This window comes from Ranitomeya imitator, chromosome 2 (assembly GCF_032444005.1).
Source record: "Ranitomeya imitator isolate aRanImi1 chromosome 2, aRanImi1.pri, whole genome shotgun sequence".
NCBI classification, from domain to species: domain Eukaryota; kingdom Metazoa; phylum Chordata; class Amphibia; order Anura; family Dendrobatidae; genus Ranitomeya; species Ranitomeya imitator.
Genome location: NC_091283.1, coordinates 593,324,308 through 593,468,486, shown reverse-complemented (window position 1 = coordinate 593,468,486; position 144,179 = coordinate 593,324,308). Strand labels below are relative to the sequence as shown.

The window sequence follows — 144,179 nt, the reverse complement described above, 5'->3', positions numbered from 1 at the left end:
CTTACTTATCTTGAGTCTGCCAAGCGCTTGAATCCTAGACAGGCCCGTTGGTCGTTATTTTTTGCTCGTTTTGATTTTGTGGTTTCATACCTTCCGGGCTCTAAAAATGTGAAGGCGGATGCTCTGTCTAGGAGTTTTGTGCCCGACTCTCCGGGGTTATCTGAGCCTGCGAGTATCCTCAAGGAAGGAGTCATTGTGTCTGCCATCTCCCCTGATTTGCGGAGAGTGTTGCAGAAATTTCAGGCTAATAAACCTGATCGTTGTCCGGCCGAGAAACTGTTCGTCCCTGATAGGTGGACTAGTAAAGTTATCTCTGAACTTCATTGTTCGGTGCTGGCCGTTCATCCAGGAATCTTTGGTACCAGGGAGTTGGTTGCTAGATCCTTCTGGTGGCCATCTCTGTCACGGGATGTGCGTGCTTTTGTGCAGTCCTGTGGAATTTGTGCTAGGGCTAAGCCCTGCTGTTCACGTGCCAGTGGGTTGCTTTTGCCCTTGCCGGTCCCGAAGAGGCCTTGGACACATATTTCGATGGATTTCGTTTCTGACCTTCCCGTTTCTCAAAAAATGTCAGTCATTTGGGTGGTCTGTGATCGCTTTTCTAAAATGGTCCATCTGGTGCCCTTGGTTAAATTGCCTTCCTCCTCTGATTTGGTGCCTTTGTTCTTCCAGCATGTGGTTCGTTTACATGGCATTCCTGAGAATATTGTTTCTGACAGAGGTTCCCAGTTTGTCTCGAGGTTTGTAGTAGGATGGGCATTGACCTATCTTTCTCCTCGGCCTTCCATCCTCAGACTAATGGCCAGACCGAACGAACCAATCAGACCTTGGAAACATATCTGAGATGTTTTGTTTCTGCTGACCAGGATGATTGGGTGTCATTTTTGCCGTTGGCTGAGTTCGCCCTTAATAATCGGGCCAGCTCGGCTACCTTGGTCTCTCCATTTTTCTGCAATTCTGGGTTCCATCCTCGTTTCTCTTCAGGACAGGTTGAGTCTTCGGACTGTCCTGGTGTGGATTCTGTGGTGGACAGGTTGCAGCAGATCTGGACTCAGGTGGTGGACAATTTGACCTTGTCCCAGGAGAAGGCTCAGCTTTTCGCTAATCGCAGACGCCGTGTGGGACCCCGACTTCGTGTTGGGGATCTGGTTTGGTTATCTTCTCGTCATATTCCTATGAAGGTTTCCTCTCCTAAATTTAAACCTCGTTTTATTGGTCCGTATAGGATTTCTGAGATTCTCAATCCGGTGTCTTTTCGTCTGACCCTCCCAGACTCCTTTTCCATACATAATGTATTCCATAGGTCGTTGTTGAGGAGATACGTGGCACCTATGGTTCCATCTGTGGAGCCTCCTGCCCCTGTTTTGGTGGAGGGGGAATTGGAGTATATTGTGGAGAAGATTTTGGATTCTCGTGTCTCTAGACGGAAACTCCAGTATCTGGTCAAATGGAAGGGTTATGCTCAGGAAGATAATTCCTGGGTTTTTGCCTCTGATGTCCATGCCCCAGATCTTGTTCGTGCCTTTCATGTGGCTCATCCTGGTCGGCCTGGGGGTTCTGGTGAGGGTTCGGTGACCCCTCCTCAAGGGGGGGGTACTGTTGTGAATTCTGTGGCTGAGTTCACTTCTGTGGTCACAAGTGGTATTGCAGTCTCTGGGCTTCCTCCCTCAGGTGTTTTGGTGAGCTCGTTGGCTGCCTTGCTATTTAGCTCCACCTGAGTCTGTCTTCCTTGCTCCTTGTCAATGTTCCAGTGTTGGATCTGAGCTACTGCATCTTTCCTTGGGCCTGCTGCTCTGCTAGATAAGTGCTTCTAGTTTGTTTTCTGTTTTTTCTGTCCAGCTTGCTATTAACTTTTGCTGGAAGCTCTGAGAAGCAAAGGGGTGCACCGCCGTGCTGTTAGTTCGGCACGGTGGGTCTTTTTGCCCCTTTGCGTGGTTTTCGTTTTAGGGTTTTTTGTAGACTGCATAGTTCTCTTTGCTATCCTCGCTCTGTCTAGAATATCGGGCCTCACTTTGCTGAATCTATTTCATTCCTACGTTTGTCTTTTCATCTTGCTAACAGTCATTATATGTGGGGGGCTGCCTATTCCTTTGGGGTATTTCTCTGAGGTAAGTCAGGCTTGTATTTCTATCTTCAGGCTAGTCAGCTCCTCAGGCAGTGCCGAGTTGCATAGGTAGTTGTTAGGCGCAATCCACTGCTGCTTATAGTTGTGTGAGGATAGATTAGGTACTGCAGTCTACAGAGATTCCACGTCTCAGAGCTTGTCCTATTGTTTTTGGTTATTGCCAGATCTCTGTATGTGCGCTGATTACTGCACGCTGTGTTGCCTGATTGCCAGCCATAACAGATCCCCGATCCTTTTCAATAGGATCGGCCGATTTCACTCGACCCGACTTTTGAGAAAGTCGGGTTTCGTGAAACCCGACTCGACCCTAAAAAACTAAAAGGAAACTCGAAACCCAATGAAATTCTATGGGTTTTTTATTTTTTTTTAATATTTCCTTAAGGGCGATATAGCAGAAAAGCCGGTAATTCAATTACCGGCTTTTCATTTCTCCTGCCAAAACCCGACATGATATGAGACATGGTTTACATACAGCAAACCATGTCATATCCCCATTTTTTTTGCATATTCCACACTACTAATGTTAGTAGTGTGTATATGCAAAATTTCGGCGCTCTAGCTCTTAAATTTAAGGGTTAAATCGCGGAAAAAATTGGCGTGAGCTCCCGCACAATTTTCTCCGCCAGAGTAGTAAAGCCAGTGACTGAGGACAGATATTAATAGCCTGGAGAGGGAGCATGGTTATTGCCCCCCCCCCCCGGCTAAAAACATCTGCCCCCAGCCACCCCAGAAAAGGCACATCCAGGGACATCCAGCAGGGGGTGCATCACCGCGAATGAAGGTAACTATAGGTCAATGACCTACATTACCTTCATTCGCTGGGGGTTTACAGCCACGAGCACAGCTGCATTAGCAGAGCTCCTGGCTGTAAAATATTTAACCCCTTCAGATGGATTTACAACGTGGGACGTTACAGATCTACGGAAGGTATGTGTATTGTTGGTTTATTATTTTTTATTTGTTACAGAGCGAGGGTCTTCAGCCAGTGGATTGAGCGTACAATAAAACATTAAAACAACCTGTGTTTTTATTTCATTAAAATACTTTTTAATAATGTGTGTGTTTTTTTAACCATTTAATGCAAATGGATTAATAATGGATAGGTGTCAGAATTGACGCCTCTCCATTATTAATCTGGCTTAATGTCACCTTACAATAGCAAGGTGACATTAACCCTTCATTACCCCATATCCCACCGCTACACGGGAATGGGAAGAGAGTGGCCAAGTGCCAGAATAGGCGCATCTTACAGATGTGCCTTTTCTGGGGTGGATGGGGGCAGATGTTTTTAGCCAGGGGGGCCCAAAAACCGTGGACCCTCTCTAGGCTATTAATATCTGCCCTCAGTCACTGGCTTTACTACTCTGGCGGAGAAAATTGTGCGGGAGCCCACACCAATTTTTTCAGCGATTTAACCCTTAAATTGCCTTTAACCCCTAAATTTAATAGCTTTCAGCAATTTAAGGGTTAAATCGCTGAAAAAATTGGCGTGGGCTCCCGCGCAATTTTCTCCGATCAGAGCGATCGTAGCCACTGGGCTCAAGCACAACTCCTCCTGTACCTGCAGGTCGGGTGAAATTTCAGTTAACTCTTTCACATGATCTGCAGGAAGCAATCCTGCCATGACACCACATAGTCATCACCGGTCGGATTGGCACCGACTTTCATGACGCCTACGTGGCGTCACAGGTCAGGAAGGGTTTAAACATTGATCAGTAACAGGTGGATGAGGGGACAGGTGTAGGCCTAGTGCTTTGAGAGCCCTGCCAAATTCAGGCAATACACATGAAGGAGACCCAAATTGAAGTCAAAACATTTCCAAAAATTAGAGGCAGACATCAGGAAAAGTTGTATCAATTGACCCACAGTAGAAATAGGATACTGGCACAGCAGCAGTCAGCCATGGGTCATGCATGAGGTATCAGGGTCTGGGCCAGCATTTATAGCATTGAATTTAAGTTTAAATTAAGATGAAGTGGGTGATGGACAGATGTAAGCCTGCTGTGCTGGGTGCCCTGATACCTCATGTACCAGCTCAAACTGATTTGCTGCTCAGCCACACTGAGGTGGCACAAATATCAGCTTGGTAGCCCAGTAATGTTAGAAAAATGTAAGGATAGTAACAGAGGTACTTGACCAATCAATTAACCCACAACAGAAATTTTAGAATGGCACAGCAGTAGTCAGCCACGGCCCATGCATGAGGCATCAGGGTCTGGGCCAGCATTTAGAGTTTGAATTTAAGTTTAAATTAAGACAAGGTGGGTGAGAGACGGGTGAAAGCTTGCTGTGCTGGGAGTCTTGATACCTCATGTACTGGCTCAAACTGCTTTTCTGCTCAGCCACACTCAGGTGGTACAAATATCAGCTTTGTAGACTACTATTGCTAGAAACATTTAAAGGGAATCTGTCACCCCAAAATTGGCCTGTAAACTAAGGCCACCGGCATCGGGGGCTTATCTACAGCATTCTGTAATGCTGTAGATAAGTCCCCATTGTATCCTGAAAGATAAGAAAAACAGGTTATATTATACTCACCAAGGGGAGGTCCGGTCCGATGGGTGTCGCAGTCTGGGTCCAGCGCCTCCCATCTTCATACGATGTTATCCTCTTCTTTTCTTCTGCCGCGGCTCCTGCACAGTCATACTTTGTCTGCCCTCTTGAGGGCAGAGCAAAGTACTGCAGTGCGCAGGCACTGGGAAAGGTTAGAGGCTCGGCGCCCACGCACTGCAGTACTTTGCTCTGCCCTCAACAGGGCAGACAAAGTACGCCTGCGCAGGAGCCACGGCAGGAAGACAAGACGAAGACGTTATCGTATTAATATGGGAGGCGCTGGACCTGGACCGTGACACATATTGGACCGATCCGCACGGGACCGCCTCTGTGTGAGTATAATACTGTATAACCTGTTTCTCTTATCTTTCAGGATACATCGGAGGCTTATCTACAGCATTACAGAATGCTGTAGATAAGCCCCTGATGCCATGGTCTTAAGGTACCTTCACACATAACGATTTCGTTAACGATATCGTAGCAACGATCCCGCTAACGATCTCGTTATGTGTGACAGCGACCAACGATCAGGCCCCAGCTGGGAGATCGTTGGTTGCTGGGGAATGATCAGGACCTTTTTTTGGTCGCTGATCACCCGCTGTCATCGCTGGATCGGCGTGTGTGATGCCGATCCAGAGATGTGCTCACTTGAACCCAGGGTAAATATCGGGTTACTAAGCGCAGGTCCGTGCTTAGTAACCCGATATTTACCCTGGTTACCATTGTAAAAGTTAAAAAAAAAAACAGTACATACTCACATTCCGATGTCTGTCACGTCCCCCGCCGTCAGCTTCCCTTCCCTGCACTGACTGTCAGCGCAAGCCGTAATGCAGAGCAAAGCGGTAACGTCACCGCTGTGCTCTGCTTTACGGCCGGCACTGACACAGTCAGTGCGGGAAGCTCACGGCGGGGGATGTGACAGACATCGGAATGTGAGCATGTACTGTTTTTTTTTTTAACTTTTACAATGGTAACCAGGGTAAACCCTGGTTACCCGGGGACTTCGGCATCGTTGAAGACAGTTTCAACGATGCCGAAGTCGTTCCCCTGATCGTTGGTCACTGGAGAGAACTGTCTGTGTGATCACGGCCAGGTCGTATCGCTGGTCGTGATCGTTGGTAAGTCGTTTAGTGTAACGGTACCTTAAGTTTATAGGCCAATCTTGGGGTGACAGATTCTCTTTAAGGACAGGTAGTGGACTGAAGTAAGTGCATGCTTGCCAGTCTGGGAGCCCTAGAGCTACAGGCAACACATATGAAGACCAAATTTGGAGTCCAAACATTACAAAAAATTATTGCCACACACCACTAAAGTGGCATCATTTTCCCCAGAGTAGAAATAGTATAATGGGGCTCTGACACCTTGTCCACTACAAGGAACCGACCAGATGGAGACCCAACTTTGAAGCTCCACATTTAAAAAAAATTACTGCCACACACCACTAAAGTGGCATCAATTTCCACAGAGTAGAAACAATATAATAGGCCTCTCACACCTCATCCACTACAGGCAACCCAACAGATGGAGACCCAACTTGGAGTCTATACATTTAAAAAAAATTGTTTGTAAACATCAGCAGCAGTAGCAACAGCAAGCACAGAAGCCACAATAGCTGGAAGCGCTTATCTATCAGGACACCACCAGCAACGCAAAACACTTTCTGAGAGAACGCTGGCTGCCAAGCATAAGAAAATCTCCAAGGCGTTACAGATGAGCTCAGGCCACTCTTCCATTTTTGAAGACCAAAATTCCAAAAGGTCTAACCCCCTGATGGTATTGATATTAAGCTCGAGATATTCTACACCACCGTTTCCAGTCGTTCACAACGTGTCAGACTTGTACTCTGTTCTGCTGGTGCACTGGCTGGTCTAAAAAAAATGTGTGAAACGACTCACAGAAATTGCTTCTGCTACTTACACTGCTGCTGCTAATGGCGGAAGTGAGCACACAGCGACCATGCTTTCTGCAGCAGCGCATCCAGGCTGGGATAGTGGTGGAGAAATTGCTGTACCACGAGGTTGAGGACATGAGTTATGCAAGTCACGTGTGTGAGGTTGCCCCGGTGGAGTACCTCCACCAGGTTCAGTGGATTGATTAATCATCCATTGCTCAAACTTGGCCTGGATAACTGTCCACAACTTTTGAAATGTGTGACTGCGATCTGCAAGGCATATTAATTTAAACACTGCCTGATTGCGGTGAGCCCTGGCTGCGCAGTACAGGGGTGGTGGGGGTTCTCTCTGCACAGTTGGAATGCGTTTCTCATTAAGAATGAGGTTGAGGGCACAGATGGAGGCCCTAAAGGAGGTGGAGGAGACAAAAGCAGTGGAGCAAGTGTTAGATACACAGGTTTATACTGCAAGCCTTGAGAATTCCAAGACTTGTGGAGCAGCCCCTTGCCCACCTGCCCCCACCACCAACAGAGTCATCCAATGTCAAGTAAGCAAGATGTGAAGGCCCTGGCCATGTTTACTCATCCAGGTGTCAGTGGTGAAATGCACCCTGACATAGATTTTTTTCAAGGAATGGGTGATGTTGTCTGCGACATGCTGGTGTAGCACAGGCACAGCTTTCTTAGAGGAGTAATGGTGACTGGGTAACTAGTACTGGGAGACTGCGACAGCCATCAGCTATTGGAAACAAGGTATCATTTCCTTGGCCAACAGATTGGAGATGGTGAAGTTCAAGCTCTTAGCTTTGACATGAGTAGGAAACATTCTTTTACGTGATCACAACTTCACGACCGAGGGCTGGCTGCTGTGCTGAGAGAATGGAGTTGGGTGAATACAACAAACTGCTGGACTATGAGTGAGGTGCAGGCGGAGATGTTATGGTGGATTGAGAAAGATGTGGTGTGCTGGGTGAAACATAAACAGCACTCACCTCCACTACCGTAACAACTGATGGGCTTTCACTCATGCTCACTGTAGGTGCTAAACAAGTGGAGCTTCTGCGACAGGAAACCTGTGTGAGAACACTTGCCACGATGAAGGATGAGGAAGAAGCAGCAGATGCGATTGAAGAGATGGCCAATGTTTGGCAAAGCCTGCTAGTCCACATTTTAGCGCAGAGAGATTCCCAGACTAATGCATGTTGATCATGTTTGTGCCAGTTCATGCATGTAGTAGTAATAATAGCAATTTTTGCCTCTACTGAGTAATTTTTTTCAAAGTTGGCAAATAACGTGAGTTGGGTCCTACTTTGCGGTCTGAAAAAATGCCCAGGTTAGACAACCCCTGTCGCCCTTGTGAACTGCAGGCCCGCAACGGCTGCTGGCCACAGCCAGAGTTGTGGCTGAGGTGCAGTGGTTGTCATAGTTGCATCACTCCATGTCTGTGCGGCAAGCTGCATTGTAACCTCCTCGTCTTCCTCCTCCCCCATCTCCTCTGCTGAGCGCCTGTTTTGTTGTTTTATTAGATATTTTCTTGCTGTGTTTTATTAGTGATTTGCTTGCTTGTCGGTTCATCCTCAGGAATCAATGTTTACATTTAGTGATAGTAAGCAGAGGAAGAGGAGCAGGCTAGATATTATGTATAGCTAAAGGTATCGTTACACTAAACGACTTACTAACGATCACGACCAGCGATACGACCTGGCCGTGATCGTTGGTAAGTCGTTGTGTGGTCGCTGGGGAGCTGTCACAGACAGCTCTCTCCAGCGACCAACGATCAGGGGAAAGACTTCGGCATCGTTGAAACTGTCTTCAACGATGCCGAAGTCCCCGGGTAACCAGCGTAAACATCGGGTTACTAAGTGCAGGACCACGCTTAGTAACCCGATATTTACCCTGGTTACCATTGTAAAAGTTTAAAAAAAGTCACGTCCCCCGGCGTCCACAGGGTTAAAACTGCTTTCGGCAGGAGCGCTGCTAATGCACGCGCTGCTGCCGAGAGCTTTCCCTGCACTGTGTCAGCGCCGGCCGTAAAGCAGCGGTGACGTCACCGCTGTGCTTTGCTTTACGGCAGGCCGGCGCTGACACAGTGCAGGGAAAGCTCTCGGCAGCAGCGCGTGCATTAGCAGCGCTCCTGCAGAAAGCAGTTTTAACCCTGTGGACGCCGGGGGACGTGACAGACATCGGAATGTGAGTATGTACGGTTTGTTTTTTTAATTTTACAATGGTAACCAGGGTAAATATTGGGTTACTAAGCGCTGCCCTGTGCTTAGTAACCCGATATTTACCCTGGTTACGAGTGAGCACATCGCTGGATCGGCGTCACACACGCCGATCCAGCGATGACAGCGGGTGATCAGCGACCAAAAAAAGGTCCTGATCATTCCCAGCGACCAACGATCTTCCCAGCAGGGGCCTGATCGTTGGTCGCTGTCACACATAACGATTTTGTTAAACATTATCGTTGCTACGTCACAAAAATTGTGACGTTGCAACGATATCGTTAACGAAATCGTTATGTGTGAGGCCAGACAGGAGACTGCTAAAGGTACCGTCACACTGAACGATATCGTTAACGATATCGTTGCTTTGTGTGACGTAGCAACGATATCGTTAACTAAATCGTTCTGTGTGAAAGCGACCAACGATCAGGCCCCTGCTGGGAGATCGTTGGTCGCTGGGGAAAGTCCAGCACTTTATTTTGTCAGCGGGAGATCCAGCGACATCGCTGAATCGGCGTGTGTGACGCCGATCCAGCGATGTCTTCACTGGTAACCAGGGTAAACATCGGGTTACTAAGCGCAGGGCCGCGCTTAGTAACCCGATGTTTACCCTGGTTACCGTTGTAAATGTAAAAAAACAAACACTACATACTTACATTCCCGGTGTCTGGTCATGTCCCTCGCCTTCAGCTTCCCGCACTGACTGGAGAGCGCCGGCCAGCCATAAAGCAAAGCACAGCGGTGTCGTCACCGCTGTACTTTACGGCCGGCGCTCAGTCAGTGCTGGAAGCTGAAGGCGAGGGACATGACCAGACACCGGGAATGTAAGTATGTAGTGTTTGTTTTTTTACATTTACAACGGTAACCAGGGTAAACATCGGGTTACTAAGCGCGGCCCTGCGCTTAGTAACCCGATGTTTACCCTGGTTACCCGGGGACTTCAGGATCGTTGGTCGCTGGAGAGCGGTTTGTGTGACAGCTCTCCAGCGACCAAACAGCGACGCTGCAGCGATCGACATCGTTGTCGGTATCGCTGCAGCGTCGCTTAGGGTACCGTCACACAGTGAAATTTTGATCGCTACAACGGTACGATCCGTGACGCTCCAGCGTCGTAACAATATCGCTCCAGCGTCGTAGACTGCTGTCACACTTTGCAATGTACGACGCTGGAGCGATAATTTCATGACGTATGTGCGATGTAGAAGCCGTTGGTTACTATGCGCACATCGTATACGATATATGTTACACCATGCAATCATGCCGTCACAGCGGGACACTAGACGACGAAAGAAAGTTTCAAACGATCTGCTACGACGTACGATTCTCAGCGGGGTTCCTGATCGCAGGAGCGTGTCAGACATTGCGATATCGCTCGAACGTCACGGATATATCGCTCGAACGTCACGAATCGTGCCGTCGTAGCGATCAAAATTTCACTGTGTGACGGTACCCTTAGTGTGACGGTACCTTAAGGGTAAATGTAAAGCAATCATCCTATCAATCCATTGTTTTACTAGCCTAGGCCCATTGTGTGGATGGAGATAGTAGACCCAGGGGAGCCGTCACCACAGGGGGTCTCACATCAGCCCCAGGTGATGGAATATGCTTTGTTCTGTGAGCTAAAGAAAATTGTTTTAAGGGAAAGGGAGAAAAAGCCACATGGAATGAATCAGGCAGTTGTTGGAGGGACTTCCATGAGAGAGGTTCCAAGCTGGGATGGATGGTCTATGGAGTTTGGAGATCGGTTGTTGGCTGGAGGGGTATCCGTGAGCCACAGTCATGATATCCATCATCTGGAGGAGCATAGGCTGTGACTGCACACTTTCGAGCTGGAGATACCAAAAGCTGTGGGTCAACCAAAACTTGGGAGACAGTTGTTACCTCCTATTATGAAGCCAGTGGAACTACCAATCTCAGATTGGGAACTTGTGGACTGAGGACATTGTATGCTGGCCATCTATCTGGATTTGTTGTACAACCATGGATGTATGGAATAAAAAAAAGTTGCATCGTTAACCTGCCTAGGTGATTTTTATAACCTACAACCTCAGATCTTCACAGTATCCAACGGAAAAAAAAAAGATTTGGGCAGTGGTGCAGATGCTTTCCTTTTCTTGGTTCTGTGAATCTTTGGAGCAGAACTCTGATGCCCATGGATTAGAATGTGTGAACAGCTCTGTAGACTCGCCCATCTGTGGTTTCCCACATTCATTTGGGCGGTTGGAGAGTTGTGACATGGGGGTAAACAAGGGTAACTGGGGTGCCACCTCTGAGGATTATACAGTGTGTGATGTTAAGGGGGAGGAAGAGAGGCCACTTGATTCAGTGCTTGTCATCTACTGAAGCACATGCTCTTTCTGACCCTCATCTACCTCTGTGTCTGCCAAAGAAAGGGGAGTTGAGAAGCCCGTCCAGAAACCGATGTTGTCAGTTGTCTTTGGATAGAACAAGACGGTGTTTGTTCAGTAGAGCTTTCAGTAACATTACCATGTGACGCATGTACACCTTGAACACCAAGCCTATTTCCCCTTCCACCACAACCTGTTTTTCCCCATGCATGTTGGATGTACCCATCCCCTCTTTTAACCAGCTGTTTCACAACCCTAGGCTCTGACTTGTCAGTCACCTTTCACTAAATTAACAATCAGTATTTATTTACTGAGTTAGTGATTTTGGACCACACTATTTAACAGAAAGGATTCAGATTCTGAAACATGGCATGGTCTCTGGGCCACACTATTAGCAGAAAAGATTTAGATTCAGAAATGTGGCCTGGTGTCTGGACCACACTATTAGCAGAAAGGATTTAGATTCTGAAATGTGGACTCCTGGCTGCACCACCCTATTAGTACAAACTATTTAGATTCTGAAATGTGGTCTGGTCTCTGGCCCACACTATTAGCAGAAAGGATTTAGATTCTGAAATGTGGACTTCTGCCTGCACTACACTATTAGAATAAACGATTTAGATTCTGAAATGTGGTTTGCTACCTGCACCGCACTTAGCACAAATGATTTAGATGCTGGAAGGTCGATTTGACACAGGATCCTATCTAGCTGAACTAGCTGACAATAAACCGCCAAACGAGCTGACTACTTACAGCAGGAGCAGCCTCTCTGTGCTGTTACACTGACAAAATGGAGCAAATACATGTCCGCTTTTTATATGGAGAGGGACATGATTTCGGCAGCTAATGACAGAACCCCATGTATCTGGACATTGTGGATGGTTTCTATGCTCTCATTGGCTGACAGAATCTCCACACATTAAGTTAAAAAATAAATAAATAAATAAAGTCCGCCGCTACTCTGACCTCTCCCCACCCCCTCTCCTAATGAAACACATCCCCCCAGCTCATCATACATCAGCACCACTATCCTAGCCAAAATCCTAACAAAAGCATTAGTGGAAACTCTACTATTTACCAAACTTTGCCCGATTTTTAGGAAAAATGCTAGGGAATCAGAGAATGAATTTCGAATGTGCAACGTTCATACCGAATTTCAGATTGGCGAACGTTTTCTGAACAAGTTTGCTCACCTCTATTTATAAGGGGGCAGTGTGAATATCACAGTACAAAAGAGCAGACAGTGTGACGGTCATAGTGTATAAGGTGGGGGGACAGTGAGGTGGGAAGGTTTTATAGGAGAGCATAGTTTTGAGGCCATGTACCGTTAGTGGGACAGTATGGCGTAATTTTCTTTTACTCAGGGTCCAGTGAAGAGCAAATATTTATTCAGGGACACAGCATAAAGGTACCGTCACACTAGACGATATCGCTAGCGATCCGTGACGTTGCAGCGTCCTCGCTAGCGATATCGTCCAGTGTGACACGCAGCAGCGATCAGGCCCCTGCTGTGCTGTCGCTGGTCGGGGAAGAAAGTCCAGAACTTTATTTCGTCGCTGGACTCCCCGCAGACATCGCTGAATCGGCGTGTGTGACACCGATTCAGTGATGTCTTCACTGGTAACCAGGGTAAACATCGGGTTACTAAGCGCAGGGCCGCGCTTAGTAACCCGATGTTTACCCTGGTTACCATCCTAAAAGTAAAAAAAAAAAAAAAACACTACATACTTACCTACAGCCGTCTGTCCTCCAGCGCTGTGCTCTGCACTCCTCCTGTACTGGCTGTGAGCGTCGGTCAGCCGGAAAGCAGAGCGGTGACGTCACCGCTCTGCTTTCCGGCCGCTGTGCTCACAGCCAGTACAGGAGGAGAGCAGAGCACAGTGCTGGAGGACAGACGGCTGTAGGTAAGTATGTAGTGTTTGTTTTTTTTACTTTTAGGATGGTAACCAGGGTAAACATCGGGTTACTAAGCGCGGCCCTGCGCTTAGTTACCCGATGTTTACCCTGGTTACCGGCATCGTTGGTCGCTGGAGAGCGGTCTGTGTGACAGCTCTCCAGCGACCAAACAGCGACGCTGCAGCGATCCGGATCGTTGTCGGTATCGCTGCAGCGTCACTAAGTGTGACGGTACCTTTAGGCTTATTTAGTTATCTTAACCCTGCTGTTTTGTTCGCATTTACTATACACTTGTAGTGTTCCGGGTCACTATGACCCGGCTTATTAAACCTTGATTTTAGACACTAACTCCATTTTTTTTTGTTTTTATTCTGTAAAAACAGATCAATGAGCAAAACGAAAATAGAAAAATACATGAAAAACAATACACATGATTACACGTCTTAGACAGCACGTTCTGAGCAGTCCGTTCTGCGCATAATATACACGTGTAGTGCACACCTAGTGATCTCTCCGGATGCACTCTACATTTTAGAATAGACTGCGCACCAAAAATAATCAATATAAAGCCATTTTTATGGTGCGCAGATCTCAATGCATACCCCCGGTAGAGCGCGTGTACGACCCCACTGAAATAATTTAGGAAATAAATCAATTGATATACAATAGTAGATGCAATAAATAGACCCAACTGAGGTTATAATTCCTTTATTTCACTGAAAATATGGCCTCACAGCTGTAAAAAACGATGTCGGGTCACTATGACCCGAACACAACAAGTGTAACTTTTTGCGTGTAGCAAAAAGTAAAACGAAAAAAAATAAAAAATACTCATAGGTAGGTCCCCCCAAATGAGGAAAAGTCAAGGAGTCTCAAGTTTTAGAGACTTACAGAAAAAAAATCTACAGGGCCGCAAAAAGTCTGTTCGGGTCACTATGACCCGAACAGAACAGCAGGGTTAATTCAGGTGTCATTATAACAACACTTATTTTTAAGGTTAAGGGTTTATTTACATTGTCCAAATGTCTTTAAACAATAGCTGATCTGCTATATGAAGCTGATGGCAGTTGTTTCATAGCCTGTTTAGACAGGATGCGACTTAACTTTCATGCGCACAGAACAATCATTAATATGATTGCCCTGTGCACATAGGATAGCATTGTTCTAAGCAGCACGTTTACACAAGACAATATTTTGCTAAGAACTATATTTAAAGGGTGACTTTGACCTCCAATATGCCAATTAAGCTGCATACACATTTATATAGAGGAATATGATTCTCCTGGTCACTACAAGTATGCAGATACCAAACATATATAGTTTTATTTTTAACCCCTTCCCGACCTTTGACGCCACGTAGGCGTCATGAAAGTCGGTGCCATTCCGACCCATGACGCCTATGCGGCGTCATGGAAAGATCGCGTCCCTGCAGATCGGGTGAAAGGGTTAACTCCCATTTCACCCGATCTGCAGGGACAGGGGGAGTGGTAGTTTAGCCCAGGGGGGGTGGCTTCACCCCCTCGTGGCTACGATCGCTCTGATTGGCAGTTTCACTTTCAACAGCCAATCAGAGCGATTTGTAATATTTCACCCATTATAACGGGTGAAATATTACAATCCAGCCATGGCCGATGCTGAAATATCATCGGCCATGGCTGGAAATACTAGTGTGCCCCCACCCCACCCCTCCGATCGCCCCCCCCAGCCCTCCGATCTGGCCGGTACACTGCTCCGGCTTCCCTCCATCCAGTGCTCCGCTCCCCCCCGTGCTCTTGTCCGCTCCCCCCGTGCTCCAATCACCCCCCCGTGCTCCAATCACCCCCCCTGCACTCCGATCCACCCCCCCCGGTGCTCCGTTCCACCCCCCCGTGCTCCATTCCAGCCCCCCCGTGCTCCGTTCCACGCCCCCCGTGCTCCGTTCCACCCCTCCCGCACTCCGGTTCCCCCCCCCGTGCTCCGATCCCCCCCCCCCCCGTGGTCCCCCCCCACCCCATCATACTTACCGATCCAGCCGGGGTCCCGTCCGTCTTCTCCCTGGGCGCCGCCATCTTCCAAAATGGCGGGCGCATGCGCAGTGCGCCCGCCGAATCTGCCGGCCGGCAGATTCGTTCCAAAGTGCATTTTGATCACTGAGATATAATCTATCTCAGTGATCAAAATAAAAAAAATAATAAATGACCCCCCCCCTTTGTCACCCCCATAGGTAGGGACAATAAAAAAATAAAGAAATTTTTTTTTTCCACTAATGTTAGAATAGGGTTAGGGTTAGGGGTAGGGTTAGGGGTAGGGTTAGGGCTAGGGTTAGGGCTAGGGTTAGGGCTAGGGGTAGGGTTAGGGGTAGGGTTAGGGTTAGGGTTAGGGGTAGGGTTAGGGCTAGGGTTAGGGTTTCGGTATGTGCACACGTATTCTGGTCCTCTGCGGATTTTTCCGCTGCGGATTTGATAAATCCGCAGTGCTAAACCGCTGCGGATTTATGGCGGATTTACCGCGGTTTTTCTGCGCATTTCACTGCGGTTTTACAACTGCGATTTTCTATTTGAGCAGTTGTAAAACCGCTGCGGAATCCGCACAAAGAAGTGACATGCTGCGGAATGTAAACCACTGCGTTTCCGTGCAGTTTTTCCGCAGCATGGGCACAGCGATTTTTGTTTCCCGTAGGTTTACATTGAACTGTAAACTCATGGGAAACTGCTGCGGATCCGCAGCGTTTTCCGCAGCGTGTGCACATACCTTTAGAATTAGGCTATGTGCACATGGTGCGGATTTGGCTGCGGATTCGCAGCAGTGTTCCATCAGGTTTACAGTACCATGTAAACATATGGAAACCAAATCCGCTGTGCCCATGGTGCAGAAAATACCACGCGGAAACGCTGCGTTGTATTTTCCGCAGCATGTCAATTCTTTGTGCGGATTCCGCAGCGTTTTACACCTGTTCCTCAATAGGAATCCGCAGGTGAAATCCGCACAAAAAACACTGGAAATCCGCGGAAAATCCGCAGGTAAAACGCAGTGCCTTTTACCCGCGGATTTTTCAAAAATGGTGCGAAAATATCTCACACGAATCCGCAACGTGGGCACATAGCCTTAGGGTTAGGGTTGGAATTAGGGTTGTGGTTATGGTTAGGGGTGTGTTGGGGTTAGGGTTGTGGTTAGGGGTGTGTTGCGGTTAGGGTTGTGTTTAGGGTTATGGCTACAGTTGGGATTAGGGTTAGGGGTGTGTTGGGGTTAGTGTTGGAGGTAGAATTGAGGGGTTACCACTGTTTAGGCACATCAGGGGTCTCCAAACGCAACATGGCGCCACCATTGATTCCAGCCAATCTCGTATTCAAAAAGTCAAATGGTGCTCCCTCACTTCTGAGCCCCGACGTGTGCCCAAACAGTGGTTTACCCCCACATATGGGGTACCAGCATACTCAGGACAAACTGCGCAACAATTACTGGGGTCCAATTTCTCCTGTTACCCTTGTGAATCAAAAAAAATGCTTGCTAAAACAATTTTTGAGGAAAGAAAAATGATTTTTTATTTTCACGGCTCTGCGTTGTAAACGTCTGTGAAGCACTTGGGGGTTCAAAGTGCTCACCACATATCTAGATAAGTTCCTTGGGGGTCTAATTTCTAAAATGGGGTCACTTGTGGGGGTTTCTACTGTTTAGGCACACCAGGGGCTCTGCAAACGCAACGTGACACCCGCAGACCATTCCATCAAAGTCTGCATTTCAAAAGTCACTACTTCCCTTCTGAGCCCCGACGTGTGCCCAAACAGTGGTTTACCCCCACTCATGGGGTATCAGCGTACTCAGGAGAAACTGGACAACAACTTTTGGGGTCCAATTTCTCCTGTAACCCTTGGGAAAATAAAAAATTCTGGGCTAAATAATTATTTTTGAGGAAAGAAAACGTATTTATTATTTTCACGGCTCTGCATTATAAACTTCTATGAAGCACTTGGGGGTTCAAAGTGCTCACCACACATCTAGATAAGTTCCTTTCGGGGTCTAGTTTCCAAAATGGGGTCACTTGTGGGGGGTTTCTACTGTTTAGGCACATCAGGGGCTCTGCAAACGCAACGTGACGCCCGCAGAGCATTCCATCAAAGTCTGCATTTCAAAACGTCACTACTTCAATTCCAAGCCCCGGCATGTGCCCAAACAGTAGTTTACCCCCATATATGGGGTATCACCATACTCAGGAGAAACTGGACAACAAATATTGGGGTCAAATTTCTCCTGTTACCCTTGGGAAAATTAAAAAATTCTGGGCTAAATAATTATTTTTGAGGAAAGAAAACGTATTTATTATTTTCACGGCTCTGCATTATAAACTTCTATGAAGCGCTTGGGGGTTCAAAGTGCTCACCACACATCTAGGCAAGTTCCTTTCGGGGTCTAGTTTCCAAAATGCGGTCACTTGTGGGGGGTTTCTACTGGTAAGCCACATCAGGGGCTCTGCAAACGCAACGTGACGCCCACAGAGCATTCCATCAAAGTCTGCATTTCAAAACGTCACTACTTCACTTCCGAGCCTCGGCATGTGCCCAAACAGTGGTTTACCCCCACATATGGGGTATCAGCGTACTCAGGAGAAACTGGACAACAACTTTTGGGGTCCAGTTTCTTCTGTAACCCTTGGGAAAATAAAAAATTCTGGGCTAAATAATTATTTTTGAGGAAAGAAAACGTATTTATTATTTTCACGGCTCTGCATTATAAACTTCTATGAAGCACTTGGGGGTTCAAAGTGCTCACCACACATCTAGATAAGTTCCTTTGGGGGTCTAGTTTCCAAAATGGGGTCACTTGTGGGGGGTTTCTACTGTTAAGCCACATCAGGGGCTCTGCAAACGCAACGTGACGCCCACAGAGCATTCCATCAAAGTCTGCATTTCAAAACGTCACTACTTCACTTCCGAGCCCCGGCATGTGCCCAAACAGTGATTTACCCCCACATATGGGGTATCAGCGTACTCAGGAGAAACTGGACAACAACTTTTGGGGTCAAATTTCTCCTGTTACCCTTGGGAAAATAAAAAATTGCAGGCTAAAAGATCATTTTTTAGAAAATAATTTTTTTTTTTTTTCATGGCTCTGCGTTATAAACTTCTGTGAAGCACTTGGGGGTTCAAAGTCCTCACCACACATCTAGATTAGTTCCTTTGGGGGTCTAGTTTCCAAAATGGTGTCATTTCTGGGGGATCTCCAATGTTTAGGCACACAGGGGCTCTCCAAACGTGACATGGTGTCCGCTAATGATTGGAGCTAATTTTCCCATTTAAAAAGCCAAATGGCGTGCCATCCCTTCCGAGCCCTGCCGTGCGCCCAAACAGTGGTTTACCCCCACATATTGGGTATCTGCGTACTCAGGACAAACAGGACAACAATATTTGGGGTCCAATTTCTCCTATTATCCTTGGGAAAATAGGAAATTCCAGGCTAAAAAATCATTTTTGAGGAAAGAAAAATTATTTTTTATTTTCATGGCTCTGCGTTATAAACTTCTGTGAAGCACCTGGGGGTTTAAAGTGCTCAATATGCATCTAGATAAGTTCCTTGGGGGGTCTAGTTTCCAAAATGGGGTCACTTGTGGGGGAGCTCCAATGTTTAGGCACACAGGGGCTCTCCAAACGCGACATGGTGTCCGCTAACAATTGGAGCTAATTTTCCATTCAAAAAGTCAAATGGCGCGCCTTCCCTTCCGAGCCCTGCCGAGTGCCCAAACAGTGGTTTACCCCCATATATGAGGTATCGACGTACTCGGGAGAAATTGCCCAACAAATTTTATGATCCATTTTACCCTACTGCCCATGTGAAAATGAAAAAATTGAGGCGAAAAGAATTTTTTTGTGAAAAAAAAGTACTTTTTCATTTTTACAGATCAATTTGTGAAGCACCTGAGGGTTTAAAGTGCTCACTAGGCATCTAAATAAGTTCCTTGGGGGGTCTAGTTTCCAAAATGGGGTCACTTGTGGGGGAGCGCCAATGTTTAGGCACACAGGAGCTCTCCAAACGCGACATGGTGTCCGCTAACGATGGAAATAATTTTTCATTCAAAAAGTCAAATGGCGCTCCTTCCCTTCCGAGCCTTACCATGTGCCCAAACAGTGGTTTACCCCCACATGTGAGGTATTGGTGTACTCAGGAGAAATTGCCCAACACATTTTAGGATCCATTTTATCCTGTTGCCCATGTGAAAATGAAAAAATTGAGGCTAAAAGAATTTTTTTGTGAAAAAAAGTACTTTTTCATTTTTACGGATTAATTTGTGAAGCACCTGGGGGTTCAAAGTGCTCACTATGCATCTAGATAAGTTCCTTGGGGCGTTTAGTTTCCAAAATGGGGTCACTTGTGGGGGAGCTCCAATTTTTAGGCACACGGGGGCTCTCCAAACGTGACATGGTGTCCGCTAAAGAGTGGAGCCAATTTTTGATTCAAAAAGTCAAATGGCGCTCCTTCCCTTCCAAGCCCTGCCGTGCGCCCAAACAGTGGTTTACCCCCACATATGAGGTATCAGCGTACTCAGGACAAATTGGACAACAACTTTCGTGGTTCAGTTTCTCCTTTTACCATTGGGAAAATAAAAAAATTGTTGCTAAAAGATCATTTTTGTGACTAAAAAGTTAAATGTTCATTTTTTCCTTCCATGTTGCTTCTGCTGCTGTGAAGCACCTGAAGGGTTAATAAACTTCTTGAATGTGGTTTTGAGTACCTTGAGGGGTGCAGTTTTTAGAATGGTGTCACTTTTGGGTATTTTCAGCCATATAGACCCCTCAAACTGACTTCAAATGTGAGGTGGTCCCTAAAAAAAATGGTTTTGTAAATTTCGTTGTAAAAATGAGAAATCGCTGGTCAAATTTTAACCCTTATAACTTCCTAACAAAAAAAAATTTTGTTTCCAAAATTGTGCTGATGTAAAGTAAACATGTGGGAAATGTTATTTATTAACTATTTTGTGTCACATATCTCTCTGGTTTAACAGAATAAAAATTCAAAATGTGAAAATTGCGAAATTTTCAAAATTTTCGCCAAATTTCCGTTTTTATCACAAATAAACGCAGAATTTATTGACCTAAATTTACCACTAACATGAAGCCCAATATGTCACGAAAAAACAATCTCAGAACCGCTAGGATCCGTTGAAGCGTTCCTGAGTTATTACCTCATAAAGGGACACTGGTCAGAATTGCAAAAAACGGCAAGGTCTTTAAGGTCAAAATAGGCTGGGTCATGAAGGGGTTAAGCTTTGAAAAAGAAATTAGGAACTTTATATAAAAAATAAATAAAAAATTGCTTGTGTCGCGAATTTACAAGATTTGTAACATTTTTTTTTATTTCTGGATCAGGGGCTGGGTAAATTATTTTTTGTGCCCTAAGCTGACGGTTTTACTGATAACATTTTGTAGTAGATACGATTATTGATTGCTTCTTATTGCATTCTATTGGAATGTTGCGGAGGCCAAAAATCCTGTACATTTGGCGTTTTGATTTTTTTTCTCATTGCGTTGTTTACCGATAGGATTAATTTACTTTATATTTTGATACATTTGACTTTTATGAATGTAGTGATATCAAATATGTTTGTTTTATTTTTAGTATGGCAAAAATAGGACGATTTGAACTTTAGCGGGGAGGTCATATGTTTAAAAACTTTGCTTTAAAACTTTTTACTGTATTGAATAGTCCCCTTAGAGAACTTGACTCTGCGATAGCCTGATCGCTTGTGCTATATATCGCAGTGCATCAGGAGAGCAATGCATAGTGAAAATCAAAATCTCCTATGAACGGAGCAACGGGCTGGCTCACTGGAGGATTGCAATGACAGCCTCAGGGGTCATCAGCAGACCCTTGGCTGTCATGACAACCCATTGGCCCACTACAATCATGCCATGGGCACGTGGAATGACGGGCCCCTCTGCCAGAACATGTTAAGTGATACTGTCAGATTGACAGCGGGATTTAAAAGGTTAACAACTCCGCATGGCTGTTCAAGGAACATGATGGCTGATTAAATCAACCATCATCTGCCAGGAAAGATGTGAGTGTGCAAGCCCACATGAAAGGCAGAAATGACATATGACACATATACAGTTGTGCTCAAAAGTTTACATACTCCGTTAGAATTTTTGCTTTCTTGGCCTTTTTTTAGAGAATATGAATGATAACACCAACATTTTTTCTCCACTCATGGTTAGTGGTTGGGTGAATCCATTTATTGTCAAACTACTGTGTTTTCTCTTTTTCAATCATAATGACAACCAAAAACATCCAAATGAGCCTGATCAAAAGTTCACATACCCCATTTCTTAACACCGTGTATTGCCCCCTCTAACATCAATGACAGCTTGAAGTCTTTTGAGGCAGTTGTGGATGAGGTTCTTTATTTTCTCAGATGGTAAAGCTGCCCACTCTTCTTGGAAAAAAGCTTCCAGTTCCTATAGATTCCTGGGCTGTCTAGCATGAACTGCGCGCTTGATATCACCCCAGAGTGGGTCAACGATATTGAGGTCAGGAGAGTGAGATGGCCACTGCAGAACCTTCACTTCCTTCTGCTCTAGCCAATGACGGGTTGACTTGGCCTTGTGTTTTGCATCATTGTCATGTTGGAACTTCCAAGTACATCCCATGTGCAGCATCCGGGATGATGAGTGCAAATGTGCCTCCAGTATTTGCCCATAACATGGTGCATTCATCTTTCCTTCACCTTTGACTACGTTTCCTGTGCCTTTGCAGCTCACACGTCCCCAAAACATCAACAATCCACCTCCCTGCTTTACAGTAGGAATGGTGTTCCTTTTATAGGCCTTCTTTACCTCTCTCCAAATGTAATGTTTATTGTTGTGGCCAAAAAGTTAAATTTTGGTCGCATCACTCCAAATTACCTTGTTCCAGAAGCTTTGAGGCTTGTCTCTGTGCTGTTTTGTGTATTGTAAGTGAGATACTTTGTGGCATTTGCGCAGTAATGACTTTCTTCTGGCGACTCAACCATGCAGACCATTTTTTCTTCAAGTGCCTCCTTATTATGCATCTTGAAACAGCCATACTGCTAGTTTTCAGAGAGTCCTGTATTTCAGGTGATGTTATTTGTGGGCTTTTCTTTGCATCCCGAACTATTTTCCTGGCAGTTGTAGGCGACATTTTTGTTGGTCTACCTGACCGTGGTTTTGTTTTTATTAATCACAGTTTGAATGCTGCTGACTGGCATTATCAATTCCTTGGACATCTTTTTGCATCCCTTTCCTGTTTTATACAGTTCAACTACCTTTTCCTGTAAATCCGTGACAATTCTTTTGCTTTCCCCATAACTCACAATCCAGAAACATCAGTGCTTGGATGAAAGATGCAAAAGTCTGTCTGGATCCCAGAAACTCACTCAGCTTTTATGCGCACGCACGCACGCACGCACACACTACAAGCAAACAGGCCACAGGTGAGGATGGTACCTTTAGTAGCCATTCAAACCCATTTGTGTCAACTTCTGTGCATGTTATCAGGCCAAAATCACCAAGGTATGTGAACTTTTGATCAGGGACATTTGGATCTTTTGGGTTATCATTAGGATTTAAAAAGAGAAAACACAGTAGTTTGACATTAAATGGCTTCACCCAACCACTAACCATGAGTAGACAAAGAGTTTTTGGTGTCATCATTCATATTCTCTGAAAAAAGGCCAAGAAAGTAAAAATGCTGCCGGAGTATGTAAACTTTTGAGCACAACTGTATATGTGATATTTCATATAGCAATTAAAGGGAACCTGTCACCCCGTTTTTTCAGTACGAGATAAAAATACTGTTAAATAGGGCCTGAGCTGTGCGTTACTATAGTGCATTTTGTGTACCCTGATTCCCCACCTATGCTATCGAAATAACTTACCAAAGTCGCCGTTTTCGCCTGTCAATCAGGCTGGTCAGGTCAGATGGGCGTGGCGACATCGCTGTTTCTTCCCCCAGATCTTGCATATTTTTCCGTTGATGGCGTAGTGGTTTGCGCATGCCCATCTTCTGAACGGCGACTTTGGTAAGTTATTTCGGCAGCATAGGTGGGGAATCAGGGTACACAAAATACACTATAGTAATGCACAGCTGAGGCCCTATTTAATAGTATTTTTATCTCGTACTGAAAAAACGGGGTGACAGGTTCCCTTTAAAGAACCACTTCTGGTAATTTTTTCCCCTAAACCTGTGTAAATGTAATTTAGTGTGTCAGAGTGTTCATAGATTCACTGATAGCCATCTACTACAGTAACCAGCGCTGCTCCTTTAAGTGACATCACCGATCTTCAGACTCTCAGGATTACTGTATGCTCGGTGTGAGAGCCAGAATCTCTTTTATAATTTAAGCTTATGTAGCCTCGTTCTGAAGTTTCATAAGCTTACACTGTAAGGGTATGTGCACACGTTGCAGATTCCATTGCAGATTTTTCAGCGCGAATTCTGCAGAATCCATAGGTAAAATGACCTGTGTTTTACCAGCAGGTTTTTTGCAGATTTTTTGCGGATTTCACCTGTGTTTTAACACTTGCGGATTCCTATAAAGGAATAGGTGTAAACGCTGCGGAATCTGCACAAAGAATTGACATGCTGCGGAAAATAAAGCGCTGCGCTTCCACGCTGAATTTTCCGCAGCATGTGCACAGCAGATTTGGTTTTCCATAGGTTTACATAGTACTGTACACCGCATGGAAAACTGCTGCGGATCTGCAGCCAAATCCAAAACGTGTGCACATACCCTAAAACCCACTTTCGGGACCCAGAGAGTGCAGTACTTAGAGGAAAGCAGAATGGCACTGGATGCCTGAGAAAACAGCGACCAGGGAGTATTTTAACACACTGACACTACACTAATATTTACAAAGGTTAAAGGGACACTGTCACCTGAATTTGGAGGGAACAATCTTCAGCCATGGAGGCGGGGTTTTTGGGTGTTTGATTAACCCTTTCCGTACCCGCTGGCTGCATGCTGGCTGCAATATTGGATTGAAGTTCATTCTCTGTCCTCCGCAGTACATGCCTGCACAAGGTGCAATCTTGCCTTGCCCAGGCATGTACTATGGAGGACAGAGAATGAACTTCAATCCAATATTGCAGCCAGCATGCAGCCAGTGGGTAAGGAAAGGGTGAATCAAAAACCCCAAAACCCCGCCTCTATGGCTGAAGATTGTTCCCTCCAAATTCAGGTGACAGTGTCCCTTTAAGAGGAAAAAAATCTCCAGGAGGGCTTCTTTAACCCCTTAAGCCCCAAGGGTGGTTTGCACGTTAATGACCGGGCCAATTTTTACAATTCTGACCACTGTCCCTTTATGAGGTTATAACTCTGGAACGCTTCAACGGAACGATTCTGACATTGTTTTCTCATGACATATTGTACTTCATGATAGTGGAAAAAAAAAATTATTCGATATAACTTGCGTTTATTTGTGAAGAAAATTGAAATTTGGCAAAAATTTTGAAAATTTTGCAATTTTCCAACTTTGAATTTTTATGCCCTTAAATCACAGAGATATGTCATGTAAAATAATTAATAAGTAACATTTCCCACATGTCTACTTTACATCAGCACAATTTTGGAACCAAAAATTTTTTTGTTAGGGAGTTATAAGGGTTAAAAGTTGACCAGCAATTTCTCATTTTTACAACACCAATATTTTTTAGGGACCACATCACATTTGAATTCATTTTGAGGGGTCTATATGATAGAAAATACCCAAGTGTGACACCATTCTAAAAACTGCACCCCTCAAGGTGCTCAAAACCACATTCAAGAAGTATATTAACCCTTCAGGTGTTTCACAGGAATTTTTGGAATGTTTACATAAAAATGAACATTTTACTTTTTTTCACAAAAAATTTACTTGAGCTCCAATTTATTTTATTTTCCCAAGGGTAAGAAGAAATTGAACCGCAAAAGTTGTTGTGCCATTTGTTCTGAGTACGCAGATACCCCACATGTGGGGGTAAACCACTGTTTGGGTGCATGGCAGAGCTCGGAAGGGAATGAGCGCCGTTTGACTTTTCAATGCAAAATTGACAGGAATTGAGATGGGACGCCATGCGTTTGGAGAGCCCCTGATGTGCCTAAACATTGAAACCCCCCACAAATGACACAATTTTGGAAAGTAGACCCCCTAAGGAACTTATCTAGATGTGTGGTGAGCACTTTGACCCACCAAGTGCTTCACAGAAGTTTATAATGCAGAGCCGTAAAAATAAAAAATCATATTTTTTCACAAATATGATCTTTTCGCCCCCAATTTTTTATTTTCCCATTGGTAAGAGAACAAAAGGCACAACAACTTTTGTGGTCCAATTTCTTCTGAGTACGCCGATACCCCACATGTGGGGGTAAACCACTGTTTGGGCGCATGGCAGAGCTCGGAAGGGAAGGAGCGCCATTTGACTTTTCAATGCAAAATTAACTGGAATTGAGATGGGACACCATGTCACATTTGGAGAGCCCCTGATGGGCCTAAACATTGAAACCCCCCACAAGTGACACCATTTTGGAAAGTAGACCCCCTAAGGAACTTATGTAGCTGTGTTTTGACAGCTTTGAATCCCCAAGTGTTTCACCACAGTTTATAATGCAGAGCCATGAAAATAAATATTTTTTTTTTTTTCACAAAAATTATTTTTTAGCCCCCAGTTTTGCATTTTCCCAAGGGTAACAGGAGAAATTCGACCCCAAAAGTTGTTATCCAATGTGTCCTGAGTACACTGATACCCCATATATGGGGAAGAACCACCGTTTGCGTGCATGGCAGAGCTCGGAAGGGAAGGAGCGCCACTTGGAATGCAGACTTAGATGGATTGGTCTGCAGGCGTCACGATGCATTTGCAGAGCCCCTGATGCACCTAAACAGTAGAAACCCCCCACAAAAGACACCATTTTGGAAACTAGACCCCCCAAGGAACTTATCTAGATGTGTTTTGACAGCTTTGAACCCCCCAAGTGTTTCACTACAGTTTATAATGCAGAGTCGTGAAAATAAAAATTAATTTTTTTCCAACAAAAATGTTTTTTTAGACTGCCAAATTTTTATTTTCCCAAGGGTAACAAGACAAATTGGACCCCAATAGTTGTTGTCCAATTTGTCCTGAGTATGCTGATACCCCATATGTTGGGGTAAATCCCTGTTTGGGTGCACTGGAGAGCTCGGAAGGGAAGGACCACTGTTTTACTTTTTCAACGCATAATTGGCTGGAATTGAGATCGGACGCCATGTCGCGTTTGGAGAGCCCTGATGTGCCTAAACAGTGGAAACCCCCAATTCTAACGGAAACCCTAACCCCAACACACCCCTAACCCTAATCCAAACCATAACCCTAACGACACCCCTAACCCTGACACACCCCTAACCCTAATCCCAACCGTAAATGTAACCCTAACTTTAGCCCCAACCGTAACTTTAGCCCCAACCCAAACTTTAGCCCCAACCCTAACCCTAATGGGAAAATGGAAATAAATACATTTTTTAAATTTTTTTATGTTTCCCTAACTAAGGGGGTGATGAAGGGGGGTTTGATTTACTTTTCTAGCGGGTTTTCTAGCGGATTTTTATGATTGGCAGCCGTCACACACTAAAAGACGCTTTTTATTGCAAAAAATATTTTTTGCGTTACCACATTTTGAGACCTATAATTTTTCCATATTTTGATCCACAGAGTCATGTGAGGTCTTGTTTTTTGCGGGATGAGTTGACGTTTTTATTGGTAACATTTTCGGGCACGTGACATTTTTTGATAGCTTTTTATTCCGATTTTTGTGAGGCAGAATGACCAAAAACCAGCTATTCATGAATTTCTTTGGGGGGGGAGGGGCGTTTATACCATTCCGCGTTTGGTAAAATGGATAAAGCAGTTTTATTCTTTGGGTCAGTACGTTTACAGTGATACCTCATTTATATCATTTTATGTTTTGGCGCTTTTTAAACGATAAAAACTATTTTATAGAAAAAATAATTATTTTTGCATCGCTTTATTCTGAGGACTATAACTTTTTTATTTTTTCGCTGATGATGCTGTATGGCGGCTCGTTTTTTGTGGGACAAGATGAAGTTTTCAGCGGTACCATGGTTATTTATATCCGTCTTTTTGATCATGTCTTATTCCAATTTTTGTTTGACGGTATGATAAAGCGTTGTTTTTTGCCTCTTTTTTTTTTACGGTGTTCACTGAAGGGGTTAACTAGTGGGACAGTTTTATAGGTCGGGTCGTTACGGACGCGGCGATACTAAATATGTGTACTTTTATTGTTTTTTTTATTATTTAGATAAAGAAATGTATTTATGGGAACAATATATTTTTTTTCTTTATTTAGTAATTTTTTATTTATTTATTTTTACACATCTAAAAAAATTTTTTTTTTTACTTTTTTACTTTATCCCAGGGGAGGAAAATCACTGGATAGTGACAGATCACTGATCTGACACTTTGCAGAGCACTGTGTCAGATCAGCGATCTGGCGTGCCCTGCTGCTTAGCCATCAGAGCCTGCTCTGGACCCGGAAGTACTCCCTGCAGGACCCGAAAGTAGCCCCGTGGCCATTTTGGATCCGGGGCCTGCAGGGAGGGGATGCTCGGTACAAGGTGAGCACTTCGCCTTGTACCGATCGTCTCAGGGAAGCCCGCAGGGAGCCCCCTCCCTGCGCGATGCTTCCCTATACCGCCGGCACACCGCGATCATGTTTGATCGCGGTGTGCCGGGGGTTAATGTGCCGGGGTTAACCCCCTTAATGACCGGAGCTTTTTTTGGTTTTGCGTTTTTCGCTCCCCTCCTTCCCAGAGCCATAACTTTTTTATTTTTCCGTCAATATGACCATGTGAGGGCTTATTTTTTTGTGGGACGAGTTTTACTTTTGAACGACACCATTGGTTTTACCATGTGGTGTACTAGAGAACGGGAAAAAATTCCAAGTGCGGTGAAATTGCAAAAAAAAGTGCAATCCCACACTTGTTTTTTGTTTGGCTTTTTTGCTAGATTCACTAAATGCTAAAACTGACCTGCCATTACGATTTTCCAGGTCATTACGAGTTCATAGACACCAAACATGTCTAAGTTATTTTTTATCTAAGTGGCAAAAAAAATTACAAACTTTGCTTTAAAAAAAATTTGCGCAATTTTCCAAGACCCGTAGCATCTCCATTCTTCGTGATCTGGGGTCGGATGAGGGCTTACTTTTTGAGAACCCTGCTGACATTTTTAATGATACCGTTTTGGTGCAGATTCGTTCTTTTCATCACCCTTTATTGCATTTTAATGCAATGTCGTGGCAACCAAAAAAATGTAATTCTGGTGATTTAAAATTTTTTCTCGCTACGCCGTTTAGCGATCAGGTTAATCCTTTTTTTTTAATTGATAGGTGTAGGTTTGATTTTTTTTTTATTGTTTTATTTTGAATGGGGCGAAAGGGGGGTGATTTGAACTTTTATATTTTTTTCATATTTTTTAAAACATTTATTTTGCCATGCTTCAATAGCCACCATTGGAGGCTAAAAGCTGGCATAGCCTGATTGGCTCTGCTACATAGGAGCGATGCTCAGATATCTATTTTTAATTAATATGCAAATGTCTTGATGCACCATTATGCCCTCCTATTTGTATATTAACTAGAGATGGGTGAACCTGAACAGTAAAGTTCGGCATCCATACCAACACCTACTGTTCAGGCAAGCACACCGAACACGGACTTCAGCAGGAAGTCCGTAATACTGAACACCGGCTAGGGGCTGCTAAGGGGCCCAAAGATATTGCCCCCCCCCCCCCCCCATCACAACCTAAAAATAGCAGCCCGCGGCTGCCTCGAAAAGGCGCATCTATTAGATGAGCCAATTCTGGCACTTTGCCCGGCTCTTGCCACTTGCCCTGTAGCAGTTTATTTGTAGGGTTGATGTCACCTTTGTATTGTCCAGTGAAATCAAGCCCACGGATTAGTAATGGAGAGGGGTCTATAAGACACCCATCCATTACTAATCCTATAGTTGTATGGCAAATAAAGACACAACCAGAATAAAGTCCTTTATATTCAATAAAACAAGACACACTTTTACTTTTTTTATTTAAAAATAACAAACAGTTATACTCACCTAACGTCTATTTCCACTGAATCCCTCGTCTCCTGTAACAAAACAAAAAACAACAATATCCCTAATATATGAATATGGACGTAACTCCACTCCCATAGGGGTGGAGCCGCATATTCATTACTGTAATGAGCGGTACAGGTGACCGCTCAATGCGGGAAGAAGCTGTCAGCGCCCGGAGAACCAGGGACGTGCAGGGACTGCACCAGGAGCAGGTGAGTATAAAGGGGGCATTACGCGATATTCACCTCTCCTCGTTCCACCGCCGGGCTCTGTCTTCTGCGTCCTCTGTCTGACATTCAGGTCAGAGGGCGTGATGAAGTGTTAGTGTGCGCGCCGCCCTCTGACTGAATAGTCACCGCGGAGGACGCTGAGAAGCAGCAGGCAGCAACGAGAGAGGAGTATGTAATTTTCTTTTTTTTTTTTTTTTTTAAATAGAAGCAGCAGCAGATATACTGTACAGTTAATAATATCGGCATAAACTCCATTTTATGGGGCCATAATCTGCTTTTATGCAGCATTATATGGGGCAAATTTCCTGTGGAGCATCTTATGGGGCCATAATCAACATTTGTGCAGCATTATATGGGGCAAGTGTCTCTATGGAGCATCTTATGGGGCCATTATTAACCTTTGTCCAGCATAATATGGGGCATAATTCAATATAGAGCATCTTATGGGGCCCATCATAAAGTTTATGGAGCATTATATGGGGTGCATTTTGTATGGAGCATCTTATGGGACCCATCATGAACTGTATGGAGCATTATATGGGGCTCCTGATTCAATATGGATATTCAAAAAACACAACCTACTGATATCTCAATTAATTTTACTTTTATTGGTATCTATTTTTATTTTTGAAATTTGCCGGTAGCTGCTGCATTTTCCACCCTAGGCCTATACTCGAGTCATTAAGTTTTCCCAGTTTTTTGTGGCAAAATTAGGGGTCTCGGCTTATACTTGGGTCGGCTTACACTCTACTATATACAGTATTTATTTACAGCGCAGGCGCAGGCCGATAAATACTCCTATCAGTCGCTCCTCCTCTCGTTGTTATTGGCAACATCAGGCGTCTTCTGATGGAAGCAGTAGTTTCATAAGCCATCAGTGACCGGAGGTAAACTTTATACCTCTGATCACAGCTGCGCGTTCAAGAGACAGCGTGAAAACCGCGGCTGTCTGACCGGCCATGATGATTTTACCGCCGATCAGAAGCAGTGTTTGTCGTGCTGCCATGCACATGACAGTGTGGCAAACACTGGATGTTTGGGCCCCCCATTCAAGTAAATGGGGTCCGGATTCGGGTCCAGGTACTGTTCTGGTACCCAAACTTTTTTTTTTTTTTTAAACTGTTCGGCCGAACCTGCCAGACCCGAACATCCAGGTGTCTGCCCATCTGTAATATTAACCCCTTCATGACCTATGATGTGTATGTCAGTCATAGGCCACCTCCTCCTCTTTGATGCGGGCTCTGATGCTGAGCCCTCACCTTTTCTGGCAACTGACAGTTCATCTGAGAACTAGTTAAATGCTGCTGTCAATCTCTGACAACAGCATTTAACTCGCACATTAAACTTAGCTTCTCCCATCGGTGACCCTGTCACATGATCACCGTGTACCGATGGGTTGGCATGACAACTCGGGGTCTGCAGGAGATTCCTGTGGTTGTCATTGCCGAATTGAGCATTTTTGTTACGCATAGCTCAGAAGATTGCAACTTTTTGTCTCCCACGGAGAGTATTGAAGTAAGAAAAAAGTTGTTTAAAAATATAACAAGAAAACAAACGTTTAAATCACACCCCTTTTGAACCATTCAAAATATATATAAGATTGCCGATAGCTGCTACTGCGCAGGCGCCATCTTGGAGCAGGAAATATTTTTTTTTATTCTCTAGCAAGATGGCGCCGCCGGCACAATAGCAGCTATGGGTTCACCTCTATATATACGGATAGCTGCTACTGCGCAGGCGATGTGGGCATTCCTAAAATTTCTGCTCTCTCTCTGATGAATTTCTTTTTTTCAGGCTAATGATGGTCTGTTTCTCTTCCATTGAGAGCTCCATTGATTGCATGTTGTGGGTTCACAGCAATAGCTTCCAAATGCAAATGCCACATCTGGAATCAGCTACAGACTCTTAAGTGCTTAACTAATGGCGAGTTAAAGAGGGAATAGCCCATTAGAGCTTTTGAGATAACTGTCCAATTACTTTTGGTCCCTTTAAAAAGAGGCAGATGCATATTAAAGAGCTGTAAATTCTAAACCCTTACTCCAATTAGGATGTGAATATCCTCAAGTTAAACTTGAGAGTCTGCACTTTAAGCCCATATTGATTATACAACTGTATCTTGAATATGTTTTGGTAAGGAGGTAAAATGCCAAAGCATGTGTCACTGTCCAAATACAGTTATATGAAAAAGTTTGGGCACCCCTATTAATCTTAAGCTTAATGTTTTATAAAAAATTGTTTTTTTTGCAATAGCTATTTCAGTTTCATATATCTAATAATGTTTCTGCCTTGAAATGAGGTTTATTGTACTAACAGAAAATGTGCAATCTGCATTCAAACAATATTTGACAGGTGCATAAGTATGGGCACCCCTCCAGAAAAGTGACATTAATATTTAGTAGATCCTCCTTTTGCAAAAATATCAGCCTCTAGTCACTTCCTGTAGCTTTTAATGAGTTCCTGGATGAAGGTATTTTTGACCATTTCTCTTTACAAAACAATTCCAGTTCAGTTAAGTTTGATGGTCGCTGAGCATGGACAGCCCTCTTCAAATGATCCCACAGATGTTCAATGATATTCAGGTCTGGGGACTGGGATGGCCATTCCACAACAGTGTAATTGTTCCTCTGCATGAATGGCCAAGTAGATTTGGAGCGGTGTTTTGGATGTCTTGCTGAAAGATCCATCCCCTACGTAACTTCAACTTCTGATTCATGAACATTATTGTCAAGAATCTGCTGATACTGAGAGGAATCCATGCGTCCCTCAACTTTAACAAGATTCCCGGTGCCGGCATTGGCCACGCAGCCCCAAAACATGATGGAACCTCCACCAAATTTTACTGTGGGTAGCAAGCGTTTTCTTGGAATGCTGTGTTTTTTGGCTGCCATGCATAACGCCTTTTTGTATGACCAAACAACTCAATCTCGGTTTCATCAGTCCACAGAACCTTCTTCCAAAAAGAAATTGGCATCTCCAAATGTGCTTTTGCATACCTCAGCCGACTCGGTTTGTGGCATGCTTGCAGAAACGGCTTCTTTCGCATCACTCTCCCATACAGCTTCTCCTTGTGCAAAGTGCGTTGTATAGTTGACCGATGCACAGTGACACCATCTGCAGCAAGTTGATACTGCAGCTCTCTGGAGGTGGTCTGAGGATTGTCCTTGACTGATCTCACCATTCTTCTTCTCTGCTTTTCTGATGTTTTTCTTGGCCTGCCACTTCTGGCCTTAACAAGAACTGTACCTGTGTTCTTCCATTTCCTTACTATGTTCCTCACAGTGGAAATTGACAGGTTAAATCTCTGAGACAGCTTTTTGTATCCTTCCCCTGAACAACTATGTTGAATAATCTTTGTTTTCAGATCATTAGACAGTTGTTTTGAGAAGCCCATGATGCCACTCTTCAGAGGAGATTCAAACAGGAGAACAACTTGCAAGTGGCCACTTTAAGTAGCTTTTCTCATGATTGCATACACCTGGCTATGAAGTTCAAAGCTCAATGAGGTTAGAAAACCAAAAAAAGTCCTTTAGTAAGTCAGTAAAAAGTAGGTAGGAGTATTTAAAACAAGAAAATGATAAAGGTGCCCATACTTATGCACCTGTCGAATTTTGTTTGAATGCAGATTGCACATTTTCTGTTAGTACAATAAACCTCATTTCAAGGCAGAAACATTACTGTGTCTAACAGTTATTAGATATATGAAACTGAAATAGCTGTTGCAAAAAAAACAATTTTTATAAAACATTAAGCTTAAGATTAATAGGGGTGCCAAAACTTTTTCATATAACTGTATTTCTGGACCTAACTGTATGGAGCAAGAGAAAGTGCATGTAGCAAAGCTTAAAGGCAGAAGCCATCCACACAGGTAGCAGGTGCCTCTAACAGTAGCAAACTCTCATTGCTACCCTTTACTTAAATGCCGCTGTCAGAGATTAACAGAGGCGTTTAAGTGGAGGGATCCTGCTTGGGCATCTATTTGGCTACCACGTGCCCCTCATTGTGCCACTGCAGAGTGCCGAAAGATTGCTATGCCAGCCAGCTTAGGGCCATTTTCATTCCTACTGTATCTTTGTGCTCCTGTGATGCAGTCATGGGAAACAGTTATTTTCAGTATATTCCTCAATTGGAGTTCAAAAGTGAGGAAAAAAAATAAGTTTTTTAACAAATATAAAAATGTAGATATCTGTGTTCATATTTAGCATTGTTCTTGGTATTGCAGAGACCTTTAACTCATAAGGCGAACAAAGTCATCAAAATGTCAGAATTGCAAATTTAGATATCCGTTAAAGCATGGAACATAAGAAACAAGAATAAACATAAGTTCCGAACCTCTAAAAATGGCAATACTTGTTTGTTTTTTTTTTGCTTTTTTTGAACTTTTAAAGCTCCTAAAAAAAAAAAAAAATTGCACTAGATTTGTCTCACCATAATCTGTCCTGGAGAATAATGCTGCCAGACAATTTTACCGAATAATGATAAAAAAAAAACATTAAAACAATGGCAGAATTGTGTTTTGTTTTTTTAAACGTTTCACCTCACTTGGATTTTTTCCCCATTTTTCAGTACATTATATGGTTAACTATAATGGTGTAATTCAGAAATACAACTGGTTCTGCAAAAAACATAAGGCAACGGAAAAATAAAATGGTTGTAGCCCCCGAAACAAGGGGAGAAAAAAAAAAAAAAAAAAAGCTCAAAATGGAAAATTGTCTACGCTCTACGGATTCAAACACACGTAAAAGATATGTAGAACAAGCCCTTTAAATTTACAACTACTATAATTTTTGTAACACTGATAATTATTTGAAAATAAATTTACTTTCAAGAAGGACTGAGAAAATACAGAGGATTTGAAATGCCAGTAAAATCAAGGCCAAGTGTAAAAATTTGACATGACGTGGTATTATTCTGCCACCTTGTGGTTGAAAGATGTAATTTTTCTAAATATTTTCCAGTGGATTGCTTTAACCCCTTAAGCCCCGAGGGTGGTTTGCACGTTAATGACCGGGCCAATTATTACAATTCTGACCACTGTCCCTTTATAAGGTTATAACTCTGGAACGCTTCAACGGATCCCGGTGATTCTGACATTGTTTTCTCGTGACATATTGTACTTCATGATAGTTGTAAAATTTCTTTGATATTACCTGCGTTTATTTGTGAAAAAAACGGAAATTTGGCAAAAAATTTGAAAATTTCGCAATTTTCCAACTTTGAAGTTTTTTGCAATTAGATCACAGAGATATGTGACACAAAATACTTAAGTAATATTTCCCACATGTCTACTTTACATCAGCACAATTTTGGAACCAAAATTTTTTTTTGTTAGGGAGTTATAAGGGTTAAAAGTTGACCAGCAATTTCTCATTTTTACAACACCATTTTTTTTTAGGGACCACATCACATTTCAAGTCATTTTGAGGGGTCTATATGATAGAAAATACCCAAGTGTGACACCATTCTAAAAACTGCACCCCTCAAGGTGCTCAAAACCACATTCAAGAAGTTTATTAACCCTTCAGGTGTTTCACAGGAATTTTTGGAATGTTTAAATAAGGCTGGTTTCACATTTGCGTTTTTTGCCGCTGCGTTTTAACACATATAAACGCATACGTTTTTTTCCCTATATTTAACACTAAAAACGCAAGATGCTTGCGTTTTGGTGCGGAAATGCAACATGTAGTAATTTCTAGAGGCTTTTTTTGCCGCAAAAAAACGCATGCGTTCGATTGCGTAAAAAAAACGTATTGCTGTCTATGTAAACGCATGCGTTTTTAAGCACATGCGTTTGGTTGCGTTTTTGAACGCATGCATTTCAATAGAGAAAAACAAGTCTAGACACTGATAAGCCACCCCCCACCATCAAGGTGATAAAGAGATACAAACCCTAACCCTAAAGGCACCGTTACACTAAACGATTTACCAACGATCACGACCAGCGATACGACCTGGCTGTGATCGTTGGTAAGTCGTTGTGTGGTCGCTGGAGAGCTGTCACACAGACAGCTCTCCAGCGACCAACGATGCCGAAGTCCACGGGTAACCAGGGTAAACATCGGGTTACTAAGCGCAGGGCCGCGCTTAGTAACCCGATATTTACCCTGGTTACCATTGTAAATGTAAAAAAAAAACAAAAAAAAAAAAAACAGTATATACTCACATTCCGGTGTCTGTCACGTCCCTCGCCGTCAGCTTCCCGCACTGACTGTGAGGGCTGGCCGTAAAGCACAGCACAGCGGTGACATCACTGCTGTGCTTTACGGCTGGCGCTCAGACAGTGCGGGAACCTGACGGCGGGGGACGTGACAACAGACACCGGAATGTGAGTATGTACTGGTTTTGTTTTGTTTTTTTACATTTACAATGGTAACCAGGGTAAATATTGGGTTACTAAGCGCGGCCCTGCGCTTAGTAACCCAATATTTACCCTGGTTACCAGTGAACATATCGCTGGATCGGCGTCACACACGCCGATTCAGCGATGAGAGCGGGTGATCAGCGACCAAAAAAAAGGTCCTGATCATTCCCCAGCGACCAACGATCTCCCAGCAGGGGCCTGATTGTTGGTCGCTGTCACACATAACGAGATCGTTAGCGGGATCGTTGCTACGTCACAAAAAGCAACGATATCGTTAAAGAAATCGTTATGTGTGACGGTACCTTAAGTCTAGACACTGATAAGCCACCCCCCACCATCAAGGTGATAAAGGGATCCAAACCCTACCCCTAGCCATAACCCTAACCATAATGGGAAAATGGAAATAAATACAATTTTTTAATTTTTCCCTAACTAAAGAGTTGATGAAGGGGGTTTTGATTTCAATTTATAGTGGGTTTTCTAGTTGATTTATATGATTGGCAGCTGTGACACACTAAAAGACGCTTTTTATTCCAAAAAATAATTTTGCGTTACCACATTTTGAGAGCTACAATTTTTCCATATTTTGGTCCACAGAGTCATGTCACACGCCCTCTGTAGTCCCATTGGCGGTGTCTGGATCTTGATTTTTCTCTTGTGAAATTTCTCATCATGTGTACCAAAAACGCGAACGCAGGAAAAAAACGCATGTAAAGGCGTACAAACGCGGCGTTTTTTTTTAACCGCATGCGAAAACGCATGCGTCTAAAATACACAGCGTTTGTACGTGTTTACATGCGTTTCTTTCACCACCTGCGGATGTTTTAAACGCTGCATTTTTAAACGCAAATGTGAAACTAGCCTAAGAATGAACATTTAACTTTTTTTCACAAAAAATTTAATTCAGCTCCAATTTGTTTTATTTTACCAAGGGTAATAGGAGAAAATGGACCCCAAAAGTTGTTGTACAATTTGTCCTGAGTACGACAATACCCCATATGAGGGGGTAAACCACTGTTTGGGCGCATGGGAGAGCTCGGAAGGGAAGGAGCGCCATTTGACTTTTCAATGCAAAATTGACAGGAATTGAGATGGGACGCCATATTGCGTTTGGAGAACCACTGATGTGCCTAAACATTGAAACCCCCCACAAGTGACACCATTTTGGAAAGTAGACCCCCTAAGGAACTTATCTAGAGGTGTGGTGAGCACTTTGACCCACCAAGTGCTTCACAGAAGTTTATAATGCAGAGCCATAAAAATAAAAAATCATTTTTTCACAACAATGATTTTTCTCCCCAAATTTTTTATTTTCCCAAGTGTAAGAGAAGAAATTGGACCCCAAAAGTTGTTGTACAATTTGTCCTGAGTACGCTGATACCCCATATGTGTGGGTAAACCACTGTTTGAGCGCATGGCAAAGCTCAGAAGGGAAGGAGCGCCATTTGACTTTTCAATGCAAAATTGACTGGAATTGAGATGGGACGCCATGTTGGGTTTGGAGAGCCACTGATGTGCCTAAACATTGAAACCCCCCACAAGTGACACCATTTGAAAAGTAGACCCCATAAGGAACTCATCTAGATATGTTGTGAGAGCTTTGAACCCCCAAGTGTTTCACTACAGTTTATAACGCAGAGTCGTGAAAATAAAATAAAAAATTTTCCCACAAAAATTATTTTTTAGCCCCCAGTTTTCTATTTTCCCAAGGGTAACAGGAGAAATTGGACCCAAAAGGTATTGTCCAATTTGTCCTCAGTATGCTGATACCCCATATGTGGGGGGGAACCACTGTTTGGGCGCATGGCAGTGCGTTCGGAAGGGAAGGAGCGCCATTTGGAATGCAGACTTAGATGGAATGGTCTGCAGGCGTCACATTGCGTTTGCAGAGCCCCTAATGTACCTAAACAGTAGAAACCCCCAAGTGACCCCATATTGGAAACTAGACCCCCCCAAGGAACTTATCTAGATGCGTTGTGTGAACTTTGAACCCCCAAGTGTTTCACTACAGTTTATAACGCAGAGCCGTGAAAATAAAATAATCTTTTTTTTTCCACAAAAATTATTGTTTAGCCCCCAGTTTTGTATTTTCCCAAGGGTAACAGGAGAAATTGGACCCCAAAAGTTGTTGTCCAATTTGTCCTGAGTACGCTGATATCCCATATGTTGGGGTAAACCCCTGTTTGGGAGCACGGGAGAGCTTGGAAGGGAAGGAGCACTCTTTTACTTTTTCAACGCAGAATTGGCTGGAATTAAGATCGGACGCCATGTCGCGTTTGGAGAGCCCCTGATGTGCCTAAACAGTGGAAGTCCCCCAATTCTAACTGAAACCCTAACCCAAACACACCCCTAACCCTAATCCCAACCGTAAATGTAATCCAAACCATAACCCTAACTTTAGCTCCAACCCTAACTGTAGCCTTAACTCTAGCCGCAACCCTAACCCTAGCCCTAAACCTAATGGGAAAATGGAAATAAATCCTTTTTTTACATTTTTTTATTTTTCCCTAACTAAACGGGTGATGAAGGGGGGTTTGATTTACTTTTATAGCGGGTTTTTTAGCGGATTTTTATGATTGGCAGCCGTCACACACTGAAAGACGCTTTTTATTGCAAAAAATATTTTTTGCATTACCACATTTTGAGAGCTATAATTTTTCCATATTTTGGTCCACAGAGTCATGTGAGGTCTTGTTTTTTGCGGGACGAGTTGACGTTTTTATTGGTAACATTTTCGGGCACGTGACATTCTTTGATCGCTTTTTATTCCGATTTTTGTGAGGCAGAATGACCAAAAACCAGCTATTCATGAATTTCTTTTGGTGGGGGGGGGGGGGGGGGGGGCGCTTATACCGTTCCACGTTTGGTAAAATGGATAAAGCAGTTTTATTCTTCGGGTAAGTACGATTACAGCGATACCTCATTTATATCATTTTTTTATGTTTTGCCGATTTTATACGATAAAAACTATTTTATAGAAAAAATAATTATTTTTGCATCGCTTTATTCTGAGGACTATAACTTTTTTTTTTTTCCGCTGATGATGCTGTATGGTGGCTCGTTTTTTGCGGGACAAGATGACGTTTTCAGCGGTACCATGGTTATTTATATCTGTCTTTTTGATCGCGTGTTATTCCACTTTTTGTTTGGCGGTATGATAATAAAGCATTGTTTTTTGCCTTTTTTTTACGGTGTTCACTGAAGGGGTTAACTAGTGGGACAGTTTTATATGTCGGGTCGTTACGGATGCGGCGATACTAAATATGTGTACTTTTATTGTTTTTTTTTTATTTAAAGAAATGTATTTATGGGAACAATATATACATATATGTTTTTTAGGAATTTTTTACACATGTGAATATTTTTTTTTTTTTTTACACTATATCATTGCCCCGGTGTCACCGATCTGACGTGCACTCCTGCAAGCTTACCAGCGCTTGCTCTGAGCAGGCGCTGTGAAGCCACCTCCCTACAGGACCCGGATGCAGCCCCGCGGCCATTTTGGATCCGGGGCCTGCAGGAAGGAGGAGGTAGGAGACCCTCGGAGCAACGCGATCAGATCGCGTTGCTCCGGGGGTCTCAGGGAAGCACGCAGGGAGCCCCCTCCCTGTGCGATGCTTCCCTATACTGCCGGAACACTGCGATCATGTTTGATCGCAGTGTGCCGGGGGCGGTCTGTGACCACTCCTGGCACATAGTGCTGGATGTCAGCTGCGATAGTCAGCTGACAACTGGCCGCGATCGCCAGCGCTCCCCCTGTGAGCGCGGCCGATTGCTATGACGTACTATCCCGTCGGTGGGCATACGGGATAGTATGTTCAATGTCAGAAAGGGGTTAAAGGGAACCTGTCAGCAGGATTGTGCACAGTAACCTACAGGCAGTGTTAGGTCGGGGTCGTTATACTGTTTACAATGATAGCTGGGTTGATGAAATCAGTCTTGTGGTTGTTGTTTAATCTTTATTTTCAGTTTTCAATTAATAAGATTCTCATGATTCAGGGCGGGCCTGTGGAGGGGTCTTCATGTGGTGCTCTGCTTAGGCTACGTTCAGATTAGCGTTTCCCGACGCTGCGTCTGGAAACGCAGCAGCGACGCATGCGTCATGCGCCCCTATGTTTAACATGGGGGACGCATGCGTTTTTCTTGTTGCGTTTTCCGACACGTGCGTCGTTTTTGACGCTAGCGTCGGACGCAAGAAAATGCAACAAGTTGCATTTTTCTTGCGTCCGATTTTCGTCAAAAAACGACGCACGCGTCGCAAAACGCAGCGTTTTTGCGTGCGTTTGCACGCGTTTTTTTTGTGCGTCGTGCGTTGCGTCGCCGACGCAGCGGCGCGCAACGCTAATCTGAACGTAGCCTTACATAATTATCTGCATAGGCTTATAACAGGTCACAGATCCCTCAGTGACCATTGCCCTATTTTACATACTGAATATGATAATGTTGGCTTAGAAAAAAATAATTTACATCCATCAAAATGGCGCGGGTACCTGCGCAGTAGCATCTAACTCTTAGGGTATGTGTCCACGTTCAGGATTGCATCAGGATTTGGTCAGGATTTTATGTCAGTATTTGTAAGCCAAAACCAGGAGTGGCTGATAAATACAGAAGTGGTGCATATGTTTCTATTATACTTTTCCTCTAATTGTTCCACTCCTGGTTTTGGCTTACAAATACGGACATAAAATCCTAACCAAATCCTGATGCAATCCTGAACGTGGACACATACCCTTACAGACAGAGGCTACTGAGCAAGCGCCGCCGCCATTTTGCTGCAGCAAAATACGGTAATCTGAAAGCAGAATGATGTATGGACAGAGACTTGATCACATGTCACTTATTGGGCTGCTTGCTGTAGCTTTGATAAAATTCCTGTTTAATCAACAGATTATCACTAGAGGACTAGTAAATCTGCTTCCAGGTAGTCAACCATATTCATGAGCTCTGTATAACCCCACCACTGGCAGCTGTGTACACTGCACGAGTGAAAAACAGCCAATCAGTGATGGGGTTATACAGTGCTCAGAATTCAGAGAACGGAGACTTGCAGCAAATAAAACTTTATCAAAACAGCAGCAAGGAGCCCAATAGGAGATATATCACTGGAATCCGGGTCTCTGTATAATATGCTGCTCTCAGATGGGGTAGCAATATCCTAGTGACAGGTTTAATATTAGCAAACTAATTCAGCGTGGAAATATTGTGCATTGCGTGACATCTGGGGTGTGCAGCACTCCCTATTGCATATCCAGACACCACAGATGTATAATACAGCAGTACGCGCTGCGGTGCAGAGGTCAGCGTCACAGAAGTAAAGAGGAGCCGCGTACCTGCTGCCGGGAGTGCCAGTAATCACATCACACGGTGAGGTTCCTTCTGGTTTATTGTGATGATGTACAGATATTTACAGGCAAAAGGCTGTGGCGGATCAAGGACACATACAAAGACATTGTACATTTCTTGTATTCTATATGTTGTACACATCCATGTGACCTATGGGTGTAAGAGGTTGGTGACCATATTGTACTAATGTGCACGGTTACGTGTTAAGTGACCATTCACCCCTTAAGGACCAGAACCTAGCCAAATGCAAACTATTTTGTAACGTTATGGCATAGCACCTGTGATAAAGGTCCAGTGGTGTAAAGATAACAGCCGGGCCACAGAAATCATTATTTTTAATATCAGGCATCTCATTTTTTTTTTTATATTCTACTAATTTCCATTTTTTTAATTTAGAATTTTACAAATTAGGCTTCATTTAGTAAAACTGAAAAACAAGAAAAGCTGTTTGTGATGCTCATAACAAGTAATCATAAAGCAGCTAAGACATAAAACCGCAATAAATTACTTGGCTGCATTACGCCCCAAAAGTTGGTGCAAGTGCGACCCAACAGTGCGTGATCACATTCACAACTAATAGATGCGACCAACAGCTCATAATTTGCAATTTCAAGGTCGGCCATGACTGTGTAACCCTGGCCCATCGTTTACAGAACAATTCTGTAGCATCCTTATTATTGACAATGAGAGTGGTAACGCCCCGTTGTCAATATATTCATACATTTCTATGTAGAAAAACACAGACATATTTAAAAAGGATCTGCCATCTTTGCTGTATTAATAAATATGCATACTCATTATTAAAGGGAATCGGTCAGCAGGATTTCACACCCAAACTATTCATAGGCGCATGTAGCTTTTTCAAAGACAAGTCCAGCAATTCCTTCACATGGCCAGTCCATTCCTCAGTTACTGAGAAATCAGTGTTTTTATCAATATACAAATGAAGCTGTAGATCTGAAGCCTGTCACTCCAGCTCTATCTGCTGCCTCTGTCACTCCAGCTCTATCTGCCACACAGCGCTGACTCCTCCTCCTGCTTCACTGCCTTAAGTTACACAGAACAGAAGAGGTCAGTCAAGCGGTTGGAGGCAAAGTGGGGCGGTAAATAGAGCTGGAGTGCCAAAGGCTTTAGATCTACAGCCTATTTTGCCAATTTCTCAGCAATGGTAGAACGGACTGGCCATGTAAAGATATTGTTGGAATTGTCTCTGAAAGAGCTACATGTGCATATAAATAGCTGAGTGGGCATCAAATGATGCGGAGACATATCAGGGCTGCAAACAATTCTTAAAAATTTCAACCCCAATGGACGATATGATCGTGGTGATACATACGGGGCCCCTTTATACACCCAGTCCAGATGAAGGACTCAACTTGTGCATATTTTGGACAGAAATCCTATTTTTGATATATATTTTTTTTTCCACTTGTCTTATTGTTTGCCATTTTCCTACCATAGAGCTGTGTTTTTTTCCTAAACAAGACACCTCAATACAAAAAAAGATGATCCACATGCTGAAAGATATGGACTAGCTAGAGACACCCTTCTGCCAAAATGCCTTAGTATGGTAGGCACCAGCTCTGGCGGGCCTGGCATATCCTTGCACTACACTCAGGGCCATTTATGTAAATGGTAGGCAAGGTTAAGGAAAAAAGGTATCCTTAAACGCTTCTCCAAGATCAACGGAGTGCCAGGAATAAAGAATCCAGACCTGCAGCCATTTCATCCCCATTTTGGCTTATTTTTCCAAGACCGAGCACAGTAATTTGGTCATTAAGGAAGTTAAGACACCTGGAAATCTGCTACCCGAGACTTTACATCAGCAGCTTCACAAACCCTCTGATAAGTGGATGTGCTTGATAAAATAAGGCATATATAACAAAGATGGTGGCAACTGCAAAACCGGCACCAGGGATACTCTCAATCTGTGAAGAGCCACTATCCTGCATTCTGAACCTGTTCATCTCCTTTTCATCATTTACAACTTAAAAAAATAAAACTGCTTTCTGATTTACATACATATATATACCTAGAAATATATATATATATACCATGTGCCCAAAGGAAGACGACGTGTGAAATGGCACAGCCAGACACAATCCGGAGCTCAGAAGACGTGGACATGGATATGCTCGGTGCTAAGAAGCCGTCCCATTAATGCCGAGAGGTTTTGAACTCCATCCTCAGCGGAAGGCAGGCAGGCAAGATCTCCATGGGAGTTGAGGTCAGACATAGAAATGTTGGCGAGAGTGGAGCGAATTTGCTCTCTTGTGGTTACATAGAAATGCAGTGGGCCTACAAATTGTCCAGCTTGGCCCTTTTATTGGTTCGAGATAGATGCTGTGTGAATAAAAGAAACAGAAACAAACTTATTGTTTGCGGAATACTAGAGCTGTGCTCTGTACCTTTAAAGAGAACCTGACACTTGCTCGAAAAATTGAGCTAAATATCCTGTAATAATCCCTGAGCTCCCACAATTCTGCAGCTTATTTCCGTTTCGCGCTGCGTAACTCCATTGCAGAGATATTCACATTTGTTAATTTTGGAGCGCAACATGAGAAATCTCTGTTTGTAGTGCACCTGGGCGTTTCTTCAGTGTCTTCTCTGGGGACGTGCACTTTCACTCCTCCCTCCCAGATACTGCTAATCACAGTTCAGCCGTGTCTGAGATTGCTAGACTGATGGATCAGCTGCTGAGTTGTGATTGGCAGCGTTTAGGAAGGAGGGATGAACATGCATGTCACCAGAGAAGACCCTGAAGAAACGCCTAGTTGCACAAGAAGCAGAGATAAATTCAGTACTGCGCTCCAAAGTAACCTAAGGAGTGTTGCAGCGCAAAACTGAAAAAAAAAGCAGCAGAATCAGAAGCTAAGAGATGTTTACATGGTATTAAACTCAATTTTTTTGGAAGATTGGAGCTCAATAGACTGTAAAAAGCAAATGTCAAACATTTATCATCTTGTTTCTTTTACTCTTTCCTCCTGACCTCCTTAGGGTACGTGCACAGATTAAAGGGGATGTCTGGTCCAAATCGATAAGTCTGCAGTCACTCTGCACTGTGCGCTGCGGGGGTTCAAAAGTTTCTGAGCTGGGACCGGATGGTATGTAATGCATGCGTTGTACATACTTCCAACCAGAGCCCGTCCCAACTAGTGACACATTCGGCCAGTGGGCGTGGCTCCATACAAGGGTATGGAGCGAGGCCACGCCCACTGGACAGGCTATGACGGCAAACATGCTTATGCACCTTTTGCTCCCGGCTCAGAAACAGCGAATCCCCCCAACAGTGCAGAGTGTGGGGGGATTCATGAGTCTGCAGACACACAGTGTACTTTACACTCTGTTCTTCCTGCTAAGAATCAAGTTTTGGTGCATAAATGTCTGCAGTTAATATTTCGGTGTGAATATTGTGCTTGCTCTGGCGGCTGCCATGGTAATATTAACATTAACAAGACTTCATGCCCAGTTAGTCTGCTACAGTTACTTTGATGGCGGCCAGTTAGGCAGCTGTCAGGGAGTGAAAGGATCAGGCATGCTGTATCTCAGTATGCCTAATCCTGTGTCCATAAAAGACAACCTGGTATCAGAAGTCTTCTGCAGCAGTTCCTTCCCCGATCCCCATTAAAAACACATGCACCCTTAGCAAATTTGAGAGTGCATGTGTATGGGGGACTGGAAGGGATAGCTGGAGGCTCACCTTTGCGAAAAGCGTATGGCAACCTTTAGTGAACGATTATCTTCACTCTATAGTTTTCATGGATTTACAATAGAAGGAAGAAACAGTCTCTCCAGAGCCACCTATAGACATTTACTCTTAAATTCCATGTCTGGCACTTTAGACAGCCTTGAATCCTGAATCGGGCTATCAGCCCAAGAAGAGACAGCCATCTGTAGACATTGCTGGGGTTCCCCATCAGTACAGTATGGAGGCGGGGTGTGATCAGATGTGTAATACACCATATGAAAAATAAGGATCCTCGCCTCTCTGGATTTCCAGGAGAATCAGGGAGTATCTGCTAATGTCCGCTCGCAGATCCTCCCCTTCCTGGACACGGACAACTAGGACAATGATTTGCCTTGACTGGTTCACTCCTCTCTATGCTCTGTCCACATTCACTATCCTGTAGTCATTTTCCTTGCATTAAACAACAGTGCTTAATATGGATAAAAAAATTGTAATGCGTTGGAAGTGCGAATCCCATACCGTTCCCTGTTGATAAAAGTGTGGGGCCAGTTCCAGCAGCCATCCCGACTCTACAGCAGTCACATCCCGCATGTAATATTTGTTGGTCTGGATCACCTCACTAAACAGCACCCTGCAGGGTAAAAATAGGATATACAGCCTTAATATCAGAATGTGCAAATGGTCCACAATTCACCTTTTACATCCCACTCATTGCAGCAATTGGTGCCACTCTATATTTACCCGTTCTGCAGTGATAACTTGCCATTCATGCAAGTGACCACTGCAGACAATCACTGTTCTCAGTGATCTTCTGCCACACATGCTGCAGTCAAAGCTGAGGTCAGTAACTGGCTGGAGTAGTCATGTCCGCATGGACAGCACGTGGACAGCAGGAGACTACCTCAATGGTCACTTGTAATGCCAGGACCCAGACGACTTATACAGACATCCTCAGAGCTGTGGGGAAATGACTGACCTATCCATCTCTTAGGCTTTATTCACCCCGATAAACTCACCAGTTGGGGGGCTTCTCTGCGTATAGAACTGATGTTGGGTGTATATGTAACTCATGGCCATCTCTTACCGTCCTTAGAAGAAACAAAGAAAAATTTAACATAGAATGTAATTAAACAAGGCAACAACATTCACAATGCCGAAATACTGAGGAATAATTTTCGACTAATGGGAAATTAGATATTCCGAGGATAACAAGGCAGCACATATAAAAACAAGGAAATTCGATATTTTCCTTACATGAAAACATGATCAAGCGGATATAGGATCCTGAGGCCACATTCAGTATTTGGTCAGTATTTTACCTCAGCATCTGTAAGCCAAAACCAGGAGTGGGTGATAAATACAGAAGTGGTGACGTGTTTCTAATAGGCCATGTTCATACATTCAGTATTTGGTGAGTTTTTTACCTCAGTATCTGTAAGCCAAAACCAGGAGTGGGTGATAAATACAGAAGTGGAGCATATGTTTCTATTATACTTTTCCTCTGATTGTCCCACTCCTGGTTTTGCCTTATAAATACTGATATAAAAACTAGCCAAATGCTCAAGGTGTGAACGCTGCATACTGGTAATTATATGAGTGCCATTGCATTCATTTATAATTTTTAAAGGCATCCTCGTGGATCCTGACAGGACACACACCAACGTGGCATTTATAGTATGGCATATTGTTTATATATAGTGCCTAAAATACTCAAAATGCAGCATCTCTCTAAAGGGGTTGTCAACTATTGGAAACAATTTGTATTTAAAGAGGACCTTTCATAAGGTTTAGCATATTACACTGGCCACACCATGGAATAATGGTTGCAAGGTTGACAAAAACATAGATGTTATCTTTATGCGAATACCTAAATTAGAATTTAAATTTAGCAAACGGGGTGCTAGCAGGGACTCTTCTCTCAGGGTGGACACCTTTTCTTTTGCATGATATTGACCAATCATAAGCAGGATGTGTCATGCAGAGAAAAAAACAAACAAACAAAAAAAAAAAAAAACACGTCCCCATAGATGGTCAGACCCGGCTTTCTCCCATGAAACGTGATGACATACAGCCCTGCTCTCCTCACTGATCTCACTGCCAGCAACTACTGTAATTACATGTGAGGGGAGTAGAGCAGATTCGTGGGTCATTACAAATACTTCTTGCTGCTCTCATTTCATGGCAGTCAGTGTGGTGGGAGGGACTAAAGGTACCGTCACACTGAACGATATCGCTAGCGATCCGTGACGTTGCAGCGTCCTGGCTAGCGATATCGTTGAGTTTGACAGGCAGCAGCGATCAGGATCCTGCTGTGCCATCGTTGGTCGGAGCAGAAAGTCCAGAACTTTATTTCGTCACTGGACTCCCGCAGACATCGCTGAATCGGCGTGTGTGACGCCGATTCAGCGATGTCTTCACTGGTAACCAGGGTAAACATCGGGTTACTAAGAGCAGGGCCGCGCTTAGTAACCCGATGTTTACCCTGGTTACCAGCGTAAATGTAAAAAAAAAAAAACACTACATACTTACATTCCGGTGTCTGTCCCCCGGCGCTGTGCTTTCCTGCACTGGCTGTGAGCGCCGGCTGGCCGTAAAGCACAGCGGTGACGTCACCGCTCTGCTTTACGGCTGGCCGGCTCTGACAGTGCAGGAAAGCACAGCGCCAGGGGACAGACACCGGAATGTAAGTATGTAGTGTTTGTTTTTTTTTACATTTACGCTGGTAACCAGGGTAAACATCGGGTTACTAAGCGCGGCCCTGCGCTTAGTAACCCGATGTTTTCCCAGGTTACCAGGGGACCGGCATCGTTGGTCGCTGGAGAGCTGTCTGTGTGACAGCTCTCCAGCGACCAAACAGCGACGCTGCAGCGATCGGGATCGTTGTCTAGATCGCTGCAGCGTTGCTAAATGTGACGGTACCTTAAGGTACATTTTTAAGGGCAAACAAGTTGGGGGGGGTCTCTGCTGCATTGGATTAATTATAAATATTGAAGACGCTCATCTTGGTCATTTTCACTCTGTAATTACCTGTAGACACCTGTAGAATGAAGCTTGGCAGCATTGGCAAAAAATCCAGCCACTATACAACGTAAAATAGGGTCTGGATCACCTAGACACAGCAGAAAATAATATGTGGTTATAAAGTACATGTAAATTATAGACATCGATATTCATTAAATACACTGAGCCAATCCCAAGACAACCCCAACAGAAAGGTTTGTCCTACACATACTACATGACACTGATCTCTGTTAGGCTGGGTTCACATTGCGTTAGTGGCAGTCCGCTAACGGAATCCGTTACATAGCGCCACTAACGCAATGTAACGGATCCGTTAGATACATTGCGGTCAATGGGTGCGCTAACGGATCCGTTACATTGCGTTAGTGGCAGTCCGCTAACGGAATCCGTTACATAGCGCCACTAACGCAATGCAACGGATCAGTTAGCGCACCCATTGACCGCAATGTATCTAACGCATCGTTAACGTATGCCATTTTTGGCATGCGTTAGCGATGTCCCGTTATTTTCTGACGGACCTCGAACGCTGCTTGCGGCGTTTTTGGGTCCGTTCTCGCTTTCTCAGATCGGGCATCTGTGCTAGCGGGATCGCTAAACGCAATCCCTTTTTGTACATTGCGTTAGCGCATTCAGTTAACGTATGCGCTAAACAGATTGCACTAACGCAATGTGAACCTAGCCTTATTCTACAGTAAAAGCATAAACAGTGGTCCTGTGATCACCCCCCATGCCAGCCCTGGCACACACTTTGCACATCTCCCATGCTCTGCTCACCTTCACTAGAGATCTTGGGGACTTTAAACTTGCTAAGCAGCTTTTTCAGTTGTTCCCGCACGGTGACCGCTCTGATAAGCCCCTTGTAGTTGAGAAAGTGCTGCTGACACCACTGTGAGCTCTTGTTAAACTGCAAGAAGTAGATATTTTACTAAATATACAATATCAGATGAAATAGGAGATTAACTCCAGAGTTTATGATCGCAATGAGGAGTAAGACATGTGGATAGGAGATTTGGAATTTTAGATTTACTGCTAGCAGCAAATAACAACGCGATCACATTGAATGGCCGGCATGTACTAAAATATGGCTGTCAGAAGCTTTCCCCAAGAGTAGTAGCTAATTCCTCAAGGTTTGTAAAGTAGGACCCATGGTGATCAGCAATTGTCTTATCTAAAAAAAAAAATAAAAAATGGATGTCTTCATTGTAGTCATGAGTCAACTCCTTGAGGACTTAAAAAGAGGTTGTCCACTAGTTTATCACTGATGACCTATCCTTAGGATAGGTCTTCAATGTCTGATCGGTTGGGATCCGACACCCGGCACCCCAGCCATTCACCTTCCCCCAGTATAGGCGGCCACTTGATGGAAATGCTCAATTGCACCTTCCCCCAGTATAGGCGGCCACTTGATGGAAATGCTCAATTGCACCTTCCCCCAGTATAGGCGGCCACCTGATGGAAATACTCAATTGCAGAGGTGCTCCGTCTTGTAATAGCAGCCGTGGCTGAACACTGCACATCCGCCTCCTATTTAAACATCAACCGATCATTGATTACCTATCCCAAGGATAGGTCATCAATGATAAAGAAGTTAACTTCTTTAAGGATTAGGAGATTTTCCTTTTTTTTTTTTTCCTCTTCATTTTTCATTCCTGCCTTTCAAGAACCATAAAAAAAAAAATTATTTGTCCATGCTAAGACAACCCATCAGCACTCAGTGCTAATGTTTTGGACGTGCAATGGGATTACAGAAGGCTAATCCCATCTGTTTAACCATGTACAGTACAGTCATGGCCAAAAGTTTTGAGAATGACACCAAAATTATATTTTCACATGATCTGCTGCCCTCTGGTTTTTATTAGTGTTTGTCTGATGTTAATATCACATACAGAAATATAATTGCAATCATATTATGAGTACCAATAGGTTATATTGACAGTTAGAATGAGTTAATGCAGCAAGTCAATATTTGCAGTGTTGATCCTTCTTCTTCAAGACCTCTGCAATTCTCCCTGGCATGCTCTCAATCAACTTCTGGACCAAATCCTGACTGATAGCAGTCCATTCTTGCATAATCAATGCTTGCATTTTGCCAGAATTTGTTGGTTTTTGTTTGTCCACCCGTCTCTTGATGATTGACCACAAGTTCTCAATGGGATTAAGATCTGGGGAGTTTCCACACCATGGACCCAAAATCTCTATGTTTTGTTCCATGAGCCATTTAGTTATCACCTTTGCTTTATGGCAAGGTGCTCCATCCTGCTGGAAAGGGCATTGTTGGGCGCCAAACTGCTCTTGGACGGTTGGGAGAAGTTGCTCTTGGAGGACATTCTGGTACCATTCTTTATTCATGGCTGTGTTTTTAGGCAAGACTGTGTGTGAGCCGATTCCCTTGGCTGAGAAGCAACCCCACACATGAATGGTTTCAGGATGCTTTACAGTTGGCATGAGACAAGACTGGTGGTATCGCTCACCTCTTCTTCTCCGAATAAGCTGTTTTCCAGATGTCCAAAACAATCGAAAAGGGGATTCATCAGAGAAAATGACTTTGCCCCAGTCCTCAGCAGTCCACTCCCTGTACCTTTTGCAGAATATCAGTCGGTCCCTGATGTTTTTTCTGGAGAGAAGTGGCTTCTTTGCTGCCCTCCTTGAAACCATGCCTTGCTCAAAGAGTCTCCGCCTCACAGTGCGTGCAGAAACACTCACACCAGCCTGCTGCCATTCCTGAGCAAGCTCGGCACTGCTGGTAGTCCGATCCCGCAGCTGAAACAGTTTTAAGATACGGTCCTGGCACTTGCTGGTCTTTCTTGGGCGCCCTGGACCCTTTTTGACAACAATGGAAGCTCTCTCCTTGAAGTTCTTGATGATGCGATAGATTGTTGACTGAGGTACAATCTTTGTAGCTGCGATACTCTTCCCTGTTAGGCCATTTTTGTGCAGAGCAATGATGGCTGCACGTGTTTCTTTAGAGATGACCATGGTTAACTGAAGAGAAACAATGATACCAAGCACCAGCCTCCTTTTAAAGTGTCCAGTGATGTCATTCTTACTTAATCATGACTGATTGATCGCCAGCCCTGTCCTCATCAACACCCACAACTGTGTTAATGGATCAATCACTAAAACGATGTTAGCTGCTCCTTTTAAGGCAGGACTGCAATGATGTTGAAATGTGTTTTGGGGGTTAAAGTTCATTTTCTGGGCAAATATTGACTTTGCAAGTACAGTAATTGCTGTTAAGCTGATCACTCTGACATTCAGGAGTATATGCAAATTGCCATTAGAAAAAATGAAGCAGTAGACTTTGGAAAAATTAATATTTGTCTCATTCTCAAAATTTTTGTCCATGACTGTACAGACCATTGGAATGCTACATATAAGCTTAGTCCGTGCCTTGGACTAAAGGTACCGTCACACATAACGATATCGTTGCTTTTTGTGACGTAGCAACGATATCGTTAACTAAATCGTTATGTGTGACAGCGACCAACGATCAGGCCCCTGCTGGGAGATCGTTGGTCGCTGGGGAAAGTCCAGAACTTTATTTTGTCGCTGGATCTCCCGCTGACATCACTGACTCGGCGTGTGTGACGCCGATTCAGCGATGTCGTCACTGGTAACCAGGGTAAACATCGGGTTACTAAGCGCAGGGCCGCGCTTAGTAACCCGATGTTTACCCTGGTTACCGTTGTAAATGTAAGAAAAAACAAACACTACATACTTACATTCCCGGTGTCTGGTCATGTCCCTCGCCTTCAGCTTCCCGCACTGACTGGTGAGCGCCGGCCAGCCGTAAAGCAGAGCACAGCGGTGACATCACCGCTGTACTTTACGGCCGGCGCTCAGTCAGTGCTGGAAGCTGAAGGCGAGGGACATGAACAGACACTGGGAATGTAAGTATGTAGTGTTTATTTTTTTACATTTACAACGGTAACCAGGGTAAACATCGGGTTACTAAGCGCGGCCCTGCGCTTAGTAACCCGATGTTTACCCTGGTTACCGGCATCGTTGGTCGCTGGAGAGCTGTCTGTGTGACAGCTCTCCAGCGACCAAGCAGCGACGCTACAGCGATCGACATCGTTGTCGGTATCGCTGCAGCGTCGCTCAGTGTGAAGGTACCTTAAGCCTAGCTACACCCGGTGAGAGAGCACTTTTTGCTTTTAAGAGATTAAAGAAGTTGGCCACTACATTCTATAACGCCCCCACTAATTTATACCTTGTAGAGAAGTATTTTTGTAAATACCTCTTGGTGTCATCTAGGCATGTGAGTGGTGCCATCGCTGAACACTCACTCAGCATTACATGACCCAAGCTACAGCCGCCGCTGACACCGTTGGGGTCACGTCAAGTTCCAAAATCCCTTGCATCACTCAGGTGTGACCCAGTCGCGTGCACCCAACCCCTTTACATATCTCATCCCAATCACCAAGCAAAATTGAAGGATGTAAATAAGCTGTCCTATACAGACAGCAATAGGTAATGATTAGTGATGAGCACATATACTCCTTGCTCGGATTTTCCCGAGCACACTCGGGTGGTCTCCGAGCATTTGTTAGTGTCCGAAAAATTTAGTTTTCCTTGCTGCAGCTAGATGATTTGCGACTACTAGACAGCTTGATTACATGTGTGGATTCCCTAGCAACTAGGCAACCCCCACATGTACTCAGGCTGGCTAATAGCTGTAAATCAAGCAGCTAAATCAACAAAAACAAAATCTACGAACACTAACAAATACTTGGAGATCACCCGAGCAACTTGTATATTCGCTCATCACTAGTAATGATCTAACTATGGTAGGAGAAGCTCCGATATATATTTGAAACTGACCTGGCTGCTAACTTGATGCACATACAGATGCACTGAAAAACTACATATAATGTACCCTGTCAATACAGAAATAAAAGTGATACATTAGCCCTTACCTTAATAAAAGCCTCAAACACATTTAACATGGTCAGGTGGTCTCCCTCCTCCACTGCAAACTTTCGATGTTCTCTTGTCTGTGAGCAGAAGTTATGAAAAGGATCAATAATGAAAAATATAGAAAAAAACTATCAAAAATCAGGCCTTCTGCTTTGTTTGTAGTCAGCTTTTCACACCCAAACAGACTTTATAAAGGAACCCCTCATCAGTTCCTTTTTCACATGTAATCGGTAAACGGGGCTCAAACTAACATACCATACACTAAATCTGGCACCACTTTGGGCCATGTAGTGGCTCTATGTAAGGGCACAGAAGGATTTTTGGTACTCACCATTAAATCTTTTTCTTAGAGCCTTTATTGGGGGATGCAGATAACCATGGGTTTATGCTGCTGCCACTAGGCAAAAAAAGAGTTAGCTCTTCCTCAGCAGGGTACAACCACCGACTGGCACAAAGTTAGTGAAAAAAACAGGAAAAGCAACAAGAAAGAACTGTACACAGGCCTAACAGAGGCATTCAGGCCCAACATAGGCACAATCCTGGGAGGTTGCTGTGTCCCCCACTGAAGGCTCCAAGAAAGAGATTTTACAGTGAGTATCAAAAATATCACTTCACCGGGGTCCACAGGTAACCGTGGGACATCATACAGCAGTCCCAAGGAGGGAACAGAATAAACATGCTCAAAACAGGTTGGGTGACTGGCACCCGCCACTTGCAGCACTTTTGTACCTAGGCCAGCATCAGCCAAGGCATAGGTATACAACCCCTGGCAAAAATGATGGAAGCACCGGCCTGGGGGGATGTTCATTGAGTTGTAAAGTTTTGTAGAAAAAAAAAGCAGATCACAGACATGTCACAAAACTAAAGCAATTTCAAATGGCAACTTTCTGGCTTTAAGAAACACTAAAAGAAATCAAGAACAAAAAATGTGGTAGTCAGTAATGGTGACTTTTTTAACCAAGCATAGGGAAAAAATTATGGAATCACTCAATTCTGAGGAAAAAATTCTGGAAAAATGAAAAACAAACAAACAAAAAAACACTCCAACACATCACTAGTATTTTGTTGCACCACCTCTGGCTTTTATAACAGCTTGCAGTCTCTGAGGCATGGACTTAATAAGTGTCAAACAGTACTCGTCATCAATCTGGCTCTAATTTTCTCTGATTGCTGTTGCCAGATCAGCTTTGCAGGTTGGAGCCTTGTCATGGACCATTTTCTTCAACTTCCTCCAAAGATTTTCAATTGGATTGAGATCCGGACTATTTCCAGGCCATGACATTGACCTTATGTGTCTTTTTTCAAGGAATGTTATCACAGTTTTTGCTCTATGACAGGATGCATTATCATCTTGAAAAATGATTTCATCATCCCCAAACATCCTTTCAATTGATGGGATAAGAAAAGTGTCCAAAATATCAACATAAACTTGAGCATTTATTGAAGATGTAATAACAGCCATCTCCCCACTGTCTTTACCTGACATATGGCAGCCCCATATCATCAATGACTGTGGAAATTTGCATGTTCTCTTCACAGTCATCTTTATAAATCTCATTGGAACGGCACCAAACAAAAAGTTCCAGCATCATCACTTTGCCCAATGCAGATTCGCGATTCATCACTGAATATGACTTTCATCCAGTCATCCACAGTCCACGATTTCTTTTCCTTAGCCCATTATAACCTTGTTTTTTTTGTTTAGGTGTTAATGATGGCTTTTGTTTAGCTTTTCTGTATGTAAATCCCACTTCCTTTAGGCGGTTTCCTACAGTTCGGTCACAGACGTTGACTCCAGTTTCCTTCCATTTGTTTTGTTGTGCATTTCCTGCTTTGGAGACATATTGCTTTAAGTTTCCGGTCTTGACGCTTTGATGTCTTCCTTGGTCTACCAGTATGTTTGCCTTTAACAACCTTCCCATGTTGTTTGTATTTGGTCCAGATTTTAGACACAGCTGACTGTGAACAACCACCATCTTTTGCAACATTGTGTGATGATTTACCCTCTTTTAAGAGTTTGATAATCCGCTCCTTGGTTTTAATTGACATCTCTCATGTTGGAGCCATGATTCATGTCAGTCCACTTGGTGCAACAGCTCTCCAAGGTGTGATCATTCCTTTTTAGATGCAGACTAACAAGGAAATCTAATTTGATGCAGGTGTTATTTTAGGGTATGAAAATTTACAGGGCGATTCCATAATTTTTTCCTCAGAATTGAGTGATTCCATAATATTTCCCCTATGCTTGGTTAAAAAAAAGTAACCATTACTGACTATCACATTTTTTATTCTGGATTTCTTTTAGTGTTTCTTAAAGCCAAAAAGTTGCCATTTGAAATTACTTTAGTTTTGTGCCATGTCTGTGATCTGCTTTTTTTCTACAAAATTAAACAACTGAATGAACATTCTCCAAGGCCAGTGATTCCATAATTTTTGCCAGGGGTTGTATATCTTGTAGAATCTCACGAATGTATGAAGGGATGACCAGTTAGCGGCCTAGCAAATCTGGGTTGCAGAGGCCTGGTGGTGAACAGCCCAGGATATCCCCACCGCACCGGTGAAATGAGCTCTCAATCTCAAATGTGGTGGTCTATTCTCAACTCTATATAGCTGACTGGATACAGCGGGCGATAGTAGACTTGGAGGCAGGGAGACCCTTACGACAACCCTCAGGAATGACAAACAAGGCATTCAAACGTCTGAAGGATGCCTTCCTTGAGAGGTAGAGACATAAGGCTCTGACTAGGTCCAGCTTGTGGAGAGACCATTCCAGGGGATGGACAGGAGATGGGCAGAAGCAAGGACAATATCCTCATTGATATAGCTGATGAGTTTTGTGCCAGTTGGTGGGTGTATCCAGCTGTGGAGGAGCTAACTCTTTTTTGCCTAGTGTCAGCCTCCTAGAGACAACAGCATACACCCATGGTTACCTGTGTCCCCCCAACGAAGTGATAAAGAAATTACGTACATCTTCCTTTTCATTCTAGTGTCATTCTGGTCACTTACCGCTACTGCTTTCTGGTTTGAAGGAACCACAAACACATTCTGAATTTGCATCATTGCGGCAATACTTAAAATTTCAGCCGAACATCCAAAATTACCTATGATTGGAAAAAAATACATTCACCTTGAGACTTATAATGAAAGCAATCTGCCCACAGCACAGAGGTCACATATGTAAGCAAAACAGAGAAAATAATTATCTGCATTTTGGATGTGCAATGGTTAACCACAGCTGATCGGGTCCATTGCCATTTTGTTTCATCCGTCAAGACATTTCATATTCTGTCAGAAATATTTTCATGTAGCTATAAACGCTCTCTTAAAACTTACCAGACTCCAGCAGCATCTTGGCAAACATTGGGTTCAGTGGGAACTCTGCCATTCTCACACCAAGGGGCTCAGTCAAACGACAGTGCTTGTCTAAACCTACAAGAGGGGAGGAAATGCGTAACGTTCAGCAAAAATGGAAATATTAAGGGGTTTAAAGGAATGAATAAATGAATATAAGATAACATAATACATATATATGTACTGTACAAATATATATGTACACACATGCATACATACACAAATATTAAAAAAAAATAAAGGGAACACAAACAACACAATGCTACGCAAAGTCAATCACACTTCTGTGAAATTAACCTGTCCAGTTATGAAGCAACACTGACTGTGAATCAATTTCTCCTGCTGTTGTCTGTTCCATTTGCACAACAGGAAGAAATTATAGGCAATTAGCAAGACAACCCCTATAAAGGAGGGGTTCTGCAGGGGGTGACCACTTTTCTCATCTTTTGGCTGTTTGCATTTTGTCACTAGGATCACCCCTAGAGGTACAGTAGCATGAGGCGGTATCTACAACTCACAGAAGTTGCTCAGGTAGTGCAGGGTGGCACATCAATGCGAGCTGTGGCAAAAGGGTAGCTGTGTCTGTCAGAGTAGTGTTCAGAGCATGGAGCAAATACAAGGAGACAGGCCAGTACACCAAGAGACGTAGAGGGGGCCGTAGGAGGGCAACAACCCAGAATCAGGACCATTGCCTCCTCCTTTGTGCAAGGAGGAACAGGAGGAGAAGTGCCAGAGCCCTGCAAAATGACCTACAGCGGGACACAAACATCCATGTGTCTGCTCAATCTGTCAGAAACAGACTCCATGAGGATGGTCCGAGTACCCAACCCCCACAAGTGGGTGTTGTGCTTACAGCCCAACACCGTGCAGAGCGATTGGCATTTGCCAGAGAACACCAAGAATGGCATATTTGACATTGGCACCCTGGGCTCTTCACGGATAAGAGCATGTTCACACTGAGCACATGTGACAGAGTCTGGAAATGCAATGGAGAATATTCTGCTGCCTGCAACATCCTTCAGCATGACCAGTTTGGCAGTGGGTCAGTAATGGTGTGGGGTGGCATTTCTTAGGAGGGTCACACAGCCCTCCATGTGCTCACCAGAGGTAGCCTGACTGCCATTAGGTACCTAGATGAGATCCTCAGACCCTTGTGAGACCATATGCTGATACGGTTGGCCCTGGGTTCCTCCTAATGCAGGACAATACCAGACCTCATGTGGCTGGAGTGTGTCAGCAGTTCCTGCAAGATGAAGACATTGAAGCTATGGACTGGCCTGACAGTTTCCCAGACCTGAATCTGATTGAACACATCTGGGACATCATGTCTCGTACCATCCACCAACGTCACGTTGCACCACAGACTGTCCAGGAGTTGGCGGATGCTTTAGTCCAGATCTGGGAGGAGATCCCTCAGGAGACCATCCGCCGCCTCATCAGGAGCATGCCCAGGAGTTGTAGGGAGGTCATACAGGCACGTGGAGGCCACACACACTACTGAGGCATTTCCACTGAAGTAGGATTAGCCTGTAATTTGATTTTCCACGTTGATTTTGAGTATCATTCCAAATCCAGACCTCCATAGGATATTAAAATTGATCAATGTAATACAAATCATGTTTTATTGTTCTCAATACATTCCACTATGTAATGAATAAAGATTTGCAACTAGAATATTTTTTTCAGTTATATCTAGGATGTGGTATTATAGTGTTCCTTTTATTTTTATAGCAGTGTACGTACACACACATTTGTACAGTTTATACATATATGTAAAATATATTGTATCTATATATATATACAGACACACGCACAATGCACACACACACTATATTTCAATGCTATAAATTAGTAACTAACGGAAACAAAATCCCATCATGGAGAAGCAGAAAAGCCTTGAAAGACCAAATCTCCCGAGTTTCTCCGTTTCCCTCCTCAAACACTATTCCCTTTGTAAGGCCACATTCACACAGTCAGTATTTGGTCAGTATTTTATTTTGTGACTAAATACTGAACGTGTGAAAATGACCTAAACATGAGAAACACAGAGTACAGACCTTACATAGACTTGCAGTTCAAATCAGCTAGTAAGACAGAATGAACTAGATAGACAAGCCAGCACTTACAGCATGGTGTTAAAGGGAACCCGACACCTGACAGACTAACTGCAACACGAGTCAGAATCTGGCTGCATGACAGCGTCTTAAAAGAAAACATGCTTTAATCATCCTCTCCCAGCACCACTCCAGAAGACTGACAGATCACTCCCATAGGGAGACTCGTCAATTAACTCGAGCAGTGCTGGGACAAGCCAGCCGGGGACGGAAGAAATCGACTAGTTTGGTTTCCAGATATAGTCCCCGGCCAGATCTTTAAAGTATATGCTCTCCGAAACATAAGAAAAATATACCTGGCAGCAATGATGGAGTCCATCCTGCGATTAATGCTGCCTATGGTTTGGGCAGCATGACTCAAGTGACAAGTTCCTTTTAATTTAGAATGAAGTACAGTGGAAAGATTCAGAACCTTACAAAGGCTGATCAAAAATGAAGTTGAGTTACTTGCTGTAATTACCCTTGAACTTCTCTGCCATGCTTCAAGGATACATTTGCAGCACTGGCTGAAAGTGCTTCATCTGTTGGACTACACTACCTGATCATACATTATAATGCAGCTTGGCTAATTTATTTCATTTTTCTTGCTTTAGCCTGACTAATGCCTGTATTATCTATAATATAACGCTGGGAGCGTCACTCTGTCCGAAGCCTTTATAGACTGCGCGGGCGCAAGCGCCGGCGCAGTCTGGGCCTCACAGAGTGACGCTCCCGGGAGATTGCGGTATGCGTTCACACTGAACGCACACCGCGATCTCCAACAGAGAAGCAGGGAACGCCAGGAGGGTGAGTATCGGCCATATTCACATGTCCCGTTCCACCGCTGAGCGCCGCCATCTTCCCGGTCTTCGGCCTGTGACCTTCAGTTCAGAGGGCGCGATGACGCGCTTAATGCGCACCGGCGCCGCCCTCTGACTGACCAGTCACAGCCAGGAGACCGAGAAGATGGAGGCGCCCAGCGGTGGAACGGAGGACAGGTGAATATAGTAAGTGCTGGGGGGCCTGAGCTGGCGGCGATACCGGCACCTGACCCCCACAGCGCGCCGGTGTCCCCGCCTGCTCAGGCCCCTTTTGGGTGCAGCACATGACAGGATGGGGACGCAGGATGGGTGCAGCACATGACAGGATGGGGACGCAGGATGGGTGCAGCACATGACAGGATGGGGACGCAGGATGGGTGCAGCACATGACAGGATGGGGGCGCAGGATGGGTGCAGCACATGACAGGATGGGGACGCAGGATGGGTGCAGCACATGACAGGATGGGGACGCAGGATGGGTGCAGCACATGACAGGATGGGGACGCAGGATGGGGATACAGGATGGGTGCAGCACATACCAGGATGGGGACGCAGGATGGGTGCAGCACATGACAGGATGGGGGCGCAGGATGGATGCAGCACATGACAGGATGGGGACGCAGGATGGGTGCAGCACATACCAGGATGGTGACGCAGGATGGGTGCAGCACATGACAGGATGGGGACGCAGTATGGGTGCAGCACATGACAGGATGCGGACGCAGGATGGGTGCAGCACATGACAGGATGCGGACGCAGGATGGGTGCAGCACATGACAGGATGGGGATGCAGGATGGGTGCAGCACATGACAGGATGGGGACGCAGGATGGGGATGCAGGATGGGTGCAGCACATACCAGGATGGGGACGCAGGATGGGTGCAGCACATGACAGGATGGGGGCGCAGGATGGGTGCAGCACATGACAGGATGGGGACGCAGGATGGGTGCAGCACATGACAGGATGGGGACGCAGGATGGGTGCAGCACATGACAGGATGGGGACGCAGGATGGGTGCAGCACATACCAGGATGGGGACGCAGGATGGGTGCAGCACATGACAGGATGGGGGCGCAGGATGGGTGCAGCACATGACAGGATGGGGACGCAGGATGGGTGCAGCACATGACAGGATGGGGACGCAGGATGGGTGCAGCACATGACAGGATGGGGACGCAGGATGGGGACGCAGGATGGGTGCAGCACATGACAGGATGGGGACGCAGGATGGGGGCGCAGGATGGGTGCAGCACATGACAGGATGGGGGCGCAGGATGGGTGCAGCACATGACAGGATGGGGACGCAGGATGGGGACGCAGGATGGGTGCAGCACATGACAGGATGGGGACGCAGGATGGGGGCGCAGGATGGGTGCAGCACATGACAGGATGGGGGCGCAGGATGGGGACGCAGGATGGGTGCAGCACATGACAGGATGGGGACGCAGGATGGGGGCGCAGGATGGGTGCAGCACATGACAGGATGGGGGCGCAGGATGGGTGCAGCACATGACAGGATGGGGACGCAGGATGGGGACGCAGGATGGGTGCAGCACATGACAGGATGGGGACGCAGGATGGGGGCGCAGGATGGGTGCAGCACATGACAGGATGGGGGCGCAGGATGGGTGCAGCACATGACAGGATGGGGACGCAGGATGGGTGCAGCACATGACAGGATGGGGACGTAGGATGGGGGCGCAGGATGGGTGCAGCACATGACAGGATGGGGACGCAGGATGGGGACGCAGGATGGGTGCAGCACATGACAGGATGGGGACGCAGGATGGGGGCGCAGGATGGGTGCAGCACATGACAGGATGGGGGCGCAGGATGGGTGCAGCACATGACAGGATGGGGACGCAGGATGGGTGCAGCACATGACAGGATGGGGACGCAGGATGGGTGCAGCACATACCAGGATGGGGACGCAGGATGGGTGCAGCACATGACAGGATGGGGGCGCAGGATGGGTGCAGCACATGACAGGATGGGGACGCAGGATGGGTGCAGCACATGACAGGATGGGGACGCAGGATGGGTGCAGCACATGACAGGATGGGGACGCAGGATGGGTGCAGCACATGACAGGATGGGGACGCAGGATGGGTGCAGCACATGACAGGATGGGGACGCAGGATGGGTGCAGCACATGACAGGATGGGGACGCAGGATGGGTGCAGCACATGACAGGATGGGGACGCAGGATGGGGACGCAGGATGGGTGCAGCACATGACAGGATGGGGACGCAGGATGGGGGCGCAGGATGGGTGCAGCACATGACAGAATGGGGACGCAGGATGGGTGCAGCACACGACAGGATGGGGACGCAGGATGGGGACGCAGGATGGGTGCAGCACATACCAGGATGGGGACGCAGGATGGGTGCAGCACATGACAGGATGGGGACGCAGGATGGGTGCAGCACATACCAGGATGGGGACGCAGGATGGGTGCAGCACATGACAGGATGGGGGCGCAGGATGGGGACACAGGATGGGTGCAGCACATGACAGGATGGGGACGCAGGATGGGGACGCAGGATGGGTGCAGCACATGACAGGATGGGGACGCAGGATGGGTGCAGCACATGACAGGATGGGGACGCAGGATGGGTGCAGCACATGACAGGATGGGGACGCAGGATGGGTGCAGCACATGACAGGATGGGGACGCAGGATGGGTGCAGCACATGACAGGATGGGGGCGCAGGATGGGTGCAGCACATGACAGGATGGGGACGCAGGATGGGTGCAGCACATGACAGGATGGGGACGCAGGATGGGTGCAGCACATGACAGGATGGGGACGCAGGATGGGTGCAGCACATGACAGGATGGGGATGCAGGATGGGTGCAGCACATAACAGGATGGGGACGCAGGATGGGTGCAGCACATGACAGGATGGGGACGCAGGATGGGTGCAGCACATGACAGGATGGGGACGCAGGATGGGTGCAGCACATGACAGGATGGGGACGCAGGATGGGTGCAGCACATGACAGGATGGGGACGCAGGATGGGTGCAGCACATGACAGGATGGGGACGCAGGATGGAGCAGCACATACCAGGATGGAGACCATATACAAATATAAATGCTCGCTACCCGGGCGTAGAACAGGTTCAATAGCTAGTTAACATATATTCAGCCTGCACAGCACTGACAGATATAAGAGTATGGAAAATAAATCCTAACCATTCATCAGAAACAGCTACATAGCAAATTACATATTAGTATGTTCTTAATTGCCAATAATCAACCATACACAACTGTAGAAGAATGTAAAAAGAGTTTGTGCTTTGCACCTTTTCACCCGCTTTGCAACATATTCCAATAGCAGATGAGATTTTAAAGGGATTTAGCCAAAAATCTGAAGTTACTCTAGGGTACAGCAGACTGCTGAATGGTGATAGCGTGCGGTGCACATGCTGCCCAGATTCCACGGTGAGTGTGTGGTCATATAACAGAATGTATGCAATTGTATACATGTGGTCACTAGTGATGAGCGAACGTGCTAGGATAACACCTAATACTCGGGTGCTAAATGAGTGCCTTCGGCATGCTCGAAAAATATGTTTAAGTTCCTTCGCCTGCATGTATTGCGGTTGTAGAACAGCCTTGAGACATGCAGCCGTGGGGACTCAAACATATTTTTCGAGCACGCGGAAGACACTTAGCACATGAGCATGCTCAGATAACACCTTATCTGAGCATGGTCACTCATCACTAGCGGTCACATGAATGCCGACTTACAAACAGTAATGGCAGACTTTTGTCCCAAAACGTGGAGAACCCCTTTAAGAAATCATAAGAACATAACGAGAAAATAAATCTGCAGACACTGACGGTAAATGCAGATTTGAAGTCAGCAGCACACTCATTTCACCCTATGCAACAGCAAAATCCAAAAACATGCAGACTTTGCGGCATCTAATCCGTGGTGTGGATGTACCCTTAATCGTGCATCACAACGAAAATAAGCCTCACCTCCTAACGCATAAAGCAGCTCCAGGGCCTGGACCATAGACTGGGCAGGGGGTGGCTGAGAAGGGAAACAGAAGGTACTGAACACATTATCTACATGATCATAGTAAACGTCATTATATAGAAATGTGAGATACAGCCCAAGACAGAGAATTTAGTTAAAGGAGATAGTCATCCAAAACGATCCATATCAGAATGGCCTGATCAGCTGCTAACACGGCAGCTCCCATATTAACAGGGTGGTAATTTCCCCCCCCCCCACCCGGCATACAAATTACGTGACAGGTTCCCTTTAATACTGATCATATTGTTCCATAGTCTCTTCACTCACCGACAAGAAGTGGAAGCGCAGGACATTGTCAATACCCAGGGCTTTTAGTTGTAGGATCACAGGCGACAGGTTACTCCTTTGCATCTCAGGGACAGTAGAAGGGGGCAGCTTCTGGAAATCCTCCTCTAGGAGCGACAAAAAGACATCAGAAGTGGAAATCTCATGTCCTATGATGTAAAGGGTTAATCTCATCAAAATGACCTTCTCGCCTGTAAAGTGACCTATCAGTGGAGGACACTGCTGACTCCGAAGCTCAGAACACTACAGATTTCTAACCTGAAAATGGTTTGACACTTCTTTTGGGGCCATTATGGGATTCTTCAAGTAAAAATTCTGACATAGCGTTCTAAGAAAATCAATAGGACGTGGGCGAAGATGATCAGAAACAGAGATCTCTACACAATACTCAAGGGGTTCAAGCTCACTAAAGCGAGACGGACGTTCCTACTGTGATCTCTGAATATATCAGAATTAGTGATGAGCGAACGTGCTCGGGTAACTTCTGTGGTATCCGAGTATCTTGGGCGTGCTCGTATATTATTTTCGAGTCCCCGCAGCTGCATGATTGGCGGCTGTTCTAGACAACACATGTGGGGATATCCTAACAGGCAGTCCCCACATATGTTGTGTCTAACAGCCGCAAATAATGCAGCCGCGGGGACTCGAACATAATATACGAGCACGCTCAAGATACTCGGATAACACCTGAGCATGCTCGGATAAGACGTTATCCGAGAACGTTCACTTATCACTAACCAGAATATCATTCCTCTGGATTTCTGTCTTAACTTTTTTTCCTTTTTAGATAATCCATAACATAGCTCCTTAAATCCAGTCAACCATGGAGCAGTACCGAAATAATCACTTGCCCACTTACACATTACTAATGCATTAGGGTGCATCATTGCAGCGAGTTTCCCTTTTTCAGCGTACTCCTTGACGTATTGGTATAATAACTTCCTGATTTTAATAACAGTGAGAAGCTGAATCACGATGGGTACACCCTTGAAATTTACTCATAAAGGAAAACTGGGCCATCATCAAGGAAACGATAGGCTGACTGGGCCATAATGGGTTAAAATCCACCGGTCATAAGGAGGGGACAGTAATTAGTATATCATTTACAATCTCCGGATGCTATTGGAGGTATAACTGGAAGAATCTGCACCTGTTATGGAAATTAGGTTACTAGCGCTTCTTTCATTATGATTAATATTGTTTGGTTTTTTTTTACTCATGTTTTTATCGCATTTTGGAAGTTGAGGTTTTTTTGTCGTATTTTGGTGTATAATGTTTTAAATAAAGTTGCTTTGTTTTTGATACTTCCTGGTATTTGGCTTTGACAAAACTTTATTAACAGTCATGTGTGGACTAGATTTGCTTTGCCGCTGCGGAAACGCGATAAATGTACCGAGGATGCATATTTTCCGCATTCAATGCAATTCTTCAGAGAAAATCCACCCAAAACTCGGCGTACCCGCAAGAGAAATTGACGAGTTTCAGATCCGTTCATGAAGGGGCATGACATTTCTATAAAGCCCTCCACTTTGCTGGAAGGGCAAGATGCTGAGGGTCTAAAGGTGTCTGTCATATCATACACCACGCTGTATGGAACGGAGTACTGGTCATTTACAAATGCTAGGGAAGGAATAAGCAGGACTATGGACCCACAAAAATATGTGTAAAAAAAAAAAAAAAAGTTTAAATTCCAAAATTATACCCATATTTAGGCACCTCATTACCAATTTAAATAGCCTGAGCACAGCTAAGGGTTCCTCATGTTGTGCTTTACACAGCAATTATTCTGATGGGTGACATATAAGGCTATGTTCACACATTGCGTTTTTTTCTGCAGGCATAACATGCTCCCATGGCAGTAAAGAAGCTGCTTACAAGAAGCAGGATTACCTGCGTTTTTTGCTGCCTTTTTGCACTTCTTTGCTTTCTACGAGTGAAAAAACACTGCTAAAATGCAGACAGAAGTGACATGCTACAGTTTGCAATAACACAGTTTTCCAATTCAGTCAGGAAAAAAAAAAACTGTGTGTGCGTGAGATTTCTGAAATCCCATAGCTTTTGCTGGTACTGTAAAACGCAGCTTAAAATTTGCACTAAAAAAATGCAGCAAAAACGTGTGTACATAGGTGAACACCTCACTTCACCTGTAGTAGCGTTACAGGCAGAATGACACATTAGCAGCAACTCTGCGGATTACAGCTACTCACTGGAGACGCGTCCCGCGAGCCGGACGCGATGTCGGCAATACCATGCATGCTATTCTAGTCTGCCAGCGCTACCTGTGCGCAATGAAAATCTTTAAACAAACTTCATGATTGGCTCCCTTTTCTTTAAAAACCTCACATTACACCTCCTCATCACCCTCGTCAAAGCCAAGGCGAAACGCGCGTCGGGCAGGTGCAGGTCCGCTCAGGGGTTTGTATTGACTGGTCAGCACTCTGCACTAGCACCTTGTATGCAATAGCACTTTAGTATGCTGACTATCCTTACCACATGGGATTTGGATATATTATTATTTATGCTAATCCCGTGCTCCATATCAGCAGTCCTTACTTGGTTCTGATAATAGGATTTTCCTTTATATTATTACTACTGATTTTTGGTACAGTGGATTATCAATCTGTAGGAATCCAGCAGCTGGCCCACATCAGCATTACCATTATTAACGGATACATGATATTAGTATACAACATCTCATTTGTGATATATTTATTTCTATCAGGACACAATACTTTTGGAGAATATATATATATATATATATATATATATATATATATATATATATATATATATATATATATATATATATATATATATATATATATATATATTCTCCAAAAGTATTGTGTCCTGATAGAAATAAATATATCACAAATGAGATATATATATATAGTACAGACCAAAAGTTTGGACACACCTTCTCATTTAAAGATTTTTTTGGTATTTTCATGACTATGAAAATTGTACATTCACACTGAAGGCATCAAAACTATGAATTAACACATGTGGAATTATGTACATAACAAAAAAGCGTAAACAGCTGAAATTATGTCTTATATTATGTCAATTGGGTCGATTGGGTTCAAGTCTGGTGACTGTGGAGGCCAGGTCATCTGGCGTAGCACCCCATCACTCTCCTCCTTGGTCAAATAGCCCTTACACAGCCTGGAGGTGTGTTTGGTGTCATTGTCCTGTTGAAAAATAAATGATGGTCCAACTAAATGCAAACCGGATGGAATAACATGCCGGTGCAAGATGCTGTGGTAGCCATGCTGGTTCAGTATGCCTTCAATTTTGAATAAATCCCCAACAGTGTCACCAGCAAAGCACCCCCACACCATCACACCTCCTCCTCCATGCTTCACGATGGGAACCAGGCATGTAGAGTCCATCCGTTCACCTTTTCTGCATCACACAAAGACACGGTAGTTGGAACCAAAGATCTCAAATTTGGACTCATCAGACCAAAGCACAGATTTCCACTGGTCTAATGTCCATTCCTTGTGTTCTTTAGCCCAAACAAGTCTCTTCTGCTTGTTGCCTGTCCTTAGCAGTGGTTTCCTAGCAGTTATTTTACCATGAAGGCCTGCTGCACAAAGTCTTCTCTTAACAGTTGTTGTAGAGATGTGTCTGCTGCTAGAACTCTGTGTGGCATTGACCTGGTCTCTAATCTGAGCTGCTGTTAACTTGCCATTTCTGAGGCTGGTGACTCGGATAAACTTATCCTCAGAAGCAGAGGTGACTCTTAGTCTTCCTTTCTTTGGGCGGTTCCTCATGTGAGCCAGTTTCTTTGTAGCGCTTGATGGTTTTTGCCACTGCACTTGGGGACACTTTCAAAGTTTTCCCAATTTTTCGTACTGACTGACCTTCATTTCTTAACCCCTTAAGCCCCGAGGGTGGTTTGCACGTTAATGACCGGGCCAATTTTTACAATTCTGACCACTGTCCCTTTATGAGGTTATAACTCTGGAACGCTTCAACGGATCTTGGCGATTCTGACATGGTTTTCTCGTGACATACTGTACTTCATTTTAGTGGTAACATTTATTCGATATAACTTGAGTTTATTTGTGAAAAAAACGGAAATTTGGCAAAAATTTAGAAAATTTTGCAATTTTCCAACTTTAAATTTTTATGCCCTTAAATCACAGAGATATGTCACGCAAAATACTTAATAAGTAACCTTTCCCACATGTCTACTTTACATCAGCACAATTTTGGAACCAAAATTTGTTTTTGTTAGGGAGTTATAAGGGTTAAAAGTTGACCAGCAATTTCTCATTTTTACAACACCATTTTTTTTTTTAGGGACCACATCTCATTTGATGTCATTTTGAGGGGTCTATATGATAGAAAATAACCAAGTGTGACACCATTCTAAAAACTGCACCCCTCAAGGTGCTCAAAACCACATTCAAGAAGTTTATTAACCCTTCAGGGGTTTCACAGGAATTTTTGGAATGTTTAAATAAAAATGAATATTTAACTTTTTTTCACACAAAATTTATTTCAGCTCCAATTTGTTTTATTTTACCAAGGGTAACAGGATAAAATGGATGCCAAACACTGTTGTACAATCTGTACTGAGTACGCTGATACCCCATATGTGGGGGTAAACCACTGTTTGGGCGCATGGCAGAGCTCGGAAGGAAAGGAGCGCCATTTGACTTTTCAATGCAAAATTGACAGGAATTGAGATGGGACGCCATGTTGCGTTTGGAGAGCCCCTCATGTGCCTAAACATTGAAACCCCCCACAAGTGACACCATTTTGGAAACTAGACCCCCTAAGGAACTTATCTAGATGTGTTTTGAGAGCTTTGAACCCCCAAGTGTTTCACTACAGTTTATAACGCAGAGCCGTTAAAATAAAAATTCTTTTTTTTTTACAAAAATGATTTTTTAGCCCCCAGCTTTGTATTTTTACAAGGGTAACAGAAAAAATTGGACCCCAAAAGTTGTTGTTCAATTTGTCCTGAGTACGCTGATACCCCATATGTGGGGGGGAAATACTGTTTGGGCGCATGGCAGAGCTCGGAAGGGAAGGGGCGCCATTTGGAGAGCTTTGAACCCCCAAGTGTTTCACTACAGTTTACAACGCAGAGCCGTGAAAATAAAAAATCCTTTTTTTTCCCACAAAAATGATTTTTAGCCCCCCAAATTTTTATTTTCCCAAGTATAACAAGAGAACTTGGACCCAAAAAGTTGTTGTCCAATTTGTCTCGAGTACGATGATACCCCATATGTTGGGGTAAACCCCTGTTTGGGCGCACGGGAGAGCTCGGAAGTGAAGGAGCACTGTTTTACTTTTTCAATGCAGAATTGGCTGGAATTGAGATCGGACGCCATGTCGCGTTTGGAGAGCCCCTGATGTGCCTAAACAGTGGAAACCCCCCAATTATAAATGAAACCCTAATCCAAACGCACCCCTAACCCTAATCCCAACTGTAACCCTAACCACACACCTAACCCTGACACACCCCTAATTCTAATCCCAACCCTAATCCCAACCGTAAATGTAATCCTAGCCCTAACCCTAGCCCTAACCCTAATGGGAAAATGGAAATAAATACAATTTTATTATTTTTCCCTAAGGCTAGGTTCACATTGCGTTAGGGAAATCCGTTTAGCACTAGCGGATTGCGCTAACGCAATGTCTTTTTAGGTGTCGTGTTTAGTGGTCGCGTTAACGTCCCCGCTCTGGAAGATCGGGGATCGGACCTCGGGCGCGCCGCGGACGCTGCAAGCAGTGTCTGAGGCGCGCCACAAAAGAATGGCACCTTGCTAGCGCGAGCCGAAAATGGCACGCTCTAGCGATGCGCTACACCCGAAAATCACATTGCTGTCAATGGTTGTGCTAACGGACCCATTGCACGGCGTTAATTGTGACATTTTCGCCGTGCAACGCTGTCCGTTAGCGTTAACCCATTAACGCAATGTGAACCTAGCCTAACTAAGGGGGTGATGAAGGGGGGTTTGATTTACTTTTATAGCGTTTTTTATATCGGATTTTTATGATTGGCAGCCGTCACACACTAAAAGACGCTTTTTATAGCAAAAAAGTTTTTGCGTCTCCACATTTTGAGACCTATAATTTTTCCATATTTTGGTCCACAGAGTCATGTGAGGTCTTGTTTTTTGCGGGACGAGTTGACGTTTTTATCGGTTACATTTTCGGACACGTGACAGTTTTTGATCGCTTTTTATTCCGATTTTTTGTGAGGCAGAATGACCAAAAACCAGCTATTCATGAATTTCTTTTGGGGGAGGCGTTTATACCGTTCCGCGTTTGGTAAAATTGATGAAGCAGTTTTATTCTTCGGGTCAGTACGATTACAGCGATACCTCATTTATATCATTTTTTTATGTTTTGGCGCTTTTATACGATAAAAGCTATTTTATAGAAAAAACAATTATTTTGGCATCGCTTTATTCTGAGGACTATAACTTTTTAATTTTTTTGGTTATGATGCTATATGGCGGCTCGTTTATTGCGGGACAAGATGACGCTTTCAGAGGTACCATGGTTATTTATATCCGTCTTTTTGATCGCGTGTTATTCCACTTTTTGTTCAGCGTTATGATAATAAAGCGTTGTTTTTTGGCTCGTTTTTTTTTTTTTTTCTTACGGTGTTCACTGAAGGGGTTAACTAGTGGGCCAGTTTTATAGGTCGGGTCGTTACGGACGCGGCGATACTAAATATGTGTACTTTTATTGTTTTTTTGTTTGTTTTTTTTAGGTAAAGAAATGTATTTATGGGAATAATTTTTTTTTTCTGCTTTATTTAGGAATTTTTTTTTTTTTTACAAGTGTGGAAATTTTTTTTTTTACTTTTTCACTTTGTCCCAGGGGGGGACATCACAGATCACCGATCTGACAGTGTGCACAGCACTCTGTTAGATCGGTGATCTGACATACAGCCGGGCAGGATTAGAGCTGCAGCTGCAGCCTGATCCTGACCCGGAAGTGCTCCCTGCAGGACCCGGATGCAGCCCGGCGGCCATTTTGGATCCGGGGACTGCAGGGAGAAGACGCTCGGTACACGGTGAGTACATCACCGTGTACCGATCGTCTCAGGGAAGCCCACAGGGAGCCCCCTCCCTGCGCGATGCTTCCCTCCACCGCCGGCACACCGCGATCATCTTTGATCGCGGTGTGCCGGGGGTTAATGTGCCGGGAGCGGTCCGTGACCGCTCCTGGCACATAGTGCCGGATGTCAGCTGCGATAGGCAGCTGACACCCGGCCGCGCTCCCCCTGTGAGCGCGGCCAATCGCATATGACGTACTATCCCGTCACTGGGAATTAAGTCCCAGGTCACCTGGACGGGATAGTACGTCATATGGGATTAAGGGGTTAAAGTAATGACGGCCACTCGTTTTTCTTTACTTAGCTGCCTTTTTCTTGCCATAATACAAATTCTAACAGTCTATTTAGTAGGACTATCAGCTGTGTATCCACCAGACTTCTGCACAACACAACTGATGGTCCCAACACCATTTATAAGGCAAGAAATCCCACTTATTAAACCTGACAGGGCACACTTGTGAAGTGAAAACCATTCCCGGTGACTACCTCTTGAAGCTCATCAAGAGAATGCCAAGAGTGTGCAAAGCAGTCATCAAAGCAAAAGGTGGCTACTTTGAAGAACCTAGAATATAAGACATAATTTCAGTTGTTTCACACTTTAAGTATATTAACTCCACGTGTTAATTCATAGTTTTGATGCCTTCAGTGTGAATGTACAATTTTCATAGTCATGAAAATACAGAAAAATCTTTAAATGAGAAGGGGAGTCCAAACTTTTGGTCTGTACTGTATGTGTGTAATCTCACACATTATTATTGCTGTTAATACGATGTTTCTTTTTAGCACAATTTATTCTCCTTTACTTATACACTGTTGTGTGCTATAAAATTCAGTAATATAATTTTTATATACATATACCTTGTCTATTGTCCCACATTTCTTGTTGCCACCTGGTGTTTTTTTAATGTTATTACAATTGCTAATTACATTTTCTTTTAGAATAATCACTTATGCCTTATATGATTTGGTTGTGTCTTATATTTATAGGTTTTTAATTTCAGTGGATACACAACATTTGTATTTATTCATTCATTTTTGCTTACTCACTGGAGGGTCCAGCAGGATGACGCCTTGTGACTGGGCGGACACATGGATGTTTGGGTCCGGCCGAACAGTTACAAAAAGTTCAGGTTTGGGTACCAAAACAGTACCCGGGTCCCATTCACTTGAATGGCGGGCCAGAGCACACAGTGTTTGCTACGCTGTCATGTGCATGACAGACCGGCAAACAGAGCTTCTGATCGGTGGTGAAATCGTCCCTGCCGGTCAGAGAGCTACGGTTCCCACGCTGTCAAAGGATAGCATGAGCGTGCAGCTGTGATCAGAGATATAAAGTTTACCTCCGGCCACTGGTGTCAGCTGACGGGACTACTGCTCCCATCAGCCGACAGCTGCTGCCACTAATACAGTGAAGGCAGGAGCAGATGTTGGGAGGTTTCCTCAGCCGGCTCCTGTGCTGTAAATAAATAGTAAGAAAAAAAAAACGGTATGGGGTTCCCTGTATTTTTAATAACCAGCCAGGCAAAACTCATAGCTGGGGGCTGCAACCCTCAGCTGTCAGCTTCAGCATGGCTAGTTATCAAGAATAGAGGGGTTCCCATGACGTTTTTAAATAATTAAATGATGTTAAAAAAACGGCATGGGGTCCCTCCTCATTTTTGACAACCAGCCTTGCTAAAGCAGACAGCTGGGGGCTGGTATTCTCCGATTGGTAAGGAGCCCTGGATATTGGCCCCCAGCCTAAAAATACCAGCCTGCAGCTGCCAAGAAAACCAGATGTATTAGATGCGCAAATTCTGATGTTTTGCATGGCTCTTCCCACTTGCCCTATAGCGGTGGCAAGTGGGGTTCATATTTATAGGGTTGATGTCACCTGTGTATTGTCTGGTGAAATTAAGTACACGGCTTAAGGTACCTTCACACTAAACGATATCGCTAGCGATCCGTGACGTTGCAGCGTCCTCGCTAGCGATATCGTTCAGTTTGACACCCAGCAGCGATCAGAATCCTGCTGTGATGTCGTTGGTCGGGGCTAGAGGGCCAGCACTTTCTTTGGTCGCTGGCTCTCCCGCTGACATCGCTGAATCGGCGTGTGACACCGATTCAGCGATGTCTTCGCTGGTAACCAGGGTAAACATCGGGTTACTAAGCGCAGGGCCGCGCTTAGTAACCCGATGTTTACCCTGGTTACCAGGGACCTCGGGATCGTTGGTCGCTGGAGAGCGGTCTGTGTGACAGCTCTCCAGCGACCAAACAGCGACGCTGCAGCGATCCGGATCGTTGTCGGTATCGCTGCAGCGTCGCTTAGTGTGAAGGTACCTTTAGTAATGGAGAGGCGTCTATAAGACACCTAACCAATACTAATCCTATAGAGGTATGGTAAATACAGTGCTGTCCGAAAGTATTCGGTCCCCTGGAACTTTTCAACCTTTTCCCACATATCATGCTTCAAACATGAAGATACCAAATGTGAATTTTTGGTGAAGAATCAACAACAAGTGGAACACAATTGTGAAGTTGAACGAAATGTATTGGTTATTTTAAATTTTTATGGAAATTCAAACACTGAAAAGTGGGGCGTGCAATATTATTCGGCCCCTTTACTTTCAGTGCAGCAAACTCACTCCAGAAGTTCATTAAGGGTATGTGCACATGTTGCAGATTTGGCTGCGGATCCATGTTCCAAGTCCCCACGGCGGCATGTCTCGCAGCTGTTCGACAACCACAACGCATGCAGAAGCGGGGACTCACACATGTAATTCCAGCACGCCAAACTCACTCGGTTAACATATGAACATGCTGAGATAACACCTTATCTAGGCGCATTCACTCATCACTAGTCTCTGCATATTGCACTAATCTCAATATACCCATCTATGACTGGGATCGATACATACATCTCTGCCTAACAATCAATCCTTCCCAATATGACAGTATATTAGGACACATGTCTAGTCCCATTAGTGACTTGCATAAGTGATAAGACATAATTCCTTACAATTATATTAAAGCATCCATAAATGCACGATTACACAAGAGTGAAGATCTGACCACGTGCATCCTCAATTATTCCTGCTGCGGAGAAAAGCCGCGAGTGCCAGGATGTTATTACTTGAATCATTTGGTTATTATGGCGGGAGAGACGGTTGGGTCTATCAAGTTTTGAAAAGTCCCGCAGTGACACACCTATGAGTGTGAGGGGTGCGAGCGACGTGACACAGCATGTGCAATTCATAGGCAGGGCGGCTGTACGCTATAATCCAAAGACGATTGTATTCAGCAGCCTGAGGCTGGATGGGGAGGGCCGAGGAGGATTAGGAAACAAGTGTGGGTATTAGGAGATATGCTTTATGTCTACGTGACTGTTGGAATGATTTCAGTTTATGTCCGTTTTCATGTATAACTATTGAGAATGATCTCACACAGCACCAGAAATATCCCACTGTCTGAAAACTTCCATCTACAAAGATCCCACCCTGTGCATGCTGCGATTTTTTTCGCACATCGGTCCACGAAATAATAAAAAAAAGGTCATCTGCACTGAACCATTGAATAATACTGATCGAAGTCCTGTCTGGTTACTGCTCATTTTTTCATGGACAGCACTCGGAGCAAAATGGAAACTTTACCTAGAAGAAGAATATTCCTTTGAGGTCAACTTTTGGAAATGGCTGTTTATTTATAAAAAAAAAAAAAAAGCTGTTCTGCAGCAGCTGCAGTGTGTGTGATACCTTTATATGCTGCAGGTTCTACAACAACAACATACGGTAACACAGATTTCAGATGCTACAGCCTTTGCAAAAAAAAAAAGGGGGCGAGTGATTCATATACCTAATCAATGGTGGGGAGAATGAGGGGAGGGAGAGAATTGGCGTCAGAAGGGGGGTAAGAAGTGAGAGACACAAAGAGGGTGAGTGTGAGAGAAAGGATGAAGATGAGGGAGAGAGTTATTAATCATAAAAACTATGCAGCATATTGCAGTAAATGTCCCGGCACATCAGCACCCTACTAACATCTAATTTCTTTAAAGTCGAGAGCACCAAAAAACAGTGCGGTTACAAAGCATAAAATCTAGATATAAAAGCACTCAAATCCAGAACTCCATGGACAGATCATCACCCTGGCTGGGATTTGGACCCATACCTATACTAGAGCTGGGGAAACTTGGCAGATGTGTGCTCAAGAGTTGTTGTAAGTATGTGAGTGTGTGTCACCTAAAAATTACAATTCTGGACTCATTACTTATATACGGTAATATAATAATTCTATATTTTGATAGATCAGAGTTTTATGGGCATGCTGATACCAAATATGTTTATTTTTTCCTTCTTTTTTTATTTCCAATGGGAGACTTTTATATTTTTTTTTTTTCAAATATTTTAAAACTTTTTACTTTATTTTTCAGTCTCTTTAAGAAAACTTGCGTAAGTCCAATCGCTTACAGTATATACTGCAATATCTCAATATTGCATTTTAAAATGTAAATCTCGGTCCCTTAGGCAGCGCGCTTCTACCAAGTGCCAAGATGGTGAAGACGGGAGCCTTCAGCAAGTCCCCAACTGCCATGGTGCACATCAACTCCATGAGTTGATGTGCACAAGCGAACACCAGTGCGTGTTCCATTTAAATGCCGTTGTTCAAGATTGACAGCAGCATATAAATGGTTAACAGCAGCAGAGATAGATGTTTGCATCAGCCGCTTGTAGACTGAACTCCTGAGCCCCTCCACTTGTGGACCCCTTCCCAGGACATTAATTCATGCAAAAGGGCGCTAAAGGGTTTGTTTTTTACATCTCTGCCCTAACTAACTTGACCTGCAGATCAGTCTTCCATTAGCCTATGATCACTTTTCTTTAGTAGTGTATCAGCTGCATTAAGATAAGAGTGACCAGACACTTTGATAGACACAGCCTTGACTCACATTATTAGGCTTGTAATGGCAGCAGAGCACCAAGTAATCTGAGATAGATATTATACATACACACACAATAGGACATGAATAAATACATTACCAGTATATAACCTATAACATTGTCCAGATCGGTTCCGCCCGCTGCGTCCAGCCCTTTGATTGGCTGATGCTTGTGAAACAGGTACTAAGACAAGCGATTCCACAGCACGCTTGGGGTCATATGCTCTCAGCTTAACAAAACCGCAGTCTATAACAAAGGAGATCCCATTTATAGTGATGGACGTCTCTGCAATGTTTGTGGCAACAACTACCTAAGAAAGAGGGAAAAAATATGATGATATGTAACAAAGCAAACATTTGACTTTCTTAGAGGGAACCGGTCATGTAAAAAAAAAAAAAAAAAAAACTATTGACCTGCAGATATGGGGTTAATCTGTAGGTTAATAGCGTTCTAAAGCCATGCCACTGCCAAACCTAGAGCCCCGCTGCCGGGATCAAAGGAGCTCTATTACTCCCAGTAGCTTCAGTAACCATTCAGCACACATTGAGGGGCGCCGGTGTGAAGGATTACCCCTTCTTCCCACGTCACCAATCCGTGACGTCACTACACAGGCCCAGCTCTCCGGCGCCCCCTTTGTCTCTCAGGTCAGTAAAGGAACTGCACCTAGAGCAAATGGCCGCCGGGGAGACTGCCCTGTTACCCACACTGGGTATTCTAAGATTCGCAATCAGAGTAAAAGGATCAGCCCAAAATTAATTTATGATTTAATTGCCTTAAGGGCGCACTAGATAATTACAAGAAATATACAGTCAAAAAATATATCAAGAATTAGTCAGAGTACAATATAACAACAATAATACAAGGCTTAAAGGTATAAAGCTGGAGGTCAATCTACCAGGTCGAAGGTCGCTTGGGGAAGCTGGGGGCGCGCAGCATTCCGCAGGTCCAAATCTTAGTTGCCGGGCAGCCCCCAGAAAGCATGTGCTTGCTCCCCTCTGGCTGGCATACCCTGTTCCTTAAGATGTCATCATCATCATCATCTTCTTCTGTGGAGTGAGAGCCTCCCAGTGACCTCAGCTTCTTCTTATACCTGGCTGAGCCCCCCTGCCTGCAGCTGGGTGGGCTTAGCAATCTCCACCCCCTCTGTCTCCCTGCAAGATTTATTCCAATATCTAATAAATGGGATAACTTCTCTCAGGATGATCGGATCAGCACACGGGCAGTACCAGCGCCTGTGGTTTGTTCTGCCGGTCGTACTGGGATCAAACCTGGACCCATTCGGTCCCTGTGGGAGGCTGATCCCTATATCTCGGGTTTCAGACCTTCCACCGTCACGGGAGTCACACTGTTGGATGCACAATTTCTTTAGGGTAAGGAGAATATTTTTTATGAGCCTGTACCTCGGACGATGCGTCCATAATTCACAATTCCATGTTGGAGACGGTTTGGCTGGGCTGCCATAATAGATGTGTATCCAGTGGCCACTTGGCATGCGTGTTTTAATTAAGCCCCCAAGCATTTCCAAGCCCCCTGGTGGCATGGTTTCCTCATGGGGCTTTGAACTACCGTCTACAGTTTACACTGAGCTCAGCCCGTTAGCATACTAATAGGAACTCTATTCATTAGCAAAGGTGGGGGCCAGGAGCACTCCTGTGTCCAGGAGACAAAATGGAGTCACGCCAATCTGATAGCATGCCTGTTCCAAGATGGCGGCTGTTCCCTCATCACACCTCCCTGCTTTAGAGGGCGCTAGGGGGCATCACATTCCTGTGTTCCCCCATGCGCCCTTCCACACCTTCTCCTTGCCGGGACAACCCATCAGCATTACCATGGTCTCTGCCACTTCTGTGGCGGATGCTGAAGTGATACTGCTGGAGAGCCAGGCTCCAGCGTAGCAACCTCCCATTCGTCCCAGAGACCGAGTGTAACCAGCTGAGGGGGTTGTGGTCTGTTTCCACGGTGAAGTGGCGTCCGTACAAGTATGGCTGCAGACGTTGCAGGGCCCATACCATTGCCAGACATTCCTTCTCCATCGTGGAATAGGCCACTTCCCTCGGCAGGAGCTTCCGGCTCAGGTACAAAACGGGGTGTTCATGTCCCGTAGTGTCGACCTGGCTGAGCACAGCACCGAGGCCAAAGTCACTGGCGTCGGTCTGTACTACGAACGGCCGCGTGAAGTCGGCTGCCTGTAGTACAGGAGAGCTAGACAAGGCGGTTTTGAGCGCCTGGAAAGCTGTCTCGCAGGCGACTGTCCAGTCGACTGCGACGGGCAGCTTCTTCTTGGTGAGGTCCGTCAGGGGCTTGGCCAGGGTGCTATAGTGTGGAACAAACCTCCTATAGTACCCGGCCGTCCCCAAGAAGGACATCACCTGCTTCTTGGTCCTGGGGGAGGGCCAGGAGGTGATGGCATCCACCTTCCCGGGCTCTGGCTTCAGAGCTCCCCCACCTACCCGGTGTCCCAGGTACTGGACCTCACTCATACCCAGCTGGCACTTTTCCGGCTTAATGGTCAACCCTGCCCTCTGGATCCTCCCCAACACCTGCGCCAGGTGCTGTAGGTGATCTTCCCAGGTGGGACTGAAGATGGCAATGTCATCCAGGTACGCAGTCGCATACCCTTCCAGTCCCTTGAGCAGCGTGTTGACCATCCGCTGAAAAGTGGCAGGGGCATTCTTCATGCCGAAGGGCATCACCGTGGACTCGTACAGTCCAAATGGGGTGATAAAGGCAGAGCGTTCCCGTGCCTTAGGGGTCAGGGGAATCTGCCAATATCCCCTGCTCAGATCCATGATGGTCAGGTACTTGGCCCCGGCCAGCTGATCGAGCAGGTCATCGATGCGCGGCATTGGGTACGCATCGGTGACCGTCACAGCGTTGAGCCCCCGGTAGTCCACGCAGAACCGCGTAGTCCGGTCCTTTTTAGGGACGAGGACTACCGGCGAAGCCCACGCGCTGTTGGATGCTTGGATCACCCCCAGCTTCAGCATCTCGTCTATCTCTTGGCGCATGTGCTGCTGCACCTCGAGAGAGACCCGATATGCTGAACGCCGGATCGGGGGGTGATTGCCGGTGTCCACATCGTGGACGGCTGCCTCAGTCCTTCCGGGCAGTCTGCTAAACAGCTCCCGAAAGGGGTGTAGGGTGACCCCCAGCTGGGAACGTTGGTCCTCCGAAAGCTGGTGGCCAACCTCCACATCCTCGATGGATCCACCCGCCTTGACTTGGGTAAGCAGATCCAGGAGGGTTTCTACCTCCCCTTCCTCCGGGAGGTTGCACACTGGGTGGGCACAAGCCTCCCGCTCATGATGTGCTTTCATCATGTTCACGTGGAAGGCCTTCCTCCTTCCACGGGCGTGGTCCAGGGTGACCAGATAGGTGACGGCGTTGAGCTGCTGGTGCACGAGGTATGGACCCTCCCAGGCTGCCTGAAGCTTGTTTTGTGGGACGGGGACCAGTACCCACACCTTTTGACCCACCTGGTAGGTCCTCTCACAAGCATTCTGGTCGTACCACCGCTTCTGGTCAGCTTGGGCCTGGGCCATATTGTCATGCACCAGCCGCGTCAAGGCCGTCATTCTGTCCCGGAAGCGCACAACATACTCAATGGCCGACACTCCAGGGGTGGCCAAATCTCCTTCCCACGCTTCCTTCACTAGAGCAAGGGGCCCCCGTACACGTCGCCCATACAGGAGCTCAAAGGGGGAGAACCCCGTTGAGGCCTGAGGAACCTCCCGGTAGGCAAATAGAAGGTGTGGGAGATACCGCTCCCAATCTCTCCCGTGGGAGTCGACCAACATCTTAAGCATCTGCTTTAAGGTGCCGTTGAACCGCTCACACAGGCCATTGGTCTGTGGGTGATACGGGCTGGCTACCAGATGTTGCACCTGGATCTGCTTACAGAGAGACTCCATCAGCTGGGACATGAACTGGGTCCCTCGGTCGGTGAGCATTTCCTGGGGAAACCCCACTCTGGAGAAGATCTCCAGTAAGGCAGTGGCCACTTTGTCAGCCCGAATGGATGACAAAGCGACCGCCTCCGGGTACCGAGTGGCATAGTCCACTACCGTTAATATGAAGCATTTCCCGGAGCGACTGGGAGTGGACAGAGGTCCAATGAGATCCACAGCCACCCTCGAGAAAGGCTCTTCAATGATGGGCAGAGTTACCAGTGGGGCTTTGGGGCGCCGCCCCGCCTTCCCCACCCTCTGGCAGGTGTCACACGAACGGCAGTAGGCAATTACCTCGGTCCTCATTCCAGGCCAGTAGAAATGCTGCGCTAGCCTGGCCCTGGTCTTAGCGATCCCTAGGTGTCCGGCCATGGGAATCTCGTGGGCTATCCGCAACAATTCCGCCCTGAACGGATAGGGTACCACTAACTGTCGGTCCCTGGGCCACGCCTCCGGTGAACCCTGCTGGACCGATACCCGGTACAGCCGTCCCTGGTCCCAGACCACCCGCTCGCGGTCTGACTCCCCAGGAGGCTGTGCCGCCTGCTCCTTGAGAGCTTTCAGGCTAGCGTCGGCTTCCAACGCTGCCTGAAATCCCTGACTCGATGTGGCGAGAATGGACGACACCGCCACATCCGCTGTCAGCTCCCCGGGATCTGTCTCCTGGCCGCTGTCTGACTCGGCAGCCACTTGGTCAGAGAGGGGGAAGCCGTCGGACCTCTGCAAGGCTCCTTGGGCTCCGGCGCTCCCACTCCGGGTGACAGCGGCCACGACCGCTGTGCCCATGGGTAGCACCTGCTTCCCCCCGGCCCCTGACCAAGTCGCCGGGTCAGGCAGACTTTCCTGCCCTCCTGACATCCCGGGGGTGGGGAACTCCTGCCCTGGGGTCTTACCTGGTGGCTCCTCTCCTGGGACGCCTCCTCCCCCCATGGTCTGTTCCTCTTCCTGCAGGGGTCCTAGACTCAGCAGGCTGGATTCACTTAGGGGCCCTACACTGCCCATAGCAGGCCCTCCCTCCACCTCTGAGCTCTCCCCTACAGTCTCCTCACCTGTCCTCCCCGTGAGCCCCGTGTGTGTGGTGTCAGTGTATGGAGTACCCTCAGGTTTCACTCCCTCCCCCACTGTTGGAGGCACATTCAACACATCAACATTCACAGTAGAGTCATGACATTCTTGGGGAGCCGAACTTGGGGGTTCAGTGGCCACATACTGAGAGACTAGCCGCCCCAAATCGGTCCCAAGTAATACATTAGCAGGAATATTTGACGTTACTCCCACCTCCCGCATTCCCCTCCCGGCACCCCAGTCCAAAAACACCTTGGCGACAGGCAGCGCCGGCTCCACGCCTCCAATTCCGGAGACGGAAAGGGTTTTCCCCGGTACCAAGTCTTGAGGGGACACCACCTTAGGACGTACCAGGGTTCGTTCAGCGCCTGTGTCCCGCAGTCCCATGACCGCGGAGCGGCCGATAGTGACGGGTTGGTAATTGTCCAGGGACCTCCCACCACCCCCTCCCACACATAAAACAGTGGATGGTTTCGGGGACAGGGATGGGGCCTTAAGACGCTGGGGACATGCGGTCTTGAAGTGTCCCAGCTGGTTGCAGTGATGACAACGTCTGGGTTCTGCGCCTGGCCTGGGGAGGGCAGCAGGGGGGTACACCCCTTGCACTCTGGGGGCTGGGGAAACAGGGGCAGGATTGGGCTTACCCCCTCTCCAGGTGCTGCTGGCAGGCTTCTTCGGCTCAGGCGCCCTGTTATTGGCATACTCATCTGCCAGGGCGGCTGTAGCAGAAGCCCCCTTCGGTTTCCGGTCACGGAGGAACTGCTGGAGGTCCTCTGGGCAGTTCCACAAGAACTGCTCCATGACGAACAGTTCCTGGACCTCCTGGCGGGTGGTGAGCGCTAGACCCGAGGTCCAGTGCTCTGCAGCTCTCAGCAACGCCCGCATGTGGTCGGTCCAGGTGTCCTTTGGGCCCCGCTGCAGGCTCCGGAACTTCTTGCGGTAAGACTCTGGGGTGAGGTTGTAGTGCTGGATCAGGGCCCGCTTGATGCTGCTGTAGTCCTGCTCCGCCCCGGCAGGTAAGTCCCCCAAAACTTCCAGGGACTTACCCCTCAAACGGGGGGTCAGGTATCTTGCCCACTGATCCGGGGCCAGATGGTGTTGAAGGCAGGTCCTTTCAAAGGCCAGCAAGAAGGAATCCAGGTCTCCATCCTTCTCAAGCAGAGGGAAGTCCTCGGCCCGGACTTTGGAAGCCCTGGACTCTGGTGGTGCTGGGGCGTCCAGCGGGAGCCCGTGTTGAGCCATCTCCAGACGGTGCTGGCGCTCCGCTGCTCTCTCTGCCGCTGCTTGCTCCGCTGCCCGCTCTGCCGCCTCTCGGCGTTCTGCACGCTCTCGCTCTGCCGCTCTCTCTGCTCGCTCTGCCGCCTCACGGCGTTCTGCCCGCTCTCGCTCCTCTGCCTCACGGCGTTCTGCCCTCTCCCGCTCCTCTGCTTCACGGCGTTCTGCACGCTCGGCCTCCGCTGCTTTCTCTGCAGCTGCCATGAGTCTCACATAGGCGTCTTCATTACCCGCCTCAAGACGTGCCACTGCCGCTGCAACAAGGGCCGCTGATGTGGACAGGCTGGGGCGGGTAGGTGGTGGGTAGTCCCTTGCCGGACTAAGCACGGGTGGCTGGCTCCTTGGGGAGTCTGGGCTGAGGTCCCCCTCGCCTGGAACAGTACCGTCCACCACCACCTACTCATGAGCCATAGCACTGGCCTGCGCCCTCACTGCACTCCTGGTGCCCTCCGCCATCTTTGGAACCTCTGGTTACTGACACAGCTGTACCCCTGACCTTGCACACAACTTATTATATCTACACTCTGACCGTCTAGTGCTGGGCTGACCTTAAGACCCCAGCAGTGAAAGTTACCACTGGTAGTCTTTAGTGTCTGGGAGTAGGGGTCCCACGCACACTATTACTTGATCCCACGTACGCTGCCACCACTGTGAAGGATTACCCCTTCTTCCCATGTCACCAATCCGTGACGTCACTACACAGGCCCAGCTCTCCGGCGCCCCCTTTGTCTCTCAGGTCAGTAAAGGAACTGCACCTAGAGCAAATGGCCGCCGGGGAGACTGCCCTGTTACCCACACTGGGTATTCTAAGATTCGCAATCAGAGTAAAAGGATCAGCCCAAAATTAATTTATGATTTAATTGCCTTAAGGGCGCACTAGATAATTACAAGAAATATACAGTCAAAAAATATATCAAGAATTAGTCAGAGTACAATATAACAACAATAATACAAGGCTTAAAGGTATAAAGCTGGAGGTCAATTTACCAGGTCGAAGGTCGCTTGGGGAAGCTGGGGGCGCGCAGCATTCCGCAGGTCCAAATCTTAGTTGCCGGGCAGCCCCCAGAAAGCATGTGCTTGCTCCCCTCTGGCTGGCATACCCTGTTCCTTAAGATGTCATCATCATCATCTTCTTCTGTGGAGTGAGAGCCTCCCAGTGACCTCAGCTTCTTCTTATACCTGGCTGAGCCCCCCTGCCTGCAGCTGGGTGGGCTTAGCAATCTCCACCCCCTCTGTCTCCCTGCAAGATTTATTCCAATATCTAATAAATGGGATAACTTCTCTCAGGATGATCGGATCAGCACACGGGCAGTACCAGCGCCTGTGGTTTGTTCTGCCGGTCGTACTGGGATCAAACCTGGACCCATTCGGTCCCTGTGGGAGGCTGATCCCTATATCTCGGGTTTCAGACCTTCCACCGTCACGGGAGTCACACTGTTGGATGCACAATTTCTTTACGGTAAGGAGAATATTTTTTATGAGCCTGTACCTCGGACGATGCGTCCATAATTCACAATTCCATGTTGGAGACGGTTTGGCTGGGCTGCCATAATAGATGTGTATCCAGTGGCCACTTGGCATGCGTGTTTTAATTAAGCCCCCAAGCATTTCCAAGCCCCCTGGTGGCGTGGTTTCCTCATGGGGCTTTGAACTACCGTCTACAGTTTACACTGAGCTCAGCCCGTTAGCATACTAATAGGAACTCTATTCATTAGCAAAGGTGGGGGCCAGGAGCACTCCTGTGTCCAGGAGACAAAATGGAGTCACGCCAATCTGATAGCATGCCTGTTCCAAGATGGCGGCTGTTCCCTCATCACAGCCGGTAACCACAATCGGGTACAGACTGAAAGCCAGCTCTGCAGTGCATCAGTGCCGAGTCCACTGTAAGTCAGTACCGGGGCAAGGTAACAGCCGCTCCTCAGTATGTATTGAACGGTTACTGAAGCATCACCAGCTGAACCTCTATGACCGAAAGTAGGAGGCTGCCGGGAACACTAATGTTCATTTCCTCCCAGCAGAAGGGCTTTCAGAGCGGTTGCCGGTCAGCTTTAGAACGCTATATATCTGCAGATTAATAGCAGCTTTTTGACATGACAGGTTCCCTTTAAACAAGAATCCCTCAGCCATGCATTGTCAGTCCTACCTTTCTGACATTTTGGGGGGCTCTCTCAAACACCTTCATCTGTTCTGAAGCAGGGAGCCCAGCGTACATGGGGAGGACACGCAGGTGCTTCTTCATGCCTGAGCGAGAAAGAATACGGGCCTGTTCTACCAACATGGACACCACACTTTCCACCTCTTCCTGATTATGAGAGATGAAAATGAATTAGATAGAGAAGAGGAAAACTGAACCAACCTAAACAAATTAAATCTGTCATGTAATAAAATAATGTTTAGGATTATTAGTACCTGTCCTGTAAGGAAAGCAAGAATGTCCCCCTCCATGTCACTCTGGTGGATCTTCATGACCGTCTGTACAGTGGACTTCAAGTAATCTGGAACAGGGCTGGAACAGGACAAGTGAACACCGAGCAGAAGTCAAGAAATGGTTAAAATAAGAATTAAAATTGGGAACCACAGATCATCAAATCAGAATTATTGATGCTCACCTCTGTGTATAGAATATATCCACAGGGAATGTCCTCCCCTCCACTGTTAATATGGCACACGTGTCTCTATTGGGGTCACTTGTGTCGTTCTGATTGAAGAAAGCCTTGAATTTCTAAGTGAATAAAGTCAGATGTGTTAAATATGGAAATAAACAAGATGATACTTAAAGGGTATTTCTACTTTCAGGAAAGTGGCCCACAAATGCTCTTAAGAGCCTAAAATAACACAGCAAATACTTAACCTCCTCACGTCCAAAGCCAGTTCTCCACCGGTGAAGCATGTGGTCACTACTTCAGCCAAAACACAGAGTGGGAGTCAGCACTGGACCCATGGAAAGTGAGCTCTTGCCAGGGGCGTACATTGAAATCATGGTGCCCCATAGCAAGAGCTTGTATCAGGTCACCGTACAAAACAAAATATTCAGCAGACTGGCAGAGTAGTTTGGGTCATGACGCAGAGGTTAATTTACAAAAGGGCATACCCCGCAGCTCTTAAATGCAGGAAAAGGGACATGTATTGTACACATAATCTGTGCCCCTGATGAAGCCCCTTAGTGTTCTTGCCACCTGACATACCCATTTCATTGCCACCAGACAGTATGATACACCCCAGTAAAATCCCCCATTTGCACAGTATTATGCCTCCGCAGTATGATAACCACCTTGCAAAGTATAAGCCCCCCACCCACAGTCCCATACATGGTATGATGGCCCCCAAAGCCCCACCCAATATGATGGTCCCCACACAAAGGACACAGCTACTGTTGAATCAAAATGCCTGGCAGAAGGGGAGCCCGTGTCGCTCCGCACCAGTCCCCCAATTACAAGGCACCATAGCGGCTTCATGGTCTGCCGCTACGATTGTTCGCCCTGGTAACGTCCACCGTTATTTTAGGTATTTTAGAGTGTTTGGGGTCCATTTTCCTGAAAGTTAAAAACCCGTTTAATACCATATGTTGCTGCGCAAGAAAGTGTTATTGGCCTTAAGATGTACCTCAGCATCCAGGGTTGCTGAAGCCACAATCAATCTGAGATCTCCTCTTTTGTTCTGAATCTGCATAAGGGAAAGAATAAAAAAACAATAGAAAAAGTATGAGAAAAAGTTTTAAGTAATGGGTCATCTATACATGTCTTGTATTATGTCAACACTGGGGGGGGGGGGGGCTGAAAGTGGAAAATAATCAGTGGAGGGGGAGTTGTGGGGTGAATGTTTTGGTACATAAAAACTCCACCAATGTTACTTCTCAGCCACATACAAGATGTATAAGTGACGACATTGCTAATTGATTGGTGAGGTGTGACTGCAGCTCGATAGTTTTCCTGCACTAGTACTCTGCCAGCCACCCACATTGCAGAGTCCTTAGACAACACTTACTCTAATGGGGTAATGTTGTAGTCCCCTGAGCAATGGGACGCAAGGAGAGCTGTAGCACAATCTTGTTCATTCCCAGGATTAGGAGGGGGTGATGGTCTCCCAGAAATCAAAGTTCCGCAACATCATGAGACGGGACAATCCAACAAACTATACAATCCTCGTGCTTAAAGCGGTTATCAAGGATTTGAAAATATGGCGGCTTTCTTTCAGAAAAAGCACCATCCCTAACTATGGGCTGTGGCTGATATAGCGGTTATGTCACAGACAACAGCTCTTATGGAGGTGCACATTACAATAAAGGCTTCTTGCTCTAATCTGAAGCTCCAAGATAAGGACACGTCATTCAGGAGTGTAGTCACCTGCTTACAGCCAAATAATCTATGTGTACAAATCAGAACACAGTGCTATATAATGAAGACAGCACACTATGATATAAACCTACCTTTTTCAGGAGGCCAATAGCGATGTCAGTGTACAGTGTCCGTTCATGAGCCTCATCCAACATCAGTACACTGCAAGAGAAGACAGGGTTATGCTGCTCCTGCTGAGACAAGAAAGCCTAAAGTATAACTGGAATGACCACAGGTAAACCATCCTCATCTGTTACACGTTCAAACACGACACGTCAACCATAACGTAGGCTTGAAAGGGAACCCGGCAGCTAGGAAATGTTGGGCAATGTTTGGACCGCACGTTATAGAGCAAGGAGAGCTGAGACGATAGAGATGAGATTTATGGGAAAAGATTCTATTCACAGAAATATCTGCTTATTCTGGGTTTAAGAGTCCAGTGGGCGGCTCTACAGACACTGACAGACCTCCTACTTGACTTCCAAGCCCCAAACGTGCAGGGATATCAATGAATAAATTACACGTTATACAACATTTCTTACAAAACTGTACAATCAGTGCATGCACAGCCCAAATTATTGCACATGCTTTGTTTGACTCAGCCGTGAAATGGGAACATTTATCAGGGAAACACTACAACACTACGGTATTAGTTTCTTCTGCAAACATTTAACGACAGGTTCCTTTTTTTTGTTACAGAGATGTCTTTACAGGATCAGCAAAACCTACCTATATCTGGTGAGCAATGGATCTGACATCATTTCTCGGACAAGCATACCGTCTGTCAGAAACTATTGAAGAAAGCACAAAACAAGTACAAGTATAGAAAAGGCTGAGCAAGTGACTTATGCAAACCTGGACTGAGAAATCAGCGCACAGAAGACTAAAACAAAATGTAAAGAGCTCGTTAACGGAGAATAATCCACATCCATATCCATATGCCCTAGGAGAGTATGCGAGTATAAATGTCATAAGGAGGAGTTGGTATTGAGAAACCCCTATATTTGCCAGAGTGGGTCTTTGTGTAGAGCAATAGATGGGGCTAAATATTACATGATTATCCATAGCTAGTGGGTATCGTTTGGGACGCCAGTCCTGTATTTCCTACTTCTGATCTTACCTTGATACGTGTGGTCTGTGGGTCGGTACAATCATCAAATCTTATACAGTAGCCAACTTCATGTCCCAGTAAGGCCCCACGTTCTTCTGCCACTCTCCCTGCCACCTGGACAGCGATCAGAAATTTTTGTGAAGATCTTCAATGCCACTCCACCATTATACAATGCAAGTTAATCGTAACTGCATAATCAGTGCCAGGTAGTAAAAAAGAAAAGTGGGAGAGCTGGAGCCACTCGGAGCTACTAAGAAGACTTCCAGACAGCCTAGGAATTGAGGACCATTTATGCTGTTGGTTACTGTGCATAACGTCCTGCGGTGAACTCCGATGTAGTACGACAGCCACTGTATGGCAGAAGCAGTCTGTGATCGCCTCTACAGTGGGGAAAATAACTATTTGATACTCTGCCAATTTTTCAACTTTTCCCACCTACAAAGAATGGAGAAGTGTGTAATTTTTAGCACTTCAACTGTGAGACAGAATGTAAAAATAAAAACAAGAAAATCACATTGTATGATTTGTAAATAATTCAATTGTATTTTATTGCATGAAATAAGTATTTGATCCCCCTACCAACCAGAAAGAATTCTGGCTCTCACAGACCTGTTAAATAAAAACTAAGAAGGCCTTCTACTCTGCACTCATTACCTGTATTAATATCACCTGTCTGAACTCGTTATTGTATAAAAGACACCTGTCCACACACAATCAATGACAAGCCTTCCTCTCCACCATGGCCACGACCAAACAGCTGTCTAAGGACACTAGAAACAAAATTGTAGACATAAACAAGGTTGGGATGTGCTACAGGATAATAGGCAAGCAGCTTGGTGAGAAGATAACAACTGTTGGCACAATTATTAGAAAATGGAAGAAACACAAGAGGACTGTCATACCTGGAGCGCTCCTGATGATCAGCTGATCGGGCGCCGCAGCTGCATGTGTCACGGCTGTGTGACAGTCACAATATATGAGTGGAGAGCCTGGGTGTTGTGACGGTCACACAGCCGTGACACATGCAGCTGGGGCGCCCGATGAGCTGATCATCGGGAGCAAACCAGGTATCCGGGTTCCAGATGCAGCTTATTCAGTAAACGCTGTAGCTTGCCGAATAAGGAGGGAGCCGACGATGTTCGCTCATCTCTAGTAAGGATGATTCTGAGAAAGGTCAGGAATCAGCCCAGAACTACAAGGGAGAACCTGATCAATGACCTGAAGAGAGCTGGGACAACAGTCTCAAATATTACCATTACTAACACACTACGCCAAAATGGAGTAAAAAATCCCTGCTGCAGTGTGTGCAAACTTGGTGAAGAACTACAGGAAACGTCTGACCTCTATAACTGCAAACAAAGGTTTCTGGACCAAATATTATGTTCCGTTTTTCTATTGTATCAAATACTTATTTCATGCAATAAAATCCAAATTAATTATGTAACAATCATACAATGTGATTTTCTGGATTTTAGTTTTATATTCCGTCTCTCTCAGTTGAATTGTACCTATGATAAAAATTAGAGAGCTCTCCATTCTTTGTAGGTGGGAAAACCAAATCCTTATACTTATTTTACCCAGTGTACATGGAGAGATAGCGCTGAGTACTGTCAAAGACAGCATAATGCTGGGAACACAGTATAATTCAATACAATACAGGAGCCTATTAACGAAAGTTAAATGGAATCAGCATATTTTTGTTATGTAATCTGAGGGCCGCATGAGGTAGGGGCTGAGACACAGATTTTAGAGATGTGCAACTTTTTAGGGTGTGTGCTGTTTCAATATAATGAGTGTTTTATCAGCAGGAGATTATCACTGCCTGGACTACAGCTCCCATGAGCCCTGGTCTGATCATGCCCCCTCCTCTGATAAACAGCTCACTGTCAATAGACAAAGTACACAGAAAGCTGTAGTGTGGGTGGGGGTAGCTTTCTGAGCTCTGTTACAGCTAGAAAAAAAAATATTGTTGGAATCAGGGTCCCTTTGCCTACATTATGCTGCTCTCAGATAAGATAACAGGAACCTGGTGACAGATTCTCTTTAAGAAGCAAACAACATCTGCATTAAAAAGTTAGCAAAGACCAAATAGCATAAAGAATTCAATATATGAAGTATGTGATCCAATAAGAGGAAGAACTATAAAGTCCAGCAGAATATATTAACCAACAAGTCACGTTACAGCTTATGCAGCAGTCATAGGCCCATCAGATTCTCAGTGTCGGCTTAAAGGGAACCTGTCACCACTTTTCTGTCCTATCAGCTAAAAATATCACTTTATTCAGTGTCGACTATGCATTCCCTAAATACTTATGTAACCCCCTGACTCCCCATGTATCACCCATAAAAACCTTTTATATTTCTCCTGCGATGTATGCTGATAGGGGCCGTCCGGTCCGATGGGCATGGCTTCGGTTTCCCAACTGCGGGCAAAGCCAAAAAGCAGAAGTGCGCATGCGCGAGTAACCATTTGACTGCGCTAAATCTCAGAGCGATCTGCATAATCCATGTCAAGGACTGCGTGCAGTAGCTGAGGAGAGGGGTGGAGTGAGTGAACCGAACCCACGCCCATCAGACCGGACGACCCCTATTAGCATACATCACGAGGGAAATATAAGAGGTTTTTATGGGTGATACATGGGGAGTCAGGGGGTTACATAAGTATTTGGGGAATGCATAGCTGACACTGAATAAAATGATATTTTTAGCTGAAAGGACAGAAAAGTGGTGACAGGTTCCCTTTAAGTAAGCAACACTGGATTTGTAGTGAACTACAATCCTGAATGTCACAGCACTGAAGGGGTCAATCTTTATGACTGCCTCGCGTACTAAGCATGGTAGCCAAAGTAAAATGAGGATCTGCAAAAAGAATTTCTTGGGGCTCACCGAGATTGCTGCAACCCTCCGAGGCTGCGTCACACCAACTACTCTCCCTTCTGCGGTCCATCCAGCTTCTGTTAGGTACTGCATCAGAGAGTAAGAACATAAAGGACAAAGTGTCACCATTGAGAGGGGATTTGGAGGGTGAAAAATTCCTCCTGGCTAAAGCTAACAGTTTTCAGGCCTTTTATTGGTGGCCTACCTTTAGGATAGTTCCTCAATATCAGTTTGGTGGGGAGAAGACATTTGGCATCACCACTGCTTATCCATTCTTGCAGAGGCCAGATATACACAGTGTACAGAGCCAAAATGGCACAGCTGGCCAATCTTGGATACGGGACCTCGGCTCACATTCACTTCAATAGGAGCTGAGCTGCAATACCCAAGAACGGATGCCATCAAGTGAACGGAGCTGTAAACGGTGTACAGCTGGCAACTGCTTGAACAGCAGATAGGTCAGGGTATCGGCTGCCAAACCCCCACTGATCTCACAGTCATGGCCTACCCCAAACTCCATTAATTATACATTACAGATACAAATATCCTACAAAATATCATTTATCCAAGATCCAAGTCATTAATAACTTTAATGTCAAAATGTCATGTGGGCGAGAGGACATCAACAGTACTGTGGATAGTGATATTGAGATACGCCTTGGTCCTCAGAAGATGGTGATCTTCAAAATTTAAAATTGAGGAGTTTTAGGATTTTAACTGTCAAAAATCCTAATTCTCTTGGCATGACGATTTGTCTCTTGTTTACCTGCAGACAAAAAGCTATAAAACGGATGATCTGACTCCAGGGGACACCATAACATGTATGTATGCATGCATATATATTTACACACAGTTGTACTCAAGAGTTTACATGCCTGGCAGAATTTTTGCTTTCTTGGCCTTTTTTTCCAGAGAATATGAATGATAACACCAAAAACTCTTTGTCCACTCATGGTTAGTGGTTGGGTGAAGCCATTTATTGTCAAACTACTGTTTTCTCTTTTTAAATCATAATGACAATCCAGAACATCGAAATGTCCCTGATCAAAAGTTCACATACCCCATTTCTTAATACCGTGTGTTGCCCCCTCGAACATCAATGACAGCTTGAAGTCTTTTGTGGTAGTTGTGGATGAGGTTCTTTATTTTCTCAGATGGTAAAGCTGCCCACTCTTCTTGGCAAAAAGCCTCCAGTTCCTGTAAATTCCAGGGCTGTCTAGCATGAACTGCGCGCTTGAGATCTCACCAGTGTGGCTCAATGATATTGAGGTCAGGAGACTGAGATGGCCACCCCAGAACCTTCACTTTGTTCTGCTGTAGCCAATGATAGGTTGATTGGCCTTGTGTTTTGGATCGTTGTCATGTTGGAACGTCCAAGTACATCCCATGTGCAGCTTTTGGGCTGAGGAGTGCAAATTTGCCTCAAGTGTTTGCTGATAACTTGCTGCATTCATCTTTCCTTCAACTTTGACCAAGTTTCCCATGCCTTTGCAGCTCACACATCCCAAAACATCAGCGATCCACCTCTCTGTTTAAACGTACCTTCACACTGAGCAACTTTAGGACGATAACGATAGCGATCCGTGACGTTGCAGCGTCCTGGATAGCGATCTCGTTGTGTTTGACACGCAGCAGCGATCAGGATCCTGCTGTGACATCGCTGGTCGGAGCTAGAAGGCCAGAACTTTATTTCGTCGCTGGATCACCCGCTGAATCGGCGTGTGTGACACCGATCCAGCGGTGTCTTCACTTGTAACCAGGGTAAACATCGGGTTACTAAGCGCAGGGCCGCGCTTAGTAACCCGATATTTACCCTGGTTACCATTGTAAATGTAAAGAAAAAAACCACTACATACTTACATTCCGGTGTCTGTCGCGTCCCCCGGCGTCAGCTTCCCTGCACTGTGTCAGCCGGCCGTAAAGCAGAGCACAGCGGTGACGTCACCGCTCTGCTTTACGGCCGGCGCTTACACAGGATGCAGGAGGAGTGCAGGGAAGCGGATGCCGGGGGACGCGACAGACACCGGAATGTAAGTATGTAGTGTTTTTTTTATTTTTACATTTACAATGGTAACCAGGGTAAACATCGGGTTACTAAGCGCTGCCCTGCGCTTAGTAACCCGATGTTTACCCTGGTTACCCGGGGACTTCGGCATCGTTGGTCACTGGAGAGCTGTCTGTGTGACAGCTCTCCAGCAACAACACAACGACTAAACAGCGACGCTGCAGTGATCGGCATCGTTGTCTATATCGCTGCAGCGTCGCTTAATGTGATGGTACCTTTACAGTAGGAATGGTGTTCCTTTCATCACAGGTCTTGTTGAGCTCTCTCCCAATGTAACATTTATGGTTGTGGCCAAAAAGTTCAATTTTGGTCTCATCACTCCAAATTACCTTCTTCCAGAAGTTTTTAGGCTTGTCTCTTTGCTGTTTTGCGTATTGTAGGCGAGATACTTTGTGGCATTTGTGCAGTAATGGCTTTCTTCTGGCGACTCGACCATGCAGCCCATTGTTCTTCAAGTGTCTCCTTATTGTGCATCTTGAAACAGCCACACCGCTAGTTTTCCAAGTCCTGTATTTCAGCTGATGTTATTTGTGTGTTTTTCTTTGCATCCCGAACAATTTTCCCGTCAGTTGTAGACGACATCTTAGTTTGTCTACCTGATCGTAGTTTTGTTTTTACAGAGCCCCTGATTTTCCATTTGTTAGTCACAGTTTGAACGCTGCTGACTGGCATTATCAATTCCTTGGATATCTTTTTGCATTCCTTTCCTGTTTTATACAGTTCAACTACCTTTTCCCATAGCTCCGTTGACAATTCTTTTGCTTTCCCCATGACTCACAATCCAGAAACATCAGTGGCTGGATGAAAGATGCAAGAGTCTGTCTGGATCCCAGAAACTCACTCAGCTTTTATGCGCACATACTGATTACAAGCAAACAGGTCACAGGTGAGCACCAGGGTATGTGAACTTTTGATCAGGGTCATTTGGATGCTTTGGGTTGTCATTATGATTTAAAAAGAGAAAACACAGTAGTTTGGCAATAAATGGCTTCACCCAACCACTAACCATGAGTGGAGAAAAAGTTTTGGTGTTCTATTCTCTGAAAAAAGGCCAAGGAAAAATTCTGCTGGGGTATGTAAACTTTTGAGCACGTGACAACGCATTTAATGTGATGGGTTCTTTAGATCAAGCTTTTGGAATCCCATTTAGTTTCACAATGCCGACCACATTGAGAGCACAGTTATGATTTTTGATTTACCTGCGGTATTTGTGTGCTTTTCCCACATCCTGTTTCTCCAATAATGACCACAGTTTGGTAATTTTCCACTAGGTAAAGGATGTGATTTCTGAGCTGGAAATGATAAATTCATGTATAAGACATCATATAACTATAGCACTGTAAGGAACACCCCAGAAACCCGATTTACCTTAAATACTGGCAGTTTCTGCCTCTGCTGCTCAATGGATAGAGAAGCATGTGGGTTATAAATTACAGATGACACCTCGGCATTGCTCTGCCTCTCTTCCGCAAGGTTTGCTCCAGGGCCCTCAGTTCCTGTAAGACACATCAAACAAATGACTACAGGTAGCCTTGTAAAAGATTATTCTTAAATAATTACTACCCTTTTAAGTAAGGGTACCGTCTCACAGTGGCACTTTGGTCGCTACGACGGCACGATCCGTGACGCTCAAGCGTCGCTCTATTATCGCTCCAGCGTCGTAGACTGCGGTCACACTTCGCAATGCACGACGCTGGAGCGATAATTTCATGACGTATTTGCGATGTTGAAGTCGTACGTATCAAGCTCCTCCATCCATTACATCGTATACAATATCGTGCACACCTTTGTTACACGATGCGATCATGCCGCCACAGCGGGACACTTGACGACGAAAGAAAGTTTCAAACGATCTGCTACGACGTACGATTCTCAGCGGGGTCCCTGATCGCAGGAGCGTGTCAGACACAGCGAGATCGTAAGTATATCGCTGGAACGTCACGGATTGTGCCGTCGTAGCGACCAAAGTGCCACTGTGAGACGGTACCCTTAGGCTAGGTTCACATTGCGTTAGTGCAATCCGTTTAGCGCTAAGCGCTAGCGGATTGCGCTAACACAATGTCTTTTTCGGGGTCGCGTTAACGTCCCCGCTCTCGCAGATCCCAGATCTGCGAGAGCGGGGAACGGACCTCGGGCGCGCCGCGGACGCTGCAAGCAGCGTCCGAGGCGCGCTACAAAAGAACGGCACATCGCTAGCGCGTGCCGAAAATGACACGCGCTAGCAATGCGCTTTAACATTGCGGGCAATGGGAGCGCTAACGGACGCGTTGCACGGCGTTAATTTCGCCGTGCAACGCTGTCCGCTAGCGCTCACACTAAAACGCAATGTGAACCTAGCCCTCTTGATCAGCTTTGCAAAGTTCTGAATCTTTGACATTATCTTATCACTATTGTGAAAGTGCTGTTTACCCACCTATTTCACGCTCTTTTAGAAGCTGCTTTGTACTACTGTTCTAGCAAGACCCATACTATTTGCAAACACTGTGCATGGGGGAGGGGTGCAGAGTAGAGATGAGCGAATGTGCTCGTTACTCGATATTTCCGAGCATGCTCGGATGATCTCAGAGCATCTTGGGAGTGCTCGTAGATTATGTGATTAGATTATGCACACTCGCTCATCACTACTGCAGAGGAGCTCACACAAGGATAATGTTTGTAAACAGTCTGATTCTTGATAGAACAGCAATTCAAAGCAGATTTAAAAGAGGATGAACCGAGCAGATAAAACAGGACTTTCAGCAAGGTGTTTGAGAGAGAAAGAAGCCAAATAAGGTATAAGGAGTATATTTAAAAGATTCATAACTTGCAAAGAATGACCAAGAATTCAAGGGGTTTTCTGGACTCACAAATTAAAGCATTGAAAAGCCTATTGGAACTGAATAAAGTGTACAGAAATGTCTTGCCTGTACTTTGAACTGAATGTTGCCTGTCAGTCAATCTCAGCCCTGAAAGTAGAAGGCAGATCTCAGTAGTAGTAAATGATGATGCCAAGGGGGACTTGGCCAGAAATCCTCAGGAAATGACGAGTGACTGGGGATGAGGACAGACAGGGAGACCCCATAGAAGCAGTGCAAGCTCCATAGCAAACAATAATAAGCTTATCAGCCAGAGAAAGAGGTGCTGGGCGCTCCAGAGTGCTAGATTATATTACAATAAACTAATCTATTATACGACTCGTAGCTCTCCTACAGCGCACTGAGGCTGTAACATTATTGACCGCTATAGCGAGTAAGGATAGCACATATCAGGGGAAGTGAGAAAATAAGTAAGGTTGGAGAAAAGGTTTGGGCAGCAATTTATCCATCTTGAGGTCGGGGTCACACTTGCGAGTGCAATGCGAGAAACTTGCGCATCAATACCCGATACTGCCGCAGGCACTCGGACCGGAGCGTTCAGTTACATAGAAATACATGCAGCCCCACGCTCCGGTACCGAGTGCCGGCGGCAGTGCCGGGTATTGATGCGAGAAACTTGTGCGAGTTTCCCGCATTGCACTTGCAAGTGTGACCCCGGCGTTACAAAGAAATTTGGCATTTTCTATAGCGCTCTTAAGATTGTAGGTCACCAGTCATAAACATGGACCTGAATGGGGCAGGCTAGGATGTAGACAGCGATGTGTCAGCACCGAGCAGGATACAGGTAGAATGATCCTGGGATGTCCGGATGTGAGTAGGACCGCTAGCACAATGGCTGCAACTTTGCGGCCTGTTGATGTGCTCATAACTAGGAATGAACGGACCCATGGAAGTTCAGGTGCTGGTACCTGATCCAAACTTTATTCCAAAGCTCAAGTATCAAGTCTGTTCCCAATCTTGAAGCAGAACCCCATAGAAAACAATGGTGACCTGAAGTTTTCAGCTGGAAATTTCTCTCTCCCTACCCCGGACATTGCAACGGACTTGTGGGAGAAATCCGTGTTTGGCATTTAGCACTGGACAGTAAGGGTCCGGTACAAACTCCAAACTTTTAAGTTCAGGTTCGCTCCGCTCTACTCAGAACAATGGGAATACAAAGTGTTCACCTTTCCTTACCGTGAGAATAGGGCAGAGGAGTAAAAATTCTACAGTGGACATGTAAGGTCAAAGCGCAGCTCACTGAAGGCGACCCCCACCAATGATGCCGGAAATGGCTGACATTATTGGGTCTTGCCTCTCGGACCCTCATATGTAGGATGAACACTGACCCCTGTTCGCAGATTTCCTATGGCCACATTTTCCATACATTTCAATACAGATGACGGTCAACTGAAGAGTATGGGGCGGGTTCATTATTACTTTATTATATACTTATTCGGATTTCCACTTGCACCTTTTTAAAGTCACTTTTTATGTGTTTGCCTTGGTCACTGGGGGCAGAGGTTAGTGTTTTTCCCCATGTTCACCAGTTCCCCCCCGGAATGATATGTATGCCTGTAATGTTTCGTTTTTTGCGACAATTTAGAGGAACACACAACTTTTTGTGCTAAAAGTCACAAAATAGGTTAAAGACACAAAAAGAGTATTTTTTATTTAGCACAAAATTCATGAACTGAATGCACCATTTTGATTAATCTGGGACACAAAATGTCAACAAATACCACAACACAAGCAATAGGGGAAAAAAGGATGAATTGAGCCCCACAACTGTATGGAACAGTGTCTGAAGAAGGCAGAATTGTGAATGCAGCTCTGGCTATACAGACTGTAACTCAATGCTCCTGAGGAAGCTGTATAAAATACTTGGGGCCTACGTTACAACACTAGAGTAGCCCACACAGAAGCTGTTGTTTACAGCAACCAATCAGATCATTTATTTCATACTGTAAACTAAACAGGACAAAAGAAAGCAGGATGCTGATTGGTTGCTATAGGTAACAGCTGTACTGCAGCGATGCTACACAGGGCCCATACACACTAAGCTCCCATTTCGCGCTGAGCCTCTCGGGCCACCGTTTTTTGCTTTGGAGCTTTAAAACCTGCGTTCCGTTGAGAACACGTCTCCGATTGATTCTAAGGCCAAGACACAACACTGCAGCCCCCGCCATCACCCTCTTTCCCGTACACCCCTTACCCGGCTTCCAGAAGCGCACCGGTCCCACGGGCGCCGCCATTTTTGTTTTGGGCTCGCCAAGAGCACGTCTCAGAAAGCACCAGCTCCCGTAGTGCCAGACATAGGTGCCCCATAACTGCAGAATACAGATGCCCTGTAACAGTGTGCCAGCCACATACGCACCCGGTATAGTCAGTGTGCCAGCCATATACGTACCCCGGTATAGTCAGTGTGCCAGCCACATACGTACCCAGTAGTCAGTGTGCCAGCCACATACGTACCCGGTATAGTCAGTGTGCCAGCCACATACGCACCCGGTATAGTCAGTGTGCCAGCCATATACATACCCGCTATAGTCAGTGTGCCAGCCACATACGTACCCAGTAGTCAGTGTGCCAGCCACATACGTACCCGGTATAGTCAGTGTGCCAGCCACATACGTACCCGGTATAGTCAGTGTGCCAGCCATATACGTACCCCGGTATAGTCAGTGTGCCAGCCACATACGTACCCAGTAGTCAGTGTGCCAGCCATATACGTACCCGGTATAGTCAGTGTGCCAGCCACATACGTACCCGGTATAGTCAGTGTGCCAGCCACATACGCACCCAGTATAGTCAGTGTGCCAGCCATATACATACCCGCTATAATCAGTGTGCCAGCCACATACGTACCCAGTAGTCAGTGTGCCAGCCACATACGTACCCGGTATAGTCAGTGTGCCAGCCACATACGTACCCGGTATAGTCAGTGTGCCAGCCACATACGTATCCAGTAGTCAGTGTGCCAGCCATATACGTACCCGGTATAGTCAGTGTGCCAGCCACATACGTACCCGGTATAGTCAGTGTGCCAGCCATATACGTACCCCGGTATAGTCAGTGTGCCAGCCACATACTTACCCGGTATAGTCAGTGTGCCAGCCACATACGTACCCGGTATAGTCAGTGTGCCAGCCATATACGTACCCCGGTATAGTCAGTGTGCCAGCCACATACGTACCCGGTATAGTCTGTGCCAGCCACATACGTACCCGGTATAGTCTGTGCCAGCCACATACGTACCCGGTATAGTCAGTGTGCCAGCCACATACGTACCCGGTATAGTCAGTGTGCCAGCCACATACGTACCCGGTATAGTCTGTGCCAGCCATATACGTACCCGGTATAGTCAGTGCCAGCCATATACATACCCGGTATAGTCTGTGCCAGCCATATACATACCCGGTATAGTCTGTGCCAGCCATATACGTACCCGGGATAGTCAGTGTGCCAGCCACATACGTACCCGGTATAGTCAGTGTGCCAGCCACATACGTACCCGGTATAGTCAGTGTGCCAGCCACATACGTACCCGGTATAGTCAGTGTGCCAGCCACATACGTACCCGGTATAGTCAGTGTGCCAGCCATATACATACCCAGTATAGTCAGTGTGCCAGCCATATATGTACCCGGTATAGTCAGTGTGCCAGCCATATACGTACCCGGTATAGTCAGTGTGCCAGCCACATATGTACCCGGTATAGTCAGTGTGCCAACCATATACGTACCCCGGTATAGTCAGTGTGCCAGCCATATACGTACCCAATATAGTCAGTGTGCCAGCCACATACGTACCCCGGTATAGTCAGTGTGCCAGCCATATACATACCCAGTATAGTCAGTGTGCCAGCCACATACGTACCCGGTATAGTCAGTGTGCCAGCCATATACATACCCGGTATAGTCAGTGTGCCAGCCACATACGTACCCGGTATAGTCAGTGTGCCAGCCACATACATACCCGGTATAGTCAGTGTGCCAGCCACATACGTACCCGGTATAGTCAGTGTGCCAGCCACATACATACCCGGTATAGTCAGTGTGCCAGCCATATACATACCCGGTATAGTCAGTGTGCCAGCCATATACATACCCAGTATAGTCAGTGTGCCAGCCATATACGTACCCGGTATAGTCAGTGTGCCAGCCATACACGTACCCGGTATAGTCAGTGTGCCAGCCATATACGTACCCGGTATAGTCAGTGTGCCAGCCATATACGTAACCCGGTATAGTCAGTGTGCCAGCCATATATGTACCCGGTATAGTCAGTGTGCCAGCCATATACGTACCCGGTATAGTCAGTGTGCCAGCCATATACGTACCCGGTATAGTCAGTGTGCCAGCCACATATGTACCCGGTATAGTCAGTGTGTCAACCATATACGTACCCCGGTATAGTCAGTGTGCCAGCCATATACGTACCCAATATAGTCAGTGTGCCAGCCACATACGTACCCCGGTATAGTCAGTGTGCCAGCCATATACATACCCAGTATAGTCAGTGTGCCAGCCACATACGTACCCGGTATAGTCAGTGTGCCAGCCATATACATACCCGGTATAGTCAGTGTGCCAGCCACATACGTACCCGGTATAGTCAGTGTGCCAGCCACATACATACCCGGTATAGTCAGTGTGCCAGCCATATACATACCCGGTATAGTCAGTGTGCCAGCCATATACATACCCAGTATAGTCAGTGTGCCAGCCACATACGTACCCCGGTATAGTCAGTGTGCCAGCCATATACATACCCAGTATAGTCAGTGTGCCAGCCACATACGTACCCGGTATAGTCAGTGTGCCAGCCATATACATACCCGGTATAGTCAGTGTGCCAGCCATACACGTACCCGGTATAGTCAGTGTGCCAGCCACATACGTACCCGGTATAGTCAGTGTGCCAGCCATATACATACCCGGTATAGTCAGTGTGCCAGCCATACACGTACCCGGTATAGTCAGTGTGCCAGCCACATACGTACCCGGTATAGTCAGTGTGCCAGCCACATACATACCCGGTATAGTCAGTGTGCCAGCCATATACATACCCGGTATAGTCAGTGTGCCAGCCATATACATACCCAGTATAGTCAGTGTGCCAGCCATATACGTACCCGGTATAGTCAGTGTGCCAGCCATATACATACCCAGTATAGTCAGTGTGCCAGCCATATACGTACCCGGTATAGTCAGTGTGCCAGCCATATACGTACCCAGTATAGTCAGTGTGCCAGCCATACACGTACCCGGTATAGTCAGTGTGCCAGCCATATACGTACCCGGTATAGTCAGTGTGCCAGCCATATACGTAACCCGGTATAGTCAGTGTGCCAGCCATATACGTAACCCGGTATAGTCAGTGTGCCAGCCACATACGTACCCGGTATAGTCAGTGTGCCAGCCACATACATACCCGGTATAGTCTGTGCCAGCCATATACGTACCCAATATAGTCAGTGTGCCAGCCATATACGTACCCGGTATAGTCTGTGCCAGCCATATACGTACCCAATATAGTCAGTGTGCCAGCCATATACGTACCCGGTATAGTCAGTGTGCCAGCCATATACATACCCAGTATAGTCAGTGTGCCAGCCATAAACGTCACATACTGCAGCCCCCGCCATCACCCTCTTTCCCGTACACCCCTTACCCGGCTTCCAGAAGCGCACCGGTCCCACGGGCGCCGCCATTTTTGTTTTGGGCTCGCCAAGAGCACGTCTCAGAATGTGAGCATGCGCAGAGCCTGTAGACGAGCTTGATTGATGGTCGCCATGGTTTCCTTCCGGCTTTTTGGACAGATCGCAAATACAGTAACCTAGTAACAGGCCAGACAGTGTGCGAGACATGGGGGTCCCAGAGTGTATGTGTGTTTGGGGGTGCCAGCGAAGTGTGGGAGGAGTAATGGAAAGAGGAGGGAAAATGGCAGTGACTGGTGCAATGACAGGAAGAGAAGAGGCAGGAGGAGGTGGGGAGCACAAGCTGATGTAAGGGGGAGGGGTGAGATACTGGCGGGGCTGGAGCACCTGAGCTATGGGGTGAAGCATGCCCTCCAACAGCTGGCAAGAAGAGGGCACACCGCACATACCCGGTATAGTCAGTGTGCCAGCCACATACGTACCCGGTATAGACAGTGTGCCAGCCACATATGTACCCGGTATAATCAGTGTGCCAGCCACATACGTACCCGGTATAGACAGTGTGCCAGCCACATACGTGCCCAGTATAGTCAGTGTGCCAGCCACATATGTACCCGGTATAGACAGTGTGCCAGCCACATACGTACCCGGTATAGACAGTGTGCCAGCCACATACGTGCCCAGTATAGTCAGTGTGCCAGCCACATACGTACCCGGTATAGACAGTGTGCCAGCCACATACGTACCCGGTATAGACAGTGTGCCAGCCACATACGTACCCGGTATAGTCAGTGTGCCAGCCACATACGTACCCGGTATAGACAGTGTGCCAGCCACATACGTACCCGGTATAGACAGTGTGCCAGCCACATACGTACCCGGTATAGACAGTGTGCCAGCCACATATGTACCCGGTATAGACAGTGTGCCAGCCACATATCTACCCGGTATAGACAGTGTGCCAGCCACATATGTACCCGGTATAGACAGTGTGCCAGCCACATATCTACCCGGTATAGACAGTGTGCCAGCCACATATGTACCCGGTATAGACAGTGTGCCAGCCACATATGTACCCGGTATAGACAGTGTGCCAGCCACATATGTACCCGGTATAGACAGTGTGCCAGCCACATATGTACCCGGTATAGACAGTGTGCCAGCCACATATGTACCCGGTATAGACAGTGTGCCAGCCACATATGTACCCGGTATAGACAGTGTGCCAGCCACATACGTACCCGGTATAGACAGTGTGCCAGCCACATACGTACCCGGTATAGACAGTGTGCCAGCCACATATGTACCCGGTATAGACAGTGTGCCAGCCACATATGTACCCGGTATAGACAGTGTGCCAGCCACATACGTACCCGGTATAGACAGTGTGCCAGCCACATATGTACCCGGTACAGTGTGCCAGCCACATATGTACCCGGTATAGACAGTGTGCCAGCCACATATGTACCCGGTATAGACAGTGTGCCAGCCACATACGTACCCGGTATAGACAGTGTGCCAGCCACATACGTACCCGGTATAGACAGTGTGCCAGCCACATACGTACCCGGTATAGACAGTGTGCCAGCCACATATGTACCCGGTATAGACAGTGTGCCAGCCACATATGTACCCGGTATAGACAGTGTGCCAGCCACATATGTACCCGGTATAGACAGTGTGCCAGCCACATATGTACCCGGTATAGACAGTGTGCCAGCCACATATGTACCCGGTATAGACAGTGTGCCAGCCACATACGTACCCGGCATAGTCAGTGTGCCAGCCACATACGTACCCGGTATAGTCAGTGTGCCAGCCACATACGTACCCGGTATAGTCAGTGTGCCAGCCACATACGTACCCAGTATAGTCAGTGTGCCAGCCACATATGTACCCGGTATAGACAGTGTGCCAGCCACATACGTACCCGGTATAGTCAGTGTGCCAGCCACATACGTACCCGGTATAGTCAGTGTGCCAGCCACATATGTACCCGGTATAGTCAGTGTGCCAGCCACATACGTACCCGGTATAGACAGTGTGCCAGCCACATACGTACCCGGTATAGTCAGTGTGCCAGCCACATACGTACCCGGTATAGTCAGTGTGCCAGCCATATATGTACCCGGTATAATCAGTGTGCCAGCCACATACGTACCCGGTATAATCAGTGTGCCAGCCATATACATACCCCGGTATAGTCAGTGTGCCAGCCATATACGTACCCGGTATAGTCAGTGTGCCAGCCACATACATACCCGGTATTGTCAGTGTGCCAGCCATATACGTTCCCGGTATAGTCAGTGTGCCAGCCATATACGTACCCGGTATTGTCAGTGTGCCAGCCATATACGTACCCGGTATAGTCAGTGTGCCAGCCACATACATACCCGGTATAGTCTGTGCCAGCCATATACGTTCCCGGTATAGTCAGTGTGCCAGCCATATACGTACCCGGTATTGTCAGTGTGCCAGCCATATACGTACCCGGTATAGTCAGTGTGCCAGCCACATACGTACCCGGTATAGTCAGTGTGCCAGCCACATACGTACCCGGTATAGTCAGTGTGCCAGCCATATACGTACCCGGTATTGTCAGTGTGCCAGCCATATACGTACCCGGTATTGTCAGTGTGCTAGCCTCATACAGTACAGACCAAAAGTTTGGACACACCTTCTCATTGAAAGATTTTTCTGTATTTTCATGACTATGAAAATTGTATATTCACACTGAAGGCATCAAAACTATGAATTAACACATGTGGAATTATATACTTAACAAGAAAGTGTGAAACAACTGAAAATATGTCTTATATTCTAGGTTCTTCAAAGTAGCCACCTTTTGCCTTGATGACTGCTTTGCACACTCTTGGCATTCTCTTGATGAGCTTCAAGAGGTAGTCACCGGGAATGGTTTTCACTTCACAGGTGTACCCTGTCAGGTTTAATAAGTGGGATTTCTTGCCTTATAAATGGGGTTGGGACCAGTATAGTCAGTGTGCCAGCCACATACGTACCCAGTATAATCAGTGTGCCAGCCATATACGTACCCGGTATAGTGTGCCAGCCACATACGTACCCGGTATAGTCAGTGTGCCAGCCACATACGTACCCAGTATAATCAGTGTGCCAGCCACATACGTACCCGGTATAGTCAGTGTGCCAGCCATATACGTACCCGGTATAATCAGTGTGCCAGCCACATACGTACCCGGTATAGTGTGCCAGCCACATACGTACCCGGTATAGTCAGTGTGCCAGCCACATACGTACCCAGTATAATCAGTGTGCCAGCCACATACGTACCCGGTATAGTGTGCCAGCCACATACGTACCCGGTATAGTCAGTGTGCCAGCCACATACGTACCCAGTATAATCAGTGTGCCAGCTATATACGTACCCGGTATAATCAGTGTGCCAGCCACATACGTATCCGGTATAGTGTGCCAGCCACATACGTACCCGGTATAGTCAGTGTGCCAGCCACATACGTACCCGGTATAGTCAGTGTGTAGTATAATGGTGCCGCTACACTGTAAGTGCTAAGAGTATTACAGCTATAAGCTCAGTGGCCATAGGACAGCAGAGAGATCATTTTTCTATGTCTGAGCTCTAGTGTGACTTCTAATAGACTTGATTGTTACAGTAGGGTTACATACCCTAATAATAATCATTTCAACTGTATTTTGTTAACGGAAATCTGTCTGCAGAATGATTGTTCAAACCAAGTGCAGGGGCTCGGTGCATCATGGCGGGCCAAGTAGTTAAAGAGAACCTGTCACGTGAAAAAAACTATTAACCTGCACATATGGGGTTAACCTGCAGACGGCTATGTGCACACGTAGTCTGGGTCCACTGCGGATTTTTTCGCAGCGGATTCCAGCAGATTTGATAAATCCTCAGTGGAAAACCGCTGCGGATTTATCACGGTTTTCCTGCGGTTTCCACTGCGGATTTCCAACTGGGGTTTTCCATAAGGGCAGTTGTAAATCCGCTGCGGAAAACGCACAAAAGAAATGGGGCTATGTGCACACGATACGGATTTTGCTGCGGATCCGCAGTGTTTCCGCAGCTGCGGATCTGCAGCAGTTTCCCATGCGTTTACAGTTCAATGTAAACGTATGGGGAAAAAAAAAACGCTGTGCACATGCTGCGGAAAAAAACGCGTGGAAACGCAGCGGTTTACATTCCGCAGCATATCACTTCTTTTGTGCGTTTTCCGCAGCGGATTTACAACTGCCCTTATGGAAAACCGCAGTAGTAAATCCGCAGTGGAAACCGCAGGAAAACCGCGATAAATCCGCAGCGGTTTTCCACTGCGGATTTATCAAATCTGCTGGAATCCGCTGCAGAAAAATCCGCAGTGGACCCAGACTACGTGTGCACATAGCCTTACATACTGCGGAATGTAAGCCGCTGCGTTTCCGCACGTTTTTTTCCGCAGCATGTGCACAGCATTTTTTTTTTCCCATACGTTTATGTTGAACTGTAAACGCATGGTAAACTGCTGCGGATCCGCACCTGCGGAAATCCGCATCGTGTGCACATAGCCTTAGGCTGCTGCCAAACTAGCAGTATTTGGTCAGTATTTTACCTCAGTATCTCTAAGCCAAAACCAGGAGTGGGTGATAAATACAGAAGTGGTGCATATGTTTCTATTATACTTTTCCTCTGATTGTTCCACTCCTGGTTTTGGCTTACAAATACTGAGGTAAAATACTGACCAAATACTGCTAGTGAGCCTAGTGCTCTGAATCTGCACTTAGAGTCCTCCTGCTGGAAAGAAATGCATTATTCCTCCCAGTAGCGTTCAGATTAGGTCACTCTATCTCCAACCCCCTTCTTCCTCCCCGTCTTCTTTGATTGACCTGTACTTGATTAACCCCTTCCCGACCTTTGACGCATACGCTGCGTCATGAAAGTCGGTGCCATTCCGACCCATGACGCAGCACATGCGTCATGGAAAGATCGCGTCCCTGCAGATCGGGTGAAAGGGTTAACTCCCATTTCACCCGATCTGCAGGGACAGGGGGAGTGGTAGTTTAGCCCAGGGGGGGTGGCTACGATCGCTCTGATTGGCTGTTGAAAGTGAAACTGCCAATCAGAGCGATTTGTAATATTTCACCTAAAAAACTGGTGAAATATTACAATCCAGCCATGGCCGATGCTGCAATAACATCGGCCATGGCTGGAAACACTTATGTGCCCCCACCCCACCCCACCGATCGCCCCCCCAGCCCCCCGATCTGTGGTCCGCTCCCCTCCGTCCTGTGCTCCGCTCCCCCGTCCTGTGCTCTGCTCCCCCCGTGCTCCAATCACACCCCCCGTGCTCCAATCAAACCCCCCTGCACTCCGATCCCCCCCGCACAGCGATCCCCCCCCCCCGTGCTCCGATCCACCCCCCCGCACAGCGATCCCCCACCCCGTGCTCCAATCCACCCCCGTGTTCCGATCCACCCCCCCATGCTCCGATCCACCTCCCCGTGCTCCGACGCCCCCCACCCGTGCCCTGATTTTCCCCCCCTTATACTTACCTGGCCTCCCGGGGTCCGGCCGTCTTCTTTCCTGGGCGCCGCCATGTTCCAAAATGGCGGGCGCATGTGCAGTGCGCCCGCCGAATCTGCTGGCCGGCAGATTCGTTCCAAAGTGAGTTTTGATCACTGAGATATAACCTATCTCATTGATCAAAATAAAAAAAATAGTAAATGACTCCCCCCCCCCCCCCCCCTTTGTCACCCCCATAGGTAGGGACAATAAAAAAAATAAAGAATTTTTTTTTCCCCACTAATGTTGGGGTAAGAACTAGGGTTAGGGGTAGGGTTAGGGGTAGGGATGTGCACACGTATTCTGGTCCTCTGCGGATTTTTCCGCAGAGGATTTGATAAATCCGCAGGGCTAAACCGCTGTGGATTTACCGCGGTTTTTCTGCGCATTTCACTGCGGTTTTACAACTGCGATTTTCTATTGGAGCAGTTGTAAAACCGCTGCGGAATCCGCAGAAAGTGACATGCTGCGGAATGTAAACCGCTGCGTTTCCGTGCAGTTTTTTTGCAGCATGTGTACAGCGATTTTTGCTTCCCATAGGTTTACATTGAACTGTAAACTCATGGGAAACTGCTGCGGATCCGCAGCGTTTTCCGCAGCGTGTGCACATACCTTTAGAATTAGGCTATGTCCACACGGTGCGGATTTGGCTGCGGATCCGCAGCAGTGTTCCATCAGGTTTACAGTACCATGTAAACATATGGAAAACCAAATCCGCTGTGCCCATGGTGCGGAAAATACCGCGCGGAAACGCTGCGTTGTATTTTCCGCAGCATGTCAATTCTTTGTGCGGATTCCGCAGCGTTTTACACCTGTTCCTCAATAGGAATCCACAGGTGAAATCCGCACAAAAAACACTGGCAATCCGCGGTAAATCCGCAGGTAAAACGCAGTGCCTTTTACCCGCGGATTTTTCAAAAATGGTGCTGAAAAATCTCATACGAATCCGCAACGTTGGCACATAGCCTTAGGGTTAGGGTTGGGTTGGAATTAGGGTAGTGGTTAGGGTTAGGGGTGTGTTGGGGTTAGGGTTGTGGTTAGGGGTGTGTTGGGGTTAGGGTTGTGATTAGGGTTACGGCTACAGTTGGGATAAGGGTTAGGGGTGTGTTGGAGTTAGAATTGAGGGGTTTCCACTGTTTAGGCACTTCAGGGGGTCTCCAAACGCAACATGGCACCACCATTGAGTCCAGCCAATCTTGTATTCAAAAAGTCAAATGGTGCTCCCTCACTTCCGAGCCCCGACGTGTGCCCAAACAGTGGTTTACCCCCACATATCGGATACCAGCATACTCAGGACAAACTGCGCAACAATTACTGGGGTCCAATTTCTCCTGTTACCCTTGTGAAAATAAAAAAATGCTTGCTAAAACATAATTTTTGAGGAAAGAAAAATGATTTTTTATTTTCACGGCTCTGCGTTGTAAACGTCTGTGAAGCACTTGGGGGTTCAAAGTGCTCACCACATATCTAGATACGTTCCTTGGGGGGTCTAGTTTCTAAAATGGGGTCACTTGTGGGGGGTTTCTACTGTTTAGGCACATCAGGGGCTCTGCAAACGCAACGTGACGCCCGCAGAGCATTCCATCAAAGTCTGCATTTCAAAACGTCACTACTTCAATTCCAAGCCCCGGCATGTGCCCAAACAGTAGTTTACCCCCACATATGGGGTATCACCGTACTCAGGAGAAACTGGACAACAAATATTGGGGTCAAATTTCTCCTGTTACCCTTGAGAAAATTAAAAAATTCTGGGCTAAATAATTATTTTTGAGGAAAGAAAACGTATTTATTATTTTCACGGCTCTGCGTTATAAACTTCTGTGAAGCACTTGGGGGTTCAAAGTGCTCACCTCACATCTAGATAAGTTCCTTTCGGGGTCTAGTTTCCAAAATGGGGTCACTTGTGGGGGGTTTCTACTGTTTAGCCACATCAGGGGCTCTGCAAACGCAACGTGACGCCCGCAGAGCATTCCAATAAAGTCTGCATTTCAAAATGTCACTACTTCACTTCCGAGCCCCAGCATGTGCCCAAACAGTGGTTTACCCCCACATATGGGGTATCAGCGTACTCAGGAGAAACTGGCAACAACGTTTGGGGTCAAATTTCTCCTGTTACCCTTGGGAAAATAAAAAATTGCAGGCTAAAAAATCATTTTTGAGAAAAGAATTTTTTTTTTTTATTTTCATGGCTCTGCGTTATAAACTTCTGTGAAGCACTTGAGGGTTCAAAGTGCTCACCACACATCTAGATTAGTTCCTTTGGGGGTCTAGTTTCCAAAATGGGGTCATTTGTGGGGGATCTCCAATGTTTAGGCACACAGGGGCTTTCCAAACGCGACATGGTGTCCGCTAATGATTAGAGCTAATTTTCCATTTAAAAAGCCAAATGGCGTGCCTTCCCTTCTGAGCCCTGCCGTGCGCCCAAACAGTGGTTTACCCCCACACATGGGGTATCTGCATACTCAGGACAAACTGGACAACAACATTTGTGGTCCAATTTCTCCTATTACCATTGGCAAAATAGGAAATTCCAGGCTAAAAAATCATTTTTGAGAAAAGAAAAATTATTTTTTATTTTCATGGCTCTGCATTATAAACTTCTGTGAAGCACCTGGGGGTTTAAAGTGCTCAGTATGCATCTAGATAAGTTCCTTGGGGGGTCTAGTTTCCAAAATGGGGTCACGTGTGGGGGAGCTCCAATGCATAGGCACACAGGGGCTCTCCAAACGCGACATGGTGTCCGCTAACAATTGGAGCTAATTTTCCATTCAAAAAGTCAAAAGGCGCGCCTTCCCTTCCGAGCCCTGCTGTGTGCCCAAACAGTGGTTTACCCCCACATATGAGGTATCGGCGTACTCGAAAGAAATTGCTCAACAAATTTTAGGATCCATTTTATCCTATTGCCCATGTGAAAATGAAAAAATTGAGGTGAAAAGAAATTTTTTGTGAAAAAAAAGTACTTTTTCATTTTTACGGATCAATTTGTGAAGCACCTGAGGGTTTAAAGTGCTCACTAGGCATCTAGATAAGTTCCTTGGGGGGTCCAGTTTCCAAAATGGGGTCACTTGTGGGGGAGCTCCAATGTTTAGGCACACAGGGTCTCTCCAAACGCGACATGGTGTCCGCTAACGATGGAGATAATTTTTCATTCAAAAAGTCAAATGGTGCTCCTTCCCTTCCGAGCCTTACCATGTGCCCAAACAGTGGTTTACCCCCACATGTGAGTTATCGGTGTACTCAGGAGAAATTGCCCAACAAATTTTATGATCCATTTTATCCTGTTGTCTATGTGAAAATGAAAAAATTGAGGCTAAAAGAATTTTTGTGTGAAAAAAAAGTACTTTTTCATTTTTACGGATCAATTTGTGAAGCACCTGGGGGTTTAAAGGGCTCACTATGCATCTAGATAAGTTCCTTGGGGCGTCTAGTTTCCAAAATGGGGTCACTTGTGGGGGAGCTCCAATTTTTAGGCTCTCCAAACGTGACATGGTGTCCGCTAAAGAGTGCAGCCAATTTTTCATTCAAAAAGTCAAATGGCGCTCCTTCCCTTCCAAGCCCTGCCGTGCGCTTAAACAGTGGTTTACCCCCACATATGAGGTATCAGCGTACTCAGGACAAATTGGACAACAACTTTCGTTGTTCAGTTTCTCCTTTTACCATTGGGAAAATAAAAAAATTGTTGCTGAAAAATCATTTTTGTGACTAAAAAGTTAAATGTTCATTTTTTCCTTCCATGTTGCTTCTGCTGCTGTGAAGCACCTGAAGGGTTAATAAACTTCTTGAATGTGGTTTTGTGCACCTTGAGGGGTGCAGTTTTTAGAATGGTGTCACTTTTGGGTATTTTCAGCCTTATAGACCCCTCAAACTGACTTCAAATGTGAGGTGGTCCCTAAAAAAATGGTTTTGTAAATTTTGTTGTAAAAATGAGAAATCGCTGGTCAAATTTTAACCCTTATAACTTCCTAGCAAAAAAAAAATTTTGTTTCCAAAATTGTGCTGATGTAAAGTAGACGTGTGGGAAATGTTATTTATTAACTATTTTGTGTCACATAACTCTCTGGTTTAACAGAATAAAAATTCAAAATGTGAAAATTGCGAAATTTTCAAAATTTTCGCCAAATTTCTGTTTTTATCACAAATAAACACAGAATTTATTGACCTAAATTTACCACTAACATGAAGCCCAATATGTCACGAAAAAACAATCTCAGAACCGCTAGGATCCATTGAAGCGTTCCTGAGTTATTACCTCATAAAGGGACACTGGTCAGAATTGCAAAAAACGGCAAGGTCTTTAAGGTCAAAATAGGCTGGGTCATGAAGGGGTTAAAGGGCGATTCTGTGCTGACAGAGTCCCACTTAAGAGGTGGTGTCATAAAGAGAGGCCCTACAGGATGTAATTATAGTGAAGTCTCTTGTATTTAACCCACGGTTTTGTAGCTGTCCGCAAATGCTGTCTATACTCTCTGTGGGCTGTAAACAGAGTTTAGTACAGTAGGAAGATATTTCAGGTTTCCAATGTCATTCTTTATGAACACTCCTGAGGGCGCTGTGTATTGAGCATGAATGATGTGCATGCCGGGATCCTAACAAAAATATAATACAATGTACTGCAAGCACCGAGGTAGATTTGTGATCAGGTAATTCTCTGTATAGGATCGTGACGCTATGGGCTCGCTCACACGAGTGATGATTCTCTCCTCCGACACAATCATGTCAGTGAAGGTAATGACACTCTGATCAGCATTTGAACCGAGTGTTAGTTTACTGTGCTGCGATTCTGAGAATAAGATCACAGGTACGGAGAATTTAATTTCTCCATTGTCTTCTTCCACGTAAATCTGACTGCACTCGGATAACAATCGAGTTCAGTGTGATGTTTTACACGTACCCACAGACTTAAATGGGTGCATGGGATCCGATTGGTCCGAGTGCTGTCCCATAAAATATCGGATAGCACTTGTCCGAGTTATACGCTTGTGTAAGCAAGCCCTGTGATTGAGATTTGGCCGAGAGTAGGGAGCGCGGAGTACCCAACACAGGGAATATACAACTTTGTGCAGTAGGGATTGGAATCATTTCATACTCAGTGTTTTATGATGCAGAAGTTGGGATTTCCTGCAATAAATATTTAATTGGCAGATATTCATTTTTATTGCATCTTCTTTCTGTAACAAAGCAGGTATAATAGAGAAACACAATGTGATATTTATATACATATATTTATGTATATATATATATACTGTGTATATATATTTAGGCCACATTCACACGTGTATTTAGTGAGTTTTTTACCTCAGTATTTGTAAGCTAAAACCTGGAGTGGGTGATAAATACAGAAGTGGTAACGTGTTTCTATTATACTTTTCCTCCGATTGTTCCACTCCTGGTTCTCTTGTAAAAGTTGAAAAAAAAAAAAAAAAACAGTACATACTCACATTCCGATGTCTGTCACGTCCCTCGGCGTCAGCTTCCCGCACTGACTGTCAGCGCCGGCCTTAAAGCAGAGCACAGCGGTGACGTCACCACTGTGCTCTGCTTTACGGCCGACGCTGACAGTCAGTGCAGGGAAGCTGACGGCGGGGGACGTGACAGACATCGGAATGTGAGTATGTACTGTTTTTTTTTTTTTTTAACTTTTACAATGGTAACCAGGGTAAATATCGGGTTACTAAGCGCGGCCTTGCGCTTAATATCCCGATATTTACCCTGGTTACCAGTGAACACATCGCTGGCGTCACACACGCCAATTCATCGATGACAGCCGGTGATCAGCGACCAAAAAACACTTCACATGTAAAGTGCCATGGAATAAATGGCGCTATAAAAATGTATAATAATAATAATAATAAAAAAGGTCCTGACCATTCCCCAATGACCAACGATCTCCGAGCAAAGGCCTGATCATTGGTCGCTGTCACGCATAACGATTTTGTTAACAATATCGTTGCTACGTCACAAAAAGCAACAATATCGTTAACGAAATTGTTATGTGTGAAGGTACCTTAAGAGAATAGCATCCCAGCTATGAGGTAAAAAAAAACTCACCAAATACTTAACGTGTTCATGTGGCCTTATTTCTCAGGTCAGTTAGACAATGTAATGGCAGCCATTAAAAGGATAAAGAAAATTATATTTTTGTGTCACCATATCCTGTGAGCCTTAACCTTTTCATGTTACGTAGATGGAGCCATGGGAAGGTTTTTTTTATTTATTCAGAAATCACCATGCAGGTGGAATAACATGATACTTTGTTATGGACTACTCGGCAATACCAAGAAAACATCTCATGAACGGTGCCCCATTGTGTGCTTCTGTTAGTGTAAAGTTACTCTGAATTCCCATACAGATGAATGTGAATTCCAACCAAGTCTTCGCTGACAGTGGCAAACACCAGGATCCTATTCTCGAGATAGATGCGTGTCCCATTGTAGGTATCCACATCTTCTTTAAACATTTATGCAATATCCAGTGGATATGCCATTAGTGTACGAGGTGTTGCTCTCCTTTTTTGCCAATAGGACAGACCTAGGAGTCATTGTCAGACATCTGGCAGAGTAATGCATCAGCATTCTGCAGTTGCATTGCAGGAAGGGTGGGATTGATAGGATGACAGCGTAACTCCCTCCTTCTATCAACCACTTAGATATTGCAGTTCCTATTGACAATGACAACTAAGAAGGTAAAAAGTTTGGGATCTGTTCGATCTGTTATCCTCATACAGTGAGGTGGAATCACGAAGCCCCATGTCAGAGTGGGCACAGGTACACAGGGCGTTGGCACAGCTGGCAGGAAGGCACATGGAACAGTAAGGCCAGATAAATGGAACATGTCATGTCTTAAGCAGCACTCAGATGAAGATAGGATCCTCAGCAGTTAGTAACGAACATCGGATCACATTTGCAAACTGATAACTAAAGACTAATAGTTATAATAAAAGACAAAACAACCAGAGCTTGGAATAAAAGGCCGTGGTGTTTATTTGGGGTTACCAAAACATTACAAATAATAATTAAACCACATATTAATATTTTTTATTCAACCTTTTAATAAATAATAATCAATCTAATATTATATCAATCCATTAAAAATCCTGTCCACCCAGCGTTAGCTGGGTGACTCCCTCAAATTCACACTGCAATGAATATAATCTTAACATCAAAGGCAGGTGGGCAGGAAGATTCTTCAGTGTCGATCTCTTCAGTCTGACAGGACTGGAACCAGTGATTTACAGTTTATATAGAAAAACCTTCCCGCCAAAACTGATATCTTCCAATCAGAGACTTGTTGCTTAAAACTGCCTGCACATGTGACCTGACAACAGATTCTTCTAGAAGGTCAGTACCATTTACCTGAACAAAAAAAGGGGAAGGAGGGAGCATACCATTTCAAATAAACCACAATATGTTGATTACCGAATGAAAGAGACAGCGGGTCAACATGATTTCGAGCGTCCCTTTTACTGATATATTTTCAGGGGCTCGCATTCTCTAATAACAGTCATAATGCTTACAGCAAACAGTTAACCAGCAGTAGGTAGCATGCACATTAGATAGTACGTAATGTTAACAGACATTGAGGGTATGTGCACACGTCAGGATTTTTTCCTGACAAAATCCGGAGAATTCTGCCAGAAATCCGCATGCTTTTTTCGCGCGGATTTTGCGCGGAATTTGCACGTTTTTGACGCTTTTTTTTGCGGATTTTTCCGGAATGTCCATTTTGATAGGAAATCCGCAGAAAATCCGCAAAAAGATAGAGCATGTCCGGATTTTTTGCGGTATGCGTTTTTTTTGCGGAAAAAAACACTAACATATGCACAAAAAATGCGGAATGCATTCTAAATGATAGGATGCATAATGTTAGCGTTTTTTTAGCGGATTTATAGCGTTTTTATGGCGAAATTCCGCAAAAAAAAACGCTAAAAATCCGGACGTGTGCACATACCCTAAGAAGCAGTTTGAGACGTTTATAGCAAATGATGGGTTAGCCAGCAGGTGTTGAGGTGCATTGAATGCAATCGGAAGAAATCACAGGGATCTGAGGGGATAATGGCAACAGTCAACACTCAGACACAAGGGTGTTTCCAAATTGACCTTAAAAGGCCTTGGGAGTTGATGTCACTGAGGAATGCTGGGCCAATTGTAAGGCCCAATGTGGAGCACAACAAAAAGCAGCGGCCATAGGACAAGCGAGCAGAGTGCAGCCTGGAGGACAAGACTGGTGCGTAACACAATCACGGCCTATCAGCTGTTTCATGTGTTTACTGGAGGCTTCAAAAGCCTTCAGCCTTGTATAATTCCAGAATGTGACACTTTATTAGCATAACTACCACCGATACACATTTAATCGTTAAGGGTACTTATTTCCCTCTTCGCTGTTTTAAAACAGTACAGTACAGCTGACACCCTGCAGTATCGGACCCGGACAATTTTGCGACCGTTCAGGGCCGATTGGGGGTCACATTTACCCTGCGCTCTTCGCTTACTTCGGGGTTTTCTTGTAAATTCCCAAAACCGCAATTCAGACAAAACCCCAGATGAAACCACTCACTTTTGAGGTAGGTGGAGCTACTTTGGACTGGTCTTTGTTCCGGTGGTATCCCATCATTTTTGAGTATGAAGTGTCTCCATCTGCCTCACGGTGGGTGTTTCTATTGAGGGTTTCATCTGAATCGTATTTTTGTGGGATTTACACGGAAACCGAGACGTAAGTGCTCAGAGTAGAACACAAGAATGTGATCCCAGCCTTGTACTGAAAACAATAAAAAAATGTTATGTACCCCAAAATGTTACTGATAAAAACCCCAATTTATCCCACAGAAAACTAGCCCCACTCAGTTCCATCATCTGTCACTAGAGTTATATTGGGTTCCCACTTTATTGGTAGAACAAAGACTCTGGAAAAGCATATGGGGTATTGGCGTACTCAGGAGAAATTGCACAACAGATTTTCTCATGTTACCCTTGCGAAAATAACAAATTTGGAGCTAAAGTAACATTTTTGTGAAAAAAAGTAAAATGTTATTTTTTTCCTTCCACATTGCTTTCGTTCCTGTGAAGCACTTGAAAAGTTAATAAACTTCTTGAATATGGTTTTCAGGACTTTGAAGGGTGCAGTTTTCAGAATGGTGTCAATTTGGGGTATTTTCTGTCCTTTAAGCCCCCGAAAGTCACTTCAAATGTGAGGTGGTCCCTAAAAAAATGGTTTTGTAAATTTTGTTGGAAAAATAAGAAATCTCTGGTCACCTTTTAAGTAGTAACCAAAAACAATACATACAGGGTATAATTAGGAGGTATAACCAAAGGACTGAAAAAACCCCTTTAAAATATAACTTTTAACAAATACTGAGTAAAAATACCCATAAAAACAGGTCAGGAGACAGTAACACCTTAATCTATCTTAACATAAACAATATATGAAAGGATAGAGACTAGACGGTGGGGGGGGGGGCGTGATCTTTCCCTCACTAGCCCTACCTCACAGCAGAGGTTGGCACCCTAAAGTCGATGTGGCGCCCCCACTCGTCGACGGCTCTCCCTTGTGACCCTGCAGGATCTTATAAAAAATGAAACCACCACCACACCATAACTTAATATAAAGTGTACAAATGCTTATAATGTGTAAAGAAATAGCTTAAAAGATCTAATGTGGGATAGTTTCCACAAAAAGAGGGTCATATAAACAATTACCCTTCTGTTGATCTTGATATAAGAAAGGTGCACAAGGTGTCTAATATATAGAGGCAAAATAATTGGTTGCGGTATACAGTAATAATGAACCTTTTGTCAACACCTTGTGGTATACCCTAATAATAGGCACAATGTATTCACAGGAGTATACCTTATGTAGGCAAATTAGTATACTACAGAGACAATCAAATGTTAATATGCCAAACACTAGCACCTCTCAAATAATAAAGCAATGGTCAAAAATAAAGGATGTACTCATGCATATGCTGCCGCCCATCCCGACGCGTTTCCTCCCAGGATAATGCACCAGGGTTCATCAGGGGAAGGAGTGGGGCCTCTAGCGGACAGAGGAAGCTATAATAAGCTGCGTCTCGAAGTAACCGCTCAGCAAGTCCGAGGCAACTGTAGTGAGCTGCGTCCCGGAATGACCGCTCTCAATGAAGGGCTGCACGTGTCTTACCAGATTGTGTTTCTTATACACCGCCATACTAGAGCGCCCGATGAAACCGGAAGTGGCGCTTAGTCTATGACGCCAGAGTGTTTCCGTTCAGTGGGGCTCACAGCGTTCCACGCTGGTCTCTCAAACTTGTACCAAACTTCATACAAACTTGCTTAGCCTATGACACCAGAGCATAGAGCTCACCGCGTTGCACGCTGGTCAATCAAACCAGAGGCGTTATACAAACTTGCTAGACAGAATACCGCAAGTATGTGGGAGCACTGCTAATTCCGAACTTTTAATGAAGTAATACCAGAATTATAACCTATCCCCAAAGATAAAGGGGAAGGTGATATTTTTGAAAAAATGACCGTGCAGCAAAAATAAAATCAGTGAGAGGGTCCGAAACAGACCATCATGCAAAATAAGTATGATTCCATTTAGAAAGACCTATTAATCATGTTCACACCATAAGGTAATGAACAAATTGGTGGTCACCAAGAGGACCTATACCAAATAACAGTTCTCATCTTGTAAACCTAAGTGAACACTACTTTAAATAAAACTGGTAAAGCTAAGTTGCTCATTTAATCCCAAGGGGGACATGGAGTCTAGGAGGTAAATCCACCTCGTTTCTCGCTGTAATATCTTGCGATCCCAGTCGCCTAGCCTGACAGATTGGGGGACGGTCTCGATAACTTGAAAGTGGAAAGATGTTAGGTCACCTTTATGGTTCTCCACCATATGTCGTGCCAGCGGGGTATCCCTCTTATGTTTTATGTCCCCTATGTGTTCACTTATCCTTGTTCTCAACTGCCTTTTAGTTTTTCCCACATAGTTTAAAGGACAGCTGCAAGTACACAGGTAGACAACCCCCGCCTTCACACAACTAGCAAAATCCCTATTTTTGAAAATCCGTCCTGTTGTGGCACTAGTGAAGGTATTAGATTGTTTAACATATTGGCACACTTTACATCCTCTACATTTAAAGGTACCTATACCCCTCTGTTCTAACCACGTACCACCTGTATTTTGGGGTTGGAGATGACTATGAACGACACGATCCCGTATCGACTTGCCTCTCCTATATGTTACCGAAGGAGTCTTAGGGATATAATCCACTATGTCGGGGTCTGCCCTCAAGATATTCCAATACCTTCCCAGTATTCTCACCATTTTAGAATTTTGATCGTCATAAGTCGCAATCAGACGGGTAACATCACCCCCTTCCTTTTTTGGTCTAGGTGTGAATAATTGTAAACAATTGGAATTCCTTGCAATCTCATACCCTTTCTCTATAACATGTTCAGGGTACCCCCTGTCTCTAAATCTCCTTTTTAGAATATTGGCTTGATAGTCAAAGTCCTGTAGTGAGGAGCAATTACGCCGAAGTCTAAAAAACTGCCATTTGGGGATCCCTTTCTTTAAACTAGTGGGATGATAGCTTTACCATCGTAGGAGACTATTAGTCGCCGTTTTTTTACGAAAGATGGTGCTATTGATAGTACCCAACTCTCCTCTCCACAGCCGTACGTCCAAAAATGAGATACAGTCACCCCCTACTTCATGGGTGAACCTAAGGCCCACATCATTTACATTTAAATGTGCCACAAATTCCTTAAATGTACCTCCATCACCAGACCAGATAACCAAAATATCATCAATAAAGCGTCCCCAAAAAACAATATGGGGACACCACTTGTCATCGTCATCTCTAAACATCATCGTCATCTCTAAACATCATCGTCTCCTCCCACCAGCCCAGGAGCAAATTAGCGTAAGTTGGGGCACATGGACTCCCCATCGCTGTGCCCCTGAGCTGGTGGATGACCCTCCCATCAAAAACCGCTGCGGATTTATGGCGGATTTACCGCTGTTTTTCTGCGCATTTCACTGCGGTTTTACAACTGCGATTTTCTATTTGAGCAGTTGTAAAACCGCTGCGGAATCCGCACAAAGAAGTGACATGCTGCGGAATGTAAACCGCTGCGTTTCCGTGCAGTTTTTCCGCAGCATGGGCACAGCGATTTTTGTTTCCCGTAGGTTTACATTGAACTGTAAACTCATGGGAAACTGCTGCGGATCCGCAGTGTTTTCCGCAGCGTGTGCACATACCTTTAGAATTAGGCTATGTGCACACGGTGCGGATTTGGCTGCGGATCCGCAGCAGTGTTCCATCAGGTTTACAGTACCATGTAAACATATGAAAAACCAAATCCGCTGTGCCCATGGTGCGGAAAATACCGCACGGAAACGCTGCGTTGTATTTTCCGCAGCATGTCAATTCTTTGTGCGGATTCCGCAGCGTTTTACACCTGTTCCTCAATAGGAATCCGCAGGTGAAATCCGCACAAAAAACACTGGAAATCCGCGGAAAATCCGCAGGTAAAACGCAGTGCCTTTTACCCGCGGATTTTTCAAAAATGGTGCGAAAATATCTCACGAATCCGCAACGTGGGCACATAGCCTTAGGGTTAGGGTTGGAATTAGGGTTGTGGTTATGGTTAGGGGTGTGTTGGGGTTAGGGTTGTGGTTAGGGGTGTGTTGCGGTTAGGGTTGTGTTTAGGGTTATGGCTACAGTTGGGATTAGGGTTAGGGGTGTGTTGGGGTTAGTGTTGGAGGTAGAATTGAGGGGTTACCACTGTTTAGGCACATCAGGGGTCTCCAAACGCAACATGGCGCCACCATTGATTCCAGCCAATCTCGTATTCAAAAAGTCAAATGGTGCTCCCTCACTTCCGAGCCCTGACGTGTGCCCAAACAGTGGTTTACCCCCACATATGGGGTACCAGCATACTCAGGACAAACTGCGCAACAATTACTGGGGTCCAATTTCTCCTGTTACCCTTGTGAATAAAAAAAAATGCTTGCTAAAACATAATTTTTGAGGAAAGAAAAATGATTTTTTATTTTCACGGCTCTGCGTTGTAAACGTCTGTGAAGCACTTGGGGGTTCAAAGTGCTCACCACATATCTAGATAAGTTCCTTGGGGGGTCTAATTTCTAAAATGGGGTCACTTGTGGGGGTTTCTACTGTTTAGGCACACCAGGGGCTCTGCAAACGCAACGTGACACCCGCAGACCATTCCATCAAAGTCTGCATTTCAAAAGTCACTACTTCCCTTCTGAGCCCCGACGTGTGCCCAAACAGTGGTTTACCCCCACTCATGGGGTATCAGTGTACTCAGGAGAAACTGGACAACAACTTTTGGGGTCCAATTTCTCCTGTAACCCTTGGGAAAATAAAAAATTCTGGGCTAAATAATTATTTTTGAGGAAAGAAAACGTATTTATTATTTTCACGGCTCTGCATTATAAACTTCTATGAAGCACTTGGGGGTTCAAAGTGCTCACCACACATCTAGATAAGTTCCTTTCGGGGTCTAGTTTCCAAAATGGGGTCACTTGTGGGGGGTTTCTACTGTTTAGGCACATCAGGGGCTCTGCAAACGCAACGTGACGCCCGCAGAGCATTCCATCAAAGTCTGCATTTCAAAACGTCACTACTTCAATTCCAAGCCCCGGCATGTGCCCAAACAGTAGTTTACCCCCACATATGGGGTATCACCGTACTCAGGAGAAACTGGACAACAAATATTGGGGTCAAATTTCTCCTGTTACCCTTGGGAAAATTAAAAAATTCTGGGCTAAATAATTATTTTTGAGGAAAGAAAACGTATTTATTATTTTCACGGCTCTGCATTATAAATTTCTATGAAGCGCTTGGGGGTTCAAAGTGCTCACCACACATCTAGATAAGTTCCTTTCGGGGTCTAGTTTCCAAAATGCGGTCACTTGTGGGGGGTTTCTACTGTTAAGCCACATCAGGGGCTCTGCAAACGCAACGTGACGCCCACAGAGCATTCCATCAAAGTCTGCATTTCAAAACGTCACTACTTCACTTCCGACCCTCGGCATGTGCCCAAACAGTGGTTTACCCCCACATATGGGGTATCAGCGTACTCAGGAGAAACTGGACAACAACTTTTGGGGTCCAATTTCTTCTGTAACCCTTGGGAAAATAAAAAATTCTGGGCTAAATAATTATTTTTGAGGAAAGAAAACGTATTTATTATTTTCACGGCTCTGCATTATAAACTTCTATGAAGCACTTGGGGGTTCAAAGTGCTCACCACACATCTAGATAAGTTCCTTTGGGGGTCTAGTTTCCAAAATGGGGTCACTTGTGGGGGGTTTCTACTGTTAAGCCACATCAGGGGCTCTGCAAACGCAACGTGACGCCCACAGAGCATTCCATCAAAGTCTGCATTTCAAAACGTCACTACTTCACTTCCGAGCCCCGGCATGTGCCCAAACAGTGATTTACCCCCACATATGGGGTATCATCGTACTCAGGAGAAACTGGACAACAACTTTTGGGGTCAAATTTCTCCTGTTACCCTTGGGAAAATAAAAAATTGCAGGCTAAAAGATCATTTTTGAGAAAATAATTTTTTTTTTTTTTTTCATGGCTCTGCGTTATAAACTTCTGTGAAGCACTTGGGGGTTCAAAGTCCTTACCACACATCTAGATTAGTTCCTTTGGGGGTCTAGTTTCCAAAATAGTGTCATTTCTGGGGGATCTCCAATGTTTAGGCACACAGGGGCTCTCCAAACGTGACATGGTGTCCGTTAATGATTGGAGCTAATTTTCCATTTAAAAAGCCAAATGGCGTGCCATCCCTTCCGAGCCCTGCCGTGCGCCCAAACAGTGGTTTACCCCCACATATTGGGTATCTGCGTACTCAGGACAAACAGGACAACAATATTTGGGGTCCAATTTCTCCTATTATCCTTGGCAAAATAGGAAATTCCAGGCTAAAAAATCATTTTTGAGGAAAGAAAAATTATTTTTTATTTTCATGGCTCTGCGTTATAAACTTCTGTGAAGCACCTGGGGGTTTAAAGTGCTCAATATGCATCTAGATAAGTTCCTTGGGGGGTCTAGTTTCCAAAATGGGGTCACTTGTGGGGGAGCTCCAATGTTTAGGCACACAGGGGCTCTCCAAACGCGACATGGTGTCCGCTAACAATTGGAGCTAATTTTCCATTCAAAAAGTCAAATGGCGCGCCTTCCCTTCCGAGCCCTGCCGAGTGCCCAAACAGTGGTTTACCCCCACATATGAGGTATCGACGTACTCGGGAGAAATTGCCCAACAAATTTTATGATCCATTTTACCCTACTGCCCATGTGAAAATGAAAAAATTGAGGCGAAAATAATTTTTTTGTGAAAAAAAAGTACTTTTTCATTTTTACAGATCAATTTGGGAAGCACCTGAGGGTTTAAAGTGCTCACTAGGCATCTAAATAAGTTCCTTGGGGGGTCTAGTTTCCAAAATGGGGTCACTTGTGGGGGAGCGCCAATGTTTAGGCACACAGGAGCTCTCCAAACGCGACATGGTGTCCGCTAACGATGGAAATAATTTTTCATTCAAAAAGTCAAATGGCGCTCCTTCCCTTCCGAGCCTTACCATGTGCCCAAACAGTGGTTTACCCCCACATGTGAGGTATTGGTGTACTCAGGAGAAATTGCCCAACACATTTTAGGATCCATTTTATCCTGTTGCCCATGTGAAAATGAAAAAATTGAGGCTAAAAGAATTTTCTTGTAAAAAAAAAGTACTTTTTCATTTTTACGGATCAATTTGTGAAGCACCTGGGGGTTCAAAGTGCTCACTATGCATCTAGATAAGTTCCTTGGGGCGTCTAGTTTCCAAAATGGGGTCACTTGTGGGGGAGCTCCAATTTTTAGGCACACGGGGGCTCTCCAAACGTGACATGGTGTCCGCTAAAGAGTGGAGCCAATTTTTGATTCAAAAAGTCAAATGGCGCTCCTTCCCTTCCAAGCCCTGATGTGCGCCCAAACAGTGGTTTACCCCAACATATGAGGTATCAGCGTACTCAGGACAAATTGGACAACAACTTTCGTGGTTCAGTTTCTCCTTTTACCATTGGGAAAATAAAAAAATTGTTGCTAAAAGATAATTTTTGTGACTAAAAAGTTAAATGTTCATTTTTTCCTTCCATGTTGCTTCTGCTGCTGTGAAGCACCTGAAGGGTTAATAAACTTCTTGAATGTGGTTTTGAGTACCTTGAGGGGTGCAGTTTTTAGAATGGTGTCACTTTTGGGTATTTTCAGCCATATAGACCCCTCAAACTGACTTCAAATGTGAGGTGGTCCCTAAAAAAAATGGTTTTGTAAATTTCGTTGTAAAAATGAGAAATCGCTGGTCAAATTTTAACCCTTATAACTTCCTAACAAAAAAAAATTTTGATTCCAAAATTGTGCTGATGTAAAGTAAACATGTGGGAAATGTTATTTATTAACTATTTTGTGTCACATATCTCTCTGGTTTAACAGAATAAAAATTCAAAATGTGAAAATTGCGAAATTTTCAAAATTTTCGCCAAATTTCCGTTTTTATCACAAATAAACGCAGAATTTATTGACCTAAATTTACCACTAACATGAAGCCCAATATGTCACGAAAAAACAGTCTCAGAACCGCAAGGATCCGTTGAAGCGTTCCTGAGTTATTACCTCATAAAGGGACACTGGTCAGAATTGCAAAAAACGGCAAGGTCTTTAAGGTCAAAATAGGCTGGGTCATGAAGGGGTTAACCCCTTCCCGACCTTTGACGCCACGTAGGCGTCATGAAAGTCGGTGCCAATCCGACCCATGACGCCTATGCGGCGTCATGGAAAGATCGCGTCCCTGCAGACCGGGTGAAAGGGTTAACTCCCATTTCACCCGATCTGCAGGGACAGGGGGAGTGGTAGTTTAGCCCAGGGGGGGTGGCTTCACCCCCTCGTGGCTACGATCGCTCTGATTGGCTGTTGAAAGTGAAACTGCCAATCAGAGCGATTTGTAATATTTCACCCATTATAACGGGTGAAATATTCCAATCCAGCCATGGCCGATGCTGCAATATCATCGGCCATGGCTGGAAATACTAGTGTGCCCCCACCCCACCCCTCCGATCGCCCCCCCAGCCCCCCGATCTGGCCGGTACACTGCTCCGGCTCCCCTCCGTCCAGTGCTCCGCTCCCCCCCGTGCTCGTGTCCGCTCCCCCCGTGCTCCAATCACCCCCCCGTGCTCCAATCACCCCCCCTGCACTCCGATCCACCCCCCCCCGTGCTCTGTTCCACCCCCCGTGCTCCATTCCAGCCCCCCCGTGCTCCGTTCCACGCCCCCCGCGCTCTGTTCCACCCCTCCCGCGCTCCGATTCCCCCCCCGTGCTCCGATCCCCCCCCGTGGTCCCCCCCCACCCTATCATACTTACCGATCCAGCCGTGGTCCCGTCCGTCTTCTCCCGGGCGCCGCCATCTTCCAAAATGGCGGGCGCATGCGCAGTGCGCCCGCCGAATCTGCCGGCCGGCAGATTCGTTCCAAAGTGCATTTTGATCACTGAGATATAATCTATCTCAGTGATCAAAATAAAAAAAATAATAAATGACCCCCCCCCTTTGTCACCCCCATAGGTAGGGACAATAAAAAAATAAAGAAATTTTTTTTTTTCCACTAATGTTAGAATAGGGTTAGGGGTAGGGTTAGGGGTAGGGTTAGGGGTAGGGCTAGGGTTAGGGTTAGGGGTAGGGTTAGGGGTAGGGTTAGGGGTAGGGGTAGGGTTAGGGGTAGGGTTAGGGCTAGGGTTAGGGTTAGGAATGTGCACACGTATTCTGGTCCTCTGCGGATTTTTCCGCTGCGGATTTGATAAATCCGCAGTGCTAAACCGCTGCGGATTTATGGCGGATTTACCGCGTTTTTTTCTGCGCATTTCACTGCGGTTTTACAATTGCGATTTTCTATTGGAGCAGTTGTAAAACCGCTGCGGAATCCGCACAAAGAAGTGACATGCTGCGGAATGTAAACCGCTGCGTTTCCGTGCAGTTTTTCCGCAGCATGTGTACAGCGATTTTTGTTTCCCATAGGTTTACATTGAACTGTACACTCATGGGAAACTGCTGCGGATCCGCAGCGTTTTCCGCAGCGTGTGCACATACCTTTAGAATTAGGCTATGTGCACACGGTGCTGATTTGGCTGCGGATTCGCAGCAGTGTTCCATCAGGTTTACAGTACCATGTAAACATATGAAAAACCAAATCCGCTGTGCCCATGGTGCGGAAAATACCGCGCGGGAACGCTGCGTTGTATTTTCCGCAGCATGTCAATTCTTTGTGCGGATTCCGCAGCGTTTTACACCTGTTCCTCAATAGGAATCCGCAGGTGAAATCCGCACAAAAAACACTGGAAATCCGCGGAAAATCCGCAGGTAAAACACAGTGCCTTTTACCCGCAGATTTTTCAAAAATGGTGCGGAAATATCTCACACGAATCCGCAACGTGGGCACATAGCCTTAGGGTTAGGGTAGGGTTGGAATTAGGGTTGTGGTTAGGGTTAGGGGTGTGTTGGGGTTAGTGTTGTGGTTAGGGGTGTGTTGGGGTTAGGGTTGTGATTAGGATTATGGCTACAGTTGGGATTAGGGTTAGGGGTGTGTTGGGGTTAGTGTTGGAGTTAGAATTGAGGGGTTACCACTGTTTAGGCACATCAGGGGTCTCCAAACGCAACATGGCGCCACCATTGATTCCAGCCAATGTCGTATTCAAAAAGTCAAATGGTGCTCCCTCACTTCCGAGCCCTGACGTGTGCCCAAACAGTGGTTTACCCCCACATATGGGGTACCAGCATACTCAGGACAAACTGCGCAACAATTACTGGGGTCCAATTTCTCCTGTTACCCTTGTGAATCTAAAAAAATGCTTGCTAAAACATAATTTTTGAGGAAAGAAAAATGATTTTTTATTTTCACGGCTCTGCGTTGTAAACGTCTGTGAAGCACTTGGGGGTTCAAAGTGCTCACCACACATCTAGATAAGTTCCTTTCGGGGTCTAGTTTCTAAAATGGGGTCACTTGTGGGGGGTTTCTACTGTTTAGGCACACCAGGGGCTCTGCAAACGCAACGTGACACCCGCAGACCATTCCATCAAAGTCTGCATTTCAAAAGTCACTACTTCCCTTCTGAACCCCGACGTGTGCCCAAACAGTGGTTTACCCCCACATATGGGGTATCAGCGTACTCAGGAGAAACTGGACAACAACTTTTGGGGTCCAATTTCTCCTGTAACCCTTGGGAAAATAAAAAATTCTGGGCTAAATAATTATTTTTGAGGAAAGAAAACGTATTTATTATTTTCACGGCTCTGCATTATAAACTTCTATGAAGCACTTGGGGGTTTAAAGTGCTCACCACACATCTAGATAAGTTCCTTTCAGGGTCTAGTTTCCAAAATGGGGTCACTTGTGGGGGGTTTCTACTGTTTAGGCACATCAGGGGCTCTGCAAACGCAACGTGACGCCCGCAGAGCATTCCATCAAAGTCTGCATTTCAAAACGTCACTACTTCAATTCCAAGCCCCGGCATGTGCCCAAACAGTAGTTTACCCCCACATATGGGGTATCACCGTACTCAGGAGAAACTGGACAACAAATATTGGGGTCAAATTTCTCCTGTTACCCTTGGGAAAATTAAAAAATTCTGGACTAAATAATTATTTTTGAGGAAAGAAAACGTATTTATTATTTTCACGGCTCTGCATTATAAACTTCTATGAAGCACTTGGGGGTTCAAAGTGCTCACCACACATCTAGATAAGTTCCTTTGGGGGTCTAGTTTCCAAAATGGGGTCACTTGTGGGGGGTTTCTACTGTTAAGCCACATCAGGGGCTCTGCAAACGCAACGTGACGCCCACAGAGCATTCCATCAAAGTCTGCATTTCAAAACGTCACTACTTCACTTCCGAGCCCCGGCATGTGCCCAAACAGTGATTTACCCCCACATATGGGGTATCAGCGTACTCAGGAGAAACTGGACAACAACTTTTGGGGTCAAATTTCTCCTGTTACCCTTGGGAAAATAAAAAATTGCAGGCTAAAAGATCATTTTTGAGAAAATAATTTTTTTTTTTATTTTCATGGCTCTGCGTTATAAACTTCTGTGAAGCACTTGGGGGTTCAAAGTCCTCACCACACATCTAGATTAGTTCCTTTGGGGGTCTAGTTTCTAAAATGGTGTCATTTCTGGGGGATCTCCAATGTTTAGGCACACAGGGGCTCTCTAAACGTGACATGGTGTCCGCTAATGATTGGAGCTAATTTTCCATTTAAAAAGCCAAATGGCGTGCCATCCCTTCCGAGCCCTGCCGTGCGCCCAAACAGTGGTTTACCCCCACATATGGGGTATCAGCGTACTCAGGACAAACTGGACAACAATATTTGGGGTCCAATTTCTCCTATTATCCTTGGCAAAATAGGAAATTCCAGGCTAAAAAATCATTTTTGAGGAAAGAAAAATTATTTTTTATTTTCATGGCTCTGCGTTATAAACTTCTGTGAAGCACCTGGGGGTTTAAAGTGCTCAATATGCATCTAGATAAGTTCCCTGGGGGGTCTAGTTTCCAAAATGGGGTCACTTGTGCGGGAGCTCCAATGTTTAGGCACACAGGGGCTCTCCAAACGCGACATGGTGTCCGCTAACAATTGGAGCTAATTTTCCATTCAAAAAGTCAAATGGCGCGCCTTCTCTTCCGAGCCCTGCCGAGTGCCCAAACAGTGGTTTACCCCCACATATGAGGTATCGGCGTACTCGGGAGAAATTGCCCAACAAATTTTATGATCCATTTTATCCTACTGCCCATGTGAAAATGAAAAAATTGAGGTGAAAAGAATTTTTTTGTGAAAAAAAATTACTTTTTCATTTTTACAGATCAATTTGTGAAGCACCTGAGGGTTTAAAGTGCTCACTAGGCATCTAAATTAGTTCCTTGGGGGGTCTAGTTTCCAAAATGGGGTCACTTGTGGGGGAGCGCCAATGTTTAGGCACACAGGAGTTATCCAAACGCGACATGGTGTCCGCTAACGATGGAAATAATTTTTCATTCAAAAAGTCAAATGGCGCTCCTTCCCTTCCGAGCCTTACCATGTGCCCAAACAGTGGTTTACCTCCACATGTGAGGTATTGGTGTACTCAGGAGAAATTGCCCAACACATTTTAGGATCCATTTTATCCTGTTGCCCATGTGAAAATGAAAAAATTGAGGCTAAAAGAATTTTTTTGTGAAAAAAAAGTACTTTTTCATTTTTACGGATCAATTTGTGAAGCACCTGGGGGTTCAAAGTGCTCACTATGCATCTAGATAAGTTCCTTGGGGCGTCTAGTTTCCAAAATGGGGTCACTTGTGGGGGAGCTCCAATTTTTAGGCACACGGAGGCTCTCCAAACGTGACATGGTGTCCGCTAAAGAGTGGAGCCAATTTTTGATTCAAAAAGTCAAATGGCGCTCCTTCCCTTCCAAGCCCTGCCGTGCGCCAAAACAGTGGTTTACCCCCACATATGAGGTATCAGCGTACTCAGGACAAATTGGACAACAACTTTCGTGGTTCAGTTTCTCCTTTTACCATTGGGAAAATAAAAAAATTGTTGCTAAAAGATAATTTTTGTGACTAAAAAGTTAAATGTTCATTTTTTCCTTCCATGTTGCTTCTGCTGCTGTGAAGCACCTGAAGGGTTAATAAACTTCTTGAATGTGGTTTTGAGTACCTTGAGGGGTGCAGTTTTTAGAATGGTGTCACTTTTGGGTATTTTCAGCCAAATAGACCCCTCAAACTGACTTCAAATGTGAGGTGGTCCCTAAAAAAAATGGTTTTGTAAATTTCGTTGTAAAAATGACAAATCGCTGGTCGAATTTTAACCCTTATAACTTCCTAACAAAAAAAAATTTTGTTTCCAAAATTGTGCTGATGTAAAGTAAACATGTGGGAAATGTTATTTATTAACTATTTTGTGTCACATATCTCTCTGGTTTAACAGAATAAAAATTCAAAATGTGAAAATTGCGAAATTTTCAAAATTTTCGCCAAATTTCCGTGTTTATCACAAATAAATGCAGAATTTATTGACCTAAATTTACCACTAACATGAAGCCCAATATGTCACGAAAAAACAATCTCAGAACCGCTAGGATCCGTTGAAGCGTTCCTGAGTTATTACCTCATAAAGGGACACTGGTCAGAATTGCAAAAAACGGCAAGGTCTTTAAGGTCAAAATAGGCTGGGTCTTGAAGGGGTTAAGAGTCTCCTCTTTCCTCCACTCATTACCTGTAGTAACGGCACCTATTTAAACTTGTTATCAGTATAAAAAGACACCTGTGCACACCCTCAAACAGTCTGACTCCAAACTCCACTATGGTGAAGACCAAAGAGCTGTCAAAGGACACCAGAAACAAAATTGTAGCCCTGCACCAGGCTGGGAAGACTGAATCTGCAATAGCCAACCAGCTTGGAGTGAAGAAATCAACAGTGGGAGCAATAATTAGAAAATGGAAGACATACAAGACCACTGATAATCTCCCTCGATCTGGGGCTCCACGCAAAATCCCACCCCGTGGGGTCAGAATGATCACAAGAATGGTGAGCAAAAATCCCAGAACCACGCGGGGGGACCTAGTGAATGAACTGCAGAGAGCTGGGACCAATGTAACAAGGCCTACCATAAGTAACACACTACGCCACCATGGACTCAGATCCTGCAGTGCCAGACGTGTCCCACTGCTTAAGCCAGTACATGTCCGGGCCCGTCTGAAGTTTGCTAGAGAGCATTTGGATGATCCAGAGGAGTTTTGGGAGAATGTCCTATGGTCTGATGAAACCAAACTGGAACTGTTTGGTAGAAACACAACTTGTCGTGTTTGGAGGAAAAAGAATACTGAGTTGCATCCATCAAACACCATACCTACTGTAAAGCATGGTGGTGGAAACATCATGCTTTGGGGCTGTTTCTCTGCAAAGGGGCCAGGACGACTGATCCGGGTACATGAAAGAATGAATGGGGCCATGTATCGTGAGATTTTGAGTGCAAACCTCCTTCCATCAGCAAGGGCATTGAAGATGAAACGTGGCTGGGTCTTTCAACATGACAATGATCCAAAGCACACCACCAGGGCAACGAAGGAGTGGCTTCTTAAGAAGCATTTCAAGGTCCTGGAGTGGCCTAGCCAGTCTCCAGATCTCAACCCTATAGAAAACCTTTGGAGGGAGTTGAAAGTCCGTGTTGCCAAGCGAAAAGCCAAAAACATCACTGCTCTAGAGGAGATCTACATGGAGGAATGGGCCAACATACCAACAACAGTGTGTGGCAACCTTGTTAAGACTTACAGAAAACGTTTGACCTCTGTCATTGCCAACAAAGGATATATTACAAAGTATTGAGAGGAAATTTTGTTTCTGACCAAATACTTATTTTCCACCATAATATGCAAATAAAATGTTAAAAAAACAGACAATGTGATTTTCTGGATTTTTTTTTCTCAGTTTGTCTCCCATAGTTGAGGTCTACCTATGATGTAAATTACAGACGCCTCTCATCTTTTTAAGTGGTGGAACTTGCACTATTGCTGACTGACTAAATACTTTTTTGCCCCACTGTATGTCACATTAACATTTCCCACATATCTACTTTACATATGCATCATTTTGGAAACATAAATTTGTTTTGTTAGGAAGTTATAATGGTTAAAAGGTGACCAGGTATAACCAAAGGACTGAAAAAACCCCTTTAAAATATAACTTTTAATAAATACTGAGTAAAAATACCCATAAAAACAGGTCAGGAGACAGTAACACCTTAATCTATCTTAACATAAACAATATATGAAAGGATAGAGACTAGACGGTGGTGGTGGGGGGGGGGCGTGATCTTTCCCTCACTCGCCCTACCTCACAGCGGAGGTTGGCACCCTAAAGTCGATGTGGCGCCCCCACTTGTCGACGGCTCTCCCTTGTGACCCTACAGGATCTTATCAAAAATGAAACCACCACCACACCATAACTTAATATAAAGTGTACAAATGCTTATAAGGTGTAAAGAAATAGCTTAAAAGATCTAATGTGGGATAGTTTCCACAAAAAGAGGGTCATATAAACAATTACCCTTCTGTTGATCTTGATATAAGAAAGGTGCACAAGGTGTCTAATATATAGAGGCAAAATAATTGGTTGCGGTATACAGTAATAATGAACCTTTTGTCAACACCTTGTGGTATACCCTAATAATAGGCACAGTGTATTCACAGGAGTATACCTTATGTAGGCAAATTAGTATACTACAGAGACAATCAAATGTTAATATGCCAAACACTAGCACCTCTCAAATAATAAAGCAATGGTCAAAAATAAAGGATGTACTCATCCATATGCTGCCGCCCATCCCGACGCGTTTCCCCCCAGGATAATGCACCAGGGTTCATCAGGGGAAGGAGTGGGGCCTCTAGCGGACAGAGGAAGCTATAATAAGCTGTATCTCGAAGTAACCGCTCAGCAAGTCCGAGGCAACTGTAGTGAGCTGCGTCCCGGAATGACCGCTCTCAATGAAGGGCTGCACGTGTCTTACCAGATTGTGTTTCTTATACACCGCCATACTAGAGCGCCCGAAGAAACCGGAAGTGGCGCTTAGTCTATGACGCCAGAGTGTTTCCGTTCAGTGGGGCTCACAGCGTTCCACGCTGGTCTATCAAACTTGTACCAAACTTCATACAAACTTGCTTAGCCTATGACACCAGAGCATAGAGCTCACCGCGTTGCACGCTGGTCAATCAAACCAGAGGCGGTACTAAGCGTTATACAAACTTGCTAGACAGAATACCGCAAGTATGTGGGAGCACTGCTAATTCCGAACTTTTAATGAAGTAATACCAGAATTATAACCTATCCCCAAAGATAAAGGGGAAGGTGATATTTTTGAAAAAATGACCGTGCAGCAAAAATAAAATCAGTGAGAGGGTCCAAAACAGACCATCATACAAAATAAGTATGATTCCATTTAGAAAGACCTATTAATCATGTTCACACCATAAGGTAATGAACAAATTGGTGGTCACTAAGAGGACCTATACCAAATAACAGTTCTCATCTTGTAAACCTAAGTGAACACTACTTTAAATAAAACTGGTAAAGCTAAGTTGCTCATTTAATCCCAAGGGGGACATGGAGTCTAGGTGGTAAATCCACCTCGTTTCTCGCTGTAATATCTTGCGATCCCAGTCGCCTAGCCTGACAGATTGGGGGACGGTCTCGATAACTTGAAAGTGGAAAGATGTTAGGTCACCTTTATGGTTCTCCACCATATGTCGTGCCAGCGGGGTATCCCTCTTATGTTTTATGTCCCCTATGTGTTCACTTATCCTTGTTCTCAACTGCCTTTTAGTTTTTCCCACATAGTTTAAAGGACAGCTGCAAGTACACAGGTAGACAACCCCCGCCTTCACACAACTAGCAAAATCCCTATTTTTGAAAATCCGTCCTGTTGTGGCACTAGTGAAGGTATTAGATTGTTTAACATATTGGCACACTTTACATCCTCTACATTTAAAGGTACCTATACCCCTCTGTTCTAACCACGTACCACCTGTTTTTTGGGGTTGGAGATGACTTTGAACGACACGATCCCGTATCGACTTGCCTCTCCTATATGTTACCGAAGGAGTCTTAAGGCCCCTTCACATTTAGCGACGCTGCAGCGATACCGACAACGATCCGAATCGCTGCAGCGTCGCTGTTTGGTCGCTGGAGAGCTGTCACACAGACCGCTCTCCAGCGACCAACGATGCCGGTAACCAGGGTAAACATCGGGTAACTAAGCGCAGGGCCGCGCTTAGTAACCCGATGTTTACCCTGGTTACCATGCTAAAAGTAAAAAAAAACAAACACTACATACTTACCTACAGCCGTCTGTCCTCCAGCGCTGCGCTCTGCTTCTCTGCTCTCCTCCTGTACTGTCTGGGAGCCGGAAAGCAGAGCGGTGACGTCACCGCTCTGCTTTCCGGCTCACAGACAGTACAGGAGGAGTGCAGAGCGCAGCGCTGGAGGACAGACAGCGGTTGGTAAGTATGTAGTGTTTTTTTTTTTTTACTTTTAGCATGGTAACCAGGGTAAACATCGGGTTACTAAGCGCGGCCCTGCGCTTAGTTACCCGATGTTTACCCTGGTTACCAGTGAAGACATCGCTGGATCGGTGTCACACACGCCGATCCAGCGATGTCTCCAGGGAGTCCAGCGACGAAATAAAGTTCTGGACTTTATTCAGCGACCAACGATCTCCCAGCAGGGGCCTGATCGTTGGTCGCTGTCACACATAACGATTTCATTAACGATATCGTTGCTACGTCACAAATAGCAACGATATCGTTAACAATATCGTTATGTGTGAAGGTACCTTTAGGGATATAATCCACTATGTCGGGGTCTGCCCTCAAGATATTCCAATACCTTCCCAGTATTCTCACCATTTTAGAATTTTGATCGTCATAAGTCGCAATCAGACAGGTAACATCACCCCCTTCCTTTTTTGGTCTAGGTGGGAGTAATTGTAAACGATTGGAATTCCTTGCAATCTCATACCCTTTCTCTATTACATGTTCAGGGTACCCCCTGTCTCTAAATCTCCTTTTTAGAATATTGGCTTGATAGTCAAAGTCCTGTAGTGAGGAGCAATTACGCCGAAGTCTAAAAAACTGCCCTTTGGGGATCCCTTTCTTTAAACTAGTGGGATGATAGCTTTCCCATCGTAGGAGACTATTAGTCGCCGTTTTTTTACGAAAGATGGTGCTATTGATAGTACCCAACTCTCCTCTCTACAGCCGTACGTCCAAAAATGAGATACAGTCACCCCCTACTTCATGGGTGAACCTAAGGCCCACATCATTTACATTTAAATGTGCCACAAATTCCTTAAATGTACCTCCATCACCAGACCAGATAACCAAAATATCATCAATAACATAGTAACATAGTAACATAGTTAGTAAGGCCGAAAAAAGACATTTGTCCATCCAGTTCAGCCTATATTCCATTATAATAAATACCCAGATCTACGTCCTTCTACAGAACCTAATAATTGTATGATACAATATTGTTCTGCTCCAGGAAGAAATCCAGGCCTCTCTTGAACCCCTCGACTGAGTTCGCCATCACCACCTCCTCAGGCAAGCAATTCCAGATTCTCACTGCCCTAACAGTAAAGAATCCTCTTCTATGTTGGTGGAAAAACCTTCTCTCCTCCAGACGCAAAGAATGCCCCCTTGTGCCCGTCACCTTCCTTGGTATAAACAGATCCTCAGCGAGATATTTGTATTGTCCCCTTATATACTTATACATGGTTATTAGATCGCCCCTCTGTCGTCTTTTTTCTAGACTAAATAATCCTAATTTCGCTAATCTATCTGAGTATTGTAGTTCTCCCATCCCCTTTATTAATTTTGTTGCCCTCCTTTGTACTCTCTCTAGTTCCATTATATCCTTCCTGAGCACCGGTGCCCAAAACTGGACACAGTACTCCATGTGCGGTCTAACTAGGGATTTGTACAGAGGCAGTATAATGCTCTCATCATGTGTATCCAGACCTCTTTTAATGCACCCCATGATCCTGTTTGCCTTGGCAGCTGCTGCCTGGCACTGGCTGCTCCAGGTAAGTTTATCATTAACTAGGATCCCCAAGTCCTTCTCCCTGTCAGATTTACCCAGTGGTTTCCCGTTCAGTGTGTAATGGTGATATTGATTCCCTCTTCCCATGTGTATAACCTTACATTTATCATTGTTAAACCTCATCTGCCACCTTTCAGCCCAAGTTTCCAACTTATCCAGATCCATCTGTAGCAGAATACTATCTTCTCTTGTATTAACTGCTTTACATAGTTTTGTATCATCTGCAAATATCGATATTTTACTGTGTAAACCTTCTACCAGATCATTAATGAATATGTTGAAGAGAACAGGTCCCAATACTGACCCCTGCGGTACCCCACTGGTCACAGCGACCCAGTTAGAGACTATACCATTTATAACCACTCTCTGCTTTCTATCACTAAGCCAGTTACTAACCCATTTACACACATTTTCCCCCAGACCAAGCATTCTCATTTTGTGTACCAACCTCTTGTGCGGCACGGTATCAAACGCTTTGGAAAAATCGAGATATACCACGTCCAATGACTCACCGTGGTCCAGCCTATAGCTTACCTCTTCATAAAAACTGATTAGATTGGTTTGACAGGAGCGATTTCTCATAAACCCATGCTGATATGGAGTTAAACAGTTATTCTCATTGAGATAATCCAGAATAACATCCCTCAGAAACCCTTCAAATATTTTACCAACAATAGAGGTTAGACTTACTGGCCTATAATTTCCAGGTTCACTTTTAGAGCCCTTTTTGAATATTGGCACCACTTTTGCTATGCGCCAGTCCTGCGGAACAGACCCTGTCGCTATAGAGTCACTAAAAATAAGAAATAATGGTTTATCTATTACATTACTTAGTTCTCTTAGTACTCGTGGGTGTATGCCATCCGGACCCGGAGATTTATCTATTTTAATCTTATTTAGCCGGTTTCGCACCTCTTCTTGGGTTAGATTGGTGACCCTTAATATAGGGTTTTCATTGTTTCTTGGGATTTCACCTAGCATTTCATTTTCCACCGTGAATACCGTGGAGAAGAAGGTGTTTAATATGTTAGCTTTTTCCTCGTCATCTACAACCATTCTTTCCTCACTATTTTTTAAGGGGCCTACATTTTCAGTTTTTATTCTTTTACTATTGATATAGTTGAAGAACAGTTTGGGATTAGTTTTACTCTCCTTAGCAATGTGCTTCTCTGTTTCCTTTTTGGCAGCTTTAATTAGTTTTTTAGATAAAGTATTTTTCTCCCTATAGTTTTTTAGAGCTTCAATGGTGCCATCCTGCTTTAGTAGTGCAAATGCTTTCTTTTTACTGTTAATTGCCTGTCTTACTTCTTTGTTTAGCCACATTGGGTTTTTCCTATTTCTAGTCCTTTTATTCCCACAAGGTATAAACCGCTTACACTGCCTATTTAGGATGTTCTTAAACATTTCCCATTTATTATCTGTATTCTCATTTCTGAGGATATTGTCCCAGTCTACCAGATTAAGGGCATCTCTAAGCTGTTCAAACTTTGCCTTCCTAAAGTTCAATGTTTTTGTGACTCCCTGACAAGTCCCCCTAGTGAAAGACAGGTGAAACTGCACAATATTGTGGTCGCTATTTCCTAAATGCCCAACCACCTGCAGATTTGTTATTCTGTCAGGTCTATTAGATAGTATTAGGTCTAAAAGTGCTGCTCCTCTGGTTGGATTCTGCACCAATTGTGAAAGATAATTTTTCTTGGTTATTAGCAGAAACCTGTTGCCTTTATGGGTTTCACAGGTTTCTGTTTCCCAGTTAATATCCGGGTAGTTAAAGTCCCCCATAACCAGGACCTCATTATGGGTTGCAGCTTCATCTATCTGCTTTAGAAGTAGACTTTCCATGGTTTCTGTTATATTTGGGGGTTTGTAACAGACCCCAATGAGAATTTTGTTACCATTTTTCCCTCCATGAATTTCAACCCATATGGACTCGACATCCTCATTCCCTTCGCTAATATCCTCCCTTAAAGTGGACTTTAGACAAGACTTTACATAGAGACAAACCCCTCCTCCTCTCCGATTTTTACGATCCTTTCTAAACAGACTGTAACCCTGTAAGTTAACTGCCCAGTCATAGCTTTCATTTAACCATGTCTCGGTTATTCCCACTATGTCAAAGTTACCTGTAGATATTTCTGCTTCTAGTTCTTCCATCTTGTTTGTCAGGCTTCTGGCGTTTGCGAGCATGCAGTTTAGAGGATTTTGTTTTGTTCCAATCTCCTCACTGTGGATTGTTTTAGAAATGTTCTTACCTCCCTTCTGAGTATGTTTTCCTGGGTCGTCTTTGTTCGAGTCTAATGTTTTTCTTCCCGTCCCCTCTTCTTCTAGTTTAACGCCCTCCTGATGAGTGTAGCGAGTCTTCTGGCGAATGTGTGTTTCCCAGGTTTGTTGAGGTGTAGTCCGTCTCTGGCGAGGAGTCCATCATACCAGTAATTCACACCGTGGTCCAGGAATCCAAATCCTTGTTGTCTGCACCATCGTCTTAGCCAGTTGTTTGCATCAAGGATCCTGTTCCATCTCCTGGTGCCATGCCCGTCTACTGGAAGGATAGAAGAAAAAACTACCTGTGCATCCAGTTCCTTTACTTTCTTCCCCAACTCTTCAAAGTCCTTGCAGATTGTCGGTAGGTCCTTCCTTGCCGTGTCATTGGTGCCAACATGTATCAGAAGAAATGGGTGGACGTCCTTGGAGCTGAAGAGCTTTGGTATCCTATCGGTCACATCCTTGATCATCGCACCTGGAAGGCAGCATACTTCTCTTGCAGTTATGTCCGGTCTGCAGATGGCTGCTTCTGTGCCTCTCAGTACTGAGTCTCCCACCACCACCACTCTTCGTTGCTTCTTGGCTGTACTTTTTGCTGTCACTTGTTGCTGTGTGCCCTTTTCTTTTTTGCTTGCTGGTATTGCTTCATTCTTAGGTGTGCCATCTTCATCCTCTACAAAGATTTGATATCGGTTCTTCAGTTGTGTGGTTGGTGATTTCTCCATGGTCTTCTTGCTTCTTTTGGTCACATGCTTCCACTCATCTGCTTTTGGAGGTTCTCTGACACTTTTTGCACCTTCTGTGACCAGTAGAGATGCTTCTGTTCTGTCTAGAAAGTCTTCATTCTCTTTGATGAGTTTCAAAGTTGCTATTCTTTCTTCCAGACCCCGCACCTTTTCTTCTAAAAGGGCCACTAGTCTACACTTCTGACAGGTGAAATTGGATTCTTCTTCTGGTCGATCTGTGAACATGTAGCACATGCTGCAGCTCACCATGTAGGTTGTCACATCTGCCATGTTGCTCCTAGATCCTGCTGACTTGCTGTGTGTTTTCCTTCTTGTGTAATCTACTCAGCCAAGCTCTCTTGCAATAATGTCCTACAGGCAAAAATTCGCGCGCCGCAAGGCGCGCGGTTTGGTGATGCTTTCGAAGCAGCTGGTCCCGGCTGTACCCAACGATCTTCTAGCTTAGGGAGACTTCGCTTCTCCCAGAAGGCACCTGGAATATGCAAATTAGCCTCCTGAAGCTTGAATCCCTGGTTTGGTGATGCTTTCGAAGCAGCTGGTCCCGGCTGTACCCAACGATCTTCTAGCTTAGGGAGACTTCGCTTCTCCCAGAAGGCACCTGGAATATGCAAATTAGCCTCCTGAAGCTTGAATCCCTGGTTTGGTGATGCTTTCGAAGCAGCTGGTCCCGGCTGTACCCAACGATCTTCTAGCTTAGGGAGACTTCGCTTCTCCCAGAAGGCACCTGGAATATGCAAATTAGCCTCCTGAAGCTTGAATCCCTGGTTTGGTGATGCTTTCGAAGCAGCTGGTCCCGGCTGTACCCAACGATCTTCTAGCTTAGGGAGACTTCGCTTCTCCCAGAAGGCACCTGGAATATGCAAATTAGCCTCCTGAAGCTTGAATCCCTGGTTTGGTGATGCTTTCGAAGCAGCTGGTCCCGGCTGTACCCAACGATCTTCTAGCTTAGGGAGACTTCGCTTCTCCCAGAAGGCACCTGGAATATGCAAATTAGCCTCCTGAAGCTTGAATCCCTGGTTTGGTGATGCTTTCGAAGCAGCTGGTCCCGGCTGTACCCAACGATCTTCTAGCTTAGGGAGACTTCGCTTCTCCCAGAAGGCACCTGGAATATGCAAATTAGCCTCCTGAAGCTTGAATCCCTGGTTTGGTGATGCTTTCGAAGCAGCTGGTCCCGGCTGTACCCAACGATCTTCTAGCTTAGGGAGACTTCGCTTCTCCCAGAAGGCACCTGGAATATGCAAATTAGCCTCCTGAAGCTTGAATCCCTGGTTAAAGCGTCCCCAAAAAACAATATGGGGACACCACTTGTCATCGTCATCTCTAAACACCATCGTCTCCTCCCACCAGCCCAGGAGCAAATTAGCGTAAGTTGGGGCACATTGACTCCCCATCGCTGTGCCCCTGAGCTGGTGGATGACCCTCCCATCAAAAAAGGAAAAAATTATGCGTTAATACGTATTTAAGCTATCTCAGCAAAAAATCATTATGCTGGAGGCAATGATTACCCCTTGCTCTAAGATAATACTCAACAGCTTCCAAGCCTTTGTTATGTGGTATGCTGCTATATAAGTTTTCAACGTCTATAGATGCCATAATGGTGTTGTGGTCAAGGTAAATACCATCTAACTTCGTAAGTAAGTCAGAGGTGTCTCTGATAAACGATGGTAGAGAATACACAAAGAGACGTAAGATCTGGTCAAGATATACACTTGAATTTTGACACAATGCGTCTATACCTGCCACAATCGGGCGCCCCTTCAATGGGTCCAATCCCTTATGTGTCTTGGGCAGGGAATAGAAGGTTGCTAATGTAGGACATTTTGGGTACATGTAATCAAACTCACTCCTGGATAAGAGACCATCTCCCAAAGCTTCTGTCAGTAATACATTTAATTCTGCTTGGTAGGGCAATGTGGGGTCCTTTTTAAGTACCTCATAAGTTGTTACATCAGATAGGATATTTTTACACATGATTAAATACTGTGACCTATCCAAGACCACCACATTGCCCCCCTTGTCAGACGGCTTAACAACAATGTTATGATCCTTTTCTAAGGAGGCAAGTGCCTCCCATTCATGCTTCTCCAAATTGGGTTCTGGCGTACCTAACCTTGGTTTAATTCTCTTAATCTCATCAGTAACCAAGGTCAAGAACATATCAATGTTACCATAGTTGCCGAATAGGGGGTGCTTTTTTGCTTTTTGGTTTAAGCTCTGAGTATGGACCCTCTCCACTGTGCCGTGCACCTTCCTCAGCTAAGCCAGCCAATAACCTCACATCCTCCAGTGAGTCAGAGAATCAGAGAAGATAAACATTAATTCAGAAGATGGGGGAGCTGAACGCATCTTTAATCTTTCTTCTCATCCCCTATCTTCCTCAGAAAAAATGGTATTGAGCTATGGCTTGTCATTTGTTCCAACCACTAAATTTGATCCGTTCATATGGATAAAAGACCTTAATCTTTTTGTAAGAAAGTTAAAGTGAAAGAAATTCTTTTCCCAAAAAGACAGATTACAGTGTCAACAATTGGGTATATCATCTGACTCACTGGAGGATGTGAGGTTATTGGCTGGCTTAGCTGAGGAAGGTGCACGGCACAGTGGAGAGGGTCCATACTCAGAGCTTAAACCAAAAAGCAAAAAAGCACCCCCTATTCGGCAACTATGGTAACATTGATATGTTCTTGACCTTGGTTACTGATGAGATTAAGAGAATTAAACCAAGGTTAGGTACGCCAGAACCCAATTTGGAGAAGCATGAATGGGAGGCACTTGCCTCCTTAGAAAAGGATCATAACATTGTTGTTAAGCCGTCTGACAAGGGGGGCAATGTGGTGGTCTTGGATAGGTCACAGTATTTAATCATGTGTAAAAATATCCTATCTGATGTAACAACTTATGAGGTACTTAAAGAAGAAGTTACAGGTCTGTGAGAGCCAGAAATCTTGATTGTTTGTTTCTGACCAAATACTTATTTTCCACCATAATATGCAAATAAAATGTTAAAAAAACAGACAATGTGATTTTCTGGATTTTTTTTTCTCAGTTTGTCTCCCATAGTTGAGGTCTACCTATGATGTAAATTACAGACGCCTCTCATCTTTTTAAGTGGTGGAACTTGCACTATTGCTGACTGACTAAATACTTTTTTGCCCCACTGTATCTCTCTGATTTAAGAGCATAAAAATTAGAAGTTTGAAAATTGCTAAATTTTCACCAAATTTTCGATATCGAAGAAATGTTGCCACTATCATGAAGTACAATATGTCACAAAAAAACATTCTCAGAATCAGTGGGATCCCTTGAAGTGTTCCAGAGTTATTACCACATAAAGTGACAGTGGTGGTCAGATTTAAAAAATTTGGCCCGGTCATTAAGGTCAAAATTAGCTCGGTCACTAAGGAATTAAATAGGTGTCATCTGATTCTGAACATTACATGAGATGTGCATAAAGTTGGGCTGTGTTGTAATTTAATCACAGCACAAGGTCGGAAGTGATCATAATTTGGAAAATAAACAGAAGGCATTTGTGTTTATATTTATTTATATTATTTATTTAGATGAAGCGAATTAGAGACCAAGAGAGGAATAAGATGAAAAGACATATTTTTATAGATTTCTTCTAGTAACAATGGCCAACAAGACAAGACTTGTCATCGAGACATCAGAACGTCAAGATCAATTACATATTAAACAGCTTCTCCTGTTTGAAGATAAGAACATAAACGTGATTGCAGAGTTGCCAGATTGTGCAAGGTGAGGTTCCCAAAAATGTCAACTGCAGTTGATTTTACACCCACATAGATAGCTTGTATTACATACTTAGGAGATGACTGTGGTGAGTGACTTATACATGCGCCTGTAGACTTCCTATATAGAATAACTCAAGATTATATCAGTATATAAGTTATGCACCAAGGAATTTACATATATTTGTGTTGGATAAGGTTAAGGTATCATTCACAGAATCATATATTCGGACAGCACTAGGACCAATCTTATTCAAAGGGGGAGTGCAGGTGAGCAGTTTTTTTTTACTGACCAAATCAGCGTGTAAAAAAACTCGCAGCATGCAGTAGTTTCTTCCGACTCGCCTATTCAAGTCTATGGGTGCGCAAAAAAAATCCAAGCCACAGTATAACATCCAATTTTTTATGGATACATTGCAATTCTTTGACATAGGAAACTGTAAATGGTCTTGTAAATGATTAATAGCTGCTGATGTAAAGAAAATCCCACTGTATATAGGTGACAAGTAAGAAAAAAAATCTTACAAGTTTTCTGGATGAAACGCTGACAGTTTTTCATACGGTCTTGTGATCTTGGCCTAAGGTTGATTTCACAGAGTCTGCGACACATGGAGTGCCCCACACCTATCCATGGATCAACTGCACTAAACGTAGATAACACGAGAAATCATGTGTTACAGACCCCATGAAGCAGCCGTATTACAATCATATCAATAATTAACTCTTTTACATATGCCAATGAATAGTATCTCAGGCCCCTGTACATGATTAAAGGTAGCCTGGCAGGATGGTTTTACTACTAATCTATATATATAATTGTCTAAGGGGTACTTCCTTCTCTCTGTCTTTGTCTGTCGGCAACTTCCGTTACGGAAATCCCGCGTCACTGATTGGTCTCGCCAGCTGCCTGTCATGGCTGCCGCGACCAATCAGCGACGAGCACAGTCCGATTAGTCCCACCCTACTCCCCTGCAGTCAGTGCCCTGCGCCCGCATACTCCCCTCCACTCATCGCTCACACAGGGTTAATGCCAGCGATAACTGGGCGAGGATACCACACTCCGTATCCCCTGCTATTAACCCTGTGTGACCACGTTTTTACTATGGATGCTGCGTATGCAGCAGCAATAGTAAAAAGATCTAATGTTACAAAAAAAAACTTTATTCTCACCCTCCGACGTGGTGCTGTCCTCGGCAGTTCAAGCGGCAGGTTCCGGTGCTAAGGATGCTATGCGAGAAGGACCTGTCATGACGTCACGGTCATGTGACCGCGACGTTATCACAGGTCCTGTGCTCCTACCAACACTGGGACCAGAAGCTGCCACGTGCACCGCACACAGGCGCCGGGACTACAAGGGGCCCTTCAGAAGGTGAGTATGTTTATTTATTATTTTAAGTCTTTTTTAACCTGTTACATACAGTCATGGCCAAAAGTATTGACACCCCTGCAATTCTGTCAGCTAATACTCATTTTCTTCCTGAAAATGATTGCAAACACAAATTATTTGGTATTATTATCTTCATTTAATTTGTCTTAAATGAAAAAACACAAAAAGAATTGTCCTAAAGCCAAATTGGATATAATTCCACACCAAACATAAAAAAGGGAGTGGACAAAAGTATTGGCACTGTTCGAAAAATCATGTGATGTTTCTCTAATTTATGTAATTAACAGCACCTGTAACTTACCTGTGGCACCTAACAGGTATTGGCAATAACTAAATCACACTTGCAGCCAGTTGACATGGATTAAAGTTGACTCAACCTCTGTCCTGTGTCCTTGTGTGTACCACATTGAGCATGGAGAAAAGAAAGACCAAAGAACTGTCTGAGGACTTGAGAAACCAAATTGTGAGGAATCATGAGCTATCTCAAGGCTACAAGTCCATCTCCAAAGACCTGAATGTTCCTGTGTCTACCGTGCGCAGAGTCATCAAGAAGTTTAAAGCCCATGGCACTGTGGCTAACCTCCCTAGATGTGGACGGAAAAGAAAAATTGACAAGAGATTTCAGTGCAAGATTGTGCGGATGTTGGATAAAGAACCCCGACTAACATCTAAACGAGTTCAAGCTGCCCTGCAGTCCGAGGGTACAACAGTGTCAACCCGTACTATCCGTCGGCGTCTGAATGAAAAGGGACTGTATGGTAGGAGACCCAGGAAGACCCCACTTCTTACCCCGAGACATAAAAAAGCCAGGCTGGAGTTTGCCAAAACTTACCTGAAAAAGCCTAAAACGTTTTGGAAGAATGTTCTGTGGTCAGATAAGACAAAAGTAGAGCTTTTTGGGCAAAGGCATCAACATAGAGTTTACAGGAGAAAAAAAGAGGCATTCAAAGAAAAGAACACGGTCCCTACAGTCAAACATGGCGGAGGTTCCCTGATGTTTTGGGGTTGCTTTGCTGCCTCTGGCACTGGACTGCTTGACCGTGTGCATGGCATTATGAAGACTGAAGACTACCAACAAATTTTGCAGCATAATGTAGGGCCCAGTGTGAGAAAGCTGTGTCTCCCTCAGAGGTCATGGGTCTTACAGCAGGACAATGACCCAAACACTCTTCAAAAAGCACTAGAAAATGGTTTGAGAGAAAGCACTGGAGACTTCTAATGTGGCCAGCAATAAGTCCAGACCTGAATCCCATAGAACACCTGTGGAGAGATCTAAAAATGGCAGTTTGGAGAAGGCACCCTTCAAATATCAGGGACCTGGAGCAGTTTGCCAAAGAAGAATGGTCTAAAATTCCAGCAGAGCATTGTAAGAAACTCATTGATGGTTACTGGAAGCGCTTGGCCGCAGTTATTTTGGCTAAAGGTTGTGCAACCAAGTATTAGGCTGAGGGTGCCAATACTTTTGTTTGGCCCATTTTTGGAGTTTTGTGTGAAATGATAAATGTTTTGCTTTTTGCTTCATTCTCTTTTGTGTTTTTTCATTTAAGACAAATTAAATGAAGATAATACCAAATAATTTGTATTTGCAATCATTTTCAGGAAGAAAATGAGTATTATCTGACAGAATTGCAGGGGTGTCAATACTTTTGGCAATGACTGTATGTGGCTGGACAATATACTACGTGACTGGCCATTATACTACGTGTCTGTGCTGTATACTATGTGGCTCTGTACTGTATACTACATCGCTGTGCAATATACTACGTGGCTGGGCAATATACTATGTGACTGGGCAATATACTACGTGACTGGGCAATATACTACGTGGCTGGGAAATATACTACGTGGCTGGGCAATATACTACTTGGCTGGGCAATATACTACGTGGCTGGGCAATATACTACGTCACTGGGCAATATACTACGTGACTGGGCAATATTCTACGTAGCTGGGCAATATACTACGTGACTGGGCAATATACTATGTGACTGGGCAATATACTATGTGACTGGGCAATATACTACGTGACTGGGCAATATACTACGTGGCTGGGCAATATACTACCTCGCTGAGCAATATACTATTTGACTGGGCAATATACTACGTGGACATGCATATTCTAGAATACCCGATGCGTTAGAATCGGGCCACCATCTAGTACTATTAATATGGCTGCATAGGTCCTAGTAAAACAATACAAATCGTATCTGTTCTGTAGTAATGCTGCTGCTCTTTCATATGGTGGACTACACTTTTCTCATACCCCAAGATCAGACAACAGAGCAGGTGGAGGCGTTGGTCTGCTCCTTTCACCCAAATGTACTTTCCAAGTTATCCCCCAAGTACCCTCACTTGTCTTCCCTTCCTTTGAGGTCCATG

At 45.2% G+C, this 144,179-nt stretch overlaps 1 protein-coding gene across 1 annotated transcript; it reads right to left on the bottom strand.

Annotated features, from left to right (window-relative positions):
* Positions 1–41,057: 41,057 nt before the first annotated feature.
* DHX35 (DEAH-box helicase 35) lies at positions 41,058–97,059 on the bottom strand. The gene is made up of 22 exons (XM_069752341.1): positions 96,991–97,059; positions 93,310–93,437; positions 93,141–93,233; positions 89,886–89,963; positions 87,009–87,113; positions 86,618–86,679; positions 85,981–86,050; positions 85,158–85,217; positions 84,164–84,276; positions 83,964–84,060; positions 83,698–83,856; positions 75,367–75,577; positions 63,250–63,374; positions 62,922–62,976; positions 55,999–56,094; positions 55,672–55,766; positions 52,665–52,742; positions 48,520–48,649; positions 47,752–47,833; positions 45,741–45,812; positions 45,244–45,355; positions 41,058–43,379 (listed from the first exon to the last, which is right to left on the bottom strand). Exons 1-22 carry the CDS (start codon positions 97,028–97,030, stop codon positions 43,335–43,337), a joined length of 2,106 nt encoding a protein of 701 aa, XP_069608442.1. The 5' UTR covers positions 97,031–97,059; the 3' UTR covers positions 41,058–43,334.
* Between the last annotated feature and the right edge of the window lie 47,120 nt (positions 97,060–144,179).

What these genes read in the sequence shown, in the direction of transcription:
- DHX35 (XM_069752341.1), bottom strand. Translation starts at nt 97,030, where the DNA reads ATGGCGGCGCCCGTGGGACCGGTGCGCTTCTGGAAGCCGG. An exon ending in CCCCAAGATCTCTAGTGAAG is followed by an intron (nt 47,834 to 48,519) that starts GTGAGCAGAGCA and finishes TGCTGTGTCTAG; the next exon opens with GTGATCCAGACCCTATTTTA. An exon ending in ACTTTTATCAACAGGGAACG is followed by an intron (nt 43,380 to 45,243) that starts GTATGGGATTCG and finishes TTATTCACACAG; the next exon opens with CATCTATCTCGAACCAATAA.